This window comes from Microtus oregoni, unplaced genomic scaffold, assembly GCF_018167655.1.
Source record: "Microtus oregoni isolate MIOR12 unplaced genomic scaffold, Mior012 000020F_ref0000438, whole genome shotgun sequence".
Taxonomy (NCBI): domain Eukaryota; kingdom Metazoa; phylum Chordata; class Mammalia; order Rodentia; family Cricetidae; genus Microtus; species Microtus oregoni.
In genome coordinates, this window is record NW_024543079.1 from 13,881,598 (window position 1) to 13,995,004 (window position 113,407).

Genomic DNA, 113,407 nt, shown 5'->3' on the forward strand with positions numbered 1-113,407 from the left:
TATTATTATTGCTATTTAACCTTTTTCTTTTTTTTTTTTTTTGAGACAGGGTTTTTCTGTTGCTTCAGAGCCTGTCCTAGAACTCCCTCTGTAGATCAGGCTGGTCTGGAACTCACAGAGATCCACCTGCCTCTGCCTCCCAAATGCTGGAATTAAAGGTGTGCGCCACCACACTAGACTTGACAGAAGCCTCTTCATTTTTACTATCCAGCTCCTGCCCATCTCTAGGACTCCTCTGCTTTGCCCCCTTGCCTCACCAGCTCTTCAAGCTTCTTTGCCTTGGCTTAAAGGTCCTGGTGCACTCTGACTGCCCCTCCTCCAGAACCCTGTCTCCCCTGACCCAGAAGCTCTGCAGTGATAGCGTGTGGCTAACACTGGAACATCCTGCAGCTGGAAGACTACAGCGGACTTCTGTCCCTCCCTCCACAGGGCAGGCACCTGCCCAGGCGCCACTCAGCTTGAGATAGACGACAGACAAGACTAAGTGGCCCCCAGGAAGGCCAAGCGTTGCCAGGAAGGCGCCGGACACTCCCTCTGGACAGGAAAATATTTTCGTTCCTCCTAATGACAGTCATTAAGGGGCCTGTGCCACACACACTGCAGCCACAGGCTGAGCTTTGGTCCGTCAAGTGGCTCCCAGCACCCTAGGCCCAGCCCGAAGGCCAGAATCCACCTGTCTACCCTCCCATTGCCCTTCACCCACCCAGGCCAAAGGGAGGAACAGCTGTCTTTCAGCCTTGGGCACCTAAGCTTGATGTGCACCCTATAATTGCTAGAATGTCAGGAATTCTTGTGACCCTTTTCCTTTCACCTCATCTGCTCACCTTGCCCTTTGCAGCCACACAACAACAACAGCAATAACAACACCACAACAAAAACAAACCACATAGTCCAAAATTGGAGTCAAGGGCTACCCCACTTCACCAAACACTGAGTAACCAAACAAATCTTAACACAGACATGCAAAGTTTGGTACACCTACATGCACTTCAAGACGAACACACAAGCCCACAGACCTCCAGTGTGCACACATGCAGTCATGCACAGGTGCAGTTCTGCATGCATGGGTATGTGTATATATTCATTTAAATAATATGAAGTTGCCAGCATTCGATAACCTTTTTATCTTTCAAAAATAGAATCTAGCCAGGCTTGGTGATACATACCTGTGATCCCAGACCTTGGGGAGCAGAGGCAGGAGGATCAGGAATGGATGATACATAGTAAGTTTTGAGGCAAGCCTGGGCTACATGAGACCTGCCTCGAAACCAGAAGTATAAACAAACCAAATTATCTATCAGTGAATGAGTGTATGTTCACCTATGATACACGAGACCTTCAGCCTGCATGCTGCCACGTGGATGAAACGAGAGTGTTGCGCTAAGTGAACAGAAGCTGTTCACAAGACAGATGCGCTAAGTGAACAGAAGCTGTTCACAAGACAGATGCGCCGTGATTCCCCTGAAAGAAGTCCCCAAGGTAGTTCATGGAGACAGAGAGTAGAGTGGTGGCTGCCACCCGCTTGCTGGAGAGGGAGAAATGCCAGTGCTGTTTGTGGGTAGACTCTTGGGTTTGCCAGACAATGAGCTCTGAGATGGAGATGGATGTAGAGGTGGGCATACTTAACGCCACTGAAGAATGCGGATGGAAAGGCTAAATTCGGTGTGTATTTTTACCACAATTAAAAGTAGTAAATAAGTCAGGCAGTGGTGGCGCACGCCTTTAATCCCAGCACTTGGGAGGCAGAGGCAGGCGGATCTCTGTGAGTTTGAGTCCAGCCTGGTCAACAAAGTGAGTTACAGAGATAAACCGTGTCTCGAAAAACATAAATAAATAAATAAATAAATAAATAAATGTAGTAATCAAGGGGCCAGTGAGATGGCTCAGCAGGTGAAGGTGCCTGCTGCCAAACCTGATGACCTGAGTTCAAATCCCCGGATCCACATGGTAGAAGGTGAGAACCAGCTCCTGAAAGTCTCCCTCTGGCCTTCACTCATGCTCTATGCTGTGTGCACATGCCTGTGCACGCATGTGAGTGCACATAGTAAATAAATAAGTATATAATAGATAAATAAATTTAAAAAGTGGAAAACAAGATCCAGCACTGAAAAGATGTGCCAGAGATACACAGGGAACCCAGCAGCTCAGGAACTGCCTGCCTGCCTCTGGGAGCCCTGAACAGACCTCCCCTCCAATGAATCTAGAGATAAGGTCCTAATGAGGGCCCCCCGCAGCTCATCACCCTCCCACAGACTGATTTTGTTTACCCAGCTTCTTAACACTCTAGTAAGTAGCCTACCAACCCCCGGGGAAAGAACCCTTAAAGGACCTCCCTGTGCTCTGGTTTCTGCTGCACACCTAGGCTGAACCGGAAGCTTTTCAGGTCTTAGACAAAGCCTCCCTCACGCCCTGTTCTCCTTATCTCTCTTCCCCATCTCCTATCCAGCCTTTCCTTCCATCCCTCTCCACCCTGAGTTCTCTTTCACAGGTGCCTGTATTCTAGATCTGACCATAGAACAGATGAACCCAGTTCAGTCATACTGGACTGGATATATACAATAAGACTTTAGAAGGTTCCCAATACCCTCGTCAGATCTCACCCCTCTACAGGAGGGTGATAAACATTCTACCCCTACCCCACCCCCATTCTGCCGCCATGTGCAGTTGCCAACTGATAGAAAAACCTCTTCCCTATCCTTTGAGGACAACCCTCATGTCCCGGAACCATGATCCATGACTCGTTGGGGCAGATACCTGCTCCGTTTTCCTTCTGACCTTGCTGTCTGCCTTTTCTCTAAGACAGCCTTGGAAGGCTCAGCCCCAGTGGAGGGGAACCTGGCTCCTACCAGGGTGAGAGCATTTCTGGAGCTCAGTGTTCTGGAAATGCAGCTGTCTACGCTTGGCACACAGGCGTAGCTGTTAAGACACAGGCTAACAGGCAAGTTCCAAGCATGGCAGTTGATGTGGTTCAGGGGGTAGAGGCTTTGTCTAATGAAGCCTTGGATTAGAACCTCGGCACTGTGGTAAACTGGGGATGGTAATGCGCACTGTAATCCCAGCACTAGGGAGATGGAGGCTGGAGGACCAGAAGTCCATGGTCGTCCTTGGCTGCTTAGTGAATTCAAGGCTAGTCTGGGTCACATGAGACTCTGTCTTGTGGTGTGTGTGTGTGTGTGTTTGTGTTGCCAGCATATCTGCATGCCTGGTTCCCACAGAGGCCATAAGAGGATGTTAGACCTCCTGGAACTGAGAGTTACAGATAGATGGTCATGAACCATGGGTGCCTGGAAATTAACCCTGACCTTCTGCAAGAGTAACAAGTGTTCTTAACCTCCGAGCCAAACCTCCAGGTCCAAGACTCTGTCTTAACAACAACAACAAAAGCACACTCCAACTTAAATGAAAAAGTCTTTATAAAACCTAGTACCATGTACAATGACTATGTGCCAATTAAAAAAATAATATTAATAAAATGGGGTGGGGGGAGGCAAGCTCTGGACTCTGCCAGAGTCTCAGAACTTCTGGCATATTCAAGGTGTATATTTTAACAGTTCCTGGCTCTTCTTGGGGGTCAGAGGGAGGACTCCTAATCCAAGTCCTTGGAGGATGGGCTCAGAATTGGATTGAGGATGCTATGAGCACCGTGGTTATGGCAGAGGCCCGGGTGGGAGACAGACGGGTGCTGATGATTCTGGAGCTCTTACACGCTGTTCCACCCTCACTGGGGTCTTACATGTCTGTGGACTAAGGCGCATACACTAGCTACTGTGGTATGTTTGGGGGCTATGGCCAGTCTCTATGTTAGTGTTGGGTTCGTTTACATGTGTTTGGTCAAAATGCGTGTGTGAACCTATAATCTATATCTGCATGCTGGTCAGTTGTCTGTGTGGTAGAAGATCTGCTTGTGTGTCTTGAGTCATTCATCTACCATGGTCTCTGTGTGTGTGTGTGTGTGTGTGTGTGTGTGTGTGTGTGTGTGAGAGAGAGAGAGAGAGAGAGAGAGAGAGAGAGAGAGAGAGAGGGACCTAATCTCTGCGGGTTGCTAAGGGTAAGGGTTGCAGGTTGTGGCTGTATATTCCCTGTAGGGAGTACTTGGAGCAGAGCCAGCAGCGTGCTCTAGGGGCCTGGCACCGCCACTTCCCTGAGCAGGCGAGTCCCAACAGCAGACAGACAGGTGGGGCTGACCCAACAGGTTCCCAAGGCCAGGGGCAACAGGGCGGAGCATGGTTCAGACTTAGGGTGGCAACACTTTGGGGGCCCGGCCACACATGCAGGGCTGGCAAACTGGAGGCAGTGTCTTCATCTTAGAGCAGCCAACCCAGGTGCAAGCCATGGAGCCTCGGGTGGGTAGGGCACGAGGCGGACGCATACATTCAGCGACAGCCTAGTGCCTGGAGGGACCCAGGGCATGGCAGGACCCCTGCGGAGCCGGGTGGAGGAGCTCAAGCGGCCCTGGTGGAGGGAGAGCTTGCCCTTGGTGCTCCAGCACAGCGAGGCTGCAAGGCTTGCTGCGGACGCCCTCCTGGAGAGGGGTGAGGCTGCCTACCTTCAGGTCATCTCCGAAGAGCGGGAACTGCCCTTCCTCAGTGCCCTGGATGTGGACTACATGATCAGCCATGTGCGTGGGGTTCCCGAGCTCAGCGAGGCCCAGGGGTCAGAGACCCTAGGGCAGGACCGCCACAGCATGCTCTCTGAAGTTACCTCAGGCACCTACTTCCCCATGGCTTCTGACTTAGATCCCCCAGACCTGGACCTGGGCTGGCCCGAAGTGCCACAGTCCACAGGTTTCAGTCCCACCCAGGCGGTGGTTCATTTCCAGAGGGACAAGGGCAAGAGCATCAAGGACCTGCTGCGATTCCTCTTCAGCCAGGCCCACACGGTAAGGGTCTCGTCTCACAGATGTGGATACAGATGTGGCAGATGTGGCTCACAGGGGGAAGGGGAGCAGTTTGGGCCATACAGAAGCTTAAGTGGGGAACCGGGACTAGAGTCTCTGACCTCTGTAAGATTCCCCAGCTGCCAGAAGATGGGTGGGTGCTTTATTTTCCGCTGGCACTCATGAACATTAATCAAGTATAACTTCACTCTTGCAAGTGCATTGAAATTATTGGAAGGGGTCCTTCTCTTTCATGGGAGTCTATGGCTTTGATCAGATTTACGAGAAAAAAAAAAACCAAACATTTTTAAAAAGATTTTATCTATCTATCTGTCTATTTATTTATTTGAGAGACAGGGTTTCTCTGTAAAACAGCCCTGGCTGTCCTGGAACTCGCTTTATAGACCAGGCCTTGAACCTTGAACTCACAGAAGCCCGCCTGCTTCTGCCTCTCAAGTGATAGAATTAAAGATATGAACCACCACTGCCCGGCTTAAGCCTTGTTCTTATGTTATGTTCATGAGTGTTTGCCTGCATGTGTGTGTACCATGTGCATGCCTGGTGTCAGTGAAGGCCAGAGGAGGGTGTCAGGTCCCCTGGAACTAGAACTACAGACAGTTGTGAGCCTCCATGTGTGCTGGGAATCAAACCAGGTCCTCTGGAAGAGCAGCCAGTGCCTGTTCTTAACCATTGAACTGTTTCTCAGGCCCTCAAGAAAGTTTATGCATCCCTCACCCCCCAGACTAAGGACTCAGCCATGGTGAACAGCTGAGCTAATACCTTCACTCCTAAAGGAAGAAACTGAGGCCAGAGGGGGGCAAGAAGTTGCCTAGAGAGGTTGTCTAGGTCTGGGAGGCAAAAGGTTTCTGACTCTAACCCCAACATGGCTCAGCTCAGCTCATCCCCAGCTGCCTAGCAATCCCCTGGGCTGCATCAACAGCTGGGCCTGAAGCAGGGCCATGGGTTTTGGCATGGGCTAAGCTTTTAGTTTGGCACCAAGGAGGACTGTAGAACAGAAGCCACTGGGCTTGGGACATTAGGAAGGGGCAGCCTCACCTGGGGAGCCCCTAGCCTCACAGCAGTGTAGCTTCATTGGTGGAGCCCTGGCTTCCACTCAGATGAGGGAATAAATATGAAAGCCCCTGGCAGGGTTTGAGATAGGGGTGGACTCCTGCTGCGGAGAGCCGGGAGCCCACCAGCACCTCCAAAGCTATGTTAGCAAGCTTGCCTGTGCCGTAGGCACGGGAGGGCTGAGCTTGATTGGCATGGAGAACCGGGTAATTAGCGAGGTTATTGCTGTTGTCATCACTGTCCCCCTTTGATCTTTCAGTGCCTGCTCCCCCCCACACTGGCCAGACCTGTGCTGCATAGTGGAGAATTCCCCAGTGCCCTGCCTGCTCACCTCAATTAGACTTTTCTGCCCCTGGGCTAAGAGTCGGGCTACTGGGCTGAGCTGTCACTCATTCCCAGAGTGACCTCAGACATGTTTTGTTTTCCCATAGTCCAGTGTTCTCCGTTTGCTAAGAAGGCAGCAGGAAAGGGGAGGGGCATGGTTATTGAGCCTCTGTTGTGTGTTCTGGCCAGCATTTTCACATGTGTCCTTTGTAGCTATGAGAACCACTCCATTTAGCAGACAAGGAAGCTGAGGCTCCCTAGGTGACCCCAGGACTGTACTTCTAGGAAGTGGAGAAATGTGGATTCAAACCCACTTCTTTTGGCTCCAAGCTGCAGCAGTAGGCTCCATCCCTCCTGCTCCTAAACCCTGCAGAGGACAGAAGACTCTCACAGTAGAGACACTTATGGGAAGGAAGAGCAGTTGGAGGCTTAGGGAATACCTGTATGCTAGAAGCACGTGCCTCAGCCCTCAACTGAGCAGGAAGCACAGGCATAAGGAAAGGAGGGTTGTGAATACAAGCTGCCATACCAGACCTCTGCAGCTTCAAGAGCATCTGAGGTTTGGTAAAAGACAGAAGTCCCCAGCACTGGATCGCAGCTTCTCCCCTACTAGCCTCAGACAATCCCTAGGCCAGAGCAAAACTGGTGCCAACGGCAAACATGGGAACCAGTCTGGAAAGCTGAGCTCTGCTTCTGACTCTCGCCTTCTCTGATTCTCCAAAGAGCAGAACTTCAGACTAACATAGCTGATGTACAGACATCTTTGAGAATCCGCTACCAGACACTGTCCATAGAACAATTCCTTGAAGGCTTTCCAACAACCAGAGCTTCAAGATAGTCAATTCCCCCTGTGCCCAAGAAGATCGCAGGTTAAGGCCGGCATAGCGACACACTTCTGTAACCCCGATAAAAATGGGGCTGAGACAGGAGTACGCTCAAGGCCAGCTTGGATTACTGGGTTATACAGAATGAGACCCTGTCAAGAAAAAAAAAAATCCAATTCCAGTGTCTGTGTCCTGGCTTTCAACCATACTTCTCCTGAGGCTGAACTTGCCCTGCCTCCTTCAGGTGGTGGCTGTGGTGATGGACGTATTCACGGACATGGAACTTCTGTGTGACCTCATGGAGGCCTCCAGCCGACGTGGTGTCCCCGTCTACCTCCTCCTGGCTCAGGAGCACCTGAAGTACTTCCTGGAGATGTGCTATAAGATGGACCTCAACGGGGGGCACCTGGTGGTCAGTATGGGCTGAGAGCTTCAACCGTGGGGAGAGGAGGGAGTTGGGAGGAGGACAGCTGGCAATCAGTGAGCACTGGGGGAGCAGTGGGAATGGGACACGTGGTTTGGTTAGCTGCGGGGGACCAGACACCCCTTAGGTCACAGACAGAGCCTGAGGGCCACTTTCTTCTTTTTCCCAATTTATTTTTATTATTTTAAATTATGGGTATGTGAGGGTGCTCATGGAAGCCCCAGGAATCAGACTGCCCTCCTGCGGGAGTCATAGGGAGTGGCCAGCCACCTCACAGTGAGGGCTGGGAATAGAACTCAAGTCCTCTGAAAGAGTGCTCTAAACTACTGAGCCATCTCTCCAGCCTGAGCGCCCCTTCCTGAAGGTCACCCTTCCACCCGTCTCCCTTTGCTCTTGGCCCAGAACATGCGGGTGCGGAGCACATGCGGGGACACCTACTGCAGCAAGGCGGGGCGCCGATTCACTGGGCAGGCCCTGGAGAAGTTTGTCATCATCGACTGTGAGCAGGTGGTGGCAGGCAGTTACAGGTGAGACGATTAAAGGGAGAGGGGCCTGGCCGGGGGTGGGGTGGGGGGGGTGGGGGTGGGGGGGGGGCTGCGCCACGATCTAGCGAGGACATCTCAGATCTGCCTGCTTTGAATTTCTTCCATCAAACAAACGCGCACTAGGCACCTGCTGTGTGGGAGGGACCATGCCGGGCTATTGATAGATGGGAGCCCACTCTACTTAATGCCTTGGTATAGAAAGAAACGATTCCACGTGGGAAATAGAGGGACTTCGGAGACCCTCATCCCAGACCCAATTCTGACTGCTCCTGTTGAGCCCGGGACTCTGTGCTTTGACTCCTGACTCTGGCCCTCTGTCCCCAGCTTCACCTGGCTTTGCAGCCAGGCCCACACCAGCATGGTGCTGCAGCTGAGGGGCCACATCGTGGAAGACTTTGATCGGGAGTTCCGGTGTCTGTACGCTGAGTCACAGCCTGTGGAAGGCTTCTGCGGCAATGAGGATCCACTGTCTTCCCGGGTACCTCGTCCTCCTCCTGTGACGCTGGCCTTTGGACCTGGAATTCCAAGTGCTACAGGCTCCTCCCCGTCCAGCAACAGCCTGGGCAGCATCAAGCACTCGCCTCTTCTGGGCCGGTCTTCCTATCTCGCTCTACCGGGCGGCGGTGGCTGCAGTGATATGGGCATGGGGTCCTCATCCCCAGGTCCTGCGCACCACGAAGCCGGTGGTCCACCATCCTTGTACCGTCAGCTCTCAGATCCTAACCACAGCTCAACTCCTGGACCCTACCGGGCCAACCTGAGCAAGCTGGGGGCATCTCCATGGTCCCAGTCCTCTCCTGCCCTCAACCACTGCAGTGCCAGTCCCTTGACCCTGACAGTGGGGTCACCTCTGCTCCCATGTTCCCGCCCCCTCCTCCACTTCACCAGGGGGGTCCCAGCACTGTCTCGACTTCCAGAGAATGGGTTCCCAGCAAGTCAAGAGCCTATCCTTCCACGAGGTCGCTGGGTAACTGGCCCAGCTCTGGAGACAGTGGAAGAAAAAAAGGTATCTCTGAGTCAGAGCCATGATCACCTGGATCGAATTGTCCCCTTCCCTAAAGCAGGAGGCCCCAATTCTAGAGTCACCCCCAATTCAGGTTCCCTTCAGCATGGTGAGCAGGCCCTAGATGATAGGAGATTGTCCCTGAGCCACAGCTACAGCCAGCTGGATCTCCTGTCCCAGGGTCAGGGTGCCCTGGAGTCAGGTTCCCTCGGACCTGGTGATCTGGGTCTAGAGGACAGGAAGCTGTCCTTAAACCACAACCATGGCCAATTGGACCTCCTGCCACAAAACCCCAAGGTCCAGGCCTCGAAAATACCCCCTGATGCCAATTCTTCAGCCAGGCACGACAATCAGAGTCTAGATGAACGGCGGCAGACCCTAGGCCACAGTCAGCTGGACCTCATCACCAAGTTTGGCCCATTCCGGAGCGAGGGGCCTGGACCCAGTGGTCCCCCAGAGCCAAACCCAGTTTGCATGGCCGGAGTAGGCTCTGCAGATGAGAAGCGACTGACTCTGGGCCACAGCAAACTGGACCTCATCACCAAGTATCATCAACTACAGGGTGCCCGGCAGAGACCTGAGCCAGGCTTCCCAGGAGCTCCACTAAGTGGCCATCAAAATGGCAGTAACAATGACCTATTTGCACCCGAGAAACGGCTGACCTTGGGCCACAGCAAACTGGACCTCATCACTAAGTACAACAAGTCCAAATTCAAGCAGCTCCGAAGTCGCTTTGAGTCCTAACTCTGGTCTTGGCAGGGTCAGCCCCTCCCTCCCTCCATCCATAGATTTGACATGTTCAAGACTGCAGCGTGAGAGTATAAAGCTGGGAAGCTGCATAAGGAGGGGAGGCGTCTAGCAGTCCAGGTCAGATGCTCCCTGGGCTTAAGACTCATATACACACACACACACAGGCACACATACAAACAGAAGCCAGAGTTACTGGGTGTTTTCTGTATGTCCTGGGGCTGGGCACTTCACATCCGTTACTCCCATTCTTCATAGCCTCAAGATGGACCTCTTGTTGGCATATAGTATATTAAGTATTATTCTCTTCCACCCCGTTTTTTTTTGTTTGTTTGTGTTTGTTGGTTTATTTTTAGTTTTTGAAGCCAGAACATTATTTTCTGACTGATTGAAATCCTCAAGAATAACTGGATGCTGCAACAGCTGCCCTCTTGGGTTTAGGTTTTGTTCTTTTACGGAATCCATGTCTGGATCTGTGATAGATGACTTTTAGAGGCCTCATCCACCTAGTCCCAGGAGCATGTCACTGCTTGGCCTCGGCACTCCGGTTGTACTTTCCCTTGCACTTGGCAGCAGAGCCACGTTGACCACAGGCCGGCTTCTGAAGCTGGTGGCCTCAGAGCCACAGCGGCAGCACAGTGCGACACTTTCCAAAGGAAGACACTCCTTTCCTCGTCTTCTTTCTGCCGCAGAGGCCAAAGAGTCCGGAAGACGGTCTTCTTGTTTGATAAGTTTGGAATTTAGATGGGTAATTTGGAGGCAGATCCAAGTAAACGACGGGTTAGGGAACCCCGCCAGACTGGAAGCCCCTGGCTTTAAACACGTATTTTGTTTGCACAGACAGCATCTGTAGTTCCTGACTCGCTATGTACATAAAACACAGACACTACAAGGATGCCCAGGTGCCCAGACAGTACACACAGAACAGTGACCAGGTACCCAGAGATGCATACGGTGAGGACATGTAGCTCCGTGTGATGAACTCACAGAACTTTAGCTGCAGGTGCTTAGTCTTGTCTGCCTAAATGAACGGCCACAGAGAATGCATGCAGTCAGTACACACTGCAGAACCCCCTCGGGATTCACAGACTATACACATATGACCCCTATCCTCTCTCTGCTTGCAAATCCCTGCCCTGAACATGCCAGAGAGCTGAAAGGTTGCTAACTCACAGATTCAGAGGGCTGCAGCTTAAATGCATAAAGCATGGAAAACAAGGCAGAGCTGCGGTAAATGAAAAATGTACCAGGGACAGAGGGGCCCGGAGGTGGTGGTGTGATCAGGAAAGTCTATCAGAGAGAATCTGACTTTGAGGCAGGTCATGAAGGATAGGGTAGGGACAGAGGCAGATCAAGGAGAGCTAGAACTCTTGGTAGAGTAAGCCGGATGGAAAGAGGGCCCAGGGAGTAAGTCTGGGGTGAACGGAAGATAAACCATAGGGCATGTGGGTGGACACTGGAAACCTTGCTCAGTGTCTCGTATAGTTCAGGCTGCAGCTGGTCATGGACCCTCTCCTGAAGTCACCGCCTGCCTGAGAGAGGGCATGGTGCAAATCAATAAAGACAATATGCTGAGACCCAGTAGCAACCTGATGTGTTCTAAACTGTGGGGTTACAGGATGGAGTTGGGGAAGGGGGAACGTTCAGGCCCTTTTCAGATTAATAGGGTTCCTTGGAGAAGAAAGAAAGCATAAAGAGGGTCTGAGGGAAGGGTTTTAAAACTTCTTCCTTCCTTGCTATAGCATTCTGAGACAGCCTGAGTGCTTTTGTAGATTCTACAACAGATAAATTTATTTTGTCTATGAAAACGGGCCACACCACTATCAGGACAGGTGGTGACGGCTGGCATGTGTGTGTGTGTAAGGACACATTGAGGAAGCAAGCCAGAACTCACATCTTTGCCCACCCTAGACCTCTTCTGCAGTCTCCCCAACACCCAGCTTCACACATCGCCCCGTCTCTCCAGTATCTTCTTCAGCCTGTTTCCTACGGTTCTGGGCATGTCTCTTCCAACCACTTTGTCCTGGGCTCGTTTCTCCCTACTGGACACTCTCCTGGGTGACCCTTGCCCCGAATTTCAATCCTCAGCCTCTGACTCCCGCCTCCGCTCCAGATTCGCATTTCTGTCTGCATAGCCAGGCTGGGATCATACCCTTTCCCAAACCTGCCCCTTCTCCGACCTTATCAGGTAAATACATCCCTCATCAATCCATCCTCAGTCAGACAACACTGGTTCCTTCCCATCCGCCCAGCCTCAGGTTTGGTTGATTAGTCCTTCTAAAAAGACCCCATAGAGCGAGGAACCAATGGCCTAAAGCGAGAAAACGATCCGGAGGCGGGGTTGGGCGGGGCCAAACCGCATCGCTAGCAACCATAGAGTCCTCCCAAAGGGCGGGGCTAGAGAGGCGCAAGTATGGCTTGGCTCACGCGTGCTCCCGGAAGTCGGCCTGGGAGGAGGCGGAAACGGAAAGCTAGTTACGGGAGAAGTTGTAGCGTGTGGAGATTGGAGTCATTGGGTGAGTTGGTGGGACGTGGTACGGCGAGGGTCAGTTCCGGTCTCCGCGGCCGGAGGATTAGGAGCAGGAGAGTCAGGAGGGATCCTGTGGGTGGGTGCGACCCGAGGTCTGAGGGGCCTGAGAGGGCGGGTCAGAGGAAGCGTGGTGGGTTGACCCGGCTCCTGAGAGGATCTGTCGGCCCAGAGCCAGCAGTCGCGCAGGCCCCCGGCTTCTTTCATGGCGGTCAGAGCGTCGTTCGAGAACAACTGTGAGATTGGTTGTTTCGCCAAGCTCACCAACAGTTACTGCCTAGTGGCCATCGGGGGATCAGAGAACTTCTACAGGTGAAAGCTCCTGGCCCTGGGGCGCCGGGCAGGGAGGGGATGCCGGGAGTGAGAGGGACCCCGGGAACCAGCGACTCTGTGTCTCCACAGTGTGTTCGAGGGCGAGCTCTCCGAAACCATTCCTGTGGTGCATGCATCCATCGCCGGCTGCCGAATCATCGGGCGCATGTGTGTGGGTAAGGCAGGTGGAAGACAGACACCGAGGGTCGAATGGAGGCTTGAAGCCCTGAACCCATCATTAACTCCTGGAGCCTACCCCAGTGATCCCGGGGGTTTCCAGGCTTTCAGGCCCCCTGGACTCAGGAATCTGTCAGGGGTGGGTGGGACTCAGTCTAACTGCGGATCGAAAGCCTTCTAGCACAGACTTCCCGAGAGTTGCCCTAAGCAAACTTGTATTAAGTACTTTGATTCTTGATCTCTGTTCCTTCACAGCGACGCTGGAAAGTAGGGATTGCCCTCTTTGGACTATTGAGGAAACTTGACTCTTAGAGCTGTGTGACTCACCAAGTTCCACTACCAGGGTGGAGGAGGATTTGAAGCTTACCTCTCTCTTTTTTTTTTTTTTCTGATTATGGACAAGTTGCTTCATGCTATTAAGCATTAATTTCTGCCTCAGCAAAGTAACTAAGAGTCCCAGGTTATCCTGTTCAGCTACATTTAAATCTTACATTCTCTAAATACATCTCTTGAATGGCAGCCTTTACACTTTGACCTCTAAGCACTGCTGAATAGCCTCCAACTTTCAGTTCTTTTTCTTTTTTTCCCCTTTCACGTTGGCGTCAGCCACACTGTCCCTGTAGCTAAGAATGACCTAGAACTCCTGATGCTCCCACATCCACTTTCTGAGTTTTGGGATTAGTATGTGTGTGCCATCCTGCCTAAGCAGTTAACTTGGCTCTTGTGTACATTGCTGCCACCCCTTTTTGGGTTTTGTGAGACAAGGTTTTTCTGTGTGACAGTCTCAGCTGTCCTGGAGCTTGCACTGTAGATTAGGCCGGCCTCGAACTCACTGAGATCCACCTGCCTCTGCCTCCCAGGTGCTGGGATTAAAGGCATGCTCCACCACCACTGGCCCCCACCCCCCCTTTTTTGGTTCTGCATGTTGGGGTTATTCAGACTTTTATTTACCTTAAAAAAATTTTTTTAGCTGTTGAGCATGGGTGATGACTGTACATAGTTTCTTATTGACTGCAGTGCTCTGGCCTTTAACTGTGTCCTTAGGATAGGAAACAAATTCTGACAGGATCTGGGCGATTTTAGCCTGGTCTTTGCTCTGTTTTAATGAAAGTAACTTGAACTTCAGAAGTTCAGAACTGTGGCTCCTAAGGCTAGGCAGGAGTTTAGCTCTTGTCGTAATGTAGTTTGTTCTTTCACACTGTTGAATGCTTTGTATTAATATTCTAATGATTACAAGTATTTAGACAATTTTCACTTTGGTGTCTAAGGGCTAGTACTGCTATGTAGATATGAACTTATGTACATATTTCTATTGGACACACATATGAGTGGATTGAAGTAGTCACAGGGTGTGTGACAGGTTAGGGTAGTAGATGGCACAGTGATTAGCTGAGACAGATGGCCTTTGTGTACTCCAGTCAGAGCGGAGAGTTTTGGTTGTTCTATGTATTACTGCTGCCACTTGATCTGTGGGAGATTTTAGCTAGTCAAGTAGGTGTGTAATGATAGCAAAATGTAATGCCAGGAGCCTTCCGTGCCAGTCCTGAACTCCCCCCAACCTCCAGTTGGTAACGATGAGGTGGATGATGTTTGTTAGGATAGATTCTTAGCCATCTCAGGCCTGTCCAGGGTATCTGTGGTTCATGCTTGGATCTGTAGGATTTGAGTTTAGAGCTCTCTTAGCTAATGGGGCTAGAACAGGAGATATCCCAGGAAGTATCTGTTATGCTCATGATTTATCTTTATCCTACCTTACAATTTTGTTCTCTCCAGGGAACAGGCATGGGCTCCTGGTACCCAACAACACCACGGACCAGGAACTGCAGCATATCCGCAATAGCCTTCCAGATTCGGTGCAGATACGGCGGGTGGAGGAGCGACTCTCAGCCCTTGGCAATGTTACCACCTGCAATGACTATGTGGCCTTGGTCCACCCAGACTTGGACAGGGTGAGGCGGCAGCTTGGCCTGGAAGTTACAGGACTAGCTTAGCTAGTAGTTAGCCATTATTCCCCCAAGGCAGGAATTGAGGGTTCCATTTGCGTATTTCTTAGTTATCTCAGCACTCAAAGTTTCTTACTTCTATAGGAAAATAAGACGTTTGTGTGTCAGTAAATATCAAGCTGGGTGGGGCATTAATCCTTCAGGGTTGGGATTGGTCTATTTATTCAGTCTTGGGCCATGGCCATGATAGTTGGTTGACAGTTGAACTAGGGTAAGTATGTATTATTGAAAGGGTGACATGGAGCCAAGACTCATGTTTTTCAAGGCTTGTCTAGGTTTTAGGGGTTCTAGGCTGGGCCTAGACTCTTAGCCAATCCCCAAATCTTACTCAGTGAGGCTTCCATGTGCAGATGTGTAGTAAAAAGGGACTCAGGGAGCAACGTCTGTGTTGTCTAGAGAGCCCCTGGATGTTTGGTCTATGTGTTCTGGACTGTGGACACAGTACCTTTGTTGGCAGGAGACAGAAGAAATCCTGGCTGATGTGCTCAAGGTGGAAGTCTTCAGACAGACAGTTGCTGACCAGGTGTTAGTGGGGAGCTACTGTGTCTTCAGTAATCAAGGAGGTCTGGTGCACCCTAAAACTTCAATCGAGGACCAGGACGAGTTGTCCTCCCTTCTTCAGGTCCCCCTTGTGGTAAGCATTCCTGCCTTCTGACCCCTGTCTGCTAGAGGCAGTCCCTTTTGTCAGTCATTACCTTTCCTAGTTTGACACAGGAACAGGCTTTGGGAGAAGAGTCCTCCCTTACAGTTACGAGCTATGACTTATGTTGAGCTCACCCTCTGCAGGCCGGCACTGTGAACCGAGGGAGTGAGGTGATTGCTGCTGGGATGGTAGTGAACGATTGGTGTGCGTTCTGTGGTCTGGACACAACCAGCACAGAACTGTCAGTGGTGGAGAGCGTCTTCAAGCTAAATGAGGCCAAGCCTAGTACCATTGCCACCAGCATGCGGGATTCCCTCATTGACAGGTAACTTTGCCCTTTTTTTGTTTTGTTTTTTGAGACAGGATTTTTCTGTGTAACCCCGACTGTCCTGGAACTCAAGATATCCACCTGCCTCTGCCTCCTGAATGCTGGGATTAAAGGCGTATGACACCATGCCTGGCTTACATTGTCTTTGAGTGGGGAAGGAAGCCATGTCATTGAACCAGACAGAGCCATGTTCTGTTTGGAAGGTTGTCCCCAAATGTGAGCGTGCATACGACTTAGATCCCCCAAATGTCCCTTGGCATCTGTTCAGACTCAGCCTTCCTTGAAGACTGGGCTATCTAGGCAGACCTTTCCTGTGATCCATCTTACTTGATCACTGACCATGTTCTGTAGTTTGTATTTGCCTATGTGTCCACTGTCTCTAGCTAGTGGTCTAAACCCTGAGATCGAAAAGCGCTGTTAGCTATGGAAGGTGAGAATGCTCCTCTTAATCACTGAGGAGACCCCAGATTGCTAAGGGCACACTTAAGCAGGTTGCAGGTGGATTTTATATTGAAATCAAAATTTAGACCAATGGTTCTTAACATGTGGATTTCAATCCCTTTGGAGGTTGAATGACCCTTTCTCAGGGTTGCATACTGGGCATCTTGCATATCAGATATTTGCATTATGATTCATAACAGCATCAAGATTACAGTTTTGAAGTTGTAACAAAAATTTATAGTTGGGGGGCTGGAGAGATGGCTCAGCGGTTAAGAGCATTGCCTGCTCTTCCAAAGGTCCTGAGTTCAATTCCCAGCAACCGCATGGTGGCTCACAACCATCTGTAATGAGGTCTGGTGCCCTCTTCGGGCCTGCAGGCATACATAGACTATTGTATACATAACAAATAAATAAATATTTTAAAAAAATTTATAGTTGGGGTCCTTAGAACATGAGGATTATTAAAGGGCCACAGCATTAAGGAGGTTGAGAGTCTGTCTAGATTTCTGTGGATTAAAAAGCCAACCAAGCTGGGCATGGTTGCTCACTGTCTCACTTGGGAGGCTGGACCAAGACTTGACTCATCTGGAAGAGCAGCAGGAGCCGATCCTGGGTAGTTTGGCCTCCTTTCTCTCAGCCTGCCAGGGACCTTTCTTAAGGCATACCATACCCAACTAACACACCATTCTGAGGATAGAAACCCCAAAGTGGCAAGTAACAGATTCTTTGTTTACCATGGAAGGACTTTCCCTTTATCCTACTGCGTTTTGCACTGATGCCCGTGGATAAGGGTGCAGGGGCAATGAGGTAGTGTAGTTCTATATCCTGTCCCTAAAGGGTTCAGTGTATGTGGGCAGTAGAGTTGCTATATAACTTCTGGCTGTTAAACAACAAATGGTTCCCTAGTTGTCCCCATATGGAAGCTTGTGAACCGGTGGGAAATTTTCTGGGATTATAGAAGTTTCATGGGTGATATTATTAGCCTGCTTCAGGGGATGAGGAGGTGTTTAAATATGGAGAAAAGAGTGAGAAAAGATAGAGATGGGAAATGCTGAGTGTGTGAAGGATAAACGTTTCCCAGAGGCTGAGGGCTTCACATTCCAGTATCAGGAAGTTTGGGTTGTTAGCCTGGGATTTTGAGCTTTCATGGATGTTGGGTCTCAGAATACAGTTGAGCTCTGTGACCCAGGCCGGCGAGGTGTTGAGGTAGAGCTGTGTGTGTGTCTTAAGAAGCTGCTCTGAGAAGTTTTGATGAGGACATTTTGCACTCACTCTGACTAACTTTGCTGTCAGAACTGGTGAACAATTGAGAGTTTGTGCACTCTAAGCAAGTGCTGTGCCATCGAGCTACACCCCAGCCTGAGAAGTTGTTCAACAGCGTTTATGTGCCAGATAGTATTAATGTGATGATCAGAACACGCCCTGGCCTTTGGAACAATGGGAATTTTGTAAGGAGGTAGTGCCAATAATTTAACCAAGAAACAAAAATTTTGAGGTTAGAGAGATGGCTCAGAGGTTAAGAGCACTGGCTGTTCTTCCAGAGGTTCTGAGTTCAATTCCCAGCAACCACTATAGATTATAGTGGATGCATCTATAATGAGATCTGGTGCCCTCTTCTGGCCTGCAGGGATATATGCAGACAGAACACTGTATACATAATAAATAAGTAAATACATAATAAATAAGTAAAAAAATTAAGTTTATAAGTAAATTTTAAAAACTTCTTAAGTAATAACTGCAAAAGAAATTTATGTTTATATAATCTAATAATTGATACCTATCAACTATAGCAAAATATTGAATTATAGAGACTATTTTAAAGTTAAGCAGAACTGCTAGCCACTGGACAGTGTGTTCCTGGTAGTCCTTGCCTATGCTGTTGGACAATAGAAAGGAAAGGGTCTTAGGAAGGAAAGGAAGCCTCATTAATCAGTTTCCTTTGGCTTTTGGACATGTTTAGAGGTGCCCATAAGATTTCGCAGTGAAGATGCCAGCTTGGCATGGGGTCATGCATAGGGTAAAGTGCTTGCTGTGCAGGCAGTATTCCCAGCACCCAGATAAAAGGTGGGCTCTGTGCCACAGCTGGGAGCTCACTGGCCACTTGCAGAAGTGATGGGTTCCAATTTCAGCGAGAAACCCTGTCTGAAAAAATAAATTGGAGAAGCAATGAGAAAGATACATGACATCAACCTCTATACGGGCCTGCACACACAATAAGCATTCCAGTTTCTCTATCAGGCAGTGATTAGCACCTCCGGTAAGAGTGATTTCACTCTGACCTGTTTTCCAGTTTGTGCACTTTTATATCAGCAGTTCTGGAAAAGGAGGCCTGGCCTCTTAGAGGCTGGTCTGGGCACATCTTGTCTTCACTGACCTTCCTTGCTTCTATCTCTTATGTTCTGAAGCTCAAGTTTATGATCAGTAACCAAATAAATTGGAGAAAGGTGACCTAATAAGGAAAGAATAGATTTTACTTTTCAAACAGAGAGTTTTAGGCCAGCCCTTGATGTACACGATTAGTCAGATCTGAAACCTTGGGGACAGGTGGGGTTGAGTGGCTTTTCAGTGACTGAGCAGAGAGGTCTGGGTGGGGCAGGGTGCCCTGTAAACAGCTACTGACTCACACTCTCTCTCTGCAGCCTCACCTGAGTCCCCGTCCTGCTGTTTTGTGGCTCCTGCCTCTGGACTTCAGCTCCTTTTCCATGCCTGAGCTAGTCTGTACCAAGTGCTGGCAGCGGGCCATGGCAGAGAGCTCATCAGAGCTGAATGGTTGATGCCCAATTCTTCACCTGTGCCATCTCTCGACTATTGTTGCAGAAAAACCTGCCTTGTCATGCCGGCTTTCAGTTCTTTTGGTCCCTGGATGAAAGTTCTGCTGTTTTGTGCCCCACTCCATTAAAGGACTGCCTCCCACCGTGCTCAGTGTGCTCTTTGTGGACATCCTCCCTTGGCAGTGCTTTCCCAGCTCTTCCTGGGTCATGGGGAGGTTGGGTGGGGTTGTGCAGTGCTTTCCCTCAAGAAGATGGGAGACCTGAGGGTGTGGGGGCACACCTTTAGTCCCAAGAAAAGTGGATATGTAAATTGGGCCTGCCTGGCTACATAGCAAGTTCTAGGACAACCAGGTACACATAGTGAGACCCCGACTAAGTAAAGATAAACAAGAGGAAGTAGTATGCCCTCTGGGATTCCCCATTTAAACCCATCTTCTGCCTCTGCTTTCCTGGCCGCAGAATGAGAATCACTGCTCTTTCTGCCTGGGCAAGCACCTTGTGAGGCCACAGGCACAGCTTCAGAGTATGCTAACCCTGTCCGACCTTGAGGAAGACAGTAGCTGTGGATGCTGCCCGCCCCCTCTGATTGGTTCCAGCCGCTGCGTGGGGCGGAGCCTGGAGTCCTGGGCGTGGCTGGCCAGTCCCGGGCCTCTCCCGAGCTCGGTGAGCCCGCCCCTGGCGTGCGAAATTCTTTCTAGGACTCAGCTGCGTCATAACGCTGCTCCGCCCAGGCCAGGCCGCCAAAGCTGCGTTTCCGGCAGAGCCGCTTTCACTTCGCTCCCTGAGGTGAGGGTAGGGTAGGGTGTTGGTGGTGGGTGGGGTGTCACCTGCTCTGGCCTGGTGCCTAAGGGATTTCTGTTACAGACCATGGGCGCTTTCCTGAGTGGTGGCCAGGATGGCCCGGAGCCCGCGCAGCCCCAGCCTCCGGCGCCAGAGGATCCGCAGCAGCCTCAGCCCGAGCCCGGCCCATGGGGACCACTGGATGATGTGCGCTTTCTAATCGCCTGCACATCCTGGTACTGACCCGGTTACCCCTGGCCTACGTGCCCTCTTGGGTCTGGCCTGGCTGTGTCTCCTCACCCCATGATTTCCTGTTTTACTTCCTCACTCTGGGCAGAGATTCAGGAAAGATCCTAGAGACTGGAAGTCCCACAGGGCGACCTCGGGGTACTGCTCCCAACCTCAGATTTGTTCCTTCCTCACCAGCCCCTAAACCAGATCATTCCCAAGCCCCTTTCCAGCTCCGTCCTGGGGCAGCCTCCCTGAAGCAGAAGAACCAGGACCAGATGCAGGCCTCCTAGCAGGATCTGATGCTGTTGAACTCTGGTTTTCCCTCGCTAGAACTGAGCTGCTGCAGGTGTCCCAGGCCACAGCCCCTGTGCCCTGTCTCCAGAGAAACCTTGCCACAGTGACCCTCCCATACTCCTGAGGTACCTGGAGGGAGGACATCTGATTGCTGGCTAGCAGATGCGTGGGGCTGCTGCAGAACGCCCCAGTGCACCCTTCTCTCAGTAGCTTTTTAAGGGCACACTCGGGCCCTCGTCTTTGTTCCCACACCCCAGGGAAAAGACGCTGTATTTCTGTTTTATTTAGAAATGATTTAAAAAACATCATACAAAGGCTGATCAGTTTAAAATGTGACCGACACTGAGATGCTGTAATGTCACCCAGGCTGAGGGGAAGCCGAGCTCTGGGGGCCCTGGTGCTTTGCCCCTCTGACTGCTCTGGCCTGGGGTGATGGACATACAGATGGCTGCAGGCAGAAGAATCCAAGATTGGAAGCCTCTAGGCTGAGCCCTCTGGGCCCGGCCCTGCATCCCTCTCATCTGCAGCCTGGGCTGCCTGCCTCCATCTCCTGCTCTTTCTCAACTGGTCTTGGAGTACCAGGAGCCAACAGGGAGCGTGCGGGGCCTAGAGCTTTCAAGAAGTGAGAGCACCAACCTGAGGAGAGGGACCAGGAAGTTGGGGGAGGGAGGCCCAGAAGAGAGGACTAGAAAAGACATTGATCTCAGACCCTAGAAGGGTCCACAGATGGGAACACAGACCCAGCCAGAGCCACTGATGGCAGGGGCAGATAACAAGACCTCCCTGGGCTTCATCTGAGGGCAAGATGAGCGCTGCCCTCAGCCTCTTAGGGCCTTCGTGTGAGTGGACAGGTGTGAGCTAATAAAGTGCTTGGCAAAGTATAAAACACCGTACAAACCTATGAATCACTAAATCTCGCAACCGTTCCCCGCCTGCCCCAGGGAGCCTGCCCTTGGCCGAAATGAGAAAAAACCAGAATGGTGATGACGGGGCACAGTGCCCCCATTACAGATGCTTCTGGGACGAGAGACTTTACTCAACAGTTCCCAGGGCAGCAGGAGTCCCTGTCTGTGCTACAGGGTAAGCTAACCCAAATCCCAGAGGCCGCAGGGCAAGGCCCATGCAGGCTCAGAGGGCAGGGTTAGTGTCGGCACCCCACTAGAACCCTGAAGGCTGCCCCCTAACTGCCTTTGGACTTTGGCAGAGAGCCAGCAAGCATCACCGCACCCATTGGTCTTGCCTAATGACAAGCATGGCTGCCAGACTGGAGCAAGTCCAGCCTAAACCTAGGAGCTCCTGTCAGATGTGAAGAAGGGCCTCAGGTTAAAAAGAGGGAAAAGAAAAGAAGAAGAGTGGGGTGGGGTAGGGAGTGAGGGGAAACCCCTAAGCTTGGGGCTGCTGCCAGCGAGGAGTACCCTTTTCCTAAGAGCAGTGCAGGACGCTGAGCCCAGTGAGCTGGGCTGCCCGGGTCAAGACTGGAACACAAACACTGCCTCCAGGCTGAGAGATTGAGTTGCCTCGGGGTCACTGGGGTGTGGATGGAGTACTTAAAAGGCTGTCCTGGTCCTTTACTCTGAGGCTATGACTGGTGGCTCTAGAGCCATCTCTGCTTCTCCTAACTAGTCAGACTGAGCGCCCATGCCACCAAAGACAGGATGGAGCAGGGCTGGGGACAACAATAACGGAAGGGGGTAGAGGATGCTCACGAACTTGGATCCGCCTCCAGAACTAGGGTCAGCTCCTGCCCCTAGTTGAGCCTCCTGGACAGGACCCCTGCTAGTATCAGGATCCAAGAGTGGCCTTTGCAGCACCGTGGTCCTTAATGCCTGGGAAAGGGCCACCACACTGGCCTCATCACCGAGACAGTCACCTCTAATTGACCTAAAGCCTCAAGTAGCCTTTGCAAAATGGGACTTTAAACAGTAGTGACAGGACATTTGAATATTCACGACATGACAGCTGGGGTCCTTGTGAGACCCAGCTGGGCCACAGCCTTGCCTGCAGCATGTGGCCCTAAATCCTGGGTCTCAGAGGAGACCTGACAAGTGGGGCAGGTTTCCTGAGGAATCTGCTATTGGCTAGCAGGGGAAACCCAGGCTTTACCCACTGTGTTGGCAGCAGGGGCGCTGCAGCCTTGGAGGATAGTGGGGTAGGGGTGAGGGGACATCTGACCAGCAGGTGTTGGCAGAGGGGACTGGGATTGGTGGCATCTCAGGGAAGGAGAGGGTGAGAGCTAGTGCTGGCTTGCCCCAGAGGGCTGGGTCCCAGCCAGGCCTGGAGCTTTGGTACCTTGCAGATACCATAGTGACCTCAGGGGCACCTCCTGGCATGATTCTTGCTTCCTGACAGGGCCTGGCTTATTCCCTTGGGTAGAGAGTGATCTACCCAGGCCAGAAGGTTGGCAACTGGGTGCCAGCTACCCAACCTGGGGCATAGCCACCCTCATTCCCTGCCCCATACTCAGCCTAGACCAATGCACCCACCACTTCAGCTACACACGAACCTGGCCTAGGGCCCTGCTGGCCCCGGTGGGCAGTGGCTAGAGCTGCCCCTCAGACCCTGGTGAGGAAGGGCCTGGCTGGCCAGACTGAGTAGACAGAGAGGGCTCTGGGCTGCTCATACCCACTCCTGGACTGGCCGCTTATAGTAGGTGACGGGCTGAGGGCCCGCCTTGTTCTTGAACTGGAAGATAGTGTAGAGCAGCACCAGGAGGCAGAGGGACAGGGTGCAGGGGACGACCACAGCCACGGCGTTCACGGAGCCCGGCACATCATCGATGGTCACCATGATGTCCACATCATCCTGGGGCAGCCTCCGCTCCTTACGCCGCTCCACTTCCTTCTGCTTGCAGCCCATCCAGTCACGCAGGATGTTGCGTGGGTAGCCTGGCTCCACACTCAGTTTCTGGTTGTCAAACTTCCAGTAGTCCCGGCCTTTGTAGAAGTAGGTGTAATCTGCAGGAAAGGGAAGGACTCAGCACCACCGCTCCCAGACGCTCCCTAGCACCTGCTCTGGACTAGGGTGGACCTGGGGTGCGAGAGATAAGCTCCAAGTGGCACGGTAGGGGGAGTGGCCTGCTGGAACCCAGGGGGTTTGTGAGTGCAGTGACCGCACAGTAACTAACACAGCAGGGAGGCCCCCCCCCCCCCAGGACCTGGAGCAGCCCACCTGTTGGCTCAAGGGTGCTGGGAAACAACTAAGGGGTTCTGAGTAGAGCTGGCAAAGGCTTTCATTTATACTGCCCAGGCTGGATCATTCTTGGTCTGGAAACAGCTCTGTCGCACTGTGCCCGGGGTTCCTATAAGGGTCAGATCAAGCCCCCAGCTTAAGGCTTTGTACAGTGCGATCTCCATAGCTCTGGGCCCTCAGTCCTAACTCTTGCCCCAGGCTAATGCGAGTTGAGAAGCAAAATTTGATCTGTTAGCCACAGACACCATGGCTCCACAATTACAGGGTTTTTTTGGGGGGGGGGGGCTTGACATATCACTCTGTAACACAGATACAAGTTCTTAGGGCACTTCTAGTGGCTTTGATGGCTGGAAGGAAAGGAGGCAGGCAGCAGGCCAGGCAACTCTCCAATTACCCCCTAGGCAGCTCCCTTAAGGCTCCCAGCAACAGCCTTAGCAACCCAGCCATCTATAGACAGCAAAGCAGCTCACTTAGACTCTCCCCATTGGCTGGCTCCCCAGGACTTTCATTGGTCAAGGTCTTTGATGTCACCTGTCTCTGAGGCTCCCCAGAAGGCAGCACATTTTTAAAGCCACAAAGGAGTGGCGCTCTCTGCCTTGTTTATTTCTTTTAACTTTGTTGTGAAGCTATTTTCTGTCACTGGACTGAGAACTCTCCATCTTGCCTGAGGCCCTCCCACACAAACTGGCTCTCAGTAATCACCATACAGCGAATGACCAAGTCCTGTCTTCTTACACAAATGGAAGCACTAATGAGATCATAGGACAGCTGCAACCTCCACATGGCCCAGACTAGGTGGTGGCATTACTCTTGCTAAGTGTTCTCTGTGATTTCCCTTATCAGCCTTTTTATCACACAGCCCTGATCATTCCCATTTCATGATGGCAGCTTGTGAAAAGTTTAATGACTTGCCCAATCTTACAAATGGTGGAGGGGATCTGTGAACCCAGCCTGTCCTGTCAGGAGTCACTGCTTTAGCTAGATCAACAGGCAGCCATGGGTGCTCGCTCTGCACCTGGTAAAGCCTGAACCTCCTTCGAGAAGCTTCTAATCTGGTAGGGAGACAGACTAGGCACTCCCTGACGGCACATGGTGAGCGACTGTCAGCCTAGCCTTCAAACCCCGTGAAAAAGCACCTTGAATCACCCCTGTCCATCAGTGCAGGTTAATTTACTATGCGGACATGTCCATGTGGGCCAGTTGTGTGTTATCAAGTTACATTACTCAAATCTGGATACCCAGGGACTTTATCTGGGCCTTGAGAACCACTAAAATTATCTCCCCATTCCCACCTCAGCTTGGCTCTTACATCCTTCCTTGCTGATGAAGGCCCCTTGTGGAGCCTGTGGGATGCCCTTCCACACGGTGATGGGCTTGGGGTAGCCAGGGTCTGTGGCTCGCCGCTCCTCGCTGTAGCGCCAGTACCGTTCGCCTTTGAAGAAGTAGGTTTTGCCCACAGGTTCCCAGCGCAGAGCCGTGTCGATTCCTTCACGGGGCAGGCAGCTGCCCAACTCTCCCAAGCTGTGGGGGTACCCAGGTTCCACTGTCACCTCTTTGAACACCCAGTACTTGTCACCTGCGGGAAGAGTCCGGAGTCAGCCTTCAGGAGCCACCCAGGGCCGGGAGTTGTGGCCCATCTTCATTCATAAAGTCAGAATTATGTCTTTTTAGCCCCTGGCCCAGCAGATTTGCGTAGCAAGAAGCCAATCCTAGATTTTGGGCAATGTGTGCCACGCTACACAGGCTCTTTGACCCTTCGTCTTGGTTTTGTTGTTCCTTTTTGAGACAGAGTCTTGTTTTTTTATCCCTAGCTAGGCTGGAATTCATTCTGTAGATCAGGCTGACCTCGGACTTCCAGTGATTTGTCTCCCAAGTGCTGGGGCTCCAGGTGGAGCCACCATATGTGGCTACCCACGTGTCTTCTTCCTCTTTCACTTTCGGTGATCACTCCTGTGGCATCATCACACACGACTACTTCCTGCAGCTGGGGTCAGGCGTGTGTGTGTGTGTGTGTGTGTGTGTGTGTGTTCTGATGGAACAGAACCTACTGCTGAACAACCCAGAACTTCAGTGGGTTTATTATGTTTGGAACGGGGAAGGAGTTAGTGTTGGTGCAGGTGTCCATAGGCGAGCAGTCTCAGGATGGAGACACATTGGTCAGCTGTTCACAAACATTCTCACCTGGAACACAACAAGGCTTTACCAATTCTAAGCCTGACCCATATGGGGAAGGTTGCCAGTTTCCCATGATCCTGGTTCCTTGGTCCTTGACATAGCTGGCTCATAATAAACAATACACACCCACTCGGGACCTCAGCCAATCTTTACACACCCGCTCGGGACCTCAGCCAATCTTTACACACCCGCTCGGGACTTCAGCCAATCTTTACACACCCACGCAGGACCTCAGCCAATCTTTACACACCCACGCGGGGCTCTCTTGGAGCTTCACACGCCTGTCTACTCTACGTGAACCTAGCTCTGAGGCTTTGGCCCCATTGACATTTGACCTAAGCCCCACCCCCTCATATCCTGTGCTCTGGCTTTGTCCCTGGCTCCTCATCCTACCAGACGGGCTCCTTTTGATCACCTTTCTACCAGTGTCCCTAAGAAGAAGTGCGGTTTAATCTCTGAGCTTCTTTCCCTCCTCTCTCAGTACTCAGCCATTCACAAGGCCCCAAGTCTTCTCACAGCCCTCCCTGGCTCTCTAACTCTTCTTTGGCTTGGGCCTCTTGGACAATGTTGTCTTCTGAAATACCCTTCCTCCCTCACTGCCTGCCACCTCTCCAATGGTTCTGTGCTACTCAGAAACCTGTAGTGAGTTTCCAGCCTTGGCCTGCTGGGCCACACTGAATTCTGGGCTGGCAAACACAACTCTTCAGGAATTGCTCTCCTAGGCCCCTTCTAGCTCTCCAAGATGGGGCCTCAGTGGCTCTAGGGTGAGCTGCTGAGCCCTTGGACTGTCTTCCAACACTCGGCTACATTCAGCCACACGCAGTTCCCTGTGTGTTTGCCTTGCCTTTCACCCAGCTTAGGCTGGGTGAAGTCAAGGTTACCACTGTAAAACAACTCAGAAGTGGGCTAGCCTAGGCTGGGCATGTCAGCCTCCCTTCCCCTCCTGCTCGTCTCTGCCCTGTGTGTGGTGTGGCCTGCTCTGTCTGGGCGCTTATAGACCTGTGAGAATGACCTTCAAGTGCTGGGTGGGTGGGTGGTCTTCTTTGCCTCACCTTGTACTTCCTGTGTGTGGAATTTTTTACCCCATCAACGCTGGCACTTTCTTGGCTTGGCTTTCCCAGGTGATCCACTTCCTACCTGTGGGGATCTGACGCAGAAGTCAGCGTCTGCCCGTGGAGGGCATCTGCTTCCCATGCTTCCCGCCCCACCTCTTCTGGTTTAGATGGGGGGAAAAGGAAGCTTCCAAAAGGGCACAGAAATGCCCTACGTTACCTTTGAAGAAGACAAATCTTCCATCAGCCCTTTCGTAGGCTGCATCTATGCGGGCAGGCAGGCCCTTCCAGAACTGCTCAATCTGCATGGGGTACCCCTCCTGCACCCGGTTATTACGCAGGCGCCAGAACCAGCGATCCTGGGTGAGGGGGAGGGGAGGAAGACAAGAAAGGGGGGTGACAGGTCTTACCTCTGAATCCAGTGATCTCAGCCCCAGGGCTCAGGCCCAGCAACCCAACCCCAAGCCTGGGGCTCGGGCCCAGTCTCCCATCTGCTACTTCCAGCTCATAAAAGAAGACAGGATGTAACTCTTCATTTAAACCTCCTGCTGTCCAAGGACTAGGAGACACCCAGCAGATGGGTGTGGGAGAGGTGTGGAAAGGCTAGAAAGGCAACTGCCAAGGCCTGGAGTGGCCACGGGAGGGCAGCAGAAGGTCGCTGATAGCAATTGGGCAGGGACTTGGTCTGTGGGATCCAGTGTGGTAAATGGGAGGATAAAATCCACACTTGCCTGTGAACACCTTCCTGAGAGGCTCAAGGAAATACGGGTGCTGTAGTAGGAATATGGCTCACAGAAGATAGCACAGACCTAGGATATTTTTCAAAATTCATTTATGTATTTGGGTGTGTGCTTGAGTGTATGTAGAGCACATCACATGTGTGCATGAGCCTGCAGACATCAGAAAGAGGGCATTGGATTCTCTGGAACTGAAGTCAGAAGTAGCTATGAGCCACCATGTGGGTACTGGGAACTGAACACAGGTCCTACACAGAGTCTTAAAGAAGACCAAAGGCCTCAGTGACAGGCAGAACTGGGCTAGCCTATATGGCCTGGTTTTTACTTAGTGCTTAAAGCTTCCTGGGGGAGACCTTAGAAGGTAGATGGGGTAGCCTTCTTCTGCCACCAGTGTTATGGAGACCTATTGTCCCGTTTGGTGAAGAGTATTTTCCCAGTGGCTGCAAGTGTACCAGCAGGCAGCTTTAGGCTCTCAGTTCTTTTGCATTCAACATGAAATGATTCTGATGGGCCATTCTAGCTCCAGAACTTTCCATGAGGGACTGTGGCACCAGGTCCATGTCTCCTCAGCCTCTTCCTCTGTTCTGATTGGCCTTCTGCTCCTGCTGTTGGCTCTAAGGGTCCTTAACCAGAATCCCTCACTCCAGATTCTATCTCAGAGTCTGTTTCCTCAAGGACCAAGCCTGTCGTGCACCATGCACAGACAGTCCCTGTCTCACATGACAGGCTCAGGACAGGGAACATGAGGTAGCCTGGCCAGTACCCGTTACTGATGCCCTGGCAGGAGCTGTAGACTCTGTCACCCCGACCAGGCCCTGTTCTGCATCTTCCTAGCCATTAATCATCACACCTTCTCTGTCAGAGGAATGACTACCCAGGTTGGGTAGCTGAGGTCTGGAGAAAGAAGGTGGCTTAGTCAAGGTCATGGACCAGAGCCGTCTCCAGCATTTTCCTGAGCATTGATTGGAAGCTGTCAGCGCACCAATCTTTCCTTGTCACCCTGTAGAACCAAGTTGATTAACCTATCAGCACCAGAAAGAGACTCTGGGTCCTGGCCACATAGAGCAGGAACCTCCATTGTGGAGAAAGGGACACCCTGGGTGGCACTGGTCCACCGGCCGTACCTTAAACACAAACATCTCGCCCCGGAAGAGGGCCACCGTGTTGAAGTTGCCATCACAGATGTTGGGCTTGGCACCTGGAGTGGATGGTCGGTCCCCCAGAGGTGGCCGAGGGGGCCTGGGCTGCCGCTCATGTTTTCTCTCAGATGGTGAGTGGATCCTGCGGACCGGGAGTGTAGGAAGGGGCCTTGTGGGCTCCAGGGGCTCAGCTGGGGGTCCTGGAGAGAGGGGCTGCGTCTTAGAGAGGGCCCAGCTCTGCCTTGCCATCATCTACCACTGCCCCATCACCACGTAGGCAGTTCCATGTCAAGTCTGTCTCTTCTGACTTCCTGTCCCCTCTCCCCGATTTAACTCCCGTCTTTGAGAAAATAGATGGAAGCAGCCACTCGACAGGGACCTTCACTTTCCCAACCCCAAGTCTGGTGTCTTTCCTGTTTTAAGAAGAAACCTGTCCTAATTGAGGGCCACTAATTGAGGGCCAATGTCCCACCTCCTCCTTCGCTGCTCTCCTCCACACAGGCTGAACTCTAATTTCTAACCACTTTCAGTCTTTTGCCAACTTCAATAGCGTTTCGGCTCCATTTTCCTCCCAAACCACTTGCCAAGATCACCAGTGACCTCTGTTCGGAAACCAGTGGTTATCAGCCCCAGCTTTGTTGATTGAATGAATCATGTAGGCCGCTGATGGGGATCACCCAGGGGAGTTCTGTAACTCCTGATCTTTAGGGAACTCCCAGCTGGCCTTACTTAGATCTTTGGGGTGAGGGTTGGATGTCAGTATTTTTTTTTTTTTTTAAATAATCCTAGCCGGGCGGTGGTGGCGCACGCCTTTAATCCCAGCACTCGGGAGGCAGAGGCAGGCGGATCTCTGTGAGTTCGAGACCAGCCTGTCTACAAGAGCTAGTTCCAGGACAGGCTCCAAAACCACAGAGAAACCCTGTCTCGAAAAAAAAAAAAAAAAAAAACCAAAAAAAAAAAAATAATCCTAAGGTGCTTCCCAAGGGCAACCCAGTTGAGAGTCACTGCTCTAAGGGCTCCGGGTTCCTGGCTTTAAAGACCCTCAGCGCTGTCCTCTGACATACTGTGGTGACAGAAACGTTTCACGCCTGCACTGTCAAACATGTTGCCTCTGGTCACATGCAAATGTGGCTATTGAGGACCTGAAGCGAGGGACCAGTCCTTCATGGCGGAAGAACTGAAACTTCAGTTTAACTATTACACATCTCAATCTCAGCAGCTATTTGTAACTAGTAACTATGTATTGTACACTGAGGCCCCGAGTGAACATCCCAGCCTTGGCCCGTGGGCTGCAGACTGAGGAATTCCATTATCCTACAATTACAAAAACCAGAGTGCCCCCCCCCACACCATTTTTTAAAAGACAGGGTCTCATGTACCACTGTCTGGCCTAAAACACCTTATGTAGCAAAGGGGATGAAATTGAACTGATCCTCTTGACACACTCTAGAAGGCTGGGATTACAGGTGTATGCTACCATGCCTGGTCCATGTTGCCTGCGGATCAAATGTAGGGCTTCCTGTATGCTAGGTGAGCATTCTACCAGCTGAACCACGCCCATAGCAAAGTCAGAAGCCTTGGTGTTAGCTTCCCACATCTGATCTGTCAGCAGATCCTGCCCATTCCACCTCTGAAGGAACTTGTAGTACTGGCTACCCACCCTGCCCCCTGCTGCTTCACTGGCTGTGATCCTGCTGCTGTACCTCCTCCGGAGGGAGACCCCACTCCTGTGCTATGTTGACCAGCATTTGCTTAACTGAACTGGTCTTCCATTTCAACTAGCCCGACTAGACCCTCCACGCCCCCGTGACTTGTACATGGGAGGCTTTCATAGCTTCTGAGGACAGCACGCTAGCGTCTCATTTCCCCTAAGATCACAGCTCCGGTCAGAATACTTATCGCCATGACTCAGGCAGATGTGTGACTTTCCTAGGTTAGAGGCACCCAGAGTGTGCCCAGTCCCCATCTGGTAAAAGGAGGTCATGGAGGACGGGAGGCGACAGGGAGGTGGGTGGAAAAGGGTAGAAAAGAGGGAGCGAGTAGGCCTCCCCTCATTTTGCCCTTCCCAGTCATGGCTGAACTCCCTCCTCCAGGTTTTCCAGTGTGCTGGGAGGATTTCATCCAAGTCAGCACAGAGACACAAAAGCACGCCGATAATGGCAAAGCTCCTGACCTCACACCCACCACAACATGCTTGCGTTAACAACAGTGCCCCCCCCCCCTTCCCCACTACACACACCGTAAATCTTCTGGATACCCTGGAGGTCATCCTGGGGCAGCTTGAAGTTGTGCGTCTCCATGTATTGGTAGAAGGGTGCCATGATGGCACTGGGGTCATTGGAGTGCTCCAGTCCCAGTGCGTGGCCCAGTTCATGTACAGCCACCAGGAAGAGGTCATTGCCTGGAGAGAGGAATGCAGGAGGTGCCCAGGGCGCCCACTTAGTATCGGTCTGTTACTTAGCAGGCCCAACACTTAGCATATCCCCTGCCCCTGCCCTTCATTTGGACACTGGGGACATAGAGAAATCAAATACAATCTTTGCCTGTGTACCTCTTGGTACAGAGGGGTACATGCAGAAATTACAAAGGCTACACAGTATCTCAGCTCTCGGGTACTTTAACAACAAACGTGTGTGAAGATTGAGAACTTTCTTTTAAAGAAACCTTTGGGCCTTGCATAAACCACTGGGCAATGTCCCCAGACCTCTTTTTCTTTTCATTTTGAGGCCTTGAACTTGCAACTCTCCTGCCTCAGCCTCCAAGTATCTGGGACTACATGTCTGTGCTGCTAAGTCCCAATTGGATTGGAGGAAGACGCTCAGGGAGGACACCATAAGGGTGAGGCTGTCTTGACAGGTGAGACACGGGTCTGCAGGATGGATTAGGGTTAGGGAGGAAGAGGGTGGAGTGGCCTTCCTGGCAGAGTTAGTGCTATAAACCAGGTCCAGGGACAAGCAGTTCATTCCACTTGGCTCTAGAACAAAGCGCAAAGGGAGGGCCAGGGAGAGATGAGGTCAGCCAGGCTGGCAGGCAGGGCTCTGTGATGCCCTACAAAGGAATCTGGATCAGTTTCCTGACCATGGGGGGAGCGGTGAGGGGGAAGGGATAGCGGGAGAGGAGATGGGGCACAGTGAAGTCACCCTGGTTACCACTGGAGAGAGGATTAGAAGCCAAAGAGACCTGAGGTAGGTAGATCAATGGGATCAGTTCAGAAGGTGGGGTACAGGTACTGGAGTGCTGGTTGGCAGAATCAAGAAAGCCATGGCAAGACAAGAAGAGGAAATCCTTGGGTGATTGGTGGGTAGTCATCTTCAAGAGGCCTCATGTGCCCAGGGCTCGGTGTGGGGCAGCAGGACCCTAGTCCTAGAGCCAAAGTCAAGGTGCAGAGTCGAGGACAGGTGGGAGCCTGGTGCTGGAAGAGGGACAGAGGATCCTGAACATGAAACTGGGGGGGGGGGCAGCGAGCACCCTGCGATGGTACAGATCACCTTCATTTCCGGTTCCATACCTACAAGCTTTGTGAACTCAGGCCAGTACTTCAAGCTCAGCGTCCTCATTTGTAGAACACAGCTGGACCTAATTCATTGGGCAAGGACTGAGTAACAAAAACATGTAAAATGCCTGGCATAGCCGGGGACGGTTGCTCTGTTGCTATGGCATAAAACACATGAGCTGGATCAGAATGAATCCATTAGCCAGAAAGGTTGGGTTTCAGCAACCAGATTCTCTTAAAGCTGGATCCCTTCAGTGTCCATTTTAATCCTTAGGCAGGTCAAGGCCTGAATTTGTAGGCATTAAGTAACCATAGTATTGGGAAAGAAACTGGCCAAGGAGTTGGGCAGGGCATTATATTTGGCTCCTCTCTGCTCAGTTATAAATTCCTGCTTATATGTCTGAGATTTGTTCACCCCTGAGATCTGCCTCTGTAGGGACCGTTTGGAGTCCTGGCCTCCAGCTGTTCTTCCCTGCTAGTGACCTTTTGACTTGAGCTTCTGAGAGCTGTGTCAAAGTTGTTTACTAACCCTGCTTCCTGAGCACGCATTGCCCTGGCCTTGACCAAGGATCAGGCGATGAGGTCTTCACCTGTTGACCCACCTGACTGGGTTAGGTATAAACACCTGTTGGCCCACCTGGCTGTGTTAGGTATAAAACCTCCATGGTGCTGTTCAATAAAGGGCTTCTTCTACCAGCAACTAGAGAGGTGTATGCGTGTTCAATCCTGATGTCCTTTGCTCGGTTTCGGTTCCAGGCCGTGCAGGCGCAGCATGCCTCTTATCTCCTAGTTCTAGGCATGTCTCGGTCCTTCTCTGCTACCCTGAAATCCAGGGAGGCCACCAGGAGTCAAGAACCTTGCTGCCCACTCTAGATCTAATATCCCTGCCTACTGAGGCCCCAGGAGAGGCAGATGAGGATTGGAGCCGTCTGGCCTTTTGAGTAAGGGCTTGGGAAAAGAGAAGGACTCTGCAAGCCAGACTCAGACTGACTCTCCACTGACACCAACAGGGTCATCCATGATGCCACCTTTGAACAGTGGAGAGGAATGGGGGATGGGCAAGATCACTGCAAGGTTAGCCAAAAGCCTGGGCTGGCCTTCTGCTGAGAAAGGCAGGCTGACAGGAGAAAGCCAGGTTGCCCCCAGCTCCTTCCTCAGGTCCTGGTCCCTCCAGCAGCAGGGAAGCAGTGAGCTCATCTTTTAGCTTCATTCCAAATAAAGGTGGCTGCTGGAGCTGGCAGAAGGCAGCTCAGCTCCCTGCGGCCTGGCCTGGCTCTGCTCCCGGCCTGCTGCTCCACCTGGACATGCTGTTCAGGGGCTCTCTCCTGACCAGGTCTCTGCATGGGACCATCCATGGGGACCTCAGCAGGGAGCCAGGGAGCCAGTTGTACTCTCAATCATTGTCCTTGGTTGTGCCCATTCTGTGAACGTGAAATCCCTAGAAGGAAAGAGGCCTGTAGGTTTCTTCCCAGGACCAAACGGAAGAGGAGAGCCGAGAAGCCAGCATCCTACTACACAGAACCAGGGGAGCTTTGGGTGGGGGAGAAGGAGGTGGGGAGGACAGCCACCCTGAGCTTGTGAGGGGACACAGAGGGATGGGGGCAGGGTCAGCTGTGGAGAAGAACCTAGTGCCTCATGGAGAGGAGGCTCTTGGGGTCTTCACTCCCCAAAGGGAGGGAGGCAGGAAGCAGAGTGATTAGAATATGGTTTCTGCGGCTCTGCTCTGTCCTAGTGGTGTGGCGTTTGAGGAGCCCTTTCTCTGCAGCAAAGCGAATAATGGCTGCCTTCCTCCTAAGGACAGGGACTAATGAGTCAAGGTAAACAAAGTGCCACCCCAGGTCCTGGCACAAATGGGTCATTACTCATTACCCCTGCCATGTTGAGTTGTGAGAGGACCAATGTTACCAAGCGTATGTGTTCTGGAGGTCTCTGGACCTCGGAGCATGGCAGTCTGCTTGGCTTCTCTGCTGGACCTTGCCTCTCCCTTGTTGGGGATCTCCATCTCCCTGACTCCCATAGCACCCACCTCAAGGCAATTCTCAGCAGTGTCCCCTCCACCTTCCATTAAAGTTCACCCCAGTGATCATCTCCCAGGAAACCAGCTTGGCTCTCCCAGATGGCCGAGAACGCTGCCTTCTCCACTCTGCCAGCATTTTAATCTCAGGCAGCTTTAGGTACTGGCCACTCTCCAGCCTTCAATAATTACAGCCATGGGCATGTATCCTGCCCCAACACTCAGCTTCTTGGGGGCTGACGGTTCCTGACTCTGACACAGTAAGGTGACAGGACCCAAGAGGGGACAATGCCAAAACGAATGTAGTTTGCCAAGTACTGTCCCTGGAACACCCGCTGCAGACCCCTGCGGGGACGGTTAAAGATGTGGCATCTCGCCGGGCGGTGGTGGCGCACGCCTTTAATCCCAGCACTTGGGAGGCAGAGGCAGGCGGATCTCTGTGAGTTCAAGACCAGCGTGGTCTACAAGAGCTAGTTCCAGGACAGGCTCCAAAGCCACAGAGAAACCCTGTCTCGAAAAACAAACAAACAAACAAACAAACAAACAAACAAAAAAAGATGTGGCATCTCGCTTTCACATCTGGCTCTGCCACTTTCCAACTATGTGACTTTCTCAGTTCCCCCCAGCAGAGCTTCACTTCCGTCATCTGTAAACTGGAGATTATAATCCCTGCTTCCCCTACCGGGGATGAGTTGTGAGCTAAGTGTGGAAAGGCGCTGTCCTGTGAAGCAGGGTGTGGTCACCAAGGCGCTCTCTGACTTGTCACCTTCCTCTAGGAAGGAACACCGAGGGCTGGGTCCCCTCCTGGAAGAGCTGACTTCACTGGCTGACTCATTTGAACGACGTGGGGAGAGAAAGTTTAATGAAAATGGCTTTGAGGTGTGGTGGGCTTGCTGGCTCCTTTGTATAATGCAGTGGAATGAGGGTCACATGCCCAGATCAGTGGCACTCTGGAGAGCCGTGTGTGTGTGTGTGTGTGTGTGTGTGTGTTGTATGCATGTGCGCAGGCGTGCTTACCTGTGGGGCATGCATGCAGAAACCAGAGATTGCTGTCAAGAATTCTCTATTGGTCTACACTTCCATGTATTTATTTGGGAACAGTAAACCCGGTGCTCGCTGCTTGGTTAGACTGGCTGGCCAGTGAGTCCATAGTATCTGCGTGATTCTGTCCCCTAGCTTGGGGTTACAGACGCACATTGCCACAGCTGGCTTTCATGTGGGTACTGGGGGATCGAACTCAGGTCCTCGTGCTTGCATAGCAAGCTCTTGGCCCATTGAGCCACTTTCCCTGTCTCATCTCCCCCCCTCCACTTCCCAGACAGGGTCTCTGTATCCCATGGTGCTCTGTCCCTGAATGCTAGAACTATGGGTGTGAATCTAAGAAATCTTTTAAACACTGGGGCAGTGAGAATTGTGATTCAGGAAGTTTGGGTTCAGATATAGACTATACTGGTTCTCTCTCTCTCTCTCTCTCTCTCTCTCTCTTTTTATTTTTAAACATTACAGCTTGAATCATACCTGTGTTTCCTGATGTAGTGAACAGAACGTATCAATACTAGCAAGGAACGATCCTGCCCAAAAGTGAACCTAAGCCTAGTCAGGCCTGCTGTACTCTGTAATACTCAGGAACCATGAGGAGAGAGCTAGGTTAAAGGTGAGCCTGAGTCACATCAAGTGAATGCCTACAATCAGGACAGCTTCTTCCATACAAGACAGGGAAATGTGGGGGCAGGGGTATTTTTAAATTCAAAGACAACAAATGTAAAAGACACTTTTGAGGTAATTGGGGACACTATCACTGGATAAGATATTGTGAGTATGTGTATGTGTGTGAATGTGTATGTTTGTATGTGTGCCTTCAAGTGTGTGTGGGGATGTGTGTGTATGTTTGTATGTGTGCCTACAAGTGTGTGTGTGTGTTTGTATGTGTGCCTACAAGCGTGCGTGGGTATGTGGAAGCCAGAAGTCAACCCTGAGTATTGTTGTATCTTGTGTTTTGGGACAGGGTCTCTCGTTGGACCTGGAGCTTCCTGATCAGGCTAGGCTGCTTAGCCAGCAAGCCCCAGGCATTCCCGTCTCTGCCTCTCCAGTGTTGGGATTATAAGAGTATGACACCACACCTTTTTGACATGGGTTTTGGGACTCGAACTCAGGTCTTCATGCTTGCATGGCAAGTACTTTACCAGTGCTCCGGGCATTAGATTCTAAACAGTTGTTAACTTTTGTTGAGTTTGATACTGATTTTGTGGTTATATTAAAATTCGGACTTCGTTCGAGTGGCACCCTAAAGTAGTCATATATAAAATATTATGTCTCGGCCTTTCTTTCTTTAAAATACATCAGCCGTGAGGCTGGAGTGACAACTCAGTGGTTAAGAGCACTTGTTGCTCTTGTAGAGGACCAGGGTTCATTTTCCAACACCCACATGGCAGTCCACAACCATCTGTGACTCTAGTTCCAGAAGATCTAATACCCTCTTCTGCTTGTGGTACACTCAAATGTAGGCAAAACACCCATACACATAAAATAAAGACAAAATAAAACTTTCGTCCCAAAATAAAAGTGGAAGGGGTGGGCACAGGAGGAAAACGGTGTTGATCACTGGAGCAGAGCACTGTGATCTAGGGTCCTTCTTGGTCTCCCTCTTTTAGAGAGTTTGAAAATGTCCCATAATGAAAGAAGAAAGTCAATAATCAGGCCAAAGTACCCAGGAGAGCCTCACTGAGTCTCTGTGGACATCAAATGCCACCATTATCCAGGTGCTCAATAAACTGTGGTTGTTTTCCTCTCTCTGAGCACGTCTTGGGGAGGTGCTCACCGGCTCACCCCCGTTTCCCCAGCCAGAAATCTATTGCTGTACTTCTCTGTTCACCTCTGGTTTTATAGAGCAACATCCTGACGCCTGTCCAGAGCAGGCATTAGCTCTCTGGGATTCCTATCAGAGCTGGAGGTTGTTCATTAAAGATGGGATGATCAGTCAGGAGGGAGCTGCAATGCTGCCCTTCACGGGCTCCAGCCCTTCCCACACGTCCCCCACACCAGTTCTTAGGATTGGAGGCTGAGACCCTGGGGCCTGGCAGAAAGGGAGGTAGAGGTGTTTCTTCCTAGCACCTCCATGGAAAATAGCCCTTTGAAAGTTCAGTTGTGTTTACCAGAACCAGAACTAAAACTAAAATCCTTCCAGCTAACGGTGCCTGGCACACAACAGGGCCTGAAGATGATAGATGGTTTCCCTGACGTCTTATCAGTCGTCACGGCCATTTGTTGACATCAGTCCAAAAACAAGAATAAGATAACGAAAAGGTACACAAGGGGCAGGAAAGTTATCCAGGATGTCGGAGAGATGACGCCAAGCCCGAGGAAACAGAGCTTTGCAGGAAACAACAAAAATCTGAAGAGGGAAGAGGACGAAGAAACCGAGCAGTCTCCTATCACCCTGACTGCACCTTGGCCAAAGCATCTCCTGGACCAGTGTTGGACTGATGCTGAGAGGAGCGAACCCCGACTCACACGGTGGTCTGGAGAGTCCCCAAGGGAGCAACCCATGTACTACACCAGACATGGCTTCTGAGGGAAGGGACCGCAAAGAGCCTGCCTGTACCAAGTGGCACCAAGGCAGGAACAGGTGTCCTGTGTTTTCCCAGCTTGATCCCACTAGAGAATCAGGATCTCCAGGGACAGGACTCTCTCTCTCTCTGTCTTTTTGAGAATTTCTTTATTATTTATTTGACTTTATTTTATATGCATTGGTGTGAAGGTGTCAGATCCCTTAGAACTGGATTTTCAGACAGTTGTGAGCTGCCATGTGGGTGCTGGGAATTGAATCTGGGTCTCTGGAAGAGCAACCAGTGCTCTGAACCACTGAGCCATCTCTCCAGCCCAGTGCGGTGGCTGAGAGTGTGACCTCCAGGGTTATAATACCAAATTCAAAGCTTTGTTCAACCACTCACTAATGGTTCTCTATGCTTCTGCTTGCCTATCTGTCATACCTACTTATGGCACGATGCGTGGGATGCACTTTGTATGGGCCTTAGAGCCTTAACATCCATTAACTACTGTCTGCTATAATCCAAAGGCTAAATCCTCTGCCTGCTCATGGTAGACACCTGACTGGGTTTCAGAGGGCAGACTCCGCCTACTCCCTTAATTAAAGGTCCGCATACCCCTTGGTCTTTGCAGGACTTTGTGCCATGTCATACCAGCATTGACAGAGACCTTAGAGATTACTTAATTTGTCCCCCGTCTCCACTTCCCGTATTCTGGGATTACAGATATGTACCTACCACTCCTTGCTTATGTTGGGGATTGAACCTGGGGCTTTATGAATGCTAGGCAAAGACCCTACCAACTGAGCTACACCCTTAGCGCTTTCATAGGGTGTTGTTGAACTAGGGTTTGAGCTCCAGCACTGCTGCCTGCCAGTCATGCCATTTGAGCCCTGAGCTCTTCATCTTAAAAATGGACATGACAGTAGGCGCAATGGTTCAGTGGATAGAGACACTCGCTACCAAGCCCGACGGCCCAGGTTCAAGCCTTAGGCTCTACCTGGGAAGGAGTGAAAGGACTCCCACAAGTTGTCCTCGGAATTCTCCATAGTACACACTCACCCCACAAATAACTCCACAAATGTAAGAGATTATTGGGCTAGTGAGATGGCACTGGGTAAAGAAGTACCTGCCACCAGACATGGTCACCTAAGTTTGACTCCTGAGACCTACATAGCGGAAGGAGAAACCTGACCTCTCCCAGTTGTCCTCTGATCTTCACACGAGAGCTGTGGCAGGTGTACACCAGCACAACGTACAACGTACACACACACAATGAAATGAATATAATATAAAATAATTTTCAGCGGGCACAACATTGTGTCCATTCCCATTTGCTAAGCAAGTGTCTTCGTTCATATGGATGGACTCTTTAAAGACGAGTGGCTATCACTGCTGTATTGACTGCTGCTCTGCGGGGATCCGTAGTCACAGCAGTGCAGGGCAAGTTATCTGAGGACGCCAGAGAGGCTAGGTCACAGCTTAGAGCAACTCTGGGACCAGAACCCGTCAGATCTCCAGTTCTACTTTAAAGCCCTCTAACCTCTTTCTTCAGCCTCTGACACATCGTTTCCTTATTCATGGTGCAATCCTGGCTCAGCCCAATTAGACTGACTTCTAGGTGGTTTCACCCTCTTTATGGCCCTGGTCCTGGGGGATAAGAACCAGGTGTTGAATATTGACAGAGATCACAATTCTCACTCTCTCAAGTCCTTAGTTCTTAGATAAGCAGCTCTGGAAAGCAGGTCGTCAGTGGGGCCTCCAAATGCATCCTTGCTACGTCTTTCCTGACAATTGAACAGCCCAGCCCTGACACCTCCACCCATCCTCTCATGTCCTTACCATCATGGTTGGCATTTCCTAGTGTCCAGGGCTCATCTGAGTCGAAGTGAGTGTCTCCTCCGATCCCTGGGCCGGGAAAGTAGGCATGGGCGAGAAATCCTCCTTCCCCATCAAATGGGGAGCTGTCACCATGGAAACCAGAAGCGAAGAAGATCATGATGTCAGCCTCCTTCCGGTCACTTTTGATCTCATGGTATGGCACCTCTTCAAAAGTCAGAGGGGTCACCTTCTGCCACACATCGAAAGCCTGCCGAATGGCCTTCCGTGTGTCCAACTCACCCACCTTTGGGGTGTAGTTGTGAATGCTGGAGAGAGAGAGAGAGAGAGAGAGAGATCATTAGAGAGAAATACAGAATCAGAGACCAGTGGAGCCGAAAGGATGTCAGAGCCAGCATGGTTCAGTGGTCTTCACATTTTGAGCCCTAGAATTCTATTGAGACACCCTGGGGGCTGAAGGACAGCCTGAACAGGAAGTGCACCAACGCCCCCATTAGAAGAGTTTTGTTTTCATCAGAGTTTTTATTCCTGACAAGGTTTGTGTTGCATAAGGGATTCCATCCAATGTCTAGTAAAATATTGATAGGCAGACTCCTTTAATTTAACTCTTTCTCTCCAAAACACATAAAACAAATACATTTGTAAAGGTCACACACCTATTCAAATAGTACAGAGACTTTAAGGTGGAAAAGAACTAGCTATGGCTGGTCTATCAGCAGCTGGTGTAGGGCAACACATAACTTAATCTTTAAGATAACTGTATCTGTGGTGCACGGCTCTCCACAGTGGAACACTACTACTTATGCGTGCTCTGCCCCACGAATGCCCAGGGCAAGGATCATCTTACCCATCCCCTGGGAAGGAGCCAGGGGTTGGGGAATAGGTGATAAGGTCAGAGTTGGGCTAAAAACGTTTCTCCCTCCACTTGACCCATTCCTCATCTTTGAAAGACCCAAGAGTCTCCTAACCTGGATTCCTCTTAAGTTTCCTTCTCTTTTTGAAAAAAAAAATCCTGTTGTGATATCTACATCTTGTCAATAAGGAAAGCTCTTACTTTAGCCCAGTAATCTCTGTCCTAGGTTCTTACACTGTACTCTGGGAATTGATCTGAGATGGAATCACAGTTTTGAGAGGTGCCAAGCAGAGCCCACTGGAGCCTTTCTTAGCCTGGTCCTTGCCCAAGCATCTGTGAACCCTGGTGTCTGGCCCTGCTGTACTGGGTTTCATTATCCTGTTTCAGCCACTTTGGGGCTTAGAGAGAGAATCTTCTGTACCCTGACTTTCACAGTCATAGAATGACACCATTGTGAGCCGTGTCCTCATCTCTTACTGTCCTTAAGAAACAGCAGAGACTCTGCATTAGCATCTTGGGTGAAGTCTGTCTGTCTGAAGCCGGGAATCCAGCAGAGGCAGGGTAGCGTTTAAGCATGAACAGAGAGCTCTGCCTTGGGTCTTTTTTTTTTTTTTTTTTTTTTTTTTTGATTTTTCGAGACAGGGTTTCTCTGTAGCTTTGGAGCCTGTCCTGGAACTAGCTCTGTAGACCAGGCTGGTCTCGAACTCACAGAGATCCGCCTGCCTCTGCCTCCCGAGTGCTGGGATTAAAGGCGTGCGCCACCACCGCCCGGCCTGCCTTGGGTCTTTACACAGCAGAGTCCTACTAAACAATTCCTACCCCATGTTCAGTGCTAGCAACTGCAGGCGTCTCAACAAAGGACCAGGCAAACCAGAAAACCTGAAGCTAGAGTCACCTGTGGAGACCACAAGGAAGACAGAGTCACAGGCTCTCAGCCTCTGGTCCTGATGTCCACACACTTGGCCTTGTCCTGACACTCCCCACTGACATACCTACCATGTGAACCTCGGAAACTTGGGCAGGAAAAACAGAATGAGCATGGGGGTCGAAACCAGGAGGAAGCGAGGGGCCACAGCACCTGTAGGTGATGTGCTTCTGCCTCCACTTCTGTCCGGTCAGGGCATAGCGCTTGTTTCTCCGCCTCCTGCTCAAGTGGGGATGATCAGGGACACCGCATCGGGGCTTCTTCATCCACCTGGCAGAGAAGGCACACACACATGCACATACATGCACATAGGTATTATGGTCACTGAACACTCTACGAAGGCATTTGCCCAATCCACAACTCCCGTCTGAACAGCAGCGCACATTCTCAGCTTAGATTCTGGAACCCTCACTCTGCATGCCCTCAGAAGGAATTTGATAGACTGACTGACTCAGTAATTCATTCACTCCCAAGGAGAAACACCTGAGTTCAAGAAACATTTAAAACCCTGGAGGCGGGAGACACTTGTAAGTCCTTGTTCTACCAAGCAAGGACTCCAGGCAGGGGATGAGCTCAACACGAACCCCAGTTTCCTCATCAGCATTATAACTGCAATAAACTCCTAACCCCCCACAACTCACTCTACGATGCTCACGTGGTCTAGCCCCTGCCCACGTGTCCAGCCGCAGTGGCATCTGCTGTTCTCTGACTGTGGTAACCAGTCCTGCTCTAGAGACTTTGCGTCTGCTGTCTGCTTTGCTTGTAGCCCTCTGTCTTCGTGCAGTTTGTCCCCTCACTTCATTCGGTCGATGCCCTTCGGAGAGAGCTTCACCGATGACCTCATCTGAAGCACGTGATCCCAGCACACTTGCCTAATGTTTCCTCTAGTGGTTCTCACTACCCGAAATGTATACATCCGCTTTCTGGCTTACTCTGGGTTTTTCTCTCCAGATTCTGAGCGGCTTGAGGGTAGGAGAGTTGCCTGTATCCATGGGGCTGGTACAGTGCCTCACATGGGAGGGGGTCAATAATGATTTCTTAACCGACGACTGACAAAATGAGTGGTCAGAACTCTTCAACACTACCGCAGAGGAGCATGCACGATAGCCAATGACCCTTTGCCACAGGTGTGTAAGAAGTGGCTCAAAACCCAGGTATCCTGTAAAACCAGGACTTGGGAGGAGGAGGCAGGAGGATCAAAAGTTCCAGGCCCAGCCCAGTCTACACAGTGAGACCCTGACTCAAAAGAAAAGAAGTCTCTGAGCAGATATAGGATGCAGAATGTAATTTTCTGGAGCACTTATTGCATTATATTGTGGTTTTAGACGTTAATTTGTTGTTTCTAGTAACAGCAATGTCTGTGAGGACAGGAATCATGTTAGATTTGCCATGGTCCCAATGCCAGCCTAGTACTTGGGACTCAGGAAGTCTTGATACACTTGTTCGTTATCAGGTAAAGGCACACCAGGGAGAAAGCCTGGGACATCACTGGGGATTTAAGGAGGGCCCAGGTAGGGGATTTAAAAAGTCACAACTGACTCTGGCCAGACCGCCCTGTATTTTATGTTCTGCGCTGGCCTAACAACCGACCCACTGAACTATAGCTTGGCATTGCTGGAAAGGAAAATGTCTGACCTCATTCACAGCTGTTAAAAGTAGTTGCCATTGGCAGTGGAGAGAAGAAGACAGGCCGTTTTAACCACATTATGAAGAGCCCCTGGAGGGAACGAACTTGGTCTTCCTCATCTTCCACTCACTCAGAGGGTGACCCGCTCTCACAGCAGTACTGGATCGCCATGACAGCAACAGCACACATCCGTGTAAACATTTGTGGTTCCCACACATTCATGCGCTCTTAGAATGCTTGGATTTGAGATGGGATCTTGCTGGGCAGCCCAGGCTACCTTCAAATTCATGACCCTCCGTCTTCATCTCCTGTGTGTTAGGATTATAAGCAGACCCAACTACACCTGGATCGCTTGTAGGATTTTTCAGTTTAAAAGTTTTAATAATTTCTTTGTTATTTTTGTGTGTACACGATGTGTTTGGGAATGCTGTAGGCAGTGGCAGTACATGGAGCCCAGAGGATGGCACGTGAAATCTGTTCTCTTCTACCTTGACATGGGTTCCAGGGATCGAACTCAGGTTGTCAGGATTGCGTGGATGAATCGGATTGTTTGAAACACAGGAGTCAGTGAGGCAGGACTACTGCAACTTCTCTGACTTGGTGAACCATGGACGCAGTTTAGTGAAGGAAGACCAGGGCTTTGATGTCCTTCTTTCGGCCCTTAGTGTAAAGCTGACTTAGATGAGCTACATGGCTGGATGAACGAGTGAAGGTATGACATTTCCCAAGGTAAACACTCGAAAATAGTACTCGAAATCGGGAATCAAACTTCCTTTTGCTAACACACCCTGGAAAGAGAAGCAAGAGCCATCCCTGCTACTGCAAGGCTGAGCGAGACCTGAAAGCCGGCTGGCAGGAAATGGGCAGTGAAAAGGCAGCGATTGCCCCAAAGTCACAGAGCTAAGGTGGAACCCTCTGAGCTCGTCCCATCCCACTCCAGTCTTGGTTTGCAGTGTGTGTCCAGAATTCTGCCCCCATCTTCCTAGAAGAGGTTCGGGCAGAACTGTGGGTAGGCAATGCTACCTCTTCCCTCAGCTCCTCCCCTTTCTCTCCTCCTCTCCCATCCACTTGCTGTGGTTTGAACCCTGTCCAGCAGGCCTGGGGCTTTCTGGAGCACAGTAAAACCCAAGGCCAGGTGGTGCCCCAGCGGAGATACCAGTGCTCCTGGCCCAGGATGTACTGCCACAAAGCCTGCACAAATGCCTCAGAATAACACTGGCCTGGGAAGGAGGAGAGGATCTATAAGCCACTCACCCATAAGGCAAGGACCAAGAATTCTGCTCACAGCCTCCTAGGAGCCTTCGGATGCACTGTCTCCGGATTTCACAATATCACAGTAAGAGGAGGAAGGGCCAGGAAATGTTTGGATAGAATTACAGACCACCAAGGTTTGAGAATTTGCGGCTTGGAATAATGGCTTCAAGGATCTGGTACCCAAGCCCAGCCCTCAGAGTGCCCCAGAGATGATCGATTCCATCCCAGAGTAACTTGTCTGAGGATGAACTGATTCTCGAGGCACAATTGTGTGTATTTCCCATTCTGCCTTCTGCCAGTTCTCCTGTGTCCTCAGGCAGCCCTGCCATCTGCTTCCACCCTCACGTGGGCTCCCATCTCCCCCTTTGGAAACTCACTTCTGCTCTTTCTAGGCCTTTCTGGCCTGAATGTCTCTTCTGAAACAGTTCGAGTCACTTTCATGGAGATTTCTTTTTAGTTTTTAAAATTATTTTACTTATTTGTATTTATTATTATTATTAGTGTGTATGTGTCCACACACAAGATTAGAAAAGAACTTTTAGGAGATGGTTCTCTCCTTTCAATCTGGGACCTAGGGATTGAACTGAGGTCGTTAGGTTGTGTGGCAAGCACTTTTTACCTGCTGGGCCCATCTTTAATCCCAGTACTTGGGAGGCAGGAGAATCTCTGTGAATTCAAGGCTTCCTGGTTTACCTCATGAGTTCCAGGACAGCTAGGGATATGTAGAGAGATCCTGTCTTAAAGCAAAACCAAACCAAAATGTGGTCAACTACTCTCATCTTTTAAAATTTCTATTTCTATTTTAAATATTCATTTTATTTTTATGGGTATGTATTACCTGTGTATGTCTCTGCATCAGCAGGTACACACAGGATACCTCAGAAGTCAGAGGGTACCAGACCCTGGAACTGGGGTCACAGGAGGTTGTGAGCCATTATGTGGGTGCTAGGAATTGAACCTGGGTCTTTTTTTTAAAAAAAATATTTATTTATTATGTATACAATATTCTGTCTATGTGTATGCCTGCAGGCCAGAAGAGGGCACCAGACCCTATTACAGATGGTTGTGAGCCACCATGTGGTTGCTGGGACTTGAACTCAGGACCTCTAAGAAGAGAGGCAATGCTCTTAACCTCTGAGCCATCTCTCCAGCCCTTGAACCTGGGTCTTATGCAAGAGTAGTAAGTGCTCTTAAATGTAGAGCCATTTTTCCAGCCCCCTACTTGTGTGTGTGTGTGTGTGTGAGAGAGAGAGTGTGTGTGTGTGTACACATGCATGTAGAACATCGGGAACAACTCTGTGGAGTTGGTACTCTCCTTCCACCTTTACATGGATTCTGGGAATCTAACACATGGCTGGTACAACAAGCACCTGTACCCAGTGAGCCACTCCGCCCGCCCAACTTTCTCCCAGTGAGAAACAAAAACATGTCCTTTTCGGGCTACCACCCATTTCTTCCTCTTCCCTTTGTTTTCAGCTTCTCAAAAGTTTTCCCGTTCGCCATCTCAGCTGCTCATGTCTCTTCCCCTTGTTGCCCTCTGACATGGTTTCCACGGTTCCCCTGAATTTATCCACAATCTCTTGATTCCTCCTTTGACCACTCTGCGGCTAACCTAGCTGGTCATGCCACCTCTACTGGTGGGAGGTCACATCCTCCTAGGTCGCCTCCACCCCCTGGCCCCTCCTTCAAGGCAGGCTTTATGACCCATCCTCTTTGCCCTGTCCCTTAGTGGTGAGAACTATTCTCCTGGCTGGATTTATGTTACTGCCTCCTCAGCACCTCCCTGGGGTTGGTATGTTTTTGAGCCCTAGGATGGCGTGGTCAGATGACTGTGTTTTTCACAAAGCAGCTCAGTAGGAGGCTGGGGCTAAGCACTGTGCCTGGCACATGCAGGCACCCAGCAGGTGTTTGGAAAATGGGAAAAGTGGGACAAGAACTGCCAGCCTGTGACGGCTCCACAGTTCTCTGTATCAAGTGAGCCCTGTGCACACATCTCAGGGCGCCCAGCGGACCACTGAGAGAGCTCTTAGTTATTGGAACCTGATGAGACCAAAGAGACCTTCAGTAACCCACCCCTCACTGTGCTGACAAGGAAACTGAGGCCCAGAAGGGTTAAGCAACTTGTCTCCAGCCACACAGCATAAAATTAGTATCAGAGAGATGGGGTGGGGGTGAAGGATGAACTGGAACCAGAGCCATGAAAGGGCACTCTTTGATATTTTCTCTCCCAAGGAGACAGTAAATAGAGACAGATAGGCAGGAAGGATGGGCGTGGTACGAGCAGGACAAATGGGAACGCAGAGTCCAGAGAGTTCAAAGGCGCAGTGCCCTATGGAATCTTACTCGATTGTTGTTTGATCCAACACTCCGGTGACTGGGATCCCGTAAAACTGCTGCATAGTGGAGACTGCTGACTGCAAAGCCTTCCCGGAATGCAGTGCAGACGCCCGGGACTCATAGGGAAGCAGATAGCCATAGGATTTCAACCAGTTCTGAAAGACATGTGAGAGAAAATGATGCGTTGGCTGGAGGAGGCTCCGCTCTGCACGGCAGAGATTTACCCTCAAAACTGGGCATCGTTTTACGAAAAGTACTTATGGACCCACACTCTGCTCTCTTCCTCCTCCATCCCACGCTGCAGACATGGTCACCTCAATCTCCAGAATCCCTAACTCTGATTGGCTTCCGCTCCCACTGTCAACCTCTCATTGGCTATCTACTGGCTACAGGATGACACTAGCTTTGCATTCAGAGCTTTGCCTGCCCTTTTTATTCACGAATTCGATGCTTCCCACTGACACAGGACTAACATACGTGCGCACGGAAACAGCTAATTCACTGAGGGAGAGCAGCCCATGGAAACCTTCCCTCCTAAAACACATTGTGTCCAAAGTCAATCTGACAGCGTCACACTGCACCATAGCTGTTGGCAGGGAAATATATATATATATAGTCTTCATTGCTAAGCCATCTCCCCACAAAGCAATCCATTATAAACAATTATAAATAAGCAAAGCAACATATTCCATATATATATATATAAATAATAAATGCATAGAAAAATCTATTATGTAAGAGAATTCCTTGCCTTTCAGAAATACACATTGAAGGCTTACATAAGAATGTGTGGTATCTGCAACTGGTGCTTAATGGGCTCCAAAATAAATGCATAAATATATTTTGAGAGAGAGAGAGATGCAGTAAAATGCTAACAGTTGAAGATTCAGGTTGTTAGTGCTTTGTCCTGGTTCTGTCAACTTCCTGAAAGTCTTAGTTAATATCAGCAGTGTGTGAACGTGTGTATGTATATGTGCATGCCTGTGTATATGTGTGTGTGTCAGTGTGTGAACGTGTGTATGTATATGTGCATGCCTGTGTATATGTGTGTGTGTGTCAGGATGAACCCAGGGCTTCTTGTATTCATTTACAGTCTCAGCTCCCTCCGAAATTAAACAACAGCAACAATAAAAACGACCCCAGCTGAATAGCTCTTGGTTAGGGTGCCATGGAGACTTTTGTGCTTTCCTGTTTTCCAAGTTTTTTTTTTTCATAGAATCATTTTTAAAAGGGGGGGAATAGCTGAGGATGTGACTTAGAAGTTGGTCTCTTAACTATCGAGCACAAAGGCCTTGGGTTCAATCTTAAACACTGCAAATAAAGAAAGAGAGAGAGAGAGAGAGAGAGAGAGAGAGAGAGAGAAACAAGGGCAAGAAACTAAAAATGTGTGAGTGAAGAAGGTCAAGTGAACAGTGAGACCTGGATAGCAAAGGAGCTTTCCTCACCCACAAAGGCGAGAGTGGTGGAAACCCAAGGAAACGAGATCACCAGGGGTCCCCCGAGTCATCTACTGGAAAATGAGTGAAACTTCCACATTCTTGATGTGTCAGGAACACCCCCAAAGCCAGGCTTGCAGTCCCCAAACCCAGTTCTCTGCCATCTTCAGAGGGTCATGCTGAGGACTGATGACTGAGTGTGGGGAAGGGCACCTTGGGAAATGGTTCTATTCCCTTCTCGTGTAAGTCAGCCTGGCTTTAGACTTGCTATGTAGTCAACGATGACTTTGAACTTTCTGATCCTCCTGCCTCCATGGTATGCTAGGATTGAAGGCATGTGCTACTATGCCCGGTTTTATTGCATGGTAGGGAACAGACTCAAAGGTCCATGCACGCTAGGCAAGCACTCTACCGACTGAGCTACATCTTTAGCCCAAGAACCTTGGGGCTTTGTTCCTATACAAACAGCTTTATTGTGAATATGTCACTTATTATAAGCCAAATCAAACCACCTTCAGAAGGTAGGTAGCTGCCACAAACTATGAGTAAGTTACTCTTTATTTTTCACCAAAGGTGACTATATTATCTTCACTGCCTTGGGATAAAACTGATTAAAAGCCAAATTGCCAGAACAATAGTCTTGGAACATTCACAAAAGAGCGGCAACTTTACTCCTTTCAGATTTGGTGTCTAAAACATGTTTTCCCTTCAGAACGACGCTGCAGAGTGTCAGTACTCATCATCCCCCAACACCGAGTCTCTTTTATGTCTCTGCATATACGTTTCTCTCTGCCGAGCATTCTTAGTTTGGCAAAAACCTGTCATATTTTAATGTTCAATCCATAAATTACTACCCCTGGAAGACTTCCCAGGCTAAGTGATTTCTCTCTCCTCAGTGCTCTCTAAACCCCGATTACAGATATTATGGGTCTTATGATATTGGGCTCCAATCATTCCGTATCACCATCCACCAGAGTCTAAGCTTCTTGTGGGAAGGCTTCCCTCCATCTCTGTATATCCAGTGCCTGGGGCAGAGTTGGACATGCTTTGGTGGTTCATTATGTCCACTCAACAAACGTTCTCAAACACTTACTACATGCTAGGTAGGCACCGTGCAAGGTTTGGGGGGTACAATGAAGACTAAGGAATTCACAAGCTGACAAGTGAACCCCTGATGAAGATATAGCACTGTGGAATAGCTATGGAGAGGTTCTGTGGGGGAAAAGGGTGATGTCTTGTCCCCGGAGGGAGAAAGGGAAAGGTGAGGTCGTGGAAGACAGCCAGCAGAGATGAGGTTGGAACTGTCCAGCAGGGATGGGTGGCACATTCTGAGACATGTGTAAAAATGGCCGAAACTTTGGGTGAGGCTAGGTGAAGAGGTTGGAAAGGGGAAATGGAGAGAGGTGACCTCGTGTGATCTATTCTCCAAGAGGTCAGATTACAGACAGTCTTTTGGGACTCAACCCTTGGCCTGGGACCAGCCACAAAACTCAAATACTGACAGTGGGAATGTCCAGAAGCAGGCGAGCCATGCAGCTATTTGCCTCCTCTAACAGCGATTCCCAGGTTAAATTCTGTCAGCAAAGCAGTAAGTCCCTGTGCCTTCGTCTCTCTGCCAGGGAACACGGGTCAGAGACTAGTCAGTTCTGAATCCGACGCTTACCTCATCTCTGCCCCTCATGTGCCCCTCTGGCTTCTCTAGGAAGAAGCCCTGATCACGCTGAAGACACACTAACTCCCAAACATCCTTTGCCCTTTCGTACTCCCAAGCTCTTCCTGTGGCTGCAAACCCATTCACTTGGCACGTGGTAGCAAACTCCTACCCATCCTTCAAGGCCTTCTTCAAAAGGCCCCACTTTCATTGAACTTTCCTTAAAATGCCCTGGCAGAGGGAGGCGGCTTTCTTTATTCCTGAATTAACGTGTGTACGCCGCTAGATGAAGTTCCCGCAGTGCCTCACACCTGCTCACCGATTGTATCTGTTTTCTCCAACTGCACCGAGTGCCTGGGAAACAGAGGCTGTCTTTTTTTTTTTTTTTTTAACCTGCTACAGTATTTAGCACAGTGACTGACTCAATAGCTACCAAGTTCATGAATGAGGAAATGAATGAACAGTTGGCCTGGGAGGCACTGTCTGAGTACCAAGGAAAGGAATTCATCTTGAGAAGGCTGAATAAGTAATGAACATGAAGACACACAGCATAAATCCTGGTATCTAGCAAAGGTAGACAAAAAGTATTGGCTGAAGTTTATCAGTCATGTTTTGGTTTTCTGGCTGGATGAGGCAATGGGGTCCATTGTTCTTTCTGAAGGGGGAAAAAAAGAGGTAAAAGCCCACTAAAAGAAGCTGGCCTCCTTCAGTTTAAATGGAACGACTGACCTTCCATCTTTTTACACCTTCACCCACTAATCTATCATCAGCCATGTCCGAAGCCTAACCTTGACAGAAGTTAACTAACTCTAAGATGTCTGACACCTTCTAAGTGCCGAAAGAGGTGTAAAACACAGAGGGAAGTGAGAAGAATTGCAGGTACAGCAGACCAAAATAGCGGGGCTGAACCAAAGACGTGGAGATCACGGACAGAACAGTGTGATTGGTCTGCTGGCCACAGGGCGGGATTTCAGTCCCTGAGGAGCCAGAGCTGAGAAATGACAGAGAAAGAACAGAGGAGAGAGAGAGAGAGAGAGAGAGAGAGAGAGAGAGAGAGAGAGAATGCGGCCCTAAGAGGGAAGAAAGTGGCAGACAGCAGAGGCGGTGGTGAGATTAGAAGTAGCGATGGGGGTGGAAAGAGAAGACAATTGGTGAGGCTAAGGCGCACACTTGGAAAACCAAGATGGCCTGGGGAGGAGAGAGAGGCTGGATCGGTTACAACAGATGGTCCCCAGGGCATTTGAGAGCATCACATCTATTCAGATGATCTGGCTGCAGGAAAGGCCTGGGAGGATGGTCAGGGGTCTGATCAGGAGTGAAGTGCCTGCTGACATGTCAGAAAAACAATGGTGGTGAAGTCCATCAAGAAGGACCAGACAAGCCGGGCGGTGTTGGCGCATGCCTTTAATCCCAGCACTTGGGAGGCAGAGGCAGGTGGATCTCTGTGAGTTCGAGACCAGCCTGGTCTACAAGAGCTAGTTCCAGGACAGGCTCCAAAACCACAGAGAAACCCTGTCTCGAAAAAACAAAAAAACAAAAAACAAAAACAAAAAAACAAACAAAAAAAGGACCAGACAGTCAGGTATCTGATTTGGAACTCTAAACTCTAATGAGGAAGAGAGAATTAAAGACTGCGATCAAAGAATCTGGGGTCCTGGAAGGTAGGGTGCTCTGTCAGTAAAGTGCAAGCAGGGGGACCCGAATTAGATTCCTAGAACCCAAGTGCAAATGCTGGGGGTGGTGAGGCGTGCTTCTATAATCCCAGTGCTGGAGGCAGGCCCAGGCAGGTCTCCAGCGCTCTGTGACCAGCCAGCCTGGCACCAGGCTAGAGAGAAACTCTGCCTCAAAAAACAAAATAGATCGCTTCTGAGGAACAATAGCCTAAGCTGGCCTTTGACCTCTATGGGCATATATGTACACATGCATACATGCTCACACATACACGCTTGCACACACACACACACACACACACACACACACACACACATACACACACACTGTCTGGGCAATCAAGTCCATAACCTGGGTGCCAATGTGAGCTATAGGGACAAAGCACAGGCTTCAGCATGGAGAGTGTTTCAAATCCCATCTCAGGGGTTTGTCTATGGAGCAGAGGAACAAAGTGGAACTCCCCCAAGGAAAACAAGCAAACCAGGAGCCGCCCAACAAGGATATGTGAGAGATATTCAGGGAGGAGGAGAGGGGCTTCAAGGAGAACGAGGCGTCAGGAAGGAGAGCTGTCCTGTGGATACAGAGTGCAGAAGGAGAGAGTGCAGGACCCAGATCTTGACTCTAGAAGGAGCAACTTTTGACAGGTGGAGATGATCTAATCACAGTCACAATCGCAGATGTTATTATCTGAGGGCCGACTCTGCGCTTGGCATTGTGCTCAACACCAAGGAGGTAGCACCATGAGGGAGGGATGGTGGCTCCCAATTGCAGATGTCTAAACCTGAGGTTTAGACAGAATGAATGATTGCCCAGAGTTATAAAACTAGTGAGCGGCAGGATTTAGGCTTCCCATGTGGTCAGGCAGCTTCCCCCTTCCTGGGACTTTCTGCTTCTCACGAGCCAAAAGAGCTCAGATCATAGCGCACAGGGTTGTGCTGTGGCTCCCGGGCTGTTAGCTTTTCGTTAACTTGACACGAGCTAGAGTCATCTGTGAAGAGGGAACTTCAGTTGAGGAAGCGCCTGCATCAAATTAGCCTGTAGGAAGTCTGGTGGTGGGGTGGACATTTTCTTGATTAACGGTTGATGTGAGAGGGCCAGCACACTGGAGGTGACGCCACCCCTGAGTGGATCATGAGTGGGCAAGAAAGCAGGCTGAATAAGCTATGGGGGGCAAGTCAGCCAGCAACATTCCCCATGGCCTAACTCCAGGCTCCTGCCCTGACTTCCCTTCATAATGGATCGTGATCTGAGTGTGTAAGCAAAACAAACCCTTTCCTGAAGCTGCTTTTGGTCAGTGTTTATCACTGCGTCAGAAACCCCAACTCAGACAGTTCCTGTGCCAGAACCCCACACCATCACTGCCTCTGGTTTCCAAACCAGAGGCCTCCTATGACCCATGATTCCTTGCTCTTCCTTACTACTCAAATCCAGTGTTTTACCAAAAAGCATTGGTCCTACCTCCTAAATATCAAATCAACTTGTTTCTGCCTCATTTACCCATTCAATATTTACTTTTTACTTTAAAAAATTTGAATATTTAGATACATATCTGTGTGTTCCTGAGTGGGTGTGTATGTGCACCCCATGTATGCAGGTGCCCACAGGGGTAAGAAAGGGAATTGGAGTTACATGTGGATGCTGGGAACCGAACCTGGGTCCTCTGCAAAATCAGTAAATGCTCTAAACTTCTGAGCCGTCTGTCCAGCCCCAGTGATATTTACTGAGCAACCTACTATGGAGCAGGCTCTGTGTACTAGGGCTGTAACAGAACAAAACCCGTCAGCTGCTTCCGGTTGTCATCTAGAGGGAGAATCAGCAGTAATAAGTGTGGGGAAGGGGTGATGTAGGCCAAGGAGACAGAATTCTGGGCCAGCTATTCTACAGAGTGTGGTCGGGGAAGGTCCCAGATGTTTGAATAAGCGATAGTGGAAAAGGAAAGGAGTGGGGTATGCCAATGCTAATTCAGGAGTATCGTTGGAGGGCTAGGGGAATGGCCAGTGACAGAACATGTCCCTAGCATGCATGAGGCTCCAGATCTTCGGAAGCATCCTTCAGAGAGTTACAATAATTCTCTTTCTACCTGAGGGCTAGATAGGGCCCTATCTGAAGATAGTTCACTTAGGACCTACAGACTGTCACGTGCTAACTACTGCTAACTTAGCTGAGTGCCTTCGGCAAATGACTTAGCTTCTCTCTGGGTCCTGTCCCTCATCGGTAGAAGAGGACGATAAAAGAATCGTTAAGAGGCTTCAGTGACATGAGGCATTAGGTAAGAATGGTCTTTGAAGATGTCCACATCCAATTTCTCAAAGCCTGTGACTGTCGTGTTGCAAAAGAGACTGTCCTTATAGGACCAAGGATCTTCCAACAGGGAGATTAGCCGGGGACACCACAGAGAGTGCCATGGAATCCCAAGAAGCCTTAGAGGAGGGAGGCAGAAGAGTCCAAGTCAGAGACATAATAGAGAAGCAGAGGGTCCCGAGCCTGGAAGCCGAAAGGCACAGGGTCTCCCTGGAGCCTGCGGAAGAATGCAACCATGCCTATACCTTGACTTTAGTCCCATAAAACCCGTTTGGGACTTCTCATTTCCAGATCGCTTTTGCGGTGCGAGGAATTGAATTCAATCCCTTTTGTACACTATACAACTGAGTAATATTAGCAGCTTTCTAATTATTATTATAAATATTGAGGCGAAGTCTCACTGCATAGCTCTGGCTGGCTTGGAACTTTCTATATAGGCCAGGCTGCCATCAAACTCAAGAGATCCACCTGCCTCTGCCTCCAAAGTGTTGGGATAAAAGGTGTGTGCCACCATGCCTGGCCAACAGCTAGATTATTTTATTTAACAAAATTTATGGCAACTTGTTGTAGCAACAATAGAAAACTAATACATGAACACTACGTCTTTGATTTTAACAGTGCTGTTACTGTGTTCTTGTGCCCACACTCTGTAACCACCACCTTTGGCCACTTCTGCTGTCCCAGCCTCTCTGGTGACCTTTCCAGGATCACTTTGGTCACTGGGTCTGTTCCCTTGAATTCCTGTCCCACTAAACCTTTCTCCTCTAGCCTTGCAACTGAGGGCCCTTGCTGCTGGTCCCCCATGTTAGAATTACTTTTTAAAAATGTCCTACTGAATACAAAACCATTCAAGGGTCCAGGAAATGCGACGCTCAGGGATATTGAGAAGATCATGTAATTTCACAGGCGTGTTTGCAGAAGAGAAAAATGAAATGCAGGGAGGAGAAGTCACTTATTTAAAATTGCAGAGCAAGTTGGCAGGGGGGCAGGACTGGAGCGCAGCCTCCAGCCTCCAGGGAGGGTTCTCTCTGTCGTGTTACCCCCTCCCACTCTAGAGTTCTACGGTGCCTCCAAAAGCTCTCGCTCTCTCCTTCTTCTTCAGTTCCAGCCAGTCTAAAAAGGGCCCTCAGAGTCGCCCACAACCCCCAGCTGAGTTTCTTGACAAACACCTTAAGGGTACAGCATTGCCTGTTGGCTGCCATCGGCTCTCGAGTGGGTGGTAAGTGCACTAACGGGAATTCCCGGGAGCTCTACACAATGTCCTTGGCTCACTCCCAAGAGGCCACCACAAGCCAGACAATCACCAGGGTTGGGGAGGTGGCACATTTGGGGTTTTGGGTCAGCACTGGGATGTCCGTTTTCTAATTCTGGGAAGGCCTCTGACCAAGGCCAGGAGTGTGGCCACACTCTCATTCACTCTGAGGAGGGAGGAGGCCTGGTCTTCCTTACTCTTTCCATTGCCTTCAGGTTCCCTCTGCTTCCTGATGAGTTTAAGAACAGGGAGAGAGGAGACAAAGACTAGTGGTTAGGGTTGTTTCCTTAGTGGGAAAACGGTTGTACTAGACAACCTCTAGCTAGTATGTGAGTCTCCATGTGAGTGCAGGGGTTGGGTGTGGAGTCCACCCTCTAGTTCCTTGTTGCCAGTTGCAAAGTCTAAGCCCAGATCTCAACAGGCTTCAACCCCTTTCTTGTCACCCTTCTCCAGACTCCCACCCTCCAGCTCTGATTGCTCTACCATGTTGCCTGAACACATCCTGCAGGCCAAGCCTTGTTTCCATAACAGAATGCCACACTCACTTGTATTCTGGCCTTGTCCTGATGAACCATTAACTATGCTACAAAATGTGCGTTGCATGTGGGAGGCAACCTGTCCCCGGTTAGGTGGACTCAGTCTGCGCTCGCAGTGACATCATCACATCCCTCAGAGTCTGTCTCAGCTATGGCATTAACAAGGCCGTACACACTTGTCGTCCCCACTCAACTCTTGCTTGTGAGCTTACAGTCTGGCATTGGGAGATAGATACGGAAGTACTAAACACATCATTGCCACGGTGATAAGTGGAATGAGAGGCCAGGACCAGGGGCCTTGAAAGTGCTCATCAGAGAGAGCCCCTGTGATGTCAGGGGTGCTCTCCCCAGGTGTATAACGTCTCAGATGAGACCGGTGAACCAATAGACAAGGCTAAGTGAAAGCTGAAAAAAGTGAACCTTTCAGGAAAGACATTATTCTGTTCAACTTCTTTTTTTCTTTACTTTTTCTTTTCTTTTTTTTTCTCTTTTGTTTGTGTTTTTTTTTCCAGACATAGTTTCTCTGTAGCTTTGAATCCTGTCTTGGAACTAGCTCTTGAAAACCAGGTTGGCCTTGAACTCACAGAGATCCACTTGCCTCTGCCTCCCAAGTGCTGGGATTAGCCGGCCTTTAATCCCAGTACTTGGGAGGCAGAGGCAGGCGGATCTCTGTGAGTTTGAGACCAGCCTGGTCTACAAGAGCTAGTTCCAGGACATGCTCCAAAACCACAGAGAAACCCTGTCTCAAAGAACAAACAACAACAACAACAAAACAAAACAAAAAACAAAAAAAAAAACGGGCTGGAGAGATGGCTCAGTGGTTAAGAGCATTGCCTGTTCTTCCAAAGGTCTTGAGTTCAATTCCCAGCAACCACATGGTGGCTCGCAACCATCTGTAATGAGGTCTGGTGCCCTCTTCTGGCCTTTAAGCATACACACAGACAGAATATTGTATATATAATAAATAAATAAATACTTTTTTTTTAAAATTTATTTATTTATTAAGGATTTCTGCCTCGTCCCCGCAACCGCTTCCCATTTCCCTCCCCCACCCCCGATCAAGTCCCCCTCCCTCATCTGCTCAAAGAGCAATCAGGGTTCCCTGACCTGTGGGAAGCCCAAGGACTGCCCACCTCTATCCAGGTCTCGTAAGGTGAGCATCCAAACTGCCTAGGCTCCCACAAAGCCAGTACGTGCAGTAGGATCAAAAACCCACTGCAATTGTTCTTGAATTCTCAGTATTCCTCATTGTCCGCTATGTTCAGCTAGTCTGGATTTATCCCATGCTTTTTCAGACCTAGGCCAGCTGGCCTTGGTGAGTTCCCAATAGAACATCCCCATTGTATTAGTGTGTGGGTGCACCCCTCGTGGTCCTGAGTTCCTTGCTCGTGATCTCTCTCCTTCTGCTCCTGATTTGGACCTTGAGATTTCTGTCCGGTGCTCCCATGTGGGTCTCTGTCTCTGTCTCCTTTCATCGCCTGATGAAGGTTAATATTCATGAGGATGCCTATGTGTTTGTCTTTGGATTCACCTTCTTATTTAGCTTCTCTAGGAACATGAAAAAACATTAAAAAAAATAAAAATAAAAAAAAAAAACCACCCAAGTGCTGGGATTAAAGGCGTGCACGCTATCACTGCCCGGCTCTGCTCAGTTTCTGAAAGGGAAGGAGTCTGTAGACTAGAAAAGTAGAAAGTGTGCCAAGGTGGCTGGAGTCTAGCAACCACTGAAGAGAGTCAGTGGAAGAAAAGAAGCGTGAGGGGGAGCATTAGGCCACACAGGGCCTCACTAGGCCACACAGGGCCTCAGGCCACGCCGACTGTACTTTCTACCTCTGTGTGTGTCTGAAAGTTTTCCATAATGAAAATTAGTAGCAGTTGGGGCTTGGGAGATGGCTCAGTGGTTAAGAGCACCAGAAGACCCAAGCTCAATTCTCAGCATCCACATGACTGCTCACAACTGTCTCTAACTCCAGCCCCAGGGAATATAGTGCCCTCTTCTGACTACTGTGGGCACTGGGTGCCTGTGGTATACAGAGTCAACCATGCAGGCAATACATAGGAAATAAACATAAATAAATCTTTTAAAAAATTAGTAGCTGTTTAGTGGTAATGGGTTAGCCATTGTCTTAGAAGTCATTTGAGCAAGAGGAGGGTGGGAACAATGTGCTCTGATTGGAATGCATTAAACATTTCGTTATTGCTAAAGAGTTTAAGCATTCAGAAAGATATAAAAAATGTAAAACAGACATCAGGAAATTATCGTCCAGAAATGCAACGAACTGTTTACTGTTTCCATATCTGCTCATGCCTCACCATGAGCACGTGGGGAAGAGGTCGGCAGGGATGACAGGTTTCCCAAACCTTGTTTGTAGGATAGCGTGGAACAGGCTATACTTTGTGCTGTATTGGTTTTACTTATTAAAAATGTATTTAGTAATTTTTATTATTTCTCCTTTCCACCCTCACCCCTCTGTGTGTGTGTGTGCGCGTACACACACACACACACACACACACACACACACACACACACGCACCATGGCACAGGTGTGGCCATCACAGGACAACTTTGTGGCATTCTCTTTTGACTTTTGTGTAAGTTCTGAGGATCACACTCACGTCCTTAAGCGTGCGTCATCAGACAGCACAGTCCTTTACCCGCCCAACCATCTCGCCAGCCTGTTGGGGGAGACTGTGGGGGGACAGGGTCTTCTATAGTCCAGGCTGGCCTCAAACTACATGAAGATGACTTAGAACTTCTTGATCCTTCTGCCTCCACTTCTCAAGAGCTGGGATTTCAGGTGTGTGCCACACCATGTATGACAGGGACAGGACCCGGGGGTTCATGCATACCACATGAACACTCTACCAACTATGACACACACCCCAGCCCCTGTATTGGCTTTATGCACAGATCTCATAGAGGTTTTTGTTTTGTTTTGTTTGAGAAAGGGTTTAACTATGTAACCCCTGCTGGCCTGGGACTTGCTATGAAGAGAGATCTGCCTGTCTCTGCCTCTCAAGTGAGGTTTAAAGGTGTGTGCCACTATACACAGCTAGAGCCATATAGATTCATTTTTCAAACATCCCCTGACTCTTTCAGAAAGGATTAGAAGTGGGCAAGGGGCTGCCCAGGCGGGGAGGCTTTAAAGTTAAATAAGAAGCTTAGGCTAAGATAGCGGTGTAGAGAAGTAGATGCAGAATGTCCGTGTGTACAGGCACTGCCTGGGGCTGGTGGGGAGAGAAAAGGCAAGAGAACTCTCATGCTCTGGAAACACTAACTGTTTGTGTGCACCACTGAGTTGAAAAAGTATTCATCGCCAGCAAAAGTTGAATAACAATGTCTGTTTTTCTCCACCTTTTTAGAACTATATGCATAACCTTTCATAAAATGTCATCTATTTATGTGCTTATGGGTACGTAGATACCCAAGCCCCTCCCCCAACACACACAATAGCATGACTTTGCTATTGTTGTACATATTATTAAAGCATAGATCAAAGTTGATTTTTGAAAAATCTTGTGCTGTAAGACTTATCAGAACTTGAGTGAAATGAGTCCTGGAGTCCAGGGAAAGAATGATTGGCTCTAAAACCTCTGGGCAGGGCTGAGGAATAGCTCAGGGTACATCATAATATGCACCAAGCCTGAGGCCCTGGGTTCGAACTCTAGCATTGCACACAAACAAATGAAAACACAAAACCCCTCAGCAATGGTGGAGGCAGGGCCAGAGTTCATAGCCCTAGTCATATGCCGTTCCCTGCCACTGGCCCTCAGGCCTAAGTCCTGTTAAGTAAGTGTGCATACAACTCTTGGAACTACTACCAGCACTCAGAGAGCAGCTCAGGGGCAAGTGCATCCGGGCCCCTCAGCCTCCTCACAGCCTCCAAACAGGCCACTTCTCCACTTTGCCTTTAATGAGGCCCCTTGGCCTCTGGGCGAAAGCCAATCTTACCTTCTGCTCAGTTTCCCTTCCCAGCCTCATCTCCTTCCACTCTGACTGGAAACAAGCGAGTAACTCTATGCCCCAGATATATCCAGTTCTCCAGTGTTTCCTAAACATGCCACGAACTCAGGGGAAGCCATGGTTCCCGGTTTTCTCTGCCTGGATTGCTGGCCCACCACTCTCCTCTCTTTTCCTCCATCTGATTTCATCTCAGTTGCCATTTCTCCTGAAGCATCCTTTGACTGCTCCAAGCTCAGCTGGGCCATCTCATGCCCTCCCTTCTTAGGGCTTGACTATGCCTGATTTTTTGCCTCTAGTACAAAGCTGAGTGTTATCCCAGCACTGGGGAGGCTGAGGCAGGATGACGACTGAGTTCAAGAGCAATCTGGGCTCCGCAGCAAGGCCCTTTCTCAAAAATAAGATATATAAACACACACACACACACACACACACACACACACACACACTGTATTCTTCAAGAGAACTGCTGAAACTTGGGTACCAAGTATTGTCCAAAGAATATGGTTGGGGAACTCAGACAAGAAGAGTAAAAGTATTTCTCAGCTTAGGTGTTTGACACAGTGCTGGGCACGGGGTGGGGGTGGGGGTGAGGGTGGAAAATGATGGTTTTAGTTGTTTCCTCATTAGGAGTTCACACAGTTCTATATTATCTACAAAGCTAAGCGATTCCTACCACGAGTTTCTTGATACAATTCAGGTTTACTTCCAGCAGTATAATTTACTGATTTTCAAACTATCACCTTTCAAGGTCTGGTGTGGGACAAGTGGAAAATGGTGGCCTCTGTAATCCAGGGCCGGGGCAGTTTGGTGCACGGGGAAGATGGGGGCAAGTGCTGAGCACAAGGACAGAGACTCCAGCTCTGGTCTCCACCTTGTTTGTTAGCTGTGGGCAGGTCCCTGGAGAAGCTGACAGGAAGCCCTGTCATCTCTCTGAGCCACTGTTTACTCATCCATGAGGTGAGCACGGCTTTCTTGGCTACGTCATGAGGCCATTGCCAGGATCACACATATGTGACAGGGACTGGAAAGTTTGATGTTCCTTACACGTCCAGAGGTTGTTAGGACACCAGGAAAATCCGCAGTAACACAAGAAGGCATAGGACAGAGAGAATGTCTAATGGCCTCTCTTTCCCCAGACAAGAGCGGGATGTATCGGAGGCTACAGTGATATTGAAAGCATGGGGGACCTGGGAATTTGTCAGTGCTTCCTCACAGGGCTATCTCAGCCTGACTCATCCAGGGCTCTTCACTTCCTTGACTGCAGGCGCTAACCAGAGAGAGCTCTCCATTCTCTCAGAGCACATCACTCAAAACCAGCCTCCTGGGCAGGACTCCATTACAGCCTGAGTCTCGGAGTCACGCTTACTCATGTGGCCTGCACTCAGTGGCTTAAAATTTTTGTCTACTCTGATTTTTCTCAAATCATACCTAGGAAGGACAAACACGTAGATGGAGACTCTCCCCAGCTCGCACTAAGAGACAGGGATGCTTAAAATAAAGCAAAAGGCAAGGATCCAATTAGAGACTTGGTAGCAACCCTCCCTCACCCCACAATCAAAGTACAAAAGAAACACTCAAGAAAGCGAAAGCAAAAACAGATTGAATCTTTTTTTTTTCTCTTCTTGCCTTGGTATTGAAAGACCAGAGATATGAAATCAAAAGCCGAAGACTGTAAAGAAAAACACTTTCAATTTAGAAGCCAGGAGGCCATGGACCAGTTCTGGTCTGAATCATTGGTAATCAAAGTTTGTGTCCTTGGACACTTCATTTAAGACAATTGAAGGAGTAAGATCGGCGGTGTGTTTACTTGGTGATTGCTACGGTGATGGCCACCTCTCTCAGTCTCTCTTCCCTGTAGGTCACCATTACTGGGTGACATTCCACCTAAGAAGGTGTGCGAGAACTCAAGGGTGAGTTCTGACACTACTGCTTACTACTACAGGAGTAGACCAGGCCAGGAAGTCACACGATGCATCCCTCCAAGAAGATCTTTATTTGTGAGTGCGCATGTGAGTATGTATGTATGGTACCTCTCTCTCTCTCTCTTTTTCTGTATGTGTGTGCATGAGTATTGTGTGTGTGGTACCTCTGTGTGTGTGTGCGCATGAGTATTGTGTGTGTGGTACCTCTATGTGTGTGTGCATGAGTATTTTGTGTGTGAGTGCATGAGTATTGTGTGTGTGGTACCTCTATGTGTGTGTGTTAGATGTGCATGTGAGTATGTGTGTGTGGTACCTCTGTGTGTGTGTGTTAGATGTGCATGTGAGTATGTGTGTGTGGTACCTCTCTCTGTGTGTGTGTATGTGATGTGCATGTGAGTATGTGTGTGTGGTACCTCTGTGTGTGTGTGTGCGCGTGTGTGTTAGATGTGCATGTGTGTGGTACCTCTCTCTTTTTCTCTGTATGTGTGTGTGTATGAGTGTGTGTTAGATGTGCTTGTGAGTATGTGTGTGTGGTACTTCTGTGTGTGTGTGTGTGATGTGCATGTGAGTATGTGTGTGTGGTACTTCTCTGTGTGTGTGGTACTTCTCTGTGTGTGTGTGTTAGATGTGCAAGTGAGTATGTGTGTGTGCATGAGTATGTGTGTGTGGTACCCCTCCTCTCTCTGTGTTAGATGTGCACGTGGAAGCCATGGATAAATCTCAGGCGTTCCTCATGAGCCATCCATCTTGTCTTTGTTTTTTGTATTTGTTTTTGTTTTTTCCTTTGAGACAGGGTCTCTCATTGGAACCTGAGGCTCACCAATTAGCATAGGCAGACTACTGAGCCCCAGGGACCCTGTTTTCTCCTCCCCAGAGTTGGGGGTAACAAATGAGTGCTCCCCCAGGCTTTCTACACGGGTGCTGGAGTTCGAACTCGGGTCTCATGCTTGCACAGCAAGTGCTCCCTCTATTCCCCAGAAAAGGTGTTTAAAGGGACCTTGAAACCCATGTGCTATCGGTGCCTATTTCAATGTAACCCTTGAACATAAAGAACACAGTACTTAATGGTAAATATTTAAGGTTGATGATTGTGTTAGATTTTGGTTGGGAAGAAGCTTGACCAAGATCCACAATCTTTTTCTTCTCAAACAATGTGTATTTTCAAAAATTAAATGACACACTGGCTGGGGATGTTCCCCTAAATGTTCCCCTGAGAGGAATAAATGATGCTGGGAGGAGGGAGGGGGTTTCCTAGAGAGGCCGTTGTGAGCCAAATCCTTCAGGAAAGATTTCTGACGAATGGGTGGAGGTACAGCAGTGAACAGCACGTGACCACGTCCAGGGAACCCTGGCAGCCTGTCTTAGGGTAAACAAGAGGCAAGCTTATCTGGAGTCAGGATGCATTATCTATGAAGGGTGGGAAAGATGGCTTGCTAATGGGGAGGTAGGGAGGGGCTGGACTCCAAGGGCCTCAAGATAGACGGAGGAGTGAGCAATATTATCTGTGGGCTGGAAAGCAATGACATTTCTATACATTTTCAGTCCTGTCACCCACTAGTGTGCAGTGAAGGGGTAATTAGGTGCAAATTATCTCCATGATTTCTAAAAGTTTTCGATAGATGTTTTAAATGGTCCAGAGCAGCCATGTTCTCATCAACGCCTGAGATAGGAAAGACCAGACGGGAATAGCCAGTCACGTCTCAGAACGGAAGGGGATAAGGAGTGCAAGGGGCCCCAAGCAACCACGCTGGGACCTGTCTGACTTAATTTTTTATAAGTGATCCAGAAAAAGTAGGGCAAAGAGAAAACTCCAGGACTGAGGCACTTATTAAACCCTTTCAGGCAGGGAAATGTTATGCCAAAGGGGGAAGCAGAGCAAAACGGCAGCTGGACATCCGTGTGGAGAACTGCAAGTCGATGTGGTCAGGTAGAAATAACCCCCACACGGTGCTGTGCTCCAGGCTAGACCAGGTACTTTGTGCATAGCTTCCCAAAGGCGGTGGCCTGATGTGTGTAGATCAGAATATCTGAAAAAAGGACGAGAGGCAACAGGACAGGACCTGAAATCCAAGCAGAAATTACCCTGTCTCTATGAAAGAATGCCACATCTGGAGACAGTGGTCAGGTTGAGAGTGAACTCCTCCTGATAGCCACAGAGAACAACAAAAGTGACCTAGGATAAAAGTGACTGTTCTCGGAGGTGGCTCGCCTTGATGGGAGAGCTTAAGTTTAACACTGACAAGGGTGTGAGAGAGGAAGAATTGAAGCCTGTAAGGCCGGGAGGGATAAGCACCAAGTAAACATAACCTTCTCTTCAAATCCTGACACATCTAAGCAAACTGTCTTCTCTTAATGTGCAAAATGCCACAGGCATAAGAAGGGCTCCGACTTGAGCTCATTCAGCCTCATCTCTCAGAGATGATGACAGTCGAGAAGATGGATGAAAGTCACAAGACCTCCAGGGGCCAAGGTCAGCTGAGAGCACACACACCCTAATCTCCAGGATGGGGGCTCTTCCGGCTCACCCTGCTCACATTCAGGAAGTCTGGAAGAATCTTACTTTTGCTCCAGTGGAAACCCATGAATCATGATGTGTGGCAGAGTTAAACCCACAAACAAACTAGAGAAAGTTTTCATTGAAAGTCAGGTAACAATTATAAACCCTTAGGAGGCCAACTATCAGCTGGGGCAAAGAATTCTTTAACACATTCTAATTTTTTAAAAAATATATCATCTTTGGAGAGTCTGAAAAAATCTAGAGCTTCTCTCTAAGAAAAACCATACATTTTCACATAGAAACACAAATTAGCAGAAAATTTCAGAGAATTTATGATCCCTGGAGTCTCTTGCCCTGTTAAAAAAATTGCTGTTCTGGCAGATTCTTCTTAATAGAATGCCTGCTTAACCACTCCTCTCAGGATAATTCAGGCTACCACTAATTTCCTCCAGCAACGTTAACTCTATTTCAACATTATTTATTAGAAGTTGGGAGAGAGCAGAGAAATTAGTGCGACTGCTCCCGACCCCATGTGATATAATGTCCTGGCTTAAACAAGACTAGAAGAGCCAACTCACTAGTTCTGTGACCTTGGGCAAATTACTTAAACCCTCAGGGTCTGTATCCTCATCTGTAAAATGGGGACAGGTGCTACAGCTAGCTCACAAAATACATACCGGGATTAAATGAGCTAATTTCTGTCAAATGTAGCGCCAAGCCTGGCCCATAGTGCACGACTATTATTATGCGTGTATCCATGCAGGCATTATGCATGCATCCATCCAATCCCCTCTTGGAGCTCCGACTTCACATGCCAGTGATGAGCAGCTCACCGCCTTCTGGGCTGGCTGAGCACCTCCAATTGTTACAAACTTCCTGCATTGGGCCGAAATGTGCTTTCTTGCAACCGCCATCCCCACTGTCAGTTGGCCTCAGTTCTGCCTAGTGGGGCCATGCCGATCTAGTCTATCCCGACGGCCCTCCAGTCACCAAGACAGCGATCCGGTCGGTCCTCGCCCTCCTCCCTCTCCCTTCTCCAGCTCCAACATCCTCGGCTTCTTCTCCAGCCCACAACACACTGGCTGCGCTTACTATTTACTCCGAGGCGTTGTACGGTTTCCCTCACTCACAGCCTTGCAGGCCACACGCCCCGGCGCCACCGCGGCCATCCCGACCCTCCGCTCCGCCCCCGCCCGCCGCCCCTGTCCGCGGTGCTGAACGGAACCCGGCCCGCGGGCCCCGCCCGGCCCTAGTACTGACCCGGCGCCAGCCCCCCACCCCCAAAGAGGCCCGGCCGGTGCCGCCCCCCAACCCCCGCCCGGCACCCCGGTCCCGGCCCCGCGCTCGCCCACCTGCCCGGCGAAGGGCGCGTCCGCCCCGGCCGGCTTCCCGGCCCCCGCCGCCGCCGCGAGGCAGCAGAGCGCGGGCAGCAGTGGCAGCAGCCGCCCCGGGGCCCGCCAGGCGCTCGAGCGCGCGGCCTGGACCGGCGCAGCGCAGCCGCCCCGGCTCCTCGGCATCCCGGCGGCGGGGGCCCAGCCGCCCGGCTGCGATGGCGGCGGCGGCGGCGGCGGCTCCGGCCGGGTCCTCCTGCTGCAGCCGCTGCGGAGCCGCCGAGTCACGGCGCCGCGGACGCGCGCCCGGCCCGCCTGCCTTCGCCGCCGCCGCCGCCTCGGCCGCCGCGCGCCCCCGCCTCCGCGCGCCCCGCCCCGGCGAGGGGCGGCCGGGGGCGCGGGGGCAGCGCCCGAGCGGGATCTGCGGGCGGCGGCGGCGGGGCTGCGGGAGGCGCTAGCTCGAGGCGCCGGGTGCAAAGAGGGCAACCCCGAGGGAGGGCGAAGAGGCCAGATAAATAATGCTGGCCCTGGGGTGGCCTGGCCGGGCCTGGGGTCTGCAGCCCTAGGCTAGCCCTGGAGAAGGGCTGAGGAGCGACCCTGGAGAAGAAAGGGCTGGGTAGACAATCTGGGTTGAAAAGAAAGAGCCAAAGAAATGCTTGGCATCGGAGAAGGGGGTCTCAGGGACTATCCTCGAGGAATGGTGCTGAGAAGCTGAAAGAACAGACCTGGGCAGTGCTTAAATGGGGTTGGGGGACAACCCTGGGAAGCTCTCTCCTTTGAGGGAGCATCTCCCATCCCCTATGTGTCCCACATTGATGGATCACCTCCTACACCTGGTACCCTGGGCTACTGGGGCTACGAAAGCAAAAAGGAAGACCCATGAGCGGAGGTGTATATTGCAGAGGGTCACACCTAGTAAGAAAATGTAAGCGCGGAAAAAACGGGGTACTACCTAACGAGTATCAGAAAAGATTCTTGGGGTTCAGGCTCAAGGGGGCCTGAGAAAAGTTACGTGGAAGGAGGTGAGGCTTTAGCAAGGCCCTGAAGGAAAGGGGAGGAGTGGAGGGTACAGAATGGGGTTGGGGCAGTTTCTGTGGAGTACCTGTGGGTCCCTGTAGCGTTCCTACAGAGAACTGCCAGGAAGCGAGAGATGTCAAGTGGTGAGTGCTGGGATTGTCACTCTGGGCTCTTCCCATATGGAGGGGGTGACTAGAGGTTTTCCTGAGCAGGATAATGTATAAATTATGGTGGCTTGGTAGTTTAAAGGTATGGAGCAAGTGTGTTAGGGACAGACCTCCGTCCAAGCTTTGGTTCATCTCACTTTTGTAAGATGTTGTACTTGCTGCTGTATACAGCTGCTCCTTGGCATTTAATAAATGTCTTGTGTTAGTCCCCTCCCAAGGTAAAGAATCGCAAAAAGATTGGGAGGGAACTTCAGTAGTCCCCACAAAAGGGCACAGGCCACAGCAATAGTTTGCTGAATGCCTACTACACACCAGGCACTGAGCTGAATTGTAGGGATTGTATGGATCTCCCCAGTCCTCACAGACAAGCCCTGTGAAACAGGTTGTTATTGTAAACCAATTTAGGATAAAGAGGATGCTCTGGATAAGTTTGCCAGACATATATGATTCATAAGCGTGCAGCTGGAGCTACCTGGTCTCAAAACACACTTTGTTTGCTAGGATGGCAGGGGATAGGGCATGGCAAAGGGCATCTGCAGAGGAGGAGGGAAAAGAGTGTGGGGGAGATGGCCAATGCAGAAGATGAACGGCGGTGTCGGCACAGGACTGGGGTCCTCATGAGGAGGACTAGCTTGGGGAGGTGACAGGGAGCTGGGAGTCAGGGTTCTAGAGACTGGTGTGGAATGGGCATAGGAACAAGTTGAGAAGAAGGGATGTTTTTGTCACCTTTCAGGTAAGTGTGGCAGGTGACGCTGGAGGAGGGGAGCAGAGAAGAGCAAAGGTTGGAGGCCCCATCTGAAGACATACAGAAGAGTCTATACAAGAGTCCGGAGTGATTAAAAAAAAAAGACTGAAATAGGGCTGGGTTTGGGGGAGATGGCTCAACAGACAAAGCGTTTGCCATACAAGCATGAGACCTGAGTTCAGACCCATTGCATCTGTGTAAAAAGTTGGTCGTGTGTCTGCAACCTCAGCACGGGGACTGTGGGGGCATAGGAAGAGGTAGATCACAGGCCCCATCCACCAGCCAGTCTAGCTAAAATAGTGAGTGCTAGCGAGGGACCCTGTCTCAGAATAAATAAACAAAGTGCAGATGTGATTGGGGGAGACATCTTGATGTCAATCTCTGCCAGTCAAGGTGCCCGTATGAGAAAGTGCAGCCTCCCCCCCACACACACACACATTTACCCTATACACCCACGCCCTCCCAAAGAGCTAAACATCAGGATCTCAACCGAGGCGTGGGAAAAGGAGGAGGGTTTCCAAGAGAGAGAAGGAGTTGGCAGTTTTAGGAGTGCAAGGAGGTTGAAGACTGGTGAATAGCAACTTACAACCTAGGGAGGAGATAGAAAGAAAAAAAACAAGGTTATATAAGTCATGGAAGAGAGGAAACCAAAGCATTGCAGAAACACTGAAGGAAGATAATGAATTGCTCATGTTGGGAAGGTTTGGGAGGACTGTGTTCCAGGAGAAAATGAAACACCCAGGGAAGGAAAGGGGCTGACTTCCTTTGTTTAAGACAAATGCCCATGAACTGCTGCTACTGATGATCCCAAACTGAATGTTCTGCCGTGATGAAGGGGTGAAGAGTGGGGATGGCAGTGGATCAATGGCAAGAAGCCAAATGGGAGCGAAAGGATGCAGGCTGGAGAGATGGCTCAGTGGCTGAAAGCGCCTGTGCTGTTCTTACAGGGGACCAGGACTTTGTTTCCAGCGTTCCCGTTAGGTGGCTCACAACCACCTATAATTTCAGTTCAGGGGTGTGGGCGTGCAGGAGAGCCTCTGTCTTCTGTGGGCACTTGTACTCTCGTGCACCTACACGTAGGAGCAGACAAATGATTTAAAGTAGACTAGGTCTTAAATTAGAACAGAAGAGCAAATGGGTGCATACGATGGGTCCCTAAGATGGTCTCAATAGCAAGAGCAAGGTAGAGCTATAGCAAAGACGGTACACAAGCCAGAGCTGGCTTAGAAGGCTCCGGAGTAATCGCTTATGTATTCACTGGAACGCTTGACTTCTCAGGCTCTCACAACCAAGGCAGATATGGGATAAAGAAAAGGTAACTTCATTTCAAGCCTGATGCCTGGATTCAAGCCCCAGCCAGGTGGCTGATTTCAGTGTGCCTTAGGGCAAGTCACCTCATCTTCTGAGCCTTGTGTTCCTTCTTTGTAAAATGAGACTGGTGTCGTGTCTGTCGCAACCCTCCTCCCCCGCCTGCCTGTCACCTATACTTTATAAATAAAAGACCACATAATGGTTCAGATTCACTTTATGATCAATGTGGTCAACTAAGTGTTGGGGAAAATTTTGAAATGGTTGATTTTTTTTTTCCTTGAGCCAGGGTCACGTGTAGCCCAGCCTGGCCTCAATTTCACTATGTAGTTAGGATGATCTTCATTTCCTCAGAGCACTAGGATTACAGGTGCGCACTCCCGTATCAGGTTTAGATAGTGCTAGGGATCGAACGCAGGACTTTGTGCTTGTTAGGCAAGCGTTCTACCAACTGAGCCATATCTCCTGAACGATAATTTTTTTTTAGACTAGGTCTTTCTATGTATATCTGCATGACCTGCAGCTCATTATGTGGATCAGTCTGGTCTTGAACTCACAGAGATCTGCCTGCCTCTGCCTCCTAAGTGCTAAGATTAAAGGCATGGGCCACCATGCCCAATGTAACCTTTAAAAATAATCAACTTAGTATGTACTTATTGTACAAGGTATGATTTTATTATAAGATTTTGTGTGTGTAATGCTTTTTATCACATCATATTTCCTACTCTGAAATCTGGATTCTTATGCAGAAATACTGTTTTCTGTTACTACAGGGAGAGAAGACCCTGATGTGGATGTCCTTCTGTATATCTGTTGATTTTATTGGCTAATAAATTTGTTTTGGCTTAGCACAGTAAAGTCAAGCGGAAAATCTGAACAGAGATATAGAGAGAAAGCAGGTGGAGTCAAGGAGACACCGTGTAGCTGCTGAAGGAGACAGACGCTGCAACCTTACTGGTAGGCCAGTCTCATGGAGATACATAGATGAATACTTTAAGACGTAAGGGAGAGCTAGGAATACACCTAAGCTATTGGCTGAACAATGTTTTAATTAATATAGTTTCTGTGAGATTATTTGGGTCTGCATGGCCGGAAAACGAATGAGCAGTCTTCGTTTACAAGACCCCTCTTCTCCTTCTTTCCCCTCTCATTTCTTCATTTAACATGCATTTACTGCATAGAATTCGACTCCCAGACACTGCAGGAGGGGCTGGGAAAATGAAAATTATTTGGGTGTGGAGCCTGTCTGGAGGAAGATACAGACAGCAAGTGACTAGCACAATATGTGTCTTGAGAGAGAAGAGAACAGAGGAGAGGGAGAAAATGAACCGTCTAAAGGTGGCGGGAGGCGAGCCTGGCGCGAGTGACCAGCAGGAACTGGCCATGTAGGCGGGGAGGGGGACCACAAAGGCACAACTGTGTATGAATGTTTGGATTCTCAGTTTCTCGTGAGAGTGCTGTGTACTTTTCTAGAAGGTTCTTAGCTTGTCATCGTAGATTCAATATGGGGGCAGGCATGGAAATACAGTTAGCTCCTATTAAGCCAGACTTTCCAACAGATTTTTAAAAGTGTAAATAATGCCAGTCATCTCACTATGTTTTATTTAGGAAATTATTACAGAGTTTGTTTGTGTTTACAGACTTGTGGTTATGATTGCTTATTCAGATATTAATTTTTTGTGGTGCTAGAGACTAGGTCCAGGGCCTCATAGGTTAGGTGAATGTTCCACTGTTGAGTTAGCCCAGAGCCCCACAGTATCATCTTAAATCTCTCTCTCTCTCTCTCTCTCTCTCTCTCTCTCTCTCTCTCTCACACACACACACACACACACACACACACACTCCAGATAACAAAAACTTGTTAGGGTCTTCAATGCTTTTTTGTGGGTATAAAGGGTTCTTGAGACCAATGAGTTTAAGAACTCTGCTTTGGGAATTGTTAGAGAGTTCTAAACAGAGGAGAGACATAAGTTAAAAAGTATTTTCTTAGCTCAGTGAGTATTTATTAAATACCAACTTTGCACTGAATGCTCTTGCAGTACAACTATAAACAAACCAGATGAAGCTCTGATCTGGGGACAGCAAGATGGTTCAGTGGGCAAAAGTCGGTGCTGCCAAGGCTGACAAGCCCGAGTTTGATTCTTGGGACCTCCATGGTGAAAGGAGAGAACTGAGTTGTCCTCTGACCTCTACACACATATTATGACACATGAATGCACATCCCTAAAAGTGTAATAAAAAATGAAAACCAAACAAAAATCTCTCAGTTTTCAAAGAACTTATATTAAAATCGGGTGACATACAATGAGCAAAATCATCAAAGTAGGTATTTGTGTAGTAGTAACTGTTGAGAAAATCAGGAGGTCAGGACCTGAAATTCGAGGTGTGTGTGTGTGTGTGTGTGTGTGTGGTGTGTTGTGCCTTTTGTGGAATTGCAGATCGGGTGACTAGAGAGATAATGAGGGCTTTGTGTGTGCACATGCATGTGTGCTCATGTGTGAAGCTCTGAAAGAACAAACGGACGAAGCCTGGAGAACTGATTCAGGGGGCGGGGAACCGGGTGGACATGTTCTAAAGTGAGAAAATGTCAGGCAAGTTTAAGGGACGATGTAGAGGCCAGGGTGGCTGAGGTGAAGGTGATTGCTCTACTGGAAGTTTCTGAGAATTGAAGAGACAACTCATGGCTTAGGTCTCAGCAGAACCACTGGTCTTTAGAGAATGGCGGGGAAGGCCATAAGCAGAAAGCCCCGTGAGCAGCTGCCACAGCAATCCAGGCACAAAATGGCGAGGTCTTGGGTCAGGATCCTTGTGGAAACAGTGAGAGGGAACCGGGCTCTTCGAGGATTCTGAAAGCGGGGTTGACAAAGCTTTGGCTATGAAGTAGGAGAGAAGAGTCACGTCACAGAGAGTTGGCCCAAGCAACTGCAACAGAGCTGCCATTATTCGACACAAAGAAGATTCCTTGAACAGCGTGAGTAGAAATATCAAGAGCCCCGTCTGGGAGACCGCTATTAAATACTCAAGTGAACGAGGCCCACGGCCTCCTTCTCCACAGGAGACAAGTCGAGTGGAGTGTGGACTTGGAGAGTCTCAAAATAAAAATATTTTAAGCCAAGGGACCAGAAAAAATGTCTTAGAGAATAAGTACACGCAGAGGGGGAAAGTTATAGTGAACGACTCCTAAAGTAACTGTTATTTGAAATTAGGAAAACAGGGACTGGGGGGAAGGTTCAGGAATGGAGCACTGGCTGCTCTTCTAGAGGGCCCAGGTTCAGTTCCCGGCACCCCATAAAAAGAAAAAATTAAGAAAACAGAGAGGAATCAGCAAAAGATACTAAGAAGAAACAGCCAAAATGAGAAAACAGAGAAGGAACTGGGAGGAAGAGAAATAATTAAGGTATTTTATTGAGAAAGGTTTATTGACTTTATTTCATATGTATGAGTGTTTTGCCTCCATGTATGTGTATGTGTATGCACCATGCACATGCCCACGAAGGCCAGAAGAGGTCATCAGATCCTCTGGAATTGGAGTTACAGACAGCTGTGAGCCACTTGATGTGAGTGCTGGGAACCGAACCCAGATCCTCTGCAAGAGCAGCCTGTGTGCTCCTAACTGCTGAGCCATCTCTCCAGCCACAAAAGTGAAGTTCTCCCCAGGGCTCTGAATGAAACAATGAAGATTAGTCCGCTGCTGGTCCAGCTCAGCAAGCCTTCTTCACCTTCCTCATCCTTCCTTTGAATTCCTGCTGTAGCAGGTGCAAGCTGAAGAGGGCACAGCATATTAGGTGTGAGGTGATTTATCCGTATTGTGTCACTCTGCCCTTACAGCTCCGCTGCGTGCTGGATCCTAAGGAGAGGGCAAGAGGGAAGTGCCTTACCCAGTCATGTCTAGGAAACAAAGGGCAGCAGAAGCCAAGAGTCTGACACCAGAGCGTATGCTCTTACCCTGTTGCTCTGTTCGCTCATTAGAACTTCCAAAATTCTACAAACAGTATAAACAGGTGTTACCAGGCTTAGGGTCACAGCCTGTGTCCCAGCAGGACTATCCTCGATAAGCCATTGATAGTGGGGTGGGGGTGGGGGTGGGGGTGGGGGAGAGGTGACTTAATGTGGCCACTGTGAGGAGAGGGTCATAGAGACCCTGAAGCCGCTCAAGTCCTCCCACATTGAGCGCTGCCCCCCTTTTCTGCGTTCCACTATCAATCTGACTTTATAAAATCGGCTTACTGAGAAAGGGTAGCTGAATCGGGCTCGATGGGGCACAGGCTGTGACCCCTAAGTCAGGTGCACTGCTGCTCACTGAAAGGAAGTGGGGCGAGTGAGACAGTTTTCAGACGAAAGGGCGGAGACCAAGCACACATCAGAGGGAACCAAGAATCACAACTCAGGACATCGTCCTCCATACCCTCCGAGGCCTCGGAGGTCATTCTCGGAGGAAATCCAGGATCTCAAGGAAACTTGCCAAACGGAAGTCATCTTTGAGATGAGGATGTATAAACAGATAAAACTGAAAAACTAATCTCCGTGTAACACACGCTAGTCAGACCATGTGTCTAAAAATTGTGAGCCACGAGAGACTGAACTTTTGACTGACAAACCACAGAGGATAAAGGCATAGCTGAACTATCCAGGGTCTAGAAGAGCCCCCGCCTCTGTCCCTCAACTCTGTTTGCAGATCTAGACTCAACTGGTTTGAAGGTAACTCCTACTGCTGTTTTCCCCTGAAAACCATCAATAAGAAAGAGCACCCACAATGGGCACTATGTATGTGCCCATCTTACAACAAGGAAGTACTTTGTTAATTAGGAAATTATTTCAAAAAAAAAATGGAGCTAGAAAACATTATTTTGAGTGAGGTAACCCAGACACAGAAAGACAATTATCACATGTACTCACTCATAGGTGATTTTTAAACATAAAACAAAGAAAGCCAGCCTACAAACCACAATCCCAGACAACTTAGACAACAATGAGGACCCTAAGAGAGACTTACATAGATCTAATCTACATGGGAAGTAGAAAGTAGAAAAAGACAAGATCTCCTGATTAAATTGGGAGCATGGGAACCTTGGGGGAGGGTTGAAGGGGGGGAACAGAGAGGCAGGGAGGGGAGCAGAGAAAAATGTAGAGCTCAATAAAAATCAATTTTTTTTAAAAAAAAAGAAAGCATCTCCAGTGTCCAGTCATGCCACCCTGAACAGTTGTGTGATCTTAGAAGCTAAGCAGGGTAGGACCTGGTCCATACCTGGATGGGAGAAAATGCCTCCATCAGATTGGCCTGTAGGCAAGCCCATAGTGCATTTTCTTGATTAGTGATTGGTGTGGGAGGACTGGTGAACTGGGGGCGGTGCCATCTTTGGGCTGGTGGTCCTGGGCGGTACAATAAAGCAGACTGAGCCAGCCATGAGGAGTGAGCCAGTCAGCAACACTTCTGCTTCAGTTTCTGCCTCTAGGTCCCTAACTCGAGTTCCTGCCTTGGCCTCCCTTCAGGATTGCCTGGTATCAGAACTGCAAGCCACAGAAGCTCTTTCCTCCCGAGTTGCTCTAAGTCGTGATATCCTATCACAGAAATAGTAAGCAAATTCTAGCAGCTGCTCAGGACAGACTTGACCGTCTTATCCTCCTGCCTCAGTTTCCTGGGTGCAGGCAGTATAGACCTACAACTTCTACTTACGGCTCCCGAAGTGTAACACTGAATGGAAGAAAACCAAAGCGCAGAACCCTAGGGGTAACACACTGCAGTGCGCACTAGTGGGAAGACACAGAAGTTTTTGGAAAGGAGCTCCTGGAAGTGATGACTGTAATGGTGTCCTGCCAGAGAGCTAGACAGCTAGAGAACAGGGTGACAGGGAGTGCTTCCACTGCCAACTTAACAAAAAGATTGATTTATTTCTATTTTGTGTGCCTTTGTTTTACGTTTGTGCACTACACATGTGCAGTGCCTGAGGGGGCAGAGAAGGGCACCAAATCCTCTGGAACTAGAGTTAAAGAAGGCTGGAAGCCTCCGTGTGCGTACTGGGACTCAGGCTAGGGTCCCGTGGAAGAGCTGTCTGTGCTCTTAACCACTGAGCCATCTCTCCATCTCCGCTGTCAACTGTTGTGTGTGTGACCTTAGTTTGTGAATTCCTTTCTTCCTCCCTTCCTCTCTCCCTTCTTCCTTCTTTTTAAAATAGGGTTTCAATTAGACCAGATTAGTCTTTGATTATCTCATTTAGACATATATTTTCAATTAATTAAAAAACACAAATAGAATATGTTTTGTTCTTTTTTTTTTTTTTTTTTGAGACAGAACCTCAAACTTGCAATCCTCCATCACAGGCAAGTGTCATCATGCCCGGGTCTCTGCCTTGTGTTTGCTTCTTTCAGGACCTGGTACATGACTTACAAGGCCCCATGCAAAATGAGAACTCAGAGTCCCCTGTGCAAACAACCCTGTAATGTAATCCCAGCATTTGGGAGGGGGAGGCAGGAGGACCTGGAAGGTGGTCATTGACTGCAAAGTGAGTTCGAATGCTAAGAATTTCAAGATGGTCAAAGCAGACCATTTAAACAGGGTGGGGTCCCATGTGAATGCAGAGCCCACAAGCTCACGATGCCGGTCCAGACCCCTGCGTGCCACTTCAAAACCACCACCTTTCTCCACATGGCTTATTACATGCCTGTGAAGAAAGAACTTCCTGGTGACTTGCTTTGGTAAGCTGTTCTTGAGCTTTTCCACACAAGCTGGCTCTTATACACTTCAAAAGATTTAATTATTTAATATGCATGTGAACATACCATAGCATAGATGTGGAAGTCAGAGGACAACTTGTGGGAGTCAGTCCTCTCCTCCCACCATGTGAGTTGAAGTCAGGTCCTCAGGATTGGCAGCAAGCACCTTCAGCTGCTGAGCCCTCTCGCCTGTCTCACAGTTTTATTAAAACTGTTTGTCACATGTTCCTCCTGGGCTCTCTGTGTCCTCCCTCTGACTCTCTTCCAGGTTCCAGCTTTTCGATGTTAATGCAGAGAATTCTCGGGTGCCGAGAAGTCCCCTTCCTAGTCTGTGTCCACCCATTGCCACCATTTCGCATACCACCTGCTCTCTCTGCACACCCGACAGCTCCCAAGTTCTGCTGCTCCCGCTAGTTCTCGTGTAGATCTGTCGACGGCAGGGATCTACTCAGCCCAGCCACTCAGTGCTATGCTTTCCTTTCTCCTGGAATTTCCAAGCTGCCACAAAGCCAAGCTCCTGTTCTTGTTGGGCTTAGCTCCCGCTAAGCAGGTCAACGTAGTGACAGTGTTCTATTTCCCCTGTTCATCCCTGAGCCCTGTGCACCCTTGATAACTCCTTAGCCTCCCCCGTTGCCAGCCAATGATTTGTTCCTATGAAATCCACTTCATGCAAGATTCCCGGACTTCTTTGCTAGGCTACACATCCTATTCTATGCCCTTCACTTGGTACTCCACACAGTTCATAGAACTGTAACTAATTAATCATTTGCATGATTCCATCTTTTCCGCGGGTACAGACGTTTTCTGAATTGTTTCTAGCGCACAGTAGTAGATTATCAATGAATACTTGTTACACGAATAAATAGAAACCCACTGTAGAACTGTGTTGCTTGTTAATTCGGTGTCTATGCGATAGTTCCAGTAGGGGGCAGCAGAACATAAGCAATGGAAGGTGTTCTGGCCAAGTCTTCAAAGGGTGACCTTAGACAAATCGTGTAACCTTCCTGGGCCTCTTCACTCCTCCGGAAAGGAAGACTAATTCTCCTTCCCTTGGATCAGATGAAAGGCACAGCTGTAAAGGGGATGCCGAGCGGTACAAGCAGATGACAGTGTCCGCAGCATCAGTTAGGAGAGGACGTGGGCTAGGAGACTGAGCCCGCTGTGAGCAGGGACTGGACAGATTAGCAAGAGTGGAAAATTAAAACTCACTAGGAGACTGGCCTACGCCCAGAGCCAGCCTGAAGCCAAGCTGTGAGGTCAGTCCAGTGTGTTCTTGTCACAAGTCCTTCCCCGCTGAACATCGCCAGTGCCCTTCTGCGGCAGCCTCTGGTGTCCTCTCCTGTCCCGCACTACGTTATGGGTCTGCCTTTCCCCTTTCTCCCATCATACCTCTCTGTGCCCGATCCCGTCAGAGGCCTGCTGACCACCACCGTGACGGTTACCAGTTAGCCTGACATCCTGAGTGGCAAAGCATGTTCTCTCATCATTCCCACTGGAGCAGGAGCTGGACCATCCCCAGAGAAAAGGGGTAACCAGAGCAGACGGGAAAAAATGTCAACAGATGAGATTTCAGGTCCTGTGGGAGGTGAGGAAAGAACTAGCTAACAGTGATGAAGGCAGTCCTAAAATTATACTAAAAAAAATAATCCCCCACCCGCAGCCCCCAGGAGGGGTTGCTTCCTCGTGATATGAGGGGACAGCCCGTTAATCATACCCAGTGGAAGTCTGTGTGTGGGAAATACAGTGCATTCCTGACAAATGCGTTAGGACCACGTAGCCATCACAGTAAAAATGGAGAAGACATCACTCTCCAAAAACATCCGCCAGCACTGAGCCCACGCCTCCCTCTCACCTCATGCCCTGGCCACACCCTGGCCTTCCTAACTGCCTCCCCTAGCCTGTCAGGGAATGACAGTGTGGAACTGGAGGCTTGGCTTCTTTCACTTGACATAATGGAGGTTTTGGCCCTTTTAAAAAATAATTTTTGAAGTTGGCACATAAAGCGATGGGGCTTGACTACGGCATCATCTACACTCTGGGTCATTCTATTCTGTTCTGATTTGTTTCTCTTCCCCACTGCCTTCCCTTGCCCTCCTCGCTGTCCCCTTCCTCCTTCCAATTGCCCCTCCCTTCTGCTTCCAAGCCAACGTATTCCAGTGCCCTCTCATTTCTGCCCTCTCTCTTTTAAACACATTTTTTCTTATCTTTATTTTATGCGCATGGGTGTTTTGCCTGAATGTACATTGGTGTACTGTGTGTGCGGTGCTGGTAGAGGCCAGAACAGGGTGTGTGATCCTCTGGAACAGAAGTTCGAGACAGTTGTCAGTCACCGTGGGTGTGCTGGGAACCAGGCCCTCTGAGAGAGCAAATTCTCTTAACCACGGAGCCATCCAGTCTCCCCATTCTATTATGGTCCCCTTTTTAGCTCTCTCCCTCCCCACCCCCACCTGCAACACACACGCGCGTGCACACACACATACACCACATCATACACACAATACACCACACACACATGCACACACACATACACCACACACAGACACACACACACACATACACCACATCATACACACAATACACCACACACACACACACATACACCACACACAGACAAACACACACACACATACACCACATCATACACACAATACACCACACACACACGCACACACACATACACCACACACAGAGACACACACACACACACACACTGAGATCTAGGTTCCACATATGGGAGAACCAGGAAGTGTTTGTAATTTTGAATCCAGTTTATTTCACTTAACATAAGAATTTACATTTCTTCCATTTTCCTGCAAATGTCCTGATTTCATTTTTCTTTACTTGATTGATTCTGTGATTGCTCTTTTGTTTAATAAATTTCACCCTAATCTTTATTGTTTCTTGCCGTCGCCTGCTCTTGGGTTTGACTCACTCTTGTTTCTCGGAGCCTTTAGGATCATCGTACCGTTTCCTCCAGATCCCCTCAGCCCTTTGACATCAGCACCCACTCATAGCTTCAGGTACTTCTCTGAGAGCCATCTTAGCTGCGCCCCCAAGGTTCTACTAAGTTATTCTTTCATTTTCCAATTTTTAAATTTTCTCCTTAATTTTTTCATATTTGTTCTTTAAAAAAAGTATTGAAGTCGGGCGGTGATGGTGCAGGCCTTTAATCTCAGCACTTAGGAGGCAGAGGCAGGCAGATCTCTGTGAGTTCGAGGCCAGCCTGGTCTACAGAGCAAGTTTCAGGACAGTCAGAGATGTTACATAGAGAAATCCTGTGTTGAAAAAGAACTGTATTGATTATTAATAGAAAAAAATACATCTTTAAAAAAAGACATGCTTATTTTTCTTCAGAACCAAAAGCTATCAAGTAAAGTATCACATTCTTAAAATAAAAAAGGATATTTCTTTTTCTTTCTTTTTTGAGACAGGGTCTCATTATATAGCCCTGCTGTCCTCATCTGGTTACATAGACCACGATGGACTTTGCCTTCTGAGTGAGTGCTGGGATTAAAGGCTGCGCCACCACACCCGTCTTCCCTAAATAAGTTTTTAATAAATGCCAAGGCCAGTAAAGAGCCCTTGCAGGGCTGTAGGCTGTTAAGTCTCTAGCAGATTTGGAAGCTAGATGGTTGTCTCTAGAAATACGTGGGGATGTGTTTCCAGAGGTTAGAACTTGAAGTGTTTGCTTACATTTAATCATGCGAAGCAACCAGTTGCATTACTGAATTGCTCTATCAGAAAATGATATTAAATTAACTTTTCATCCTTTTTCCCCCTACCCCCACTGTCTGGTCTCTGGCATGCTCCTGGCCATCTGAAATCCCCAAACTGACTCACTTGCAAGGGCCTGAAATAAGACAGCGAGAGACAGATTTAAGGAAATTAAGAAACAAAAAAATGTAGAACTTTTGTTTTGCAGGGAGGAACACACATATTGAAAAATGAGAGATGAGGAAAGAGAGGGTTTTGTGCTTCTTGGAAAGGGTGGCAAAGTTGTGAAAGGAAAAATAAAAGTCAATGGCGACGGGAAGAGAATTGTAGAGGAAAGCAGAAGTGTCCCAGCACTCGAGAGGCAGAAGCGGGTGGATTTCTGTCAGTTCAGGTTTGAGTCCAGCCTGGTCTAGCCAACGTTACAAAATGAGACCTTGTCAAACAAAACAACCACAACCATAACAAAACCAGAAGTGTTTCACAGATTTGATAAGACTCTGTGATGTGTGGAACGTGAGGACCTTCTTCTCTGATTTCCATGAGGTAAAATGCCTGCCCCCCGCCAGCAAATTTCATCTATCTGGGGGCCATATAGAATTCCTGAGCACAGCGAGGGTAGGGAAGAGCGAAGCTACTCCTGGCAGGGCTGGTGCCGGCGGGACTCACAATAGTGTCAGTCAAGCAAGAAGAGACTCAGGGAAGTCGAGTTTTGATTCCTTGACACTGGATATGAGGACAACACCTGCTGGGAACCGAGAATGACAGTGACTTCTGGGAATGAGGATAAGATGGTCCTCGAGCCGCACAAACTTGTTGGAAGTATCAACAAATGTTAAGAGAGAAACTGAGAGAAAAGTATCTCTATGATCATAAGATTATATATACAGGTGAGGGATTAGCCAGGTGTGGTGCACGCACCTTAAATCCTGGCACTCGGGGAGCAGAGACAGGTGGATCTCTGTGAGTTCGCGGACAGCCTGGGCTACACCGTGATTTTTTCAGGACTGCCAGGGATACCTTGTGAGATTCTGTCTCAAATAAAGTAGAATAAGTGAGGGCCACTATTGATTGAGGAATGATTTTTTCCCCAAAAGTTCCCCGTTCATTCTGTCACGCAGCATTTATGGTCTAAATCGCTGGCACTCTCCCAGGTACTATGGCTGCAGATGAACACAGTCTGCCTAGAGGGGAGGTCGTGAACGGTCACCTGTGGACTCTAGTGTAGCCCGCCAGCGCTCCTAGTCTCGGTTCACTTCCCACGCAGTCTGTAGTCACTGTAGCCACACTAGACATTGCCGCTGTGGGGGGAACTGCCCTCCCCTCCTCCTTCCCCTCCTCCTTCCCCTCCCCCTCCTCCTGTGTGTATGCTGTGCGTATCTCTAAATATTGGTGTGCCTGTGCGTAGTGCTAGATGGGGTCCAGAGAACTAGCCCTGGTGTTGGTTCCAATCTGTCTTTTGCTTTTTTTTTAATGATTTTACTTAATTTTTTTTAATATTTACTTATTATGTATACAATATTCTGTCTGTGTGTATGCCTGCAGGCCAGAAAAGGGCACCAGACCTCATTACAGATGGTTGTGAGCCACCATGTGGTTGCTGGGAACTGAACTCAGGACCTTTGGAAGCATAAGCAAGGCTCTTACCCTCTGAGCCATCTCTCCAGCCCGGTTCTGGTCTTTCATCATGTGTGAGACACTGTCTGATTTTTTTGTTTGTTGTTTTGGTTCTTGTTGTTGTTGTTTTTTGCTGCTGTGCGCACCAGGCTAGCTGGCCCACGAGTTTCTGAAAACTCTCCTTTCTTCATACCCCCATCTCCCCAAGGGGCACTGAAATCCCAGATGCATGCTATTGTGCCTAGCTTTACATGGGTCCTGAGGATTCGAACTCAGGCCCTCAGGCTTGCATAGCAGGTGTGTGCTCACTGTACCATCTCCCTAGCCCTCCTGTCTCTCTTCCTTGGTGCTGTTACATCAGCTCAGAATCTAACTGAACGAACCCTTTTCTTGTGCTAGACAGAGATGAGCAAAGATCTGAACCTATGAGGAGCGCAATAGCTCACCCTCTTTCATGTGGAAACAGATTTTCTTCAAGCCCTAGTGAGGTTCATGGCCTATGTGGCTTCCTGGGATTCTTTCTCCTGGGAAGGCAGCTAAAATTGCTTTGCATCTTTGTAGTTGTTTTGTGTACTTCTCCCTCTAGATTAGGAACGCCTCCACGGGGATCCTGTTTTACCCATTTCTACCTTGCCCACAAGCGGTTAGCAGGATGCTTAGCATAACATAGACACCAACATTAGTGCAATAAACCGGAAACCTGATAAACGCTGGGTGTGGTGGCGCACACCTCGAGTCCCAGCACTCAGGAGGCAGAAGCAGGTGGGTCTCTAAGTTTGAGGCCAGTATAGTCCACAGAGCAAGTGACAGGCCAGTCAGAGCTACACAGTGAAACCTTGTGGTGGTAGTTTAAATGTCATTGGCCCCCACAAGCACATAGGAAATGGCTCTATTGGGAGGTGTGACTTTGTTGGAGTAGGTGTGACTTTGTTGGAGAAGGTGTGGCTTTGTTGGAGTAGGTGTGGCTTTGTTGGAGAGGTGTGGCTTTGTTGGAGGAGGTGTGGCTTTGTTGGAGGAAGTGTGACTCTGTGGAGAGGGCCTTTGAGGTCGATTACATATTCAAGCCACACTCAGTGTCTCAGACCACTTCCTGTTGCCTGTGAGTCAGATGCAGGACTCTCAGCTACTTCTCTAGTGCCATGTCTTCCTGCATGCTACCATGATGATAAATGGACTAAACTCTGAAAATGTAAACCACCCCATTAGATGTTTTTCCTTTCTAAGAGTTGGGGTGGGCATAGTGTCTCTTCACAACAGTAGAAACTCTGACCAAGACACACATCTTAAAAAAAGAGAGGATAAAGAATAAAAAGAATGGGCTACAGGTGCCTAGACCATAGGTCCTGGCAGATGCGTACAACAGAGACACTCAAGTTTAATGTTAAGTGGAGACTAGGGGTTCTGGCCACCCAGAAGGAGACTTCAGAATACTCTTGGGAGTCACTTGTTTAAATGTGCTCCAGATTTGTTTATTTCTCTTGTAAACGCCAATTGGGCTTCCAGTAGTTTGACTGCCAGGACTCAGACCTAAGGCAAACATCCTGAGGTCATTCTCTGACGATGGAGGAACATCAAGGACCATGAAGAATCTGCCCAAAGGTCAGCCGTCCGGAGTTAGGAGCTAGAATCCTGGCTATCGGAGCTGACCATGAAACCACAGGCTCCTTCCCACAGAGCAGTAGTGGCTGCAGCACGATCATACAGCCATGAGAGCTGCTCGGGAGTGTCTGCCGAGTTTCCAGTCACTCTTCTCAAGGAAGTGAGGGACCAGGCCTTCTTCCTGAGCTGCCGAAACGACTCATCCAGGTTTCTGATCCTTTACCTCCAGCTTCTGGACGGACACCAAAGCTCTGAGAACCCTTCTGCAATCATTTGCCGGTACCCACGTCTCCATGGTACTCAAAGATAATGGAACCTTTTTTAATAGGTGGGGCTATAGTGGGAGGTGACCTGGCTATGACGTCGATGGGAAGGGACTCATACCAGTCTCATGGAGTGAGGTAGGCTGTGCAGGCGTGGGTTAGTTCCCGTGAGAACAGCTGTTCTGGAAGAGAGTCCTTTCCCGTCACTTGCTCTCTGCCTCTGGGAGATCTCTTTGGTACATACTCCTGCCGTGGGCGGCCATCTACTGCATCATGGCTCAGTCAGGAGGACCAGCCTTACTGGAGAATGTACACGTGGATGAGGCTGCAGGATTTGGAACTTTTAGCCCCCAGAACTGTGAGCTAAGTAAACCTCTTTTCCTTACAAATTACCCAGCCTTAGAGATTTTGTTATAACATCACAAAAGGAATCAAGACACACTCAAAATAATCTTACTACATCTACAACTTAGGATTCTTGGCACATTCCATAGCAAGATATAGCAGCAGAAGTCTGTATTGTTTTTATCTTATAGCGAATATGAGCCGTTGTTCATGCTATGACATTTATTTGTAACTGTTCATGTAGACATATTTCTTTGGGGTAAATACAAAGAGTGAAGTTGTAGAGTCATATAATAAGTATATATTAAACTTCTTTTTTTTTTTTCTGAGACAGAGTCTTACTACGTAGCCCGGTCATATACCTTTTAGAAGTACAGTCTATGTAATCCTGAATGCCCTGGATCTTGTTATGTAGATCAGACTGGCCTCAAACTCGCAGGGATCCTCCTGCCTCTGCTGGGATCAAAGGTGTACACACCCTTTCTGGGGCTGTAATATTTTCTGTTATGATTAGGCAGGTGTGTGGTCTCCAACCTTTCCATTTTCTTACCAACGTATCTATTTTAAAAATGCAGCAAGTTACACCACATGGATTCGGTTGGCCTTTCCTCAATAAGTCATGATGTCAAATGCTGTTTCATGAGCTTATTAGCCACTGGGGTGTGGGTGTGTACATTTTTTTGAGAAGTGACTGTTCAAATTCTCTGCTCCATTTTTTCATCCCTGAGATAGGGTGTCACTACGCAGCTGTGGCCGGCCTGGGACTTGCTCTGCAGAGCAGGCTGGACTTGAGCTAACAGAGAAGCAGCAGGGACCCCCTGAAGGCTGAGGTTAAAGGTGTGAGCATCCACTCCCAGCAAAGCCCTTTGGCCATTCCTCTCTTTAAGGATTAATTTTAAATTCTCTCTCTGTGTGTCTTGTGCATATGAACACAACCACAAGTCCTGTCCTCCCCTAGATTTCCCTGAGTCTCTCAGTTTTAGGAGAACACAGTGCATGGCTTTAAAACCCTGTCCAGCCACTCTCCTTATTGCTGGTAGCATGTTTCCTAAGGGGAGTAATATGTATGATATGGGAGAGTCTTTTGTTTTTTTGTTGATTTCATTGGTCAAATAAAGAAACTGCCTTGGCCCTTTAATAGGACAGAAAATTAGGTAGGCAGAGTAAACAGAACAGGATGCTGGGAAGAAGGCAGTGAAGTCAGTCGCTATGATTCTCTTCTCTGAGACAGACGCAGGTTAACATCTTTCCTGGTAAGCTACCACCTCGTGGTGCTACACAAATTATTAGAAATGGGTTAATCAAGGTGTAAAAGCTAGCCAATAAGAGGCTGGAACTAATGGGCCAGGCAGTGTTTAAAAGAATAGAGTTACTGTGTAATTATTTTGGGTAAAGCTAGCCGGGTGTCGGGACGCAGCCCACCGACCTCATTACAACATATGTATCTTTCTGAAATTTTTTTAAAAAATTATTATTCCGTGTGGACAATATATGTGAGAGAGTGTGGGTGGGCCACAGAGCATGCGTGGAGGCCACAGGACATCTTGGTGGAGTGGTTCTCTCCTTCCTCCTGTTATGTGGGTTTCAAAATGGATCTCAGATGTGGCAAGCACCTTTACCTGCTGAACCCTCTTGCCACCTGAGATTATGTATCTTAGGAGACCTCACTGAGTTTTAAATGACAAATCCACATTAAAGAACTATCAGAATTGTAAACAGCATATAAATGACAGCCAGAACTGTAAATCACAAAGAGTCTGTATCCGTGTGTGCCTTCCTCTAACCTATGTTCCCTTAGGACGTCTGTCTGTGTTGAGCTTATCCTTATGTCTTTTCTTCCTGCCTTAATCATCTTGTGTCTTCCAATGCACACAGCATGAAATCTGTGTATGTACATTTATTGGGCGTGTAAATAAATTGATAATGACGATAGTGAATGAAGCTCAGAAAATGAAACTAGTGACTACTGGCCCAGCCACGAGAGAGTGATCTAGCCAAGGATGGCGCGACTGGAGGCAGGACCATCCTTACCAATGCCTGCTAGACAGTAGTGAGCGCGTGTGTGTGTGTGTGTGTGTGTGTGTGTGTGTGTATGTGTGTGTGTGTGTGTGTGTGGTGTGTTCTATTCAAGAAGAATAGGAAATCTAAAAAAAGACACAGACTTTTCAGATTTGTGTGTGTTTTTAGTTGCTGTGTATAAGATGAATTGGAACAAAGAAAAACTTGCAGACAAGGGAGCACTTAGGACGAAGCTGTTGCATGGTCTAGTCAAAAAAGAGTGAACATTTCTCAATTTAGGAAGAGTGGGGTAGGGAGACATAGACTAGGGGATGGGCACACACGCATGTGTGTTTTGTTTTGAGTTTTCTGGAAGCAGAGGCTGAGAGAGAGTTGGAGATGCAGGATGTTTACTGGAGGAGGAAGCAGGATCGAGTTGAGGGGGAAAAACCTGCTTTGTAGATCCCACACAGGCCCAGCCAACCTGGTCGGGAACTCCGGAGTAATTGGGCACGGCTTGAAGTTAATACTTCTGCTGTGCTCAGTCACAGGAGGAGGACAAGCACAGGACAGCTATGCCCTTGCGCTGGACTGTTCTCTGCAGCTGAGGTGCTCACCTGGGAACTGAAGGAGCCAACGACCCCTGCTGGCTGCACTCCCTGGAGCTGAGCAGCGAGCCTCTCCCCGAGGTTGAACTCAGTGACACACCTCTGTGTCTCCCAGAGAGAAAGGCAGGAAGAAGAGAAAGGAGCTTATAGAGTTTGTATTTTATAGGTGAGATTAAGGAAAATAAGTGAATAAGGCTTACCACTGAGGTCTCTAACCAGATGCTATGTGAATGTATTTCTTTTACCTATTAACATACATTTAAATAACAGGAGAGAGAAGGGAGAGAAAAAGGTTGAAAAATGGTTTTTCATATGTTAAAACTGAACATGCTCAAGATATTAAGGTGGAGATCATGTTCAAAGGAAACTGGGTGCAGTAGGCATGCTTATAATCTACAATCTGGGGGGCTGAGGGAGGAGGATCACAGGTTCAGGGCCAGCCTGGCCTACATAGAGAGACCCTGTATAAAACAAAACATAGAAGAAGCCAGCGGAGGAGTGGGATTGCCGTTCAGTGTCAGGGGCCTGCCTAGCCTTTGTGAAGCGTTGGAGTCGGGTCCCCTGGGGGGAAATGAGCCCAAATGTGGGCTTTGGAGCGGTAGCCATTGCTGTATCCGTGAACCACACATGTGTTATTGCACTTGTATTAGTTTACCCGGTACCCATAGTGTCTGCCTAAGGTAGGTGCTGTCGCCTCCTTCTTGTATAGCTTGTTATCCCTTTAAGGAAGAAAGATTTGGAAAAGATAAATCTTCTCCTGGTTCCAAGATTTAAAACAGAAACCTGATTTTTAAAATGTTCTTAAAGCTGAGTGGTGGTGGGGCACACCCTCCATCCAGCACTCAGGAGGCAGAGGCAGGCGGATCTCTGTGAGTTTGAGGCTAGCCTGCTCTACAGAGCGACTTCCAGGATAGATTCCAAAGCTATACAGAGAAACCTTGTCTCAAATAAATAAATAAATAAATAAATAAACAAAAACATTCAGTGAGTCCGTCTGTGTCTGTGTGTGAGCGTGCACGCTCCTCCAGAGGCCAGCAGAGGGCACCAGAGTCCCTGCAGCTGTTAGTGAAATCCTGCTATCTTGGGTGCTGGGAACCCAGCTCTGGTCCTCTGCGAGAGCAGGAAGCTCTCTTAACTGCTGAGTCATCTCTCCAGCTCCAAACACATGCTTCTTGCTCCACAGAAACCACAAGGAATAGATATTTGAAGCTCTGGAAGTCAGTTCATGGTTTAAAAAAAAAATGGAAGGAAGACAACATCTCCAAAGTGAACAGAGCAAAGGGGTTGAAAAGAGTTCCAGAATAGTTTCACAAATTACAGAAGGAAGGGTAATAGAGAGTTTCCAGCTCACAGAGTCAAATGAAGTACACATTATGGAGGATGATCATGATGATGACAGTTATGGTGATCTCTGACACTTCAAAGAGGGGCCACACCACTGGTTACCGAGTGATTGACAGGTGAGGAAGTAGGACAAAGGATATAGGTTATTTTTTTCAGAAGTTTTAATAAAATAGAGGAAATAATTATACCTTTTACATAAATAAGAAGTTTAATATTTAATTAGCTATTAACTCATTCTCCCATATTGTTTGGTCTTACAATTATGACATTTCCCTGGTTCTTTCAGACCAGTGTCCCTTCCCAAGTTGGACACACCTGGACACACTAAATGTGGTTACAGGCACCTCATTTTATTTATTTAGATGTTTGGTCTGCCTATAGTGAATCTGCCTTTGCAGGGCGGTCACAGACACCCCAAGTCTATCGTCTGATTTCCACAGCTAGGCACCCCTTCTCAGACCACTTAAAGCATGCACGCTCTCAAGTCCTTCGCAAACCAGTTGCTTCGTCTTCAAACCCTCCTTACATCCCCTTGGCAGATGCGGGAGAAAAGGGGAGTTGTTGCTCTAAACCTCCTGAGATGCGGTGGCCCACTAGGGGAGTCTGTTTGGCTTCATATGAGATGTGACCTTCCCTTACCAGCCCCCCAATCAGTCCACCTCTTTCTCCGAGGGGACTGGACAGTGATCAGCAGCGCCGTCCACCTGTGCACAGGAAGATGCCCACGGCCACACCAGCAATTATGAAACAGCCCACCAGGATGCCCAGGACAAGTGATGTGTAAGAGCGGCCTGTCTGGCTTCCTGCAAAACAGACAGAGGCTGAGTTTAAGAGCATATTCTCAAGAACTCCAGAGTTTGAGTTGAACCCCAAGACGTCCATACTTCAAAAGGAAGTCACCCAGTGACTTAAGCTACGCTTGTGGACCCTCCCCCAGTCTCCAGCGCCCTCCTTTCGCTGCTGCACAAGGGATCTCTCATGTCCATCCCATCCACTTGCCTGGAAGTTGCCCCCTCCCCCAACACACAGGCAGGGCCAGCCCAACCCCCCTCATACCTTTCATGTTTTGTGTGTTGATATGGTTCTCCACATATCGCACACACGTGTCCTGAAGAAATTCCTGCATCTCGTACCGAGTTCGATTGTAGGCGTTAAGCTGCTTCAGGGTGAAGGTGATTGCTTCGGAGGACTCCTTGGAGCTTGACACCCACAGGGCGTCTTTTGGCTGGAAGCTTACAAAGGGGTTCCCATTCACGGCCACATCGAAGAAGACTTGGGCTTCAGAGTTTTCCTCTGGCAGCTCGCAGCCCAGGGAGCAAGTGACTGTGAGGGGAACTATGGAGAGGGGGGAGGGTCAGTTGTGTGCTTGCTTGAGAAGGTGCCAGGCACAGGGGATGTTCACCCGGGACAAAGGGCACATGGAAGGAAGAAGGGATTGTGGGCTTGAGGACACAAGGAAAGTGCTGGGATTAGATTGTTGGAGCCTGTCTAAAGAGGAACCAGGAGCCACGAAGAAAAAGGGAGACCCTGAGAAAAAGGGACGGAGAAGGGAAGTGATGGCTTCCCAGACAAGCCATTGAGTCTCTGAGAGACATTGGGGCTGTGAGGAAGCTGTGGGTAGAGACCATCAGCACCAATGACAAGAGGTGGCTGGGGCTGGGGGCAAAGTGCTTCAGGCTGTGTGAAGGAAAGTACAGCCCACTGTGAGAGGAGTTGGCGGCATCTTCAGTGAAACTTTGGGAGTCAGAGAGGATCAAAGGCAGGGTCCCCCGGAAAGTCTGCTCTGATAGGTTTCAGAGGACAGAGGAAAACCTGATAGACTGTGTCTGTCTGTCTGTCTGTCTACTTCTACCGGATAGAGGTTTCTTATAGTTATGACCTTTGCTCTTCCCCTGACCCCACAGAACCGTTTCCAGTTTCCAAGGGTCGGGGCTATTCAGAGAAGCCCCACCCAAAGACCACGCCCACCCTTCCCTCTCATTCACAAAGATCCGGCTCTCTAGAACCTTAGCCTTACCACCCGCGCTCCACCACAAGCCCCCTCAGACCCTCTCACCCTCCAGGGCTCGCACCACCCTCTACCCAGCACCCCCACTCACAGACTACGCTGCTCTTGCGCTCGCGATACACCAGCCGCACGAAGCTGTGGAATTGAATCAGGTAGTTCTGCAGCCCCTTCTCTGTGTTATTCCAGCTCTCGGGATCCTGCCAGGGTTGCAGCTGGAGGATGGTAACATTGTTGGCCGTGCCTTCCAGTGTGTGTGTCAGGAGTTTCCCCAGCGAGGCGTTGCCCTGATGTCTCACGTGTTCGGGGTCTCGGAAGTAGGAGATCTGGAGCATATGCAGGCCTTGGGAGCCTGGGGGAAGAGTCAGCGCAGCGTCAGGACCGCCAGCGAGGGACTGGGTGGCTGACAGCAGAGATAATAACCCCTTACCCAGAGGCCTGCCGCCCATTTCTCAATCCTATAAAGCGCTCTCCCACCTGCCCTCCTATTTGATGCTCACAATAACCTTGCGAGGAGAGGACAGGGATTATTATCTTCGCTTTACAGATGAGGAAACTGAGGCCTCAGTTGGAGAAGGCATCCCTCTGTGCCTTTGTCTCCTCCCTCACATGTCCAACCAACCACACTCTGGCCTATGAAAAAAATTTTTCAATTCTAGCCCCAGTTCCCTCTCTCCTGGGCCTCTGTCATCTAGGCTTGGGTACCACGGAGACTAATTTCTCAATTTCATCTTTGTGTTTTGTTTTTCGAGACAGGATTTCTCTGGGTAGCCTGGGCTATCCTGGGGCTGGTTTTTTAGATCAGGCTGGCCTCCAGCTCAGGGATCAACCTGTCTCTGCCTCCCTGTGCTGGGATTAAAGCATGTATGTACCACCACACTGGGCTTAGTTTCCTCCCTTCTTACTGGATCTCTTCCTGACCCAAAGCCCTTTAAAGCCCTCCAGTGACATGCCCTACCCGTCCCAAATAATAACAGCTAATGCCCATCAGGTGCTTGTTATGCCCTGGGCGCTGTTTTACACACATCATTAACTTATGTATACCTTCCTCCTAATGCCTTAACATGGTAGCTACTATTATTAACCCATGTGTTTGGGAATCTGAGGTTAAGATGGAGAAGCAAGCCAAGGTTTGACTACTGGCAGCTGCAGCCTCCTGGCCTCTGTCTGGAGTCATTGCTTCCTGCGTAGAATACCCGTCACCCATCCACAGGACAGATCTTAAAGTCTGGTCCCAATTTGGGATCCACAGCAAAGGAACTGGCCCCAGCTGCATTTTCTGGCCAATCTCAGTGTTGAGTTTTATTAAATGGCTTGGAGTTCCTCGTGCTGACTTTTGGCCACTGTGTGCAGAGATGGTCAGGGTAGCTCTGCTGCCCTTGTTCTGCCTGACAAATTTCTACCTGTGTTTCATGTCGCAGCTCCATTGCCTTCTCCTTGCCTTTCCCAATGTTGCCGGCTTCCCTCTTTTTCTCTTGGGTCTGGGCAGAGCGAGTTGCATCAATATAGATTTCATGGGATTCCTAGCGTTAGTGTCCAAACACATGGGACTCGTCCTGGGTTTGGTCATTTCTGCCTTCCATAGCCTGAAAGGGGCCTCGGCAATATTGGTGGCAGAGGAATGGCTAAATGACTTTGTAAATCACCGCCACCCCTGTGTTGCATTTGAGTTCTTTCTGTGTTTGCAAGTGTGGAGATGCTGCTGTGAGTACCCTTAGCAGCGATCCTGAACTGTTCTGTTTTCCCCTCTGGAAGATCAGTGTGATAGCATTGCTCACCGCGGTGGATAGACTAGTCGATGTGTGTATTGAATACAGTAAGCACTCTAAATACTGCTAGTTAGTAGCTCCTCCGAGGGGGAGACTGAAACTACAGGGACAGGGGGAGGGGCCGGCGACTTTTTCTGTTTAAGAACTTCCAGTAGCCGGATCCTTCTGGCCCTGGACTCTTCTCCCTCCCCTGGCCCACCTCACCAGCTACACCCCCGTGTGTAGCTTTCCTACCTCTCCATGTAACCCCCCAAACGTGTCTCAGTTCTCCTAGCGTTTTCTCTGCATCTCAGCTCGATCACTGATTCTCTTCCTATCTCCCCCAGACTGACACTCTGTTCTCCCCATCTTCTCAGCTTCTCTACGGGTCCCTTCCACCAGCCTTCCCAAGTCCTGTCCAGAAAATTAACGACTTCCTCGCCTGCCTTTGGAACATAAAGTGATGCCCAGGACCTACCGTGCACGGTAGAGAGATCCTAGCAACTGTAGACATTCATGCGGCGCGCTTTGTTGTCCTACAATCTTGTCAAAGTTCTTAAATACACCAAATCCCCAGCACAACCCCCAGGCAGGAGCTGCGTCCCTAACTCACCATCTTCCTGGTTACAAAAGGCGCAGCCAGGCAGCAGCAGCAGCAGCAGCAGGGACAGCAAGTTCGTCAACATCCTGGAGCAGAAGTTCTGTGTCCCACCTGGGCCGGGGCAGGCTCGGGCTCCGCAGGCAGCAGATTAGGAAAGAGAAGAGAGGCTGTCCCGGAGGGGCGGGAGCGGAGCCGAGGATGGAAGGAGATCAGGGAATGCGTGGAGGAAGAGGGAGTCAAGCTTTTAAAGTGTTACTTCTATCTACCTCATTTCCTACTAGGGGGCCGGCTCGTCTCGGCCCCTCCCAGCCTTGGGCCCTCCTGCCTGGACCTGCCTGTTCCCTTCTCCTCCGGTTGCTTGCTTCCGAGGCTTGAGGACAAGCGGAAAAGGGGGAGAAGGGCTTGGTGAGAAGTCCGGCGGGCCGCTGAGTCAGGGGGTGGGGCGTCTGCTTCGATGTTGCCTATTCCAAGCATGTAGAGATCATTAGGTTATTGATGGGGAAACTGAGATCCGAAGAAATGTAGGGACTTGCCCAAAGTTTGTACGTCGTGATGACGACAGATTCAGGATTGGAATTTCGCTTTCCAGGATAGCTGCCTATATTTTAATCAGAAGTTTAAGTATGGGAATTACACAATCGGGAGGTTGGCTCTCAGAAATAGTCACAGTGAGTATATAGGAACTCATTGCTTGTAACAGAGATTTACGAATGACCCAGACAAACCTCAGCATCAAACTGGTCATAGTCATTTAGTGGACAATGACACCACAGTTAGCATGTTTGGTGTTTTTTTTTTTTATGAAATAGAACAAAATAAGAAATTTTGTGTATCATTCTTAGTAAGCAATATTTCCTGAAACAGTGTTCACTTATATAAAGGCATTTTGGGTTTGTGCATTTTCTTCTTCTTCTTCTTCTTCTTCTTCTTCTTCTTTTTTTCTAAAACAGAGTCTCACTATCTGTATCAAGTTGGTTTTGAACTCACAGAGATTCAGTTGTCCCTACCTCCTTGAGTGCTGGGATTGAAGACATGAGCCTCTGTGCCTGGCCTCTCATGCATTTTTTTTAAGTTAGCATGCACAGTAGTGGGTTTCATTATGGCATTTTCATATATATACATATATATAATATATATATATACACACATGCACATACACACTCCACATATGAGAGAAAACATGTGGGATTTGTCTTTCCAAATCTAGTGATTTCACTTAACAGGACAAATGACTTGCAATTCCATTTTCTTTCCTGTAAATATTACAATTTAATTTCCCCCTTTGGCTAAAGAGAATTCTATTTTACTTAGAAGCCATATTTTCTTTCTCTACTCATGTGTTGACGGTGTGCGTGCGGGTATGTTTCTGTGATGGGTTTTGGACAGCAGTATGAAAGGCAGATCTTATTTTGGGAAGCAAGTAGATGGACTTAAAAGTCAGTCCCCCAGATTAGGAAAGTCCCTATGGTGAAATATGACTCAGAAGTAAAAACAAAATCCAAAATCTTCTCTTCAAAATGCCCACTTAATTTTTATATTGCTTAGAATCACTTGAAGTTGTATTACTTGTTTGTATGTTTGTTGTCTGAATTTCCCACCAAAATGCAAGCTCCTTGGGAAGAGAGGCTGTCCATCTTGCTCCGTGCTGATCCAATGATTCATATCACACAGAAACACCAGCTAAAGGAATGACAGAATGAGGTTGTTGTGGTACACAGCTCTAGAAATAAAGCTATAGACCACTATATGCAGCTTAGAGCCATTTGTTCAGCTGTCAGCCACACAACAACCAAGCACACCTGTTTCTGTATGGGAGCAAATGAATCTGGAGGGATGTACATTGGGTAGAACAATGGTTTATTTCCAGGGAGGGGAGAGGAGGAGAGGAAGGGAGGAAGAGATGGGGAGAGAGAGAGAGAGCAATAGGAGTGGGAAATTCTTGTGAAAAAGATTACCACTCTTTATTTATATTATAAATATAATTGTTTTTTTTTGGTAAATATAATTGTTTTAGGGGCTGGAGAGATGGCTCAGAGGTTAGGAGCATTGCCTGCTCTTCCAAAGGTCCTGAGTTCAATTCCCTACAACCACATGGTGGCTCACAACCATCTATAATGGGGTCTGGTGCCCTCTTCTGGCCTGCAGGCATACACACAGACAGAATATTGTATACATAATAAATAAATAAAAATAAATAAATATAAAAAATAATTGTTTTAAATGGTTATTTTACATCTAGAATATGATCATACATTTCCTGCTTAATTAAAAACAAGAATTTTAAGTCATAGGCTAAGGCACATCCCCACACTAGAATAATCTGTGGCGTGGGAAAGGGTGTCAGAACAGGTGACATGGAGGAATCAATGAGACATTGATGGTGCAGTAGAAATCGCAAGCTAAATGCGTATCCCATGTCATATTTACTTTAAAACACTGCTGTGTAGGTAATGCACTTCTAATTCTGTCCTCATCCCCTAACTATGTGTCTGTCTGTCTGTTCGAATGCACGGGAGGATGTCTGGAGGCTGGCTGTAGCTCTAGGTTGCCTCTGGGGAACAAGATAGGGTCAAGGGCCAATAGAGGAATTTTTAACTTTGTATTTTATAACCTTCTTGGTGTCACAGTGGAGTCTCTGTACAGGCTCCGGTTCTCTGAACTCAGTGCTGTGGGCACTCCCATGCTTACCTCTCTGTTGATGCAGGTTCTCCAGTTCGTCATCTTCCTCCAGAGGGAAGAACAGGGGCCTCCAAGTGGAAGGACTTAAATTGTGACCAATTACATTGTCATGAATTTTTAACAATGATCACAAACTGCTTTTTATTTGAAGAACTAGGACTTCATGTCTGTAGAATTATATTCTAAACACATCTATCCCTACCCGTAGAAGAGCTATAACAAATGTAACTCAAAAGACTTTCGCTTATCCTCGCTTGTAGCTCTCTGTGCTGTGTTGATCCCTGAATTAACAACATCGAATGAAAACGAAAATTGACTATTTCCCCATTTCTTTGCATTTCTGCACACTTACACCACATCTGCCTGTATCTTAAATGATACATGGCATCTTCCACTTTGTGGAAACGACACTGGCATGCATTAGTCCTCTGCAACCTGTGCCTCTCGCTTGCGTAAAGGTACAGTCATTGTTACAGCTTTAATACATTCCATTTTTAGACATTCTATTTTTCGTGTGTCTGCTCACATGTGTACATGTTTCTGTGTGCACACATGCACATGTATGGAGGCCAGAGGTAGATGGTTGCGTGTCTTCCTTAACTGCTCTCTATCTTATTCTTTTTCCTTTTAATGTGTATGTACGTGTGCATATGTGCATTCATGTTCACACATATGTAGACACAAAAGAGTGTGAAAGGGAGCACGTGTGTACACACGTATGCAGAAACACAAGGCTGACGCCAGGGATCTACTTTGATCACCCTTCCACCTTATTCTTTGAGTCAGGGTCACTCAGTCATGGAGAACTTGAGGCCAGTGAGCTGGCTCAGCATGTTAGCACCCTTGCCAGGATCCTGACCACCTGAGTTTGCTCCCAGGACCCATGTGGTAAAAGGCGAGACCCGACTGGCGTGCACGAGCCTCCTCGTCACTAAATGTACTTAATTTCTTTTGGACCCAGAGTTTGAATAAAGCTAGTCTCACTAGCCCGCTTGCTTTGGGGGTCACTGTCTCCACCTTCCGAGGCTGGAGTTACAGGCGGGCCACGATGCCCACCTTCATTTACCTGGGTTCCGGGCGTCTGCATTTTAACCACTGAGCCATTTCCCCAGCTTTTCGTCTTATTTTTGAGACAGGGTCTCTCATTGAACCCGGAACTTACTGATTGGCAGGCCAGCAAGCCCGTGATGCCTCCTGCCTCTGTCTCCAGTGGTGGAATGTCAAGTGCACCATACTAGGTTGGGCTTTTGATGTGGGTGCTGGAGACCAGACTCAGGTCCCCATGATTGAAAGGCAGGGAGGGCTTTGACTGACCCATCTCCCCGTCCTGACATCTATGTTTATTGCGTGTTATGAAAGGTGCTAGCATGTACATTCATGTTCATGATCCCTTGTGTCTCGATGGGAGAGTTTGAGTAGCTGTGCACCTGGGCGTGGACTTGCTGAGTCACACGGTATGTGGTTTCCAATTTGGGTAGATACTGCCAAAATCTTTCACAAAGATGTGTGCTAATTTGCATTCCCAGCAGTACGGAGTTCCCTGCTTCACATGGTGCCAGCCCGTGGTAGCACCAGGTGGGTGGTGTAAAGCGCTTCGGTTTGGTTTGACTTTACGTTTGTTTCGCTGACTCCTAGTGAGCTCGTGAGTCTCTTTGCTTTACTTTTCGTCCTTTGCGGGCTGGAACAGTGTTTTGAGATGGAAGGAAATGAACTTCACACCTCAACCACTATCCTCAGGCGGGAGCCAATTTGGGATGAGCGCGGATGTCAGCGGGATGGAGGCCCCGGTCCACATCGTCACCCTCCGCGGCCTGGGTTTCCCTAGATTTTAGAGCTCTTGACTTGGGCTGAAACAGGCCTCGTGGCTTTGACACTGAAAAGAACTTCAGGACAGGCAGGTGTGTGATGAGATGGAGATTTTATGCAATGGGTCATAATGTAGGCTTAAGTGAGAGGATCAGGAAAAAGAGAGGTGCTCAGAGGAAAGTAAGACACAGCCCAGAAAATAGGCCCAGGCTTCTCCGAGAGCAGCAGAAGGGAAAGTATACGCTCGTGGCTCTGGGCTCCTCACTGGAGACTCACAGTTAATCTGTCTCAGTGTTAACTGTGTACACGGTTTTGGAGGCTCTCTCAAGTTACATCTCGAAAAATTGGTAAGTGATATGGCTCAGTTAGTGGAGGTCCTTTCACACAGGCCTCCTGGCCTGAGTTAGAACACAGAGCACACACACACACACACGCGTGCGCACACACATACATGCATGTGTGCACACACGCACGTGCACCACACGCACACATGCTAGTAAATAAATAATTTTAAATTGCTGAAGGCTCTTCCCTCCTCTCTCTTTTTCTCTCTCTTAAACATTTTATTAATTATTTCATATGTATGAATGTTTTGCCTGCCTGTATCTATACATGCTGTGTGCTTGGCCGGTGCCTGTGGAAGCCAGAAGAGGGCACTGGATCCCCTGGAACTGTAGTTAAGAAAGGTTGTAAGTCACCCTGTAGGTTCTGGGAATCAAACCCAGGTCCCCTGGAAAAACAGTCAGTAACCACAGAGTCATCTCTCTAACCCCCACCACCCTGCCCGCTTTTGTAAGTGGGATTACACTGGCTTTGGAGCGCTACTGACGGAATTAGAATCTGATAAGGTAAAGCCAGGAGGCACTAGTGTTGCGCAAGGTGGTTAGTACTTGTCCTTCCCAGAAAATAGGGTTTCTAGTGTGAGGCCTAGGAAATCGCAGGTTTCTAGCTGGGGAGGGAGAAAGACCTTGAGTAGCTGTCGGCTGGGCTTCAGCTCTTGCTTCAACCAATGACTAGATGAGGGGTTCCTCTCCCTTTGTGTACCCCAAATTTCCCCTGCCTTTGATGTAAGCAACTGGGGTTCAGCTGGAGGCATGTCGCTGTCCCACCAAGCTCAGACCGGTCACAGACGCCGGTGGCAGAGCAATGGCTGTTTTCCAAGCACCGTCCTTATACATCAGAGCCCTGGAAGCCAAGCAGCAAGCCTGAGCTAGCATCCATTTATCACTATCCACAAAGAGTGTCCAGTCTTTACATAAATAAGTATCCGAATGCCAGTTTTATGAGGTAGGTTTCATCAATGCTAGCAATTTGCTAAAAGAATCAGGTTCAAAAGAGTTAAATGACTTACCTTAGGTTACACAGCGAAAATCATCATCAGAACTTCTTTCTTTATGATGCCAAAGTTTATTAATTTAATCTCCATACAGTAATCTGAAAAGCTTTTAGTGCATGCGCTTGTATGCATGTCTGTAGTGTGCATGTACTTGTGTGTGTGCATGCGCATACACATGTGTATCCTTAGGAATACTGTCTACCTTTACGGTGGTTGGAAGAAAATGGCCCCCAAAGGGAGTGACAATACCAGGAGGTGTGGCCATGTTGGAAGAAGTGTGTCGCTGCGGGGGTGGGCTTTGAGGTCTCCTCTGCTCAAGCTACACCCAGGGTGGGATACAGACTGCATCTGTTGCCTGTTGATCAAGATGTAGAACTATCGGCCCCTTCTCCAGCACCATGTCTGTCTTCGTGCCGCCTGCCGTGACAATAGTGGACCAAATGTCTGAAATTGTAAGCCTGCCCCAATTAAATGTTTTTCTTTATGAGTTGCAGTGGCCATGGTGCCTCTTCACAGCAATATACAACCTATGGAACCTTCACAACCCTACAGAAATACTAACTAAGGCTGTTATGGTAAAAATAAAATGGTGCTGTTCCCCGAGTGGCAGCAGTAGGCAGCAAGCATGAGATCAAGGAGGGCCACGGAGGCAGCCGGTCCCAGGCAGGGAGCTGTGTGGTAGGTAAGAGACCAAGACTGAGCAGCCAGTCCCATGAGGAGCGGCAGTCCCAGCAGGTGAGAGACAGACAGATAGGCTCGGATGAGACCACACTGCAGGTCTCCGAAGGCAGCTGGTCTCAGGCAGGGAGCCACTCGGCGGGTGAGAGACAGAGACATGGATAGGCACGCCATGCAGAGTGAGGTTGGATGTTTATTTAGAGGGTTATGGAGGGGAAAAGAGGGAAGGGGGAAGAGCAGAGAGGCAGAGAGAGAAGGAAAGAGAGGGGGAGGGGAGAAGTGGGGAGAAGGAAGTGAGACAGAAGCTGCGAGAGAGAGAGAGAGAGAGAGAGAGAGAGAGAGAGAGAGAGAGAAGCTCAGACTGGAAGCAAAAGGAAGATTCTGTTTCCTAGGTGGTGGACAGGGGTGGGGGTGGGGTGGGGGATGGGGGTGGGTTAGGGTGGGGGATGGGGGTGGGTTAGGGTGGGGGGAGTGTGGGGGGCTTACCTCTTAAAGGGACAGGACAGACCATTACAAAGGCAACCTCCCTTATTTTTTATTTTTTTGCAAATCAGTTATTTTTATTGTGTCTGTGGTGTGTGTGTGGTATGCATGCAAGTGTAGGTATGTGGAAGTCAGAGGACAAATTTCAAAGCTGGTTCTGTATTTCCACTATGGGATATGCGATCAAATGCAGGCCATCAGGTTTGCCTGGCCATCGCTTGCTCATCAGCCCCTGTCTACCTCCTTTGAGACAGGGCCTATCATTGGCTTGGAGGAACCCTCCTGTTTCTGTCCCCCAGTGCCATGACATTTTAATATGGGTGCTGGACATTGAGCTCAGTTTCTCATGCTCGAAAGGCAAACAGTTTCCCAGCTCTCACACACACCCAACATACACACCCCTACACACACACACACACAGCCCTCAAAAAGATATTGGTCCGTACATTTCTAAGCACCTACTCACCTGCCTCTGACATTCTTCAGTGTTTAATGTACGCTCCGGTTTCTAGCTTAGCCTGCGCTCACTTCCTCTGTGGAAACCAAGGTCACTGTCCTCTATTTACAGACCAGATGGCTGGCGCAGAAAGTCACACTACTTGGGAACTAAAAGCAGAATTTGAACTCAAAGACTATGAGCTTGGGGCTGAGGGAGGAGAAAGTGGAAGAGTAGGGTAGAGAGCTGGCGATCTGAGAGGACTCAATTGAGAAGTTTTCCATCTAAATTCAGAAATCTGCCTTCGGAGCAGAGTGGCTGAAGAACTGCACTCCATAGTGGGCTCTGGGCCAGCAGCCAGATTTGCCTGGAATCTGGAAAATAGGGGTCTCAGTGAGCGAAGGGAAGGGAAGGAAGCAAGTGGTAGTGTTTCTCACCCCGGAGAGCACATGTTGGGGAAAGATAAGGGAAACAGGAAGCGGGCTGGGGCCAGTGCTGGTGTAGCCCCAGTGGGTGAAGAGAGCCCCTGCCAAGGCTGGGCTGTGTGCCCAGCTATACTTCAGAGAATCCACTCCCCCTTCCCTGTGACCTGAAGATAGACCGGACCCGACCTGGCTCAACTCCACAAGAGTGTGACCTCTATAGAGACAATGCCCACCCGACTTCCCCAGGCCCTGGGACCACCAACAACACGAAGTTTGCAATGCCCGGAAGCTGTAATTGAGGAGAGCATTTGTGCTGAGTCTCACTAAACACCCCCGCCTCCCCTCACCCCTGCAAAAAAGCTGGAGAAGCAGCCGAGGAACTCTCATTTTACAGACAGATAAGGTCACAGGCCTGAGCTGCGGAGCAGGTGAGCCAGCTGGACTGCCAAACCTGAGAGCCCACACCGGGCGACGAGACAGGAGCCAGGCTTTGCGGACAGCCATGGGAACTGTAGTTGGAAAAGAATGGAAGTTAGTTGTGAATGAAGTATGATTTCCTTTTTTTTTTTTTTTTTTGGTTTTTCGAGACAGGGTTTCTCTGTGGCTTTGGAGCCTGTCCTGGAACTAGCTCTGAAGGGAAGGCAGAGAAATAGATGGAAGTCTTAGTCAGGACGTTCTCTGTAGGCACCTCTCGTGGACACGTGAACAGACGGCCGGCCGGAGGTCAGGGTAACTCCGGCTCTGCCAGCCCCAGTGATTGGCAGGTACCTGATGGTGTCGATGTGACTTCCGCCTATCCAGCCTTATCTTTCCTCGGATTCCTGCCAGCCAAACTCACCCCCCCCCCCCCCCCCCCCCCCCCCCCCCCCCCGGTTTCCTGAGCACAGAATGCAGGCATATTACCTTCTTACGCTCTTTAATCTTATTTTTAGATAGCTGGACATCCCTAACTCTGTATTCCTGATTAGCTCATTTCTCATAAACTCAAACAGCCACACACATACTCCCAACTTTTAAAAATAAGTACAAATTTAATAAATAATTAAATACAATAAAGATACGAGCTACCTAAGGGGGGAAAAAACTAACAAAGTTTGGTTAAGGTTTAGAAATAAAATTATAGAATTCTGAGTGATGTCAAAGAAATTGTAGGGAAAAAAAAGACAGACACACACTATCCTGTGATTGGATGGTTTAATATCATGAAGATATCTATTCTCCCCAAAGCCACTACTACAATGCCAAGATAATCGACAAACTAAATGTAAGGCCATCAAAAGCCCACCAGCCTCTTAAAACGATGCCAAACTTACTGTACCAACCTGAAGAGCTCTTGAGGTTCAAAGCGGCCCCTAAGCTGTGAACACTAATTCTAAAACTATACTAATAGAGCGAGCTAGCAGGTCGCTGGTGGCGGGAGAGAGGAGTGCCATATAGGATGGATATGTCACTCAAAGTCAGCCAGAGATGGTGAGGAAAAGCAAACTTGGAACCAAAGGTACCAGGACAATGAGTAACAGGTGAGAGAAGCTGGTCTTTGTGTTGGTACTGTCTTGCTATGTAACCCAGGCTGGCCCCCAGCTCAGGACCCTCCTGTCTTTGTTGGCAGAGTGTTGGCCCACAGGTGTGCACCACTGTGGACGGAAAAGAAGCTAATCTTGACCTCTGCTACACAGCACGTGTCTAAGGGGAAAGACAAAACTATACAGTTTGGGGGATAAGCAGGAGACTTAAGGCTAGGAAACAGTTTCTTTTTTTCTTTTTTCTTTCTTTTCTTTTCTTTCCTTTTTTCTTTTAGGTTTTTCAAGACAGGGTTTCTCTGTGTGACAGCCCTGGCTGTCCCTAGCCCTCACCCTTACCCTAACCCTAACCCCATTGCGTATGTCTGAGTAACCAGCTAAGGTTAGAGATGGCTGTGAGCTACATTGTAGGTGCTGGGAACTGAACACAGGTCCTCTACAAGAGAGTAAGTGCTCTTCACCACAGAGCCAACTCTCCAGCTCATGCTAGCTACCTATTTTCATATAGAGTCTTTTATTTTGCCCAGGCAGGTCTCAAACTCATGGACTCAAGTGACCCTCCTGTGTCAGCCCTGTGAGAAATAAATGTTATTGAAAGCAGTGTTTGAGAAAATCTCATATTCTGACTGCTTATTTCTCACAGAAATACAATTTTGTTGTATTAATTTTGCAACTAGTAACCTTAATAAACTTGTATTTAGTATGATATTTGTATGTAGATTGTTTTGGACTTTATGGATAGTCACGGCATTGTAGATGATAATAGTGTATTTCTTTCTTTTTAAGTTTTATGCTGCTAGTTAACATGTAGACCAGCCTGGTGAGATATCTCTGCCCTTCTCTCTATCTCCCCTGTCTCTGTCTGTCTCTTTCTCTCTCTGTGTCTGTCTGTCTGTCTGTCTGTCTGTCTGTCTCTCTCATGCTTGTGTGTACATTCATGCCAGTAGCATGGATGGAGCCCAGAAGACAACCTCGGGCATTGTTCTTCAGGGATACTGTCTATATTTTTCTGGAGACAGAGTTTCTTACAGGCCTAGAGCTTGGTAAAGGCAACTGGCTATAGAGGCCCAGGAATTCTTCTGCCTCTGTCTCTCCGAACCTTTTACCTCTCTGCTGGAATTACAGGCACTTGCCACCATACCCAGCATTTTAAAAGGGAATTTGATTATAATATTTATTTATCTATTGTTTGTGCACACATGCACACAATATATATGTGGAGGTCAGAGGTCAGCTTTTGGGAGCCATTTCTTTTTCCACCGTGTGAGGCCAGGAATAGACAGTACTTGGGTTGTCAGGCTTGGCAACAGGCGCTTTTATCTGCTGAGCCTGCTTGCCAGCCCTCACATTTAACATATTTTTATGTGGATTCTGGGAACTGAACTCAGGTTTCCTTGCTTGTAAGACAAGCACTTGACTGACTGAGCATCTCCACTGCCCCATTTAATGGAACTCCTTATCCTGTTGCCTTGATCTTTCACACGCCGGGGGTACAGCCATCTGCCCCTTTCCCCTTGTTTTTTGCTTTTCTGTTTTTTCTCTATTCCTTGAAACCTATTGATACCACTAAGAACAATGTCCAAGTTCCCTGCTTGTCTTTACAAAGGTTTGTATCATCTAGTCGTCCCCCACCTTGCCACCATTGTTTCTCATTGCTTACAGTGTTATCCACTGTAGTCGGAGACTGCTTGTTCGTTTCCCCACTACCCAGACTTGAATAATGACACAGAAACTATATTAATTACAACACTGTTTGGCCAATAGCTTAGGCATATTTTTAGCTAACTCTTACATCTTAAATTAACCCATTTTTATTAATATGTGTATTGTCACAAGGCTGTGACCTACCAGTGAGGTTCTGTCTGGCAGCTGGATACTTTTTCTGCAGCTACATGGCATCTCTCTGACTCTGCCTACTTTCTCTCTATATCTCTGTTTGCTGACTTTAATCTACTAAGCATTGGTCAAAACAGCTTCTTTAATAAACAATGGTAATAAAACATATTCATGAGAATGCCTATGTGTTTGTCTTTGGATTCACCTTCTTATTTAGCTTCTCTAGGAACATGAATTATAAGCTCAATATCCTTTATTTATGGCTAGAAACCAAATATGAGTGAGTACATCCCATGTTCCTCTTTTTGGGTCTGGCTTACCTCACTCAGGATAGTGTTTTCTTTTTTTTTAAATATTTATTTATTATGTATAATTTTTTATTTATTTATTATGTATACAATATTCTGTCTGTATGCCTGAAGGCCAGAAGAGGGCGCCAGACCTCTTTACAGATGGTTGTGAGCCACCATGTGGTTGCTGGGAATTGAACTCAGGACCTTTGGAAGAGCAGGCAATGCTCTTAACCATTGAGCCATCTCTCCAGCCCCCAGGATAGTGTTTTCTATTTCCATCCATTTGTATGCAAAATTAAAGAAGTCCTTGTTTTTTACTGCTGAGTAATATTCTAATATGTATATATTCCATACTTTCTTCATCCATTCTTCCGTTGAAGGGCATCTAGGTTGTTTCCAGTTTCTGGCTATTACAAACAATGCTGCCATGAACATAGTTGAGCATATACTTTTGTTGTATGATAGGGCCTCTCTTGGGTATATTCCCAAGAGTGGTATTGCTGGATCCAGGGGTAGGTTGATCCCGAATTTCCTGAGAAACCGAAACACTGCTTCATCAGGCGACGAAAGGAGACAGAGACAGAGACCCACATGGGAGCACCGGACAGAAATCTCAAGGTCCAAATCAGGAGCAGAAGGAGACGGAGCACGAGCAAGGAACTCAGGACCACGAGGGGTGCACCCACACACTGAGACAATGGGGATATTCTATTGGGAACTCACCAAGGCCAGCTGGCCTAGGTCTGAAAAAGCATGGGATAAATCCGGACTAGCTGAACATAGCGGACAATGAGGAATACTGAGAACTCAAGAACAATCGCAGTGGGTTTTTGATCCTACTGCACGTACTGGCTTTGGGGGAGCCTAGGCAGTTTGGATGCTCACCTTATGAGACCTGGATAGAGGTGGGCGGTCCTTGGGCTTCCCACAGGTCAGGGAACCCTGATTGCTCTTCGAGCAGATGAGGGAGGGGGACTTGATAGGGGGAGGGGGAGGGAAATGGGAAGCGGTTGCGGGGAGGAGGCAGAAATCCTTAATAAATAAATAAATTAAAAAAAACATATTCATAACTTACAGAGGGGAATCCCACATCATCTCCCTTTTTCTGTCTACATAAAAGAAAAGTTTTGTCTTTAACAAAGTAAAATTACATATAACAAAACAGATATTAAGTAAGAATTACAGTTACAATATTTATATCTGTTATTTTTATCATAACTAAGGAAAACTATAATTATAACTATCTATTCTTCAACTCCATCAAAGACCCCAGAAGGATATAATATTGCCTAAGTTAACAGGAAGAGCATTGTAAGCAACTTTCAAAATTCTAGAATTGACAGAAACATCTTGTTGCTTGAACAGTTATCCAAAGTTCTCTGTAACATTGAGGCATCCATCTTTAGCCTACAGGCCCATAGCATCCATAGACTTTTCCATGAAGTAGGAAATTTGGAAGACTGTTTCACCTCTATTGGCAGTTTGTCAGTCACTTTCCTTTGCATTCTGCAGAATGTCTGGCCGACTCTTTCATGAAGTAGGAGCCCTGAAGGACTGTCTCACCTTTAGGCAAGTTCAGCAGTCATTTTTCTGTGGGTCATGCATGTCCAGTTCACAACAGCATACCATCAAGCAGTCCAGGCAAGAGCAGTTTCTTGCCCAAATGGCTAGCCTTGACATATTAAAGGCAAATTCCATATGATTTTCTTTAATGCCCATCAACATCTCTGAAGTACTCAGTGCTGCCAGAAGCAGACATGTCTCGCTGTTGAGAAAAGTCTAAGTTCTTAAAACATTTTAAATGTCATATTCTGTAGGTCTTTGAAAGGTTTGAAGAACACCTAACTATCTGAAATATATCTCTGTACATCTAGAAAACCTAACTTAACACGACTATAGGTTTGACTATTATAGAGGTCTATCTATTACTCTGTATTTCTTAACTATACATTACATTTTTAAATGAGCTGTACAAACACAATACTTTAAACAAGAGTAGAAATATACATATAACAAAATTTACCTTAAATTTGTATCAATAAACCAAAGTCTGTACCAATGCAAAATATTTATTTTTATATCATATACACCTTTAAATTAAACCAAATATTTATAAAGAAACATTTTCGGGATTTGGAAATAGTTTTCACCAAACTGCTTCCTTTTTTTCCATTGAGCAGTGTTTTTAGGGTTCACAGAGAACTTTCAGATGGTCTTGATCCATCAAACCACATTAGCCTGGAAGAAATCCACAGGTTTTTATCTTTTGTGGAAAAAAAGCAAAAATCTCTTTTCCAAAGCAACATATCCTTAGACTCAAATTTTGAAGTCAAGATACCTTTATATTAGTTTAGCTTAGTATCCCCCAGAATCAAATGTCTCTCTGCAGTCAAAAAATTCAAAGAAAACACAATAATATACATAATCCAGACTCTCCGTGTATATTCCATCTTTACGTGACTTATTTTTTTTACTCCTTTAATCCATGACTGTCTGTGCTCTTTTATATTATTTTAATGTCTCTTTAAAGATTTTATTTTTTATACTCTTTTTCCTATCTCTCCCAAGCCTATGCATATTTTTAAACACACTGTATATCATTTAGAGGTTTTTGTGTCTGAATCTGTCCTATTGTATATCTGTGATCGTTTTCTTTTTTTTTTAATATTTATTTATTATGTATACAATATTCTGTCTGTGTGTATGCCTGCTGGCCAGAAGAGGGCACCAGACCTCATTACAGATGGTTGTGAGCCACCATGTGGTTGCTGGGAATTGAACTCAGGACCTTTGGAAGAGCAGGCAATGCTCTTAACCTCTGAGCCATCTCTCCAGCCCCCTGTGATCGTTTTCTGACCAGGAGCGCTTCTTAAAATGCTAAGCGGCATGGCTAGGACTAAGGGTGCTTTGCCTTTGGCTCTGTCCAGTCCAACATGGTGGAGGTATGTTCACCACCAGCTCTGTGAGCCATGGTCACCTCCCCAGCTCAGGGACACAATGGGTCTACGTTACCAGTAAGTAAGTTGTAGCACTCTGCTCACAAATCCCAAGTACTCTATAGCAAGATCTCTTGAAAAGGTCAGAGCCATTTATGCTGGCACAAACCAGGAAGCTGGCTCTTAAAGAAGCTGCACAGTTTTTACTGCTAATGCTGAATCAGGAAGCCTTCTCTTAAAAGGAGCTGCGCCTCTGCTCACTGCCAGCAAACAGCCCACCTGAGAAAATGCTGCTACCAAGAAGCTGTGCTTAACTCTGTTCTTTTGGGTCTAGAGTTACTTTCCAAGCTCTCTCAGGTTTTATGTGGATGTAGTTGCCCCACGTTGGCATGCCATTTTGTAGACAGAGAATTTTTGCTTGTTTCTTGACCACCAAGACCCAAATAATAACACAGAAACTATATTAATACAACACTGTTTGGCCAATAGCTTAGGCATATTTTTAGCTAACTGTTACATCTTAAAATCCCCCATCTTCCAGCTAGTTGACCACCACTTTCCCTGTAAGTGGATCACACTTACTACTGCACAGGGGCTATGCACCTATTCTTCCTTTAGCTTGAATAGCTTTTCTGGGCATGGGCCATTTCTGTTAATCAGTTGCTTTCCTCCCAGAAACCCAGCTTTTTTTTCTTTAACTTTCTTACATGACATTTATTTTTAAATGCATCTGTCTTCCATACCAAAAACTGCAACAGGGGCAGCAGCTGTGCCTGGATGTGTCTGTATCGCCAGGGCGGCAGAGTATCAGCTTCAGAGTAAGTGCCCAAGAGATGTTTCCTAAGTCAACAAGCAAATAAGACTTCTAGGCAAGAATTAGAAAAATGTGATTAGTCAACCTCTTGGCACTAAAAGCTTCATTTTATCTTTCTGAGATTCTGATTTCTTATCTAGAAAGTGAGGATTAAATGGAAACTATCTCGGGGCTGGAGAGATGGCGCAGTGATGTGGAATACCTTTCTGTATGCTGTGAATATTTTTTTTTAAAAAAAAACCATACATTTTTTATTGTTAAGTCAAAGAGGTATCAAAATTAAAAGCAAAACTTACAGGGTAAGACTTAACAAAACTACTAAGGAGCATCAAAGGAAGTGAGAATAGAACTAGGCGCAAGGCAAATATGAAGCAATGAACACAGGAGAGGGAGAGGGCGAACGGTGAGACTGTGCTGAAGACACCAGGGGAGAGGACCTGGTGTTACTTTGATCTCTCGCAAGCGCCTAGGTAAATGAATAACGGGATAAGATCTCTAAACTCCACGTAAGAGTCGCCCTCCCCATTGGCGCTGTCTCTGTCATCCTTCCTCAGCCTCTTTCCCATCATCCTTGGTCAGCTCCAGCTGGTCATCCCCTCGCTCGTCATTGCTGTCGTCATCCAGCAGGTCTCCCTCCTCAGCAGCGTCACCTGTGCCCGCCTCAGGCTCTGTCTTCACATTCGTCTTGCCTTTTCTCACGGAGGCGCTGCTCTGCTCTTCCTCAGACATTTCGTTCTTCATCTCTACTGCTTGTTTGCTTTGTTCCTTTTCAATTTCTTTCCAGGCTTTCCAGCAGAGAACCCACTTTTTGTTTTGTCTGAGTCAGCTCCTTCTTCATGGCCTGAAGGTCATCCCCTTTCAACTTTTCCAGACTTGGAAGAAGAGCCCCATTGTCCACTCTTTAGAAGGCACCACAGCTCGAGCAATAGGAGGAGGAACACGTGCTGGGTAACTGGACGTCTCGTCATAATAATCCCCTGAAAGTCATCGTCCAAATCAGATGAGGAACTGTGCATCTCCACTGCAGATCGTTTCACACCCACTTTTCCTCGGTTCGCTCTTGGCTCTGCAGCGGATTACTATCTAAAACCTGGCCAGCAATCATTCGCCATTCTCTCCAGCTATAGTCGCCTGGGCATTTCTTTCATTAACATATTGGATGAAGGCAAAGCCCTATGCACAGAGCAACCCACAATTTTGCCATACTTTGAAAAGATTGCCTCTACATCAGACTTCTTGACCACAAGAGTATTGAGATTCCTGATGAATACACGGGAATTCATGGATCAAGGATCTGTCTTGTTGGTAACATTGCTAGCCATGTCCTTTGTTGTTAGGTTTCTCACAAAGCCGAAACAAGAGGAAGGAGAGAGAAGAGACTGCCTCTCCTACTGCAGTTCCCTGCCGGGATGCCGAAGCCACAGCAGGCAGACAGCACATGACCGTTCACTCTCCATATCTTCATTCATTTATTCATCTTTTATTGTATATAAAAGATAAATATTTTAAAATATTTGTTTGTTTATTTATTATATAATGTCCTGCCTGCATGTATACCTGAAGGCCAAAAGAGGGCACCAGATCTCATTTTAGAAGGTTTTGAGTCACCATGTAGTTGCTGGGAATTAAACTTAGGACCTTTGGAAGAGTAGGCAGTGCTCTTAACCACTGAACCATCTCTTCAGCCCCTGTGAATATGTTTTATTACCATTGGTTAATAAAGAAGCTGATTTGGCCAACAGGCAGAATAGAGACAGGTAGGAAATTCAGACAGAGATACAAGGAAAAAAAGGTCAGAGTCAGGGAGATGCCAACAGCTACCAGAGAAACAAGATGTGAGGTAATGAGTCTCAAGCCTCATGGTAAAATATAAAATAATAGAAATGGGTTGATTTAAGCTGTAAGAGCTAGTTAATAATAAGCCTGAGCCAACAGGCCAAACAGTTTGCAATTAACATTAAGCCTCAGAGTGATTATTCGGGAACTGGTAGGCAGGAAAGAAAGCTCTAGTTACAGCTCAGTGGCTAAGAACACTGGCTATTCTCCAGAGACCCTGGGCTCTCCTCCCAGCATTCACATGGCCTTTCACAACCATTCCTAACTCAGTCCCAGGGGACCCGGTGTCCTCTTCTGGCCTCCACAGGCACTGTACACATTTGATGCCCAGACAAACATGCAAACAAAACACCCATCCACTTAAAAATAAAATAAAATAAACTTCTTCAAAGGGATATCATGGGTCTGTACATTACTCAACACAGGGTCTGGTACTTGGCACCAAGGATAGGCCTTAGCATGTTAACAATAACATTTATATAAAAATAGAAAGTAATCATGAGTCACACGTTCATTTAGCTCATCAAGGAAGGGAACAGGAAGATGACAAATTCAACTTAAAGCAGACTTAAAAACCAGAGTTTCCATAATCAATAGAAGAGAAAATCATTGAAGTGAGATGCAAGATGGCTAAATGACTCTGAGTGTAATAAAACCACAGCCTTTGGGGTTCTCTTCTGTACTGGACAGAATTTTATGGAATTATACATCATCCAGGTTCTCATTAATGATACATAAGTAATTTTTTTCAGAGATAGATAATTGTTTTCTTAGTCTTTTTTAAAGATTTCTTTATGATGTATACAGTGTCCTGTCTCCATGTTTTGCCTGCACACCAGAAGAAGGCATCAGATATTATTATAAATGATTGTGAACCTCCATGTGGTTGCTGGGAATTGAACTCAGGTGTTGGGTTCTCCAGCAGATAGGGCTGAGGCAGAACCGGTCCCGCTGGTCTCTCCCTGGGGCTCAGTGGGTTGTCTGGGGCTGAGCAGGATGGTGAGTGTTGATGACCCAAACCTCCCCGTTGGCCACCAGGGAGAAAGACACACTGAGTCGGGAGTCTGTCCAAGCAGGATCTCTCTTTATTGCATCAGGCAGGAACTTATATGGGGTTGAGATAGGGGGCAGGAGTCTTGGGGTGGGGTGAGGTGAGGTGGAGTAAGGAATAATGGCCAATAATATCTTCCCACGTCAGCAGTGGCTGGGCAGAGGCAGGCCTAGGTCGGGCTGTGCTGAGTCACTCCTCTCCACTTCAAGTTAGGATCATGAAGTGGGCCTCACCAAACTTGAGTTAGGCTCAGGAAGTTACATTGGGCCTCATACCCGGGCCTCATGAGGCCCAACACTCAGATCTTCTGGAAGAGTGGCCAGTGCTCTTAATTTCTGAGCCATCTCTCCAGCCCCTTGTTAATCTTTTTGTTGTTTTTGAACAGGGTCTCAGTTGATGTGGGGTTCCCCTCTGCATGTTGTGGATATGTTTTATTACCATAGGTCAATAAAGAAGCTGCTTCGGCCTATGGCAGGGCAGAATAAAGCCAGGCAGAGACATATAGAGAGGGTAGGCAGAGTCAGGGAATAACAAACCACAATCCTTGTGGTAAAATATAAAATAGTAGAAATGGCTTAATTCAAGATGTAAGAGCTAGCTAGAAATACGCCTGAGTCATTGGCCAAGCAGTGTTGTAATTAATGTAGTTTCTGTGTTGATTATTTGGGTCTGGGAGGCTGGGAGATGAACGGGCAGTCTCCATTTACACTCAGTAGGTATCCTGGGCTGGCCTTACGCACTCAGTTCTCTTGTCTCCGCCTCCCAAGTGCTGGGATTACAGCCTATGTTACCACACCCAGCTTCAGTAGGTGTGTCGGGGTGGCCTTGCGCACTTACATCTCTTGCTTCAGTCTCCTGAGTGCTGGGATTGCAAGCATATGTTGCCACACCTGGCTTCAGAGACTCTTAAATAGATTTGCTGGTCAATGATTTATCATGACATCAACATGTCACACGGGGCTGTGTGTACCACTGTCTAGATGCCCCCACCCCCAAATGTGTCACAGTCATGTTCTTCCCTTAGAAACATGCTCTGTATCATCGTTCTTCACACTACTTAGCTTAACTCACAAGACACCTAAAAGTTTTACTCACAAGGCTCAAGCTTTTGTTGAAAGAATTCGAATTTTATTAGACTTTTTTTCTCTACAAAAATTTCTTCTGTTCTTGCACAAATTATTGGCAGAATTTGGAGCCACAAAACAAGAAAGCTATAGGGGAAAACCATTATCTCCCTTCTTCAGCTTGGTGTAGTATGGGGCTTGGTGGATTCCATCAAACTGGCAGAGAAAGCATCTGCTTCGCACCGAAATACCTTCTTCACACCCCCACTCTTTGATCAGTAAGAATAGATTTTCTCTTAAAGAATTGGGTCTCCCTACACTGGCAGTAGATGCCATGGAAACTCCTGCCATTTGATTTCGTCATTTCACGTTTACTTACCCCTTTTAAATGTTTTCCCCTTTAACGTTGTGGGGCTGAGGAGACAGCTCAGAGCAGAGCGCTTGCCTAGAATACTCAAGACCCCAGCTTCAATGTCCTGTACCAAAAATATGATAAGATGTGTATAACAGATCATATCATTTTCAAGATTGTTTTTAATATTGCAGCTCAGTTGTAGACTCAGTAATAAGTCTGAGTTCACATGTAACATGAGAGTGTTAGGAAAACGTGTAGGACTCTGGCCAGGGAGTTACCGTTCCACTGTTTGGACATGGTGGGCACAGAGGAAATGCAAGCATTTCTACAAGGCAGCAGATGGCGAGCTTCCTAGGAACAAACTAGTTATTTCTTGGCAGTCAGAAAGTATGTAGCGGACAAACTGCTCTGGGAGCAGAGAGAAACCATGTGATCCTCCTGACCTTCAGATCCTGGAAAAGGGATTTCCAGCTAGTCCTCTGCTGCAAGTTCAGCGTAGGGGCCAAAGGGCACCTAGCTTCCAACCTCAGCGACTCAACTTCTTTTTCTGGCTTTCCAACAAAATGGAATGCTGAGGCTGGAACGACATCAAATGCTGTAGGAGTGGAGCAGACTGCCACTTTTCTGAATTGGCCTTTCATTATTCTCATCAGTACGGGAGAATGTAGCCTGCCTGGCTCCAAATATTGGCTCTGATGCTTAGTAGGCAGGATACGTGGCTGTCTATTTAAACCTCGCTTTGACTTTGAAAATTTGTGCTTTGAGGAGCTGGAGACGTGACTCAGGGGTTAAAGGGACATTGTACACTTGTAGAGGGCCGAGTTCGGTTTGTGATTGCCTGTAATTCCTCTGTAGGGCCTATGATACCCTCTCCTGGCCTCTGTGGGCACATGTGCGCACGCACACACACACACACACACACACACACACACACACACACAACTAAATCTTTTAAAAGTTGTGCTTCTATTTTAAAAAGTCCCTAAAATGGTAATAATACTATAGCTAGAAGGTAGTGGTTAGGATTAATAACATTGGCACATAGAAATACTAAGAGAGGTACATCTGCAAGACATAAATCGCTGTATAAAGACTTTTCTTCCTCCTGCTTTACCTCTCCCCACTCCTGCTGACATCATCCCACTTCTCTTCCTCCACTGTTTGGAATGTTGTGCTTTGCTTCCTGAGTGTTTCTGAGAGGATTTCTGTAGTCCATGAATGTTGATTTCTGTTTTCTGATTGTTTTTTCCTTCAATAACTCTGAGTGAATTTGCTAATTTTTTTATGCTGAGAGGTAGTCTCATTCATTTGCTTTCCAGATACAGAAACTGAGTCCCTAAAAAGGAAAGTGACTCACCCAGGATCACACAAAGGCAATGGCTAAACCAGTGCTAGAACGAAGACCCACTAATTATCAAGGTGAGGTTTACTATACTCAATACACAATCCAAGGCCATTGCTCTTGGTTACTGATGTGATCCAAGTGCCTTCTAAACTCTGTTTACCCACAGGAAGACAAGACTGTAGCAGGTTTTCCTGGACCACCAGCCCCTAAATCATGACATAGGGACTTATTAATTATAAGGGTTGGTCTTATCTTAGGCTAGTTTCTAACCAGCTTCCTTCCTTCCTTCTTTTTAATTTAAATTAACCCATTTCTATTAATCTGTGTGCAGCCCCGAGGCTCGTTTACCACATCTACGTACTGTTCATCCTGATTTCCTGCTTCTCCTGTGTCTGGCTGGCTGACTCCCCTTTTCTCTCTTTCCACCAACCCTGCCTATCCCTGTTCTGCCTAGCTATTGGCCATTCAGCTTTTTATTAGACCAATCAGGTAAAACAGTAACACGTCTTTACAGAGTTAAACAAATAAACAAATGCAGCACATCTTTACAGAGTTAAACAAATATTCTACTCCACAGCATGGGCCTTTTCTCTATTCCACCTACCCACCAAGCATTCACCAACAAACATCTTTCCTTTCCAGCAAAATTGCAAGGTCTGCAAGGGAAGGGCTGTGGCTTGGCGGTTTTGTAGTCATAGTTCTGTGCTCAGCACTAAGTCTCAAACTCTTGAGGGCAGGCGTTATTGCCTCCGACCCCTAGCACTATTAGAAGTGAATGAAAAACAAATAGCTATCCCACAGGAAGGCAGGGAAAAGAATTAATTTTTATAAAGAACAATATATTCGACAATCTATATGCTGAGCAGCGATGGCACATGCCTCCAGTTCCCCTTCTACACTCAGGAGGCAGAGGCAAGTGGATCTCTGAGTTTGTGGACAGTCTGGTTTACAGAGTGAGTTCCAGGACAGCCAGGGATACACAGAGAAACCCTGTCTTGAAAAACAAACAAACAAACAAACAACATAAGAAAACCAAACCAAAACAACAACAAAAAGGAAAATATTGAATAATCGCCTGTTTCAAGACCCTTAATGACACCTTTAAGGACTCTTTCCAAATATGATAACACAGGTTGCAGGACCAATGATGTAGACATTAAAGGGCTACTTTTTAGCTTAGCATAGGCACAAAGTATTTATTATGAAAGTCATCTTAGCCTATACACCATTTCCCATATTAAAGCCCTGTAGCTTAGCTTTTTTGTCTCCTATTAAGATGAAGTATTTGCGGGGGGGGGGGGCTGCCTGGATTTGGAAATACCTGCCTCTAGGAACAAAACAGAAATGGTTAAGGTTCTTAATTTCTTTTGCTATTTCGGTAAAACATAGCTTTTAACACTCACAGAATAAACAAAACCAAGATTTACATTTTCATGATTCTTTTGTGACTGATTTCACAGTTCTCTGGTGAGACAAAAAATTCTTTTTCCCCCCTTGGGAAGGATTATAATTCTTCTATCCTGGCTTCACCCCTCATTTTGTTTATGATCTAGCTTGGAGGTTGTGGTCCAGTGAAATAAACTAAAATATTTACATGTAGAGAGACTCGGAGTGAATCACCTAACTGCCCTAACCCTCTAGGTTTTAAATCTAGAAAGGGTGCTTG

At 48.3% G+C, this 113,407-nt stretch overlaps 5 protein-coding genes and 1 pseudogene across 6 annotated transcripts; 3 read left to right on the forward strand and 3 right to left on the reverse strand.

Moving 5' to 3' along the window:
• The first annotated feature begins 4,408 nt into the window (after positions 1-4,408).
• On the forward strand, positions 4,409-10,306 carry Fam83c (family with sequence similarity 83 member C). The gene is made up of 4 exons (XM_041671021.1): positions 4,409-4,879; positions 7,340-7,507; positions 7,922-8,046; positions 8,389-10,306. Exons 1-4 carry the CDS (start codon positions 4,409-4,411, stop codon positions 9,809-9,811), a joined length of 2,187 nt encoding a protein of 728 aa, XP_041526955.1. The 3' UTR covers positions 9,812-10,306.
• A 1,941-nt stretch (positions 10,307-12,247) lies between these two features.
• Positions 12,248-19,163, forward strand: Eif6 (eukaryotic translation initiation factor 6). Its single transcript, XM_041670223.1, has 7 exons — positions 12,248-12,330; positions 12,514-12,653; positions 12,744-12,829; positions 14,604-14,779; positions 15,291-15,467; positions 15,620-15,801; positions 18,885-19,163. Exons 2-7 carry the CDS (start codon positions 12,547-12,549, stop codon positions 18,892-18,894), a joined length of 738 nt encoding a protein of 245 aa, XP_041526157.1. The 5' UTR covers positions 12,248-12,330; positions 12,514-12,546; the 3' UTR covers positions 18,895-19,163.
• A 487-nt stretch (positions 19,164-19,650) lies between these two features.
• On the forward strand, positions 19,651-21,207 carry Mmp24os (MMP24 opposite strand). Its single transcript, XM_041670224.1, has 2 exons — positions 19,651-19,802; positions 19,881-21,207. Exon 2 carries the CDS (start codon positions 19,884-19,886, stop codon positions 20,037-20,039), a length of 156 nt encoding a protein of 51 aa, XP_041526158.1. The 5' UTR covers positions 19,651-19,802; positions 19,881-19,883; the 3' UTR covers positions 20,040-21,207.
• On the reverse strand, positions 20,591-65,415 carry Mmp24 (matrix metallopeptidase 24). 2 transcript variants are annotated; one of them, XM_041670221.1, is made up of 9 exons: positions 65,083-65,415; positions 46,507-46,655; positions 41,436-41,552; positions 39,508-39,812; positions 30,853-31,014; positions 28,599-28,813; positions 26,958-27,096; positions 24,820-25,086; positions 20,591-23,275 (listed from the first exon to the last, which is right to left on the reverse strand). In XM_041670221.1, exons 1-9 carry the CDS (start codon positions 65,245-65,247, stop codon positions 22,938-22,940), a joined length of 1,857 nt encoding a protein of 618 aa, XP_041526155.1. In that variant the 5' UTR covers positions 65,248-65,415; the 3' UTR covers positions 20,591-22,937. The 2 variants fall into 2 exon arrangements, with proteins under 2 accessions (XP_041526155.1, XP_041526156.1); XM_041670222.1 differs by having other exon boundaries at positions 23,071-23,275; positions 24,803-25,086.
• Positions 65,416-86,655: 21,240 nt separating this feature from the next.
• Positions 86,656-91,186, reverse strand: Procr (protein C receptor). The gene is made up of 4 exons (XM_041670725.1): positions 90,861-91,186; positions 88,594-88,851; positions 87,551-87,829; positions 86,656-87,297 (listed from the first exon to the last, which is right to left on the reverse strand). The coding sequence occupies exons 1-4, from the start codon at positions 90,931-90,933 to the stop codon at positions 87,182-87,184; spliced, it is 726 nt and encodes a 241-aa protein (XP_041526659.1). The 5' UTR covers positions 90,934-91,186; the 3' UTR covers positions 86,656-87,181.
• Positions 91,187-106,533: 15,347 nt separating this feature from the next.
• LOC121460366 lies at positions 106,534-107,412 on the reverse strand (annotated as a pseudogene).
• Positions 107,413-113,407: the final 5,995 nt, after the last annotated feature.

Bases quoted from the DNA above. Each gene is read 5' to 3' on its own strand.
- Fam83c (XM_041671021.1), top strand. From the start codon at position 4,409: ATGGCAGGACCCCTGCGGAGCCGGGTGGAGGAGCTCAAGCGGCCCTGG. The intron at 4,880-7,339 runs GTAAGGGTCTCG...TGCCTCCTTCAG, and splicing joins TCTTCAGCCAGGCCCACACG to GTGGTGGCTGTGGTGATGGA. The intron at 8,047-8,388 runs GTGAGACGATTA...CTCTGTCCCCAG, and splicing joins GTGGTGGCAGGCAGTTACAG to CTTCACCTGGCTTTGCAGCC.
- Eif6 (XM_041670223.1), top strand. From the start codon at position 12,547: ATGGCGGTCAGAGCGTCGTTCGAGAACAACTGTGAGATTGGTTGTTTC. The intron at 12,830-14,603 runs GTAAGGCAGGTG...TGTTCTCTCCAG, and splicing joins CATCGGGCGCATGTGTGTGG to GGAACAGGCATGGGCTCCTG. The intron at 14,780-15,290 runs GTGAGGCGGCAG...CTTTGTTGGCAG, and splicing joins TCCACCCAGACTTGGACAGG to GAGACAGAAGAAATCCTGGC.
- Mmp24os (XM_041670224.1), top strand. From the start codon at position 19,884: ATGGGCGCTTTCCTGAGTGGTGGCCAGGATGGCCCGGAGCCCGCGCAG.
- Mmp24 (XM_041670221.1), bottom strand. From the start codon at position 65,247: ATGCCGAGGAGCCGGGGCGGCTGCGCTGCGCCGGTCCAGGCCGCGCGC. The intron at 46,656-65,082 runs GTGGGCGAGCGC...CATGTCTTTCAG, and splicing joins ACGCGCCCTTCGCCGGGCAG to AACTGGTTGAAATCCTATGG. The intron at 39,813-41,435 runs GTGCTGTGGCCC...CTCTCTCTCCAG, and splicing joins CAGAAGCACATCACCTACAG to CATTCACAACTACACCCCAA.
- Procr (XM_041670725.1), bottom strand. From the start codon at position 90,933: ATGTTGACGAACTTGCTGTCCCTGCTGCTGCTGCTGCTGCTGCCTGGC. The intron at 88,852-90,860 runs GTGAGTTAGGGA...CTCTTCCCCCAG, and splicing joins CTTTTGTAACCAGGAAGATG to GCTCCCAAGGCCTGCATATG. The intron at 87,830-88,593 runs GTGAGTGGGGGT...CCCTCTCCATAG, and splicing joins GCGCAAGAGCAGCGTAGTCT to TTCCCCTCACAGTCACTTGC.